At 41.2% G+C, this 144,179-nt stretch overlaps 4 protein-coding genes across 21 annotated transcripts; 2 read left to right on the top strand and 2 right to left on the bottom strand.

Moving 5' to 3' along the window:
- Window positions 1–6,881: 6,881 nt before the first annotated feature.
- LOC109874836 (microtubule-associated protein RP/EB family member 2) lies at window positions 6,882–21,015 on the bottom strand. Of its 6 annotated transcripts, XM_020466855.2 has the most exons (9): window positions 20,855–20,930; window positions 17,709–17,868; window positions 15,656–15,714; window positions 12,259–12,386; window positions 11,546–11,691; window positions 11,114–11,333; window positions 9,399–9,562; window positions 8,747–8,905; window positions 6,976–8,453 (listed from the first exon to the last, which is right to left on the bottom strand). In XM_020466855.2, the coding sequence occupies exons 3-9, from the start codon at window positions 15,709–15,711 to the stop codon at window positions 8,367–8,369; spliced, it is 960 nt and encodes a 319-aa protein (XP_020322444.1). In that variant the 5' UTR covers window positions 15,712–15,714; window positions 17,709–17,868; window positions 20,855–20,930; the 3' UTR covers window positions 6,976–8,366. The 6 variants fall into 6 exon arrangements, with proteins under 6 accessions (XP_020322441.1, XP_020322444.1, XP_020322443.1 ...); XM_020466854.2 differs by lacking the exon at window positions 17,709–17,868 and having other exon boundaries at window positions 15,656–15,711; window positions 20,855–20,917; XM_020466853.2 differs by lacking the exon at window positions 17,709–17,868 and having other exon boundaries at window positions 20,855–20,913.
- A 17,699-nt stretch (window positions 21,016–38,714) lies between these two features.
- Window positions 38,715–75,163, bottom strand: LOC109875263 (dystrobrevin alpha). 13 transcript variants are annotated; one of them, XM_031810049.1, is made up of 22 exons: window positions 74,948–75,059; window positions 69,158–69,225; window positions 68,751–68,831; window positions 66,900–67,113; window positions 64,944–65,029; window positions 64,202–64,356; window positions 63,877–63,982; window positions 63,285–63,451; window positions 62,787–62,911; window positions 62,120–62,128; window positions 61,377–61,460; window positions 52,594–52,681; window positions 52,016–52,110; window positions 51,551–51,664; window positions 50,123–50,219; window positions 49,394–49,414; window positions 41,502–41,661; window positions 41,314–41,403; window positions 41,119–41,218; window positions 40,875–41,004; window positions 40,721–40,759; window positions 38,715–40,544 (listed from the first exon to the last, which is right to left on the bottom strand). In XM_031810049.1, exons 2-21 carry the CDS (start codon window positions 69,222–69,224, stop codon window positions 40,742–40,744), a joined length of 2,007 nt encoding a protein of 668 aa, XP_031665909.1. In that variant the 5' UTR covers window position 69,225; window positions 74,948–75,059; the 3' UTR covers window positions 38,715–40,544; window positions 40,721–40,741. The 13 variants fall into 13 exon arrangements, with proteins under 13 accessions (XP_031665909.1, XP_031665908.1, XP_031665907.1 ...); XM_031810048.1 differs by lacking the exon at window positions 74,948–75,059 and adding an exon at window positions 74,808–74,941; XM_031810047.1 differs by lacking the exon at window positions 74,948–75,059 and adding an exon at window positions 72,948–73,170.
- A 4,342-nt stretch (window positions 75,164–79,505) lies between these two features.
- ccdc178 (coiled-coil domain containing 178) lies at window positions 79,506–103,129 on the top strand. The gene is made up of 20 exons (XM_020467667.2): window positions 79,506–79,729; window positions 79,902–79,985; window positions 80,813–80,949; window positions 81,064–81,122; window positions 81,815–81,900; window positions 82,161–82,364; window positions 82,564–82,784; window positions 82,875–83,017; window positions 85,620–85,773; window positions 85,992–86,087; window positions 86,202–86,338; window positions 86,450–86,633; window positions 87,330–87,392; window positions 87,567–87,728; window positions 87,829–87,942; window positions 88,204–88,349; window positions 88,631–88,790; window positions 94,678–94,827; window positions 98,165–98,299; window positions 101,310–103,129. The coding sequence occupies exons 2-20, from the start codon at window positions 79,928–79,930 to the stop codon at window positions 101,484–101,486; spliced, it is 2,586 nt and encodes an 861-aa protein (XP_020323256.1). The 5' UTR covers window positions 79,506–79,729; window positions 79,902–79,927; the 3' UTR covers window positions 101,487–103,129.
- Window positions 103,130–129,488: 26,359 nt separating this feature from the next.
- LOC109875300 (kelch-like protein 14) lies at window positions 129,489–143,379 on the top strand. The gene is made up of 9 exons (XM_020467611.2): window positions 129,489–130,027; window positions 130,924–131,812; window positions 133,914–134,035; window positions 139,171–139,260; window positions 139,420–139,498; window positions 140,080–140,270; window positions 140,790–140,948; window positions 141,217–141,374; window positions 141,695–143,379. The coding sequence occupies exons 2-9, from the start codon at window positions 130,932–130,934 to the stop codon at window positions 141,833–141,835; spliced, it is 1,821 nt and encodes a 606-aa protein (XP_020323200.2). The 5' UTR covers window positions 129,489–130,027; window positions 130,924–130,931; the 3' UTR covers window positions 141,836–143,379.
- The last annotated feature ends 800 nt before the right edge of the window (window positions 143,380–144,179 follow it).

The raw sequence follows: 144,179 nt of genomic DNA, 5'->3' as shown, positions 1-144,179 counted from the left end.
CATGTGGCCCTGCTGACATCTAACATGTGTTACGGGAAACCACCATGACACTAATTACATGTTGCTATACACGTGCACATGTTTACCATTATGCTCATACTGAGTGAAGGAAGGATATTTACAAATAGATTCAACTGGGATAGATAATGATAAATCCAGCACTGTCACATTGTTATATAAACACAGAAGGAATAAAACAATGCACTGGAAGGTGCATAGCACCACCTAGTGTCATTGAACATGACTGAAACTTAGAATGCCATGCCTCTTCATTCACCTCTGTATATTTTTGCAGTCTGTACTGTAAAGTTTGTGTACTGTATTGTTTGTGTATCATTATGGATTTAAAAAAATAGTATATTTGTCTTAAACCACTATGTGAAATGTCTGCGTTTTTATTTATTTAAATAAACATGATTTATTAGTCTTCTAACAAAAAACATCTAACAAAATCTAGATGTGTTGATATATATTTTGTCTTACTGTTTTATGTAGCATTGGTAAGTTTTTTTTGAGTAAAGCTCTAGTTTACTCACCGTCGTACATTTAGGTGATGATTATTTTGGTTCCTCAGCGTAGGACTCCGACTCACAGTCAGAGATTTTCCCCACACCGTCCTTCTCATCTTTATCTTCAGCCTCATCACTATCTATCTCTATAGTCGGAAGCTCATCTAAAAATACAATTTAAAACATTATCATGTGCGGCTGATGAAATGATGAACATACGCAGTATATTCTATTCTTAATTACAAACTTTATTCACTGCAGTACTTGCACTGATGAAGGAGCAGTGATGAATGTTCTCTGAATATCATTCAAAGACAAATAGATATTGAAAACAAAATACCAACCACAGATTGTGTCATATGATGACTTGCCTTGCAAGTGATGCAAGCTGAATGCAAAACAGAGCACTATAAACATGTCTTAAGTGCCTGTTCCAGTGCTGAGCATGCATAGGGCTCTGCTGTAGAACTGAATGGGGGCTGCATGTCTCAGGGTCCAGATGTGTCCTGAGCCACATTGCTGCTGGGGACGGTGAAGGCTGTTGGGCCTGGGCTTCACTGTCAGACAGTTCACTCACTGGAGCTCCAGGCGATGTGCAATGGGTCCTCATCACACAGCACTACATTGGACACACACAGGGGTGGACAAGGTGAAAGACGGTCAGTCTCAAGCGATACAGAGCGATGATGGATTTTCATGAATAATGGATAATAATGATGCATTTTCAAAACAAATGGATAGTAAAGCAAGTATAAACACCATGGGACAACACAGCCGTCATACCACTCAGGAAGGAGACGCGTTCTGTCTCCTAGTGTTGAACGTACTTTGGTGCGAAAATCAATCCCAGAACAACAGCAAAGGACCTTGTGAAGATGCTGGATGGAAACAGGTACAAAAGTATCTATATCCACAGTAACAAGAGTCCTATATCGACATAACCTGAAAGGCTGCTCAGCAAAGAAGAAGCCACTGGTCCAAAAACGCCATAAAAAGGCCAGACTACGGTTTGCAACTGCACATGGGGACAAAGATCGTACTTTTTGGAGAAATGTCCTCTGGTCTGATGAAACAAAAATAGAACTGTTTGGCCATAATGACAATTGTTATGTTTGGAGGAAAAAGAAGGAGGCTTGCAAGCCGACAAACACCATCCCAACCGTGAAGCACGGGGGTGGCAGCATGCCTGGTGCACTTCACAAAATAGATGGCATCATAAGGAGGAACATTATGTGGATGTATTGAAGCAACACCTCAAGACATCAGTCAGGAAGTTAAAGCTTGGTTGCAAATGGGTCTTCCAAATGGACAATGACACTAAGCATACTTCCAAAGTTGTGGCAAAATGGCTTAAGGACAACAAAGTCAAGGTATTGGAATGTCCATCACAAAGCCCTGACCTCAATCCTATAGAACATTTGTGGGCAGAACTGAAAAAGCGTGTGCGAGCAAGGCCTACAAACCTGACTCAGTTACACAAGTTCTGTCAGGAAGAATGGGCCAAAATTCACCCAGCTTATTGTGGGAAGCTTGTAGAAGGCTACCTGAAACATTTGACCCAAGTTTTAAAAAATTTAGGCAATGCTACCAAATACTAATTGAGTGCATGTAAACTTCTGACCCACTTGGAATGTGATAAAATAAATAAAAGCTGAAATAAATAATTCTCTCTACTATTATTCAGACATTTCACATTCTTAAAATAAAGTGGTGAACCATACTGACCTAAATCAAGTCATTGTTACTGGGATTAAATGTCAGGAATTGTGAATAACTGAGTTTAAATGTGTTTGGCTAACGTGTATGTAAACTTCCGACTTCAACCGTATATCACAGGAGTGTCCAAAAAGCTGGCTATAAATCTTTCCCAGGACTTGGTAGCAGAAGTGGCAGTGATTGAAGGATCTCTCCTCACTTTTCTGACACTAAGCACAGAACATACAATTGATGTCCTTGTAATATATTTTTCACCTCCATTTTGCTCTGAAAAATAAATGACTGCAAAGTATATAACTAAACCAACCAACTACACTGAAAACATATAAATGCAACATATAAAGTGTTGGCCCCATGTTTCATGAGCTAAAATAAAAGATATAAGAAATTGTCCATGCAGACAAAAAGCGTATTTCTCTCAAATTTGTTCACATCTCTGTTAGTGAGCATTTCTCCTTTGCCAAGATAATCCATCCTCCTGACAGGCAAGCATCCCAGAGTCGCCTCTTTACTGTTGATGATAAGACTGGTGTTTTGCGGCTACTATTTAATGAAGTTGCCAGTTGAGGACTTGTGAGGCATCTGTTTCTTAAACTAGACACTCTAATGTACTTGTCCTCTTGTTCAGTTGTTCACCGGGGCCTCCCACTCATCTTTCTATTCTGATTAGAGCCAGTTTGCGCCTTTTCTGTGAAGGGAGTAGTACACAGCGTTGTACCAGATCTTCAGTTTCTTAGCAATTTCTCGCATGGAATTGCCTTCATTTCTCAGAACAAGATTAAACTGACAAGTTTCAGAAGGTTATTTGTTTCTGGCCATTTTGAGCCTGTAATTGAACGCACAAATGCTGATGCTCCAGATACTCAACTAGTCTAAAGAAGGCCAGTTTTATTGCTTCTTTAATCAGACCAACAGTTTTCAGCTGTGCTAACATAATTGCAAAAGGATTTTCTAATGATCAATTAGCCTTTTAAAATGATACACTTGGATTAGCTAACACAACTTGTCATTGGAACACAGGAATGATGGCTGCTGATAATGGGCTATGTACACCTATGTAGATATTCCATAAGAAAATCTGCTGTGTCCAGCTACAATAGTCATAAACAACATTAACAATGTCTACACTGTATTTCTGATCAATTTATGTTATTTTAATGGACAAAATTTGCTTTTCTTTCAATAACAAGGACATTTGTAAGTGACCCCAAACTTTTGAACGCTAGTGTATGTGAGAATGCTATTCATTGACTACAGCTCAACACCATAGTGCCCTCAAAGCTCATCAATAAGCTAAGGACCCTGGGACTAAACATCTCCCTCTGCAACTGGATCCTGGACTGCCTGACGGGCCGCCCCAGGTCGTAAGGTTGGGTAACAACAAATCCGCCACGCTGATCATCAACACAGGAGCCCCCCAGCGGTGCGTGCTCAGTCCCCTCCTGTTCTCCCTGTTCACTCATGACTGCACGGCAAGGCACGACTCCAACACCATCCTTTAAGTTTGCCGATGACACAACAGTTGTAGGCCTGATCACCGACAACGACGAGACAGCCTATAGGGAGGAGGTCAGAGACCTGGCCATGTGGTGCCAGGACAACAGCCTCTCCTTCAACGTGATAAAGACAAAAGAGATGATTGTAGACTACAGGAAAAAGAGGACAGAGCACGCCTCCATTCTCATCGACAGGGCTGTAGTGGAGCAGGTTGAGAGCTTCAAGTTCCTCCATGTCCACATCACCAACAACTAACATGGTCCAAGCACATCGAGACAGTCATGAAGCAGGCACGACAAAACCTTATCCCCCTCAGGTGACTGATAAGATTTGGCATGAGTTCTCAGATCCTCAAAAGGTTGCACAGCTGCACCATCGAGAGCTGGTTGCATCACTGCCTGGTATGGCAACTGCTCGGCCTTCGACCACAAGGCACTACAGAGTGTAGTGCGTACGGCTTCCTGCCATCCAGGACCTCTATACCAGGTGGTGTTTTCAAAGACTCCAGCCACCCTAGTCATAAACTGTTCTCTCTGCTACCGCATGGCAAGCGGTACCGGAGCACCAAGTCTAGTTCCAAAAGGCTTCTTAACAGCTTCTACCCCCAAGCCATAAGACTCCTGAACAGCTAATTAAATGTCTACCCAGACTATTTGCATTGCCCTCTCCCTCCACTTCAACACTGGTGCTACTCTCTGTATATTATCTATGCATAGTCACTTGAACTCTACCTACATGTACACATTACCTCAATTACCTTGACTAACACTTTAGACACTTCTTCACTTTGGTGATATAATGTCACTAAACAAAATTGATTATCTATGAAAGAATCAATGGAGCATTGTTGTTGCTGCGCAATGGAACCAGAGCAAGATAGTTAGCTAACAGTTAGCTAGAAAGAAAGCAGACTAGTCAAGAGAAAATGACCTTTCCTTGAAAAGTAATGTTGGCAAATAGCTATATGACGTTTTATGTGAGTGGTATAGGACATGATAGGTCTAATCATACCTCAATTTTGTGAGATATGATAGTTTAGCCAGTAGAACTATATGAAATAGTGCTGAGCGATTAATGCTTTTTGAGGCCGGTTCGGTTTCGGTTAGTTTATTTAAAAAAATAAAGATTTCCGTATCAATTATTTGAGTTGAATGCTTGTAACACAGAATAAAACAATTAGTAAAAAGTCCATGATGGTTGTGACTGCCCATTATGGCTTATTACTTATTAACCATTATTTATTCACATTACTTTAATAAAACATTTCTGTCGTTGTGTATATTGCATTTGTTTAATTGATGACTTCATTATTTCATTCCAAGTCATATCATATCTACTGAGCTACTGCTTATGATTTCTGACTAAATCACAATTTTGTCGTTTTTCTAAGTAAATAAGGCATATTTTTATGATTGCTGAATACCAACTATCAATCACTTAGATCATGTATTTTCAGGTAGGGATACAAAGAAAAAACGATGAGATTTGTGGGGATACCTCGCAAAGCAACAGCTGTTCCATCATGATAGCGCATTCTTCTGGCTCTTCCTTAGCTGGCATAAAATAAAAACAGAACAAGTAGATGCGCAATGGATTAAGGTCATTGTAGTTAATAACTACGTTTACTGCTCTAAACTATGTACAATATTGGTCTGTTGGAAACTACAACTCCCCACTAAATCGCAGAGTTCATGATGGATTAGATTTTTCTCTCGAGAAACCAAACTGTGCAATATGCGCATTAAATTTACATTAAACAAACGAACGAAACTGAATTCAAATAATTGAACCGACATCGGTCAATTAGTTGTTTCAAAACCAAAAAATAACCGACAATACAGTTAATCGCCCAGCACTAATATGAAATTACCAGCTGGCTGTCCACAATTTTTCTTATTGGCGCACATTTTCAGGAAGTGGTTACATTTTCTAATGTCCCATCAAAGATATTTATAACTAACCCAAGACAGTTCATCTGTGTCGTTTACAGTGGGAGCAAATGAAGCATGGTGGGCAAAACAAGCATAGCAAGCTTGCGAGAACCTATTGGCACGTTGTAGCATGTCTTTGCATTTTTCCGTTAGGGAACGCCTCCTCGGTGAAGTGCTCGTGTGCACAAACTTAATTCGACCTTGCTCTCTTTCAAAAACCGCGCAATTTTTAAAAAACGTTGGGCAAGCGTTAAGTCTATCAAACATTGTGCACTGTGCTGTAAATATAAACATGTATTAAGATCAGATGTTTCATCGATGAGAAAATTCAGACTTCCTCTCACTACCACATTTGGTGGTGAGAAAACGTTCTGAACAGATGCGTCAGTTTTATAGCCCCTGTGACATGTCTGGGTTACCCCTTCTGTTTGTTGTCCCACAACCACGAAGTCATAAACCCTGGCAATTAGTTTCTCTTCTTAAAATCAGATCTTAAACCCAACCTTAACCTTATGCCTTATGCCTATGAAGACCAATAAGCACAAATTTGTTTTCCTGAATTTTTACGATATTGACTTATTGTTGACTTCTGGGAAATGTAGTACTAAATGTTGGTGACGCACCTTGTACTACAGTCATTTGCTTGTTGAACAGTGCTTACGTTCATTAAATAGAAAATGCTGGAAGCAGTTCGACACTGAAAAACTCCATTATTTGTTGATGTATTTAGGTTTAATTACTTAGTAGGTAAATAGCAAGAGGCTATATATCTACCACTTGTCAGGCTGAGTTTGCAGCAGAGAACTTGGTTCTAAGCTGACAAATGTTAGAGGATTCATTGAGGAAATGTAATTTTAATGACTTCAATCAACTCTACAGTGCCTTACGGTTACTGCAATACATCATTGTAAATTAGAATGTGTTCTTAACTGACTTGCCTAGTTAAATAAAGGTTAAATAAATAAAAATAAATAGACTGGAACAGAAACACTAGACAAAGTGTACCATTTTGGTGAAAAGCAAACCCAAATGGAGTCGGTTCCTTCAGTAAACACATCAAATAGACAGAGCCTGTTTTGGGCATCAATACCTCATTGACCACTGCACTGCCAAATCCAAATGAACAGTTTTCGTTCCTTACTTTTTTTTTAAATATCAACTGTCGCAGTGAATAATATTGAAGGTTGGATATTTGATGGATGATACGACAACATAATGAAAAACTCAATTTGACTGAAAAGGTGAAAGGTTTTATTACAGTAAATCCATTCAAATCTCAACAGCTTTCAAAACGCAGGTTAAACATACAAAAACACATCTCACTTAACATAGTTATTTTTTATTATTAAATATTTAAAAAGCAGGTCAAGTTATTCACAAATAAAATGCAAACATGCAACACGTTTTGGGGAATGCATAATGAGTGGGACATCAGAAAAAATATATATAATTATTGACAGCACATGTTTACATTCCTTTTCATTTACACAATATATGACTAAAGCATTATGGTGCACTGCCAAGTTCAATAAGAATAAATGCAACATTAAAAAAAGGTATACAATGTACGTACTTGGAATATAGTATGTCAAATTACTCAGTGAACTGACTCACAACTTTCCCTAAGACATGTGGTTCAAAAGTCATATGAAAACATCTGAAATATACCTGACTTCCACTGAATACGAAGGTGGTTAGTTGCTGTTAAAACTAAAGTTGAAAATAATGTTCATTGTGGTCATACTAGTCTACACTAAAATGAGCTCCCTTCCCTTATGATACCGAAACAAACTTGTTTCTGTCACTGACGCACCAAATCTGGTGCAAATTAGGCATTTTCGAGTACACTGATTAATTTATCAGAATTCTTAGAATTCATGAAGATAGACAAATTATGACTAGTATGTGACTAACTCACTACTGCTTTTCATTCATGATTCTCATGGACCATACTGCCTCACTTCATGTAGAAAGGCAATTTCGAGTCTTCTAAGCTTTAATTATTGTTTTTGTAATTAATTTGTAATTGTGTGAATTGTGAGTCTATGGACATATAGTATTATCCATTCCAGAGTCAAATGTCAGTGCAACATATGGAGGAAGGTTATTTAGGAGATACTACGAGCCCTTCAGGGCATTTTCTTATTGCATTCTCATGATTAATATGGTTGATATGTAATAAAAAAAATCTAATAAACAATAACTTTGAAACAACGTACATAATGGAAGGATCATGGGACCGACCGAAGCTGGCAACATACAGAACACTTGCTGACAGATAAAAACACTATCTGTCCACTCCATACTACAACATTTTGTCACATCTAGAATTTTGGATGACTTATTTTTTTCACCCTTTGTCACTGTCCTTGAAAACTTCTGTGATGTTGTCTGCATGTGGCAGTATGTAATAACAGCCACCTGCCCACAGCATTTCACAACAGTCACAATAACACACAGAATGTAGAACAGCAGAGGAATATATATATATATATATATATATATATATAATAAACTAGGGTCATGTTTCTTTGCATGAGGTTGTTTCATGTGCTCAGTCTTCAGGAGAACAAAAAAATAAACAAACCACGAGGGGAAGAAAATACAAATGAGAAAAAAATAAAAATAAATAAAACCTGTAACAAAATTCTCACAAAACAAAAGGGCATGTTGTTGTGGTGGGGCCAGGGGCAAGGACAGGGAGTGATGGCAGTCAGTACTCATCCTGCTGATCATCAGGAACATCCTCTTCATGGACCCCTGGATCCACATCTTCTCCATCCACCTCTCCTGCACCTTCCTGAAGGGACACAAGCAGTCATAACATAATGTCAGGGCCAGAGCCACCATAGGTCTTTTCAAGTAATTAACAGCACCAGCAACCTAAATCAATTGATCAATCAAACAAAGGCCTGTGATTACAAAGAAAACGAAGTCCTTGAACGATTAGCAAAACCTTTGCTATCCAATCCAGTACCAACCTTCTAGAACCTAAAACAAACGTTGCACAACAACAACCCACACCCAATCGCCTCTGGGAAATTCCTATGAATGATCAATCAATGAAGAGCCAATCAAATACAGCCGACTGACCTGTTCGTCTGCAGAGTACAGAATCTCCATTAGCCGCTCCACGAACTGGGCGCTCTCCTGACCTTGTTCCTGTGCCAGCACTTCCACATCCCGCAGCTTTCCAAAGTAAAAGTCCCTCTCCTTCTCCACACCCTCAAGTGCAAGTTTTAATGTGTTCACCTGTACACAAAATGAGGAAAAGTAGTATTAGTATCATACAGACAAGTTGATATTCCTATCATCTATTTGTTTTACTTCACACACACCACAATTTTCTTTGTGTGGAAACTGTTTTGTATAATGATGTGCAGTATTAATGATTTTTCCATTGTCAATAAAATACAAAATGGTCACAAAGTTAGACAGCGCACCATCTTAAAAATATAGCTGTAATACACCACTGTTCCTCTGATCCCCAACTGCTTATTACTTGGATCGTTTTCATGTTTAGGGTTTAACAGTAATCTAATCCTTGGAAAATCAGGATTATGGAATGATCATTCAATGCCATTTGTAATTACTTGTCATATTGGTTTTGCCAAAAACAACACATACATATCCTTCTTACAAATCTAAACAGTGAGTCCAACTTAGATATATTAAATTGTAATGTCGCTGTTGTAGTAACTTATATATATTAAGTTGTAATTATTCTGTAGTAGTGACTTTATACCTGGTCGTTGAGCCCTGTGACCTGTGCTTCCAGTTCCCGCTCTCCTTTGGCCGGAGTTGTCGTTGGAGTTGCAACTGGGATTCTTTTTGCTGAAGAGGGTCTGGAGGATGGATGGGGGCTGCAGGGGTTTTGTTTCGGAGTTGTTGCACTTGCCCTGGTGGCTCCTGATCACAAAGATAAGTTAGAAAATGTAAATAATCTGGTCATGTCAGGGTGTTCCCACGTGGTCCCTTTTGTGAACTCACCTCGGTTTGTTAATTTTTCGTTCAGTGTGAACACTGACTTGACTAGTTGAATAAAAGTACATTTAAAATAGGAACTCAGACCCTTAAAAGAGCCCCTGAAGTGAACCAAACTGAGACCATCAAGGGGTGGTCTGAGTTCGGTTCGCTTGAATTCCGTGGTCCGGTTCCCGTTTTTAGGGCAATGCGAACCCAAAGCTTCCCAGGTTCCATTGTCATTATTACTGCACTACAGTAATGCAACACCATTTCCCCTGCCATAATCCCTCACATTGGTGCTACAAAAGAGAAAAGATAAGGTTAGTGGAAAAAAATGTGCGCCGTTTTTGGATATTGATTAGCGATTGTCAAGAACGCAGAGAAATTCCAAATTGTGTGGAGTTTTGTACTGACACGACGTTCAGATTATTTGTTTGCACTATGTGATCTATATGCTAAGAAAGCTTCATACGCTGTTTATTTCATTTGTGGGGTTTGAATAATGTGAGAAGACAAAATACTTGGCAATAATCACAAAATAGGATACAAAATCAAGAGACGTGCTATCCGGGACGTGCTACTCTAACGTTACCCCATGGAAGTCAACATTTAAAATAGTTAAGGAAAGGTAAGGGTTAAGGTTAGGATTTAGGGTAGGAACGTCCCAAAGAGCCTCGATAGCACTAAGCATAAAATCAACGCTAGCTCTTTTTAATTTATTTAACCTTTATTTAACTAGGCAAGTCATTCGTAAAGGGCCAGTGGCCTATATTGGGTGTAAAATGTTCAATTACAGCATTATTTAATCTGCAGTATTCTTCTGCTATTTATTCTGTTACCAATCATTTTTACATGTTAATATTATCTTCAAATTATAAATCTCATCTTTTAACTAAATGCAATCTATTAGCTTCCAAAAAGTATATCTAGATGTCCAATAACATGATCTGATAGAATGGCTTTGTAAAAACCCAGAGTGCATTGAGTGAATGTTGGAAAAAGATCTTGGTTCCTTTATAAACATAGCAATGTGAATGCGAAGAGGACTCAGACCAGGTCAAGTGAACTGGCAAAAGAGTTGAGTCCTTATTCAAAGGCATGGGTAGTGTGAATACAAAAAGAACAGTTATTTTTCTTTTTACCCCAGAGTAAAGAGGACTGATATAGGTTCATTAAAGAGGACTATGTGAAAACACCCTCAGCCAGTTTCTTAATCTACATAAACAATGTCTGTTGTCCAGAGGGGTGTCCTACAAAACAGGATCAATGAGTTAGCAGGCTAACTTTGATAAACAACCAGAATTAAACAAATGTTCTGGTTCATTAAGAAAGCTAAACTTATGTGTTTTTGGTTGTTGAGTCAGTTAGACCATGCTCATTTCAAGCACATCTTTAAAAAACAACAACATTATTTCCTAATATTTAGGCAAGTTATCTGGCTAACACATTGATCCTGCTTTCTATTAGATAGACCCCTCAGGAAGCTGGTCTTACCTGCAGTGGGGGAGCTGGCTGCGTGGTGTTGGGACTTTTTTGGCAGGTTGAAGATCTGCTCACCGGGGTCAGGTGGGGGGATGGCATCCTGACCCTGTCTGGCCTGAAGTGGGTCGTAATCCTTACCGTCATAGTTGGCATCAAAGAACCTCTTAAACCACTGGATGAAGTCAAGGTTGTCCTGAAATCTGGCTTTCACAAGCTTCTCCACAGGAATAATCTTTAAAGAGGAGAAGTGGAAATAAATGATCAAGATAAACAATTACCCCAATTATTTTAATAATCTGGACTTCATGTGACTTGACAAATTAGAAGGAAAAAATGAAGGAACTTTGTGTGTGTTCTATCTAATATAGCCTTGCCAATGCAACTAACTGTCATTAGCAGCTACGGTAGGTCACGTCAGCACACTACTTGGCCTCATCCTCTCACCTTGTCCACATTCATTCTCTTGAAAGAGGCCTGCAGCAGCTTGAAGTTATGAATGTACTCATGCTCAAATTTAGCCTGGAACTTAACCTTCTTAAGATGGACACAGCCAGGGAATAGCAAATCCATGAACTGGCAGTAGGCTGCTCCTAGAAGGGAATTGAGGTGTGACAAAAATTACTGCTTGTTTCTCTTCTGATACAAGTGCAAACTAATTATATTTTTCAGGCACATGCTTGATGGAAATGTTTCTCCGTACTGCCATTAGCAAACCTGTGCACAACACATCCTTTCAATTAAAAGACGCAGACTAGAGACCATGGAATTAGTACCATTAGCACACCTTGCGACAGGACTGTGTGTGGTTCAGGAGAGATTGGATTACTTGGGGTAGCCATGGCATGGTAGGCACAGCAAGTGCGCAAACTAGTTTTATTAATAGCACAGTCCGTCTTCTCTGTCAGAGCAAGGTTAGGTTAGGAGCAAGGTTGGGGTTACACCAGGTTTCTTTGATTATACATATTACTATGCTTATTAGAGGGTTATCAGCAAAAGTTGGGCATATAAGAGAGGACAAGAATGGCCATCTGTTTCTCATCCAATACCTATAGTATCATCCTGCATCTCCCTTCTTATGCTAGGCCTATATCTTGAGGTCCTTGGTTCTGGAAGGAAGCACAGTTTGCAGCAGAGTTAAAGAGGGTAATTATTCTTACCTGAGGAGAGCTGCTCCACTTTAGTGTAGTTCAGACCGAGAAGATCGTTAACCCAGGCAGTGATATCATGCCTGCTCATAGTCTCCTGGGTTATTGAGGTAGAATATACGTTGACCGCCATCCCCCAACTGCAAAAGACAGGAAGGCATCTCTGTCAGTTATAATTCACTTTCTAAAAAACATTACCATCTTGTATTCCTTTTACATAATGGTTAGCCAACATTCTGTACACACAATTGTTGACCAACAGATAAAAACCTGCACATAATTTTCAACTACTGCCATTAAACAGAGAGATGCAGTAGCAAAGATTAAGCAAGGCAGACAACAACAATACAAACCATCAAGGGGAAACTCACGGATTTGACAGCAAGCAAGTAAACATAGGCATATAACCACAGCTACTAGATACTGTACGAAATTAAGCGAAGGTCTAGTAATGTGATAACATGTTAGTAACACATATATAAAGATAAAGGATGTCCAATTAAACAGCAATGGATACACACTATCAACACTAAACATGCAAATACACTCATAACAGGAGAGGGCTCAAACAAATATGGAAAAAGCATTCAGGAGAGTATTGAATTTGAGTGAAGTTTGAGTATAGTTGTACTACAAATCTACATGTGATGAGGAGACATTGCATGAGGATATAAAAAAACGTATCTTCATATTGAAGCTGGCTATTGTGAGTTTTAAGAAACATCAATGGAGCAAAGTGAAATGAACATGGTGTAAGCTCTCACAGTGCAAACAAATAGCATGAATAGTATAATGTGTGAAACTGTTGATAACCAGTGATCACAGTAACTTCAAACATGGTCTTTGTCGAGTGTAGCCTACATTATGCAAGAACATTGTAAAAGTGCAACAAAATAGCGTTTTTCACCGCTTTGGTATTATTTCATTCTAAATGATGAGGCTGAAAGACAATGTCAAAATGTAAGACCCGAGTTGTTATCGCACAATTTCATATTCTCAGATGGGTATCAGAAATAAAAAACGGGCCTACTAATGTCTAGTGTTCTATCGATCCACCATACCAAACACTTAGCTAATAATCTTACATCCCACTGTCACAGATAACAAGAAGGGCTGGCCACTTAGCGGCAGACGGACAATGCATTTCCATTACGGTAACAGCTAACGTTAGGCTACAATTACATCAAGCGCATAATTTATTCCAATGACCCAAACTGACCAAATTTGGACTGAAGTTTCGGTTTCGAACTATCCTCTTTCATTGATTTCGCACTGATAAAAAGGACAGCCGTTCTCGTGTCAACAAAGCGGATGTACTGCTAGCTTTGTTAGCTCATTGGCTATACTTGACCCAGACAGAAGAGCTTATCATTTGAACAGACTGGTTTTATAACCATGTCATATAATACAAGGAATAGCTAAGACAATAAAGGTGCCCCTTTTCCCAGAACACACGATTAGGCAGGGTTTGGACCAACAAAAATAGTATAGCAGCTACTTGCAATCTTTAACGTTATAGTCAAGACAGTGACTGTGTATGTGATAATGGAGCAGGCTAACGGGGTAGTCTTTTTGACAACGGTCTTATTTCCAACTCGCCACATAATTTGTGCCGTTTTATCACTGTAAATGTCACGTATTTCGCTTTGGCAGAATTGTTAACTTGCAGAGGCCTCCTCAAAACGATTTAACCAATGATTAAGAAACAGCACGTACATGTTGGATTTGATAATGACAAGTCACCAAGAAGGCAATACATGCACGAGCCGATTCATTGTAACGGAATCGAAATAGCACTAGACCGTGGCATGGAAAACATGCAATGCTCGTGAAACAAATGTTCTGGGTTTTGCAGCAACCTTGTGCTCAAAGCCTTGCTATGAAACCACGCCAACTGCGGCATTTGCACTGATTTACCTGTAGGCGCGCTCTCCTCGCACTGTATTTTTTCTGTAAGGAATGCAGTTGGATCCGTCCGTTGGGATGATGTCGTTGTTATTCTCTCCATTTGGGGACAGTGCTTGGGTGGGACCAGGCATTGGGTCTCTAAAATATTGAACAGATTATCTGCTCTCTCTCGCTCTATGAAAGGACGATGCAATATAAAGTGACGCACCTCGGGCTCGTTCTCTAGTCTGCTTATTCTTCACAAATCTGTCTCTGGTGACGTCACTGCACCCTAACCAACCACGTGACTGATGGGGTGGCGGTGCGCTTCTTGGAAGGTGGACGGCGAATTCCACTAATATAAACGAAGGAACATAGGGACCCTTTCTCACTCAAACGCAAAATGTTTGGTTTATTTCGTGCCTCGGAGTCAATAGCAATAGTTGGCCTACTTGAAGACATTTAAATGCCAGGCCTTTATTATAAAATTATGCATCTATTGTGCTTGTTGGTTTTCTATATTCTCATTATTTGGGCGAGTGAGAATTCAATTGCTTGTTGGATTGAATTTACATAACAATATTAATGGTTATTATATTGCTGAAATGCAGAAGAATAATAGTGGATCTGTGACTGGGACATATAGGACCAATTCTAGTTTTTATTTTATTTTGCATACTGGTAAGCAGTTTCATTAATGTTGCACTGAAAACCAACCCACTGATGGCTAGTGCTGAGTATTAACCAATTTATTTATTTTTGGTTTCCAAAAACAACTAATTTATTGATGTTGGTTCAATTACTTAAATTCCATTTAGTTCTATTTTTCTGTGAGCTCAATACTTTAAATAACAGGCCAACAGTCTACATAGTTTAGCTGTGGTAATTAACTACAATAGCCATCATCTATTGCATACCTACTTGTCCAGTCTGTTTATTTTATGCCTGCTACATTAAGTGGGACAGACACTGAGAAGAGAGAAAAATGTGCAATGGAGAGGTATAGTGAGCAGTTGCTTCACGAGGTATCTCTCCCTAAAAATACATTATCCAAGTATTTGATAGTTGGTATTCAGCAGTTATAAAAGTATGCCTTATTTACTTTGAACGACTAAAATAGTGTTGTCAGACAGCATAGGCAGTAGTTCTATAGAGATGAGATGACTTACAATAAAATAAAGTCATTGACAAAAACAAATGCAATATGCAGAACTGAAATATTTTATAAAAGTCATGTGAATAAATTATGGTGAATAAGTGATAAGCAGTAATGGGACTTTTAATTTTTTATTCTGTGTTGTTACAGCATTCAACCACATAATGCATAGGGCATTTCACGCAAAAAAAATAGAAACCAAAAACCTGATTAAAAAAAAATATTGATAATCGAACTGACCTCAAAAAAGGACTAATCGCTCCTCACTATGGCTTAAAAGGATTGCCTTCTAAAGTGCTGTACTACAATCACAAGTAGCAGAAAAAAAACTTTGTTGTTAGCCATACTATAAGGTACAGGACCAACCTTGGTCCTGGAGAGCTACTGAGCGTATGCTGGCTTCCGTTCCAACTCTGATTCATCTACTGGTAATAAATAGATTAGTTGAAACATAATACCTGTATATAGGCCAGTTTATCAATTAGCTCAACTGAAACTTGTCATTTTGTTGAGACAGTACCTGCCACAACTAATATATATATATATATATATACTGCTCAAAAAAATAAAGGGAACACTAAAATAACACATCCTAGATCTGAATGAATGAAATATTCTTATTAAATACTCATTTCTTTAAATAGTTGAATGTGCTGACAACAAAATCACACAAAAATGATCAATGGAAATCAAATGTACCAACCCATGGAGGTCTGGATTTGGAGTCACACTCAAAATTAAAGTGGAAAACCACACTACAGGCTGATCCAACTTTGATGTAATGTCCTTAAAACAAGTCAAAATTAGGCTCAGTAGTGTGTGTGGCCTCCACGTGCCTGTATGACCTCACTACAATGCCTGGGCATGCTCCTGATGAGGTGGCAGATGGTCTCCTGAGGGATCTCCTCCCAGACCTGGACTAAAGCATTGAGACATGATGTCCCAGATGTGCTCAATTGGATTCAGGTTTGGGGAATGTATATACACTGCTCAAAATAATTAAGGGAACAGTGTATATACACTGCTCAAAAATATAAAGGGAACACTTAAACAACACAATGTAACTCCAAGTCAATTACACTTCTGTGAAATCAAACTGTCCACTTAGGAAGCAACACTGATTGACAAATGTCACATGCTGTTTTGCAAATGGAATAGACAACAGGTGGAAATTATAGGCAATTAGCAAGATACCCCCAATAAAGGAGTGGTTCTGCAGGTGATAACCACAGACCACTTCTCAGTTCCTATGCTTCCTGGCTGATGTTTTGGTCACTTTTGAATGCTGACGGTGCTTTCACTCTAGTGGTAGCATGAGACGGAGTCTACAACCCACACAAGTGGCTCAGGTAGTGCAGCTCATCCAGGATGGCACATCAATATGAGCTGTGGCAAGGTTTGCTGTGTCTGTCAGCATAGTGTCCAGAGCATGGAGGCGCTACCAGGAGACAGGCTGCATCAGGAGACGTGGAGGAGGAAGTAGGAGGACAACAACCCAGCAGCAGGACCACTACCTCTGCCTTTGTGCAAGGAGGAGCAGGAGGAGCACTGCCAGAGCCCTTCAAAATGACCTCCAGCAGGCCACAAATGTGCATGTGTCTGCTCAAATGGTCAGAAACAGACTCCATGAGGGTGGTATGAGGGCCCGACGTCCACAGGTGGGGGTTGTGGCATTTCTTTGGGGGGGCCGCACAGCCCTCCATGTGCTCGCCAGAGGTAGCCTGACTGCCATTAGGTACCGAGATGAGATCCTCAGACCCCTTGTGAGACCATATGCTGGTGCGGTTGGCCCTGGGTTCCTCCTAATGCAAGACAATGCTAAACCTCATGTGGCTGGAGTGTCAGCAGTTCCTGCAAGAGGAAGGCATTGATGCTATGGACTGGCCCGCCCGTTCCCCAGACCTGAATCCAATTGAGCACATCATGTCTCGCTCCATCCACCAACGCCACCACAGACTGTCCAGCACAACTGTCCAGGAGTTGGCGGATGCTTTAGTCCAATTTTGAGTGGGACTCCAAATCCAGACCTCCATGGGTTGATAAATGTGATTTCCATTGATAATTTGTGTGATTTTGTTGTCAGCACATTCAACTATGCAAAGAAAAAAGTATTTAATAATTCATATTCATTTAATATTTCATTCATTCAGATCTAGGATGTGTTATTTTAGTGTTCCCTTTATTTTTTTGAGCAGTAATTATATATATACACACACACACACACACACACACACACACACACACACACACACACACATACATACATATATATATATATATATATATATATATATATATATACACACATACATATACATATATATATATGTATGTATGTATGAGGGCTGCACTGTCCCACAAACACACCACATGGCAGGCTGTACCCCTACTTCCGCCAGATGCCTCTATTAATTCTTACGTCATTTGTCAAGTTGGTGTCCTACTGTAATCTGCCGAGACACTCGTGTCCCCCGGCGACCAGTTCGTTCATAAAACCTCCTCCACTCAGGTTGCAAATGCGTCGGTTACTTGGTTTCCTCCTTGACTTGATTTAATGGTGCGCCTGTCTAAAAACAAAACTGGGAAAATATACATACACTCTTAATAAAACCCCTTTTTCCACCACCATACTAGTGGCTAATGCCACTTCCTGATGTTGCGTACACTGTTCAGCCATGGGTAAACAGACTGCTGAATGCGGTACACAACATCCGGAAGCAGCATTAACCACTAACATGGTGGTGGAAAGTGTTTTAAGACAGAACGCATATTTTCCTGTTTTTTAAAGCTGGTGGCCCATTAAATCGACTTGAAGTGGAAACCGGCACCTTTTCAGCCTGGTTTAAGATATACCTTGCTCTAGGGCACAACGGTTGTAGGTTGTATCAGAGATAGTGATGCCAGAAACCTCTGGTTGCCAGTTGACCGATTACTGTGAATCCCGCAAGATTCTTCCAGTGTCAGACGTAAGCCATGATTGCAACCCTCAGATTACCAGCCATTCTCTAACAAACCGCCCTGCCAAACCCTCAGGTGTTAGTGCTGGGCAAGAACAAAAGCCTGCTGCCTTGAGTCTCCATGACAGAAACACACTGTTACAGTCATGCATAATTTATATACCTCAGGGAACAATAAACCTTTTTATTTTATTTTTGTATACAGTACCAGTCAAAAGTTTGGACACGTACTCATTCAAGGGTTTCTTTATTTGTACTATTTTCTACATTGTAGAATAAAAGTGAAGACATCAAAACAACTAAATAACACATTTGGAATCATGTAGTAACCAAAAAAAAGTGTTAGAGATTCTTCAAAGTAGCCACCCTTTGCCTCGATGACAGCTTTGCACACTCTTGGCATTCTCTCAACCAGCTTCATGAGGTAGTCACCTGGAATGCATTTCAATTAACAGGTGTGCCTTGTTAAAAGTTAAATTTGTGGAATTTCATTCCTTCTTAATGCATTGGAGCCAATCAGTTGTGTTGTGACAAGGTAGGGGTGGTATACAGAATATAGCCCTAGTTGGTAAAAGACCAAGTCCATATTATGGCAAGAACAGCTCAAATATGCAAAGACAAACAACAGTCAATTTCTTTAAGACATGAAGGTCAGTCAACGTGGAACATTAAGAACTTTTAAAGTTCATTCAAGTGCAGTCGCAAAAACCATCAAGTGCTGTGATGAGAGGAAGGAAAGGAAGAACCAGAGTTACCTCTGCTGCAGATAAGTTCATTAGAGTTACTAGCTTCAGAAATTGAAGCCCAAATAAATGCTTCACACAGAGTTCAAGTAACAGACACATCTCAACATCAACTGTTCAGAGGAGACTGCGTGAATCAGGCCTTCATGGTCAAATTGCTGCAAATAAACCACCACTAAAGGACGCCAATAAGAAGAAGAGACTTGCTTGTGCCAAGAAACACAAGCAATGGACATCAGACCAGTGGAAATCTGTCCTTTGGTCTGATGAATCCATATTCTTAATTTTTGGTTCCATCCACCTTGTGTTTGTGAGACGCAGAGTAGGTGAACGGATGATCTATACATGTGTGGTTCCCACCGTGAAGCATAGAGGAGGAGATGTGATGGTGTGGGGGTGCTTTGCTGGTGACACCATGTAATTTATTTAGAATTCAAGGGACACTTAACCAGCATGGCTACCATAACACCTCCAGGCTCTGTAAGGGCTATTTGACCAAGGAGAGTGATGAAGTGCTGCATCAGATGACCTGGCCTCAACCCAATTGAGATGTTTGGGATGAGTTGGACTGCAGAGTGAAGGAAAGTCAGCCAACAAATTCTCAGCATATGTGGTAACTCCTTCAAGACTGATGGAAAAGCATTCCATGTGAAGCTGGTTGGGAGAATGCCAAGCATGTGCAAAGCTGTCAAAGGCAAAGGGGTGCTACTTTGAAGAATCTAAAATATATTTTGATTCGTTTAACACTTTATTGGTTACTACATGATTCCGTGTGTGTTATTTCATAGTGTTGATGTCTTCACTATTATTCTACAATGTAGAAAATAGTAAAAATAAAGAAAACCCTTGAACAAGTGTGTCCAAACTTTTGACTGGTATTGTATATGAATGAAATATAAGCCAGCCTGAGTAGTAATCCTCTGACAGTGCACACACTGTTTATTATTGGTACAACTAGAACACAGTGTACTCTGCGCACTGACTGAAGAAATATTCAGTCAGTGTACATATGCCCTCAAGAAAAGCAGGAATGAAAACATTGCCAAAGACACAACATGAAAACGTTCTGATGATTAAACACATAGCTGTTCTCTATCTCAAATCAACACCGGGAAAATATGGATAATGATGACTGCAGAAATCATAACATAAGGAAAACATGCCAAGTTGAATTGGCCATTTCAGATCTCTTTTGCAGCTGCTTAGGGGCATCAGCTGTCTTGGACACCTAGCTGGCTGGTACTGAATTACTGTATTGATTTGCACTGTACCATTGTGGTGCCATGCTGTTCAATGTTGTGTTAAACCAGAGCAGCAGTCAGCACAGTGTACAAATGAAGAAGTTTCTCTCTGGTGGCTGAGACTTGTCAAAGGACTTCATAGCTGAATATCTTTTTTTTTACAAGCATCATCTTGTTTTTTGATATCCACGTTGTTCTAGAGAGTTTTGGTTACAATTTGCAGTCCCCTTTCTCGCGGGAAGTGGTTCAACTGTGCAAAGTGTCACGTACTAAAAAGACACACACACAAACCGAAGTGAAAGTGGAGTAGTGAGTGAAACTTCCAAACTAGTAGGTGGCTAGCTGTCAAACCAAACATAGTTAGCATGCTAGCTAGCTGGCTAATCAATGTATACCGGTAGCTAGCACTACCACGGTAACGTACACTGCTGGACTAGCAAGCTAGCAATAATTACAAGCCCACTTTGACAGAAACCGGTAGCCAACATATACAGTATTAACCACATTACATCGAGTACAATTCAACAATATACTGAGGTGTACAGCCCGCCATGCATGTCCTAAAACATGTTCAACAAGTTTGACAAAAAAATTCACATTGCAACCGTAGATTTTTTGACTCACCAGTGAACTCAGATTTCAGGTTATTCGGTGTTCAAAAGCTGCTATTTTCCTGAGTCACCCCACCCTCTTTCCACTCATTGTAGGAGCTGATGACGCCGATAACGTACACATGTTTCATTCGACAAAGAACCAGCGTTGCTGAAGCCGATTGGCTTGATTGTAACATCTGGTGTGATTTCGACCAGTCATAAGTTGATGCGTTGCTCATTGTGTACAACTGACAGCTACTGTACGTGGGCATTGGAGTTGCCTCTGCACTCTCCTTTTTTAGTAACATGATAATGCATTCCTGCATTCCTTTTAGTATTACACAATAAGACAATATGCAATGTATACAGAGAAAATGCAGTATGTCATTGAATTTCTAATTCTTATTTTTTATATATTTCATTTTTCTTTTAAATTATCCAACTTGTACTTTTGTACTTCAAATGAAGGGTTTCACCTTCAAGATTCCTATACCACATTGGCTGCATCCGTAATGGGTCAGCGGTCAAACGACCTCCACTCATCACTGTAAAACGCTCCCTGAAACACTTCAGCGAGCAGGCCTTTCTAATCGACCTGGCTGGGGTATCCTAGAAGGATATTGATCTCATCCCGTCAGTAGAGGATGCCTGGATATTTTTTTTAAATGCCTTCCTAACCATCTTAAATAAACATGTCCCATTCAAGAAATGTAGAACCAGGAACAGATATAGCCCTTGGTTCTCCCCAGACATGACTGCCCTTAACCAACACAAAAACATCCTATGGCGTTCTGCATTAGCATCGAACAGCCCCCGTGATATGCAGCTGTTCAGGGAAGATAGAAACCATTATACACAGGCAGTTAGAAAAGCCAAGGATAGCTTTTTCAAGCAGAAATTTGCTTCCTGCAACACTAACTCAAAAAAGTTCTGGGACACTGTAAAGTCCATGGAGAATAAGAACACCTCCTCCCAGCTGCCCACTGCACTGAAGATAGGAAACACTGTCACCACTGATAAATCCACCATAATTGAGAATTTCAATAAGCATTTTTCTACGGCTGGCCATGCTCTCCACCTGGCTACCCCTACCCCGGTCAACAGCACTGCACCCCCCACAGCAACTCGCCCAAGTCTTCCCCATGTCTCCTTCTCCCAAATCCAGTCAGCTGATGTTCTGAAAGAGCTGCAAAATCTGGACCCCTACAAATCAGCCGGGCTAGACAATCTGGACCCTTTCTTTCTAAAATTATCTGCCGAAATTGTTGCCACCCCTATTACTAGCCTGTTCAACCTCTCTTTCGTGTCGTCTGAGATTCCCAAAGATTGGAAAGCAGCTGCGGTCATCCCCCTCTTCAAAGGGGGGGACACTCTTGACCCAAACTGCTACAGACCTATATCTATCCTACCATGCCTTTCTAAGAATTGCCACAGGGTTCAATTCTTGGACCGACTGTCTTCTCTGTATACATCAATGAGGTCGCTCTTGCTGCTGGTGAGTCTCTGATCCACCTCTACGCAGACGACACCATTCTGTATACTTCTGGCCCTTCTTAACAACCCTCCAGGCAATCTTCAATGCCATACAACTCTCCTTCCGTGGCCTCCAATTCCTCTTAAATACAAGTAAAACTAAATGCATGCTCTTCAACCGATCGCTACCTGCACCTACCCGCCTGTCCAACATCACTACTCTGGACGGCTCTGACTTAGAATACGTGGACAACTACAAATACTTAGGTGTCTGGTTAGTCTGTAAACTCTCCTTCCAGACCCATATCAAACATCTCCAATCCAAAGTTAAATCTAGAATTGGCTTCCTATTTCGCAACAAAGCATCCTTCACTCATGCTGCCAAACATACCCTTGTAAAACTGACCATCCTACCAATCCTCGACTTTGGCGATGTCATTTACAAAATAGCCTCCAATACCCTACTCAACAAATTGGATGCAGTCTATCACAGTGCAATCCGTTTTTGTCACCAAAGCCCCATATACTACCCACCATTGCGACCTGTACGCTCTTGTTGGCTGGCCCTCGCTTCATACTCGTCGCCAAACCCACTGGCTCCATGTCATCTACAAGACCCTGCTAGGTAAAGTCCCCCCTTATCTCAGCTCGCTGGTCACCATAGCATCTCCCACCTGTAGCACACGCTCCAGCAGGTATATCTCTCTAGTCACCCCCAAAACCAATTCTTTCTTTGGCCGCCTCTCCTTCCAGTTCTCTGCTGCCAATGACTGGAATGAACTACAAAAATCTCTGAAACTGGAAACACTTATCTCCCTCACTAGCTTTAAGCACCAACTGTCAGAGCAGCTCACAGATTACTGCACCTGTACATAGCCCACCTATAATTTAGCCCAAACAACTACCTCTTTCCCTACTGTATTTTATTAATTTATTTATTTTGCTCCTTTGCACCCCATTATTTTTATTTCTACTTTGCACATTCTTCCATTGCAAATCTACCATTCCAGTGTTTTACTTGCTATATTGTATTTACTTTGCCACCATGGCCTTTTTTTGCCTTTACCTCAGTTATCTCAACCTCATTTGCTCACATCGTATATAGACTTGTTTATACTGTATTATTGACTGTATGTTTGTTTTACTCCATGTGTAACTCTGTGTCGTTGTATGTGTCGAACTGCTTTGCTTTATCTTGGCCAGGTCGCAATTGTAAATGAGAACTTGTTCTCAACTTGCCTACCTGGTTAAATAAAGGTGAAATAAAAAATATATACAAATAATTGGATATGATAAGACTTATCTTGTTTCCTAATGTGCAAAATGAAGCTCTAAGACAAGCAACTTTCATGTGCTTGTTTAAAATGTATAGAATGAGGCTAGGAATACCATATATAGATGTTCCTCATCATAAATCAATCTCTTTGGAGAGAGAAGCTGTGGTCCAGAGCAAAAGGGCTTTCAGACACATTTAGTAGGAATCTATGATTTGAGGCTTGTAAGGAATTTGGTTACAGGCCAAAAAGAAAACATTCACCAGAGCTGACTTGGTCAACTAATTTAATATATCAAAATATGTCAAACAAAACAAATGAGATATTCCCACAAGTGTGTGTAAGACATACGGTCCACAGTTCCTTGGTTGAGATCTTATCTACAAACCATTTCCATTATATGTGTAGGTTAATAAGCAGACTTGCTAGAGATTTGAGTCAAAGAGCATATTTCATCATTCAGCATTGACTGTGCTTGACTGCAATAAGTGGTCTGCATACTGAGCTCCTTGATTTGTTTGTAAGAAGCTAACAGTTTAGCAGTTCAGATTTCCCCTTAGCATTTCCCTTAGCACACAGCAATTATATAAGGGGCACTAAAAATATATCTCAGATATTTGACAAGTCATGATGTATCATTATCAAAATGATGTAGTCTTGGTGCCAGTTCCTAGGTACAAATTAAGCTCAATGAATCATCTCCATTAAGAATGCTTTTTAGTCATTTTTAGAATTTGTATTGTACCCAACTGGTTGGACCACTGCTTGTAGGAACAGCCTGGTTTCAAGACTAGATGTAACATAGTACATGTAAATCCGGGACACTCAAATTAGTAAGATTTGTTATGTTTGGTATGGTTACATAAGACAGAAGGATAAGGCAAAAACAAAAATGTTTGGTAATTAGCAACTTTGGAACTTCTTGCTACTTTGCAACTAAACTCAGGACCCTGTATTTCAAAGATAATTAGTAAAAATCCAAATAACTTCACAGATCTTCATTGTAAAGGGTTTAAACACTGTTTCCCATGCTTGTTCAATGAACCATGAAAACCTAGGATACTAAAGAGCCCTTTCTACTAACTCTGAAAAACACCAAAAGAAAGATGCCCAGGGTCCCTGCTCATCTGCGTGAACGTGCCTTAGGTGTGCTGGAAGGAGGCATGAGGACTGAAGATGTGGCCAGGGCAATAAATTGCAATGTCCGTACTGTGAGATGCCTAAGACAGCGCTACAGGGAGACAGGACAGACAGCTGATCATCCTCGCAGTGGCAGACCTCGTGTAACAACACCTGCACAGGATCAGTACATCCGAACATCACACCTGCGGAACAGGTACAGGATGGCAACAACAACTGCCCGAGTTACACCAGGAACGCACTATCCCTCCTCAGTGCTTAAACTGTCCGCAATAGTCTGAGAAAGCCTGGACTGAGTGCTTGTAGGCCTGTTGTAAGGCAGGTCCTCACCAGTCATCACCGGCAACAATGTCGCCTATGGGCACAAACCCACCGTTGCTGGACCAGACAGGACTGGCAAAAAGTGCTCTTCAGGCACCAGTCGTGGTTTTGTCTCACCAGGGGTGATGGTCGGATATGCGTTTATTGTCCAAGGAATGAGCGTTGACACAGAGGCCTGTATTCTGGAGTGGAATCGATTTGGAGGTGAAGGGTCCGTCATGGTCTGGGGCGGTGTGTCACAGCATCATCGGACTGAGCTTGTTGTCATTGTAGGCAATCTCAACGCTGTGCATTACAGGAACGACATCCTCCTCCCTCACGTGGTCCCTTTCCTGCAGGCTCATCCTGACATGATCCTCCAGCATGACAATGCCACCAGCCATACTGCTCATTCTGTGCATGATTTCCTGCAAGACAGGAATGTCAGTGTTCTGCCATGGCCAGCGAAGAGCCCAGATCTCAATCCCATTGAGCACATCTGGGACCTGTTGGATCGGAGGGTGAGGGCTATGACCATTCCCCCCAGAAATGTCCGGGAATTTGCAGGTGCCTGGTGGAAGAGTGAGGTAACATCTCACACCAAGAACTGGCAAATCTGGTGCAGTCCATGAGGAGGAGATGCACTGCAGTACTTAATGCATCTGGTGGCCACACCAGATACAGATTGTTACTTTTGAATTTGACCCCCCCCCCCTCCTTTGTTCAGGGACACATTATTTAATTTATGTTAGTCACATGTCTGTGGAACTTGTTCAGTTTATGTCTCAGTTGTTTAATCTTGTAATGTTCATACAAATATTTACACATGTTAAGTTTGCTGAAAAGAAACGCAGTTGACAGTGGGAGGAAGTTTCTTTTTTTGCTGAGTTTACTTAGCATGTTAGCTAACCCTTTAACCTAACTCCTAACCCTATAACCTTAAGCAGAGCCTAGGCACCTAGCTAATGTTAGCAACACCATATTGGAAATTGTAACATATCATACATTTAGCAAATTCATAACATATTGTACAAACTGCAATTTGAAATATGTTGCATGAATTGCAATTCGTAACATATGTGAATTGTAATTTTCGTAAACATATACAAATTGTAATTCATAACATATCATATGAAATGAATGATGGACACCCACAAATTAATACCATATACCATATGGTGTATCCTGCCTGTTTGGCCCTGTCCGGGGGTATCATCGGATGGGGCCACAGTGTCTCCTGACCCCTCCTGTCTCAGCCTCCGGTATTTATGCTGCAGTAGTTTATGTGTCAGGGGGCTAGGGTCAGTCTGTTATATCTGGAGTATTTCTCCTGTCTTATCCTCTGTCCTGTGTTGCTCCAGTTTCCACTGTTTCTGCCTGCGGCTATGGAACCCTGACCTGTTCACTGTGATTACTATTATATGACCATGCTGGTCATTTATGAACATTTGAACATCTTGGCCATGTTCTGTTATAATCTCCACCCGGCACAGCCAGAAGAGGACTGGCCACCCCTCATAGCCTGGTTCCTCTCTAGGTTTCTTCCTAGGTTTTTCCTAGCCACCATGCTTCTACACCTGCATTGCTTGCTGTTTGGGGTTTTAGGCTGGGTTTCTGTACAGCACTTTGATAAATCAGCTGACGTAAGAAGGGCAATATAAATAAATTTGATTTGATATGTAACGTAACACATCATACCAATTGAAGTCCATTTCCCCCTCGTCACTTAGCCTACTGTTCTGACTTGGTGGTGCACCTGTAGTCTATAGCCTGTTCTAGACAAATGTCATCATCGAATATTATAAGACCTTGCATTGTTTTCTTATATTCCCCCTTTATTTATCCTACAGGACTGACTTGGTGTTCAGGCAGAATACTGTAAGAATGGCCCATGTTCCCATGTTCTGAAATCAGATTTACCAAATTTCTATCAGCATGTTAAATGTGCAACCAGAGGGAAAAAACTCTAGACCACCTTTACACCTTTACCTTTACTCTACACCCCGCCCTCCATTTGGCAAATCAGACAATAATTCTATCCTCCAAATTCCTGTTTACAAGCAAAAATTAAAGCAGGAGGCACCAGTGACTCGGTCAATAAAAAAGTGATCAGATGAAGCAGATGCTAAGCTACAGGACTGATTTGCTAACACAGAGTGGAATATGTTCTGGGATTCTTCCAATGGCATTGAGGAGTACACCATATATGTAATTGGCTTCAGAAGTAAGTGCATCGATGACGTCTCCCCCAAAGTGAACATACGTACATACCCCAACAAGAAGCCATGGATTACAGGCAACATCTACACTGAGCTAAAGGCTATAGCTGCCGCTTTCAAGGAGAGGGACTCTAACCCGGAATCTTATAAATAATCCCGCAATGCCCTCCGACAAATCATCAAACAGGCAAAGCGTCAATACAGGACTAAGATCGAATCATACTACAACGGCTTCGATGCTCGCTGGATGTGGCAGGGCTTGCAAACCATTACAGACTACAAAGGGAAGCACAGCAGAGAGCTGCCCAGTGACACGAGCATACCAGACGAGCTAAACTACTTCTATGCTCGCATCGAGGCAAATGACACTGAAACATGTATGAGAGCACCAGCTGTTCTGGAGAGCTGTGTGATCACGCTCTCCACAGTCGATGTGAGTAAGACCCTAAACAGGTCAACATTCACAAGGCCGCAGGGCCAGACAGATTACCAGGACGTGTACTGCGAGCATGCGCTGACCAACTGGCAAATGTCTTTGCTGACATTTTCAACCTCTCCCTGTCCGAGTCTGTAATATCAACATGTTTTAAGCAGACCAACATAGTCCATGTGCCCAGGAACACTAAGGTAACCTGCCTAAATGACTACCGACCCGTAGCACTCACGTCTGTAGCCATGAAGTGCTTTGAAAGGCTGGTATGGCTCACATCAACACCATTATACCAGAAACATTAGACCCACTCCAATTTGCAGATCCACAGATGATGCAATCTCTATTGCACTCCACACTGCCATTTCCCACCTGGACAAAAGGAACACATATGTGAGGATGCTATTCATTCATTACAGCTCAGCGTTCAACACCATAGTGCCCTCAAAGCTCATCAATAAGCTAAGGACCCTGTGACTAAACACCTCCCTCTGCAACTGGATCCTGGACTGCCTGATGGGCTGCCCCCAGTAGCTAAGGGCAGGTAACAACAAATCCGCCACGCTGATCCTCAACACAGAGGCCCCTCAGGGGTGTGTGCTCAGTCCCCTCCTGTACTCCCTGTTCACTCATGACTGCATGGCCAGGCACGACTCCAACACCATCATTAAGTTTTCCAATGATGCAACAGTGGTAGGCCTGATCAACTACTGCGACGAAACAGCCTATTGGGAGGAGGTCAGAGACCTGGCTGTGTGGTGCCAGGACAACAGCCTCTCCCTCAACCCGATCAAGACAAAGGAGATTATTGTGGACTACAAGAAAAGGAGGACCGAGCACGACCCCATTCTCATCGACAGGGCTGTAGTGGAGCAGGTTGAGAGCTTCAAGTTCCTTGGCGTCCACATCACCAACAAACTAACATGGTCCCAGCACACAAAGACAGTCGTGAAGAGGGCATGACACAACCTATTCCCCCTCAGGAGACTGAAAAGATTTGGCATGGGTCCTCAGATCCTCAAAAGGTTCTATAGCTGCACCATCGAGAATATCCTGACTGGTTTCATCACTGCCTGGTATGACAACTGCTCAGCCTCCGACCGCAAGGCACTACAGAGGGTAGTGCGTACGGCCCAGTTCATCACTGGGGTCTAGCTTCCTGCTATCCAGGACCTCTATACCAGACGGTGTCAGAGTAAGGCCCTAAAAATTGTCAAAGACCCCAGTCACCGTAGTCATAGACTGCTCTCTCTGCTACTGCACGGCAAGCAGTGCCGGAGCGCCAGGTCTAGGTCCAAGAGGCTTCTAAACAGCTTCTATCCCTGAGCCATAAGACTCATGAACATCTAATCAAATTGCTACCCAGACTACTTGCATTACCCCACCCCCCCTCTTTTACGCCGCTGCTACTCTCTGTTATTATCTATGCATAGTCACTTTAATAACTCTACCTACATGTACATATTACCTCAACTACCTGGACTAACCAGACTAACCACATTGAGTCTGTACCGGTACCCCCTGTATATAGTCTCTCTATTGTTATTTCACTGCTGCTCTTTAATTACTTGTTCCTTTTATTTCTTATTCATATTCATATTTTTAACTGCATTGTTGGTTAATGGCTTGTAAGTAAGCATTTTACTGTAAGGTCTACACCTGTTATATTCGGCGCATGTGACTAATAAAATTGGATTTGATTTGAATTCTGTCGCTGTACATTTCAAAGGTGCTGAACGTATAGTTATTGACTATGTCCATCCTAGCTCGCTCATTAATGTCTTAATGGAAATGACAGATTACCTCTTATTCGCTCGTCCTCCCCTTATGCTATAGTTTTTACATCTCAATTGTCAGTAGAAACCACATTTGTTTAAGCAAGTCAGCCATATCAGCTATGTTTTTTTCAAAAGGCAGTAAATTAGGCTGAATTAACTGTTTCGCTGCCAGACATGGCTCTGCTGATAGTCAGGTGAAGAAGTGGTAAGGATTAGTTCAAAGGTGCTGAAAAGAAAGCTCTGCTGTTGGGGCAGCTTTATGTAGGCCGTAACAGTTTGTGGGCATATTTGTCACCATTATAGTGCAATTAATGTATTGTTCAGTGTTGTGTAATGGCTTTGCTGGCATGCATCTAAAAAAAAATTGGGGAGTTTGCCCCACCAAGATTTACATGCTAAAATCGCTACTGGTTAGGATAAGGGTTAAGGTTAGGGTTAGGATTTAGGGTAGGTACGTCCCAAGGATTGTAGATAACACTAACATGACCTCCGATATAAACAGAGAGGAAGAGGAAGAGAAGCCCAACTCTGGGTAAAATCTGTCTCCCTCCAGCAGGTGACTCGTTGTTTCGGCCAAGCAAGGAGTATGTATGGCTTATTTGCTACATGATATATATTTGATTGAATGAACGTTTCGTAATGCTTAAATTGTTGCTAGTGTAATATAAGTAGGACACGTGATGTCCCGGAAAGTTTGATAAACATCCCTTTATGTGGGAGTTGTCTAGAGATGGCTATGCATATCCATGGTGGCTAGTAGCATAGCATCTCTCTCCATTGAATACAGGCGGTTGATGTCAACAACCCTCATTGAAAATTCAAAAAAGGGAGGAGAGACGTGCATCTTCTCAGTATGTCCATATTCTTCGATATAAAGTGTTTTTTTCTCAAAGTCTCCGGGATGTCATGTGTCTTACTTATATCAGTACACGCATAACAACCTAAGCATTAGGAAAAAGTTTATTCGAGCAAATAAGCCATTACATTTTTTGTTGACCAAATTTGACACCCTCATTGACCTCCATACATAATCTCCTCACTTGGTGAGCTAACGCTAACCCTTTTTCTAATCTTAACCTAATTCTCCTAACTTGCTAGTTAAGTAAGTACTCCTAACCTGTATCCCATCTGGTTAAAACCCTGTTGGTCTCTTGTGACAGACAATATTTGGTTCTGGGGGCTGAGATACTTGTTTGTCCCTCTTTGGGTCTTGTCATTAAACCCACGTAACGGAGAGTCGTGGTTGACAAGATGGCAGGTATGTCCCCGAATGGTTGTCGGACTTGGGGATGGAGTCAGGGGAACCCATAGAGGTCGGTAAGAAGGCAGGCAGGAAAAAAAAAAGACTATGGTCCATATTAAGAATAAATATGGAGTCCTGCAGGAAAAAAATTAACATGACGAGAGTGAGGATGAATTAACTATGGTGGCGGGTGCAGTGAAGACCGCCAAGTTCGAGCCTCGTCCTGATGGTGATAAAGATGTTTTTGCCCAGTGCGAGTGAGATGTTTGGAGAATATGGATCCTTGCCTTTGGCTGATCCATATGTGGTGTTAGGTTGGGTGGAGAAGAGGTTGGGCAATGTTGGGTCAGTGAAAGTGACTCAAAGTTGAATCGTGTAGAATTTTTGCATTTCTGCCATCCAGAGGGAGCAAAAAATTGGGGATTTTCTACACAATGCTTCTTATAAAAACAAGAAGTGATGCAGTCAGTCTCTCCTCAACTCTTAGCCAAGAGAGACTGGCACGAATTGTATTTATATCAGCTCTCTGATTACAATGAAGAGCAAGACATGCTGCTCTGTTCGGGCCAGCTGCAGCTTAACTAGGACAGACCTCTCCCCATCTTTACAACCATTGAATCTATATGTTTTGACCATGACCGTTTACAATCTAAGGTAACACCAAGTACTTAAGTCTCTTCAACTTGGTCAACAGCCACACCATTCATTACCAGATTCAGCTGAGGTCTAGAACTTAGGGAATGATTTGTACCAAATATAATTATCTTAGTTTTAGAGATGTTCAGGACCAGTTTATTACTGGCCACCCTTTCCAAAACAGACTGCAACTCTTTGTTAAGGGTTTCAGCAACTTTATTCGTTGTGGTTGCTGATGCGTATTTGGTTAAATCACCAGCATACATGGACACACATGCTTTGTTCAATGCCAGTGGCAGGTCATTGATAAAAATAGAAAAGAGTAGAGGGCCTAGAGAGTTGCCCTGCATGTGCCCTGCACTTTACATGTTTGACATTAGAGAAGCTTCCATTAAATAAAACCCTTTGAATTCTATTAGATAGATAGCTCTGAATCCACAATATGGCGGAAGTTGAAAAGCCATAACTGTCATGCTCTGACCTTGGTCTATTTTTTATGTCTTTGTTTTAGGTTGGTCAGGGTGTGAGTTGGGGTGGGTTGTCTATGTTCTTTTTTCTATGTTATATTTTCTACGTGTTTGGCCTAGTATGGTTCTCAATCAGAGGCAGGTGTCGTTTGTTGTCTCTGATTGAGAATCATACTTAGGTAGCCTGTTTTCCCCATTTTAATTGTTTTCTGTTTTGTGTCTTCACCAGACAGGACTGTTTCGTTGTCGTTTCGGTCTTTCACTTTGTTGTTTTTTATTCAGTGTTCAGTTGATTTATTCAATATTAACATGGACACATACCACGCTGCGCATTGGTCCGATCTTGACTACTCCTCGTCAGAGGAGGACGACTTATGTTTCAATAACATATACATCTTTACCACTCTTGGGCAGGAATTACGTTGGCTCTGTAACGTTCGTCGTCTTCCTCCTGATGAGGAATAAGAGAGGTCGGATCAATTTGCAGGGTGGTATATGTCCATTTTAATAAGACAAACTGAACACTACACAAATACAAAATAACAAAGTGAAATGTGCTCCCTCCAGGCCTGAGGACAAAAACTCAGAGGCTCAGATTAAAGATATGACAGATAAGAGTGGCTATAGAGTCAGCTACCATCCTCAGTAGCTTTCCATCTTTTATTTATTTATTTATTTATTTCACCTTTATTTAACCAGGTAGGAAAGTTGAGAACAAGTTCTCATTTACAATTGCGACCTGGCCAAGATAAAGCAAAGCAGTTCGACACATACAACGACACAGAGTTACACATGAAGTAAAACAAACATACAGTCAATAATACAGTATAAACAAGTCTATATACGATGTGAGCAAATGAGGTGAGATAAGGGAGGTAAAGGCAAAAAAAGGCCATGGTGGCAAAGTAAATACAATATAGCAAGTAAAACACTGGAATGGTAGATTTGCAGTAGAAGAATGTGCAAAGTAGAAATAAAAATAATGGGGTGCAAAGGAGCAAAATAAATAAATAAATAAATACAGTAGGGAAAGAGGTAGTTGTTTGGGCTAAATTATAGGTGGGCTATGTAAGGTGCAGTAATCTGTGAGCTGCTCTGACAGTTGGTGCTTAAAGCTAGTGAGGGAGATAAGTGTTTCCAGTTTCAGAGATTTTTGTAGTTCATTCCAGTCATTGGCAGCAGAGAACTGGAAGGAGAGGCGGCCAAAGAAAGAATCGGTTTTGGGGGTGACCAGAGAGCTATACCTGCTGGAGCACGTGCTACAGGTGGGTGATGCTATGGTGACCAGCGAGCTGAGATAAGGGGGGACTTTACCTAGCAGGGTCTTGTAGATGACATGGAGCCAGTGGGTTTGGCGACGAGTATGAAGCGAGGGCCAGCCAATGAGAGCGTACAGGCCGCAATGGTGGGTAGTATATGGGGCTTTGGTGACAAAACGGATTGCACTGTGATAGACTGCATCCAATTGGTTGAGTAGGGTATTGGAGGCTATTTTGTAAATGACATCGCCGAAGTCGAGGATTGGTAGGATGGTCAGTTTTACATGGGTATGTTTGGCAGCATGAGTGAAGGATGCTTTGTTGCGAAGTAGGAAGCCAATTCTAGATTTATCTTTGGATTCGAGATGTTTGATGTGGGTCTGGAAGGAGAGTTTACAGTCTAACCAGACACCTAGGTATTTGTAGTTGTCCACGTATTCTAAGTCAGAGCCGTCCAGAGTAGTGATGTTGGACAGGCGGGCAGGTGCAGGCAGCGATCAGTTGAAGAGCATGCATTTAGTTTTACTTGTATTTAAGAGCAATTGGAGGCCATGGAAGGAGAGTTGTATGGCATTGAAGCTTGCCTGGAGGGTTGTTAACACAGTGTCCAAAGAAGGGCCAGAAGTATACAGAATGGTGTCATCTGCGTAGAGGTGGATCAGAGACTCACCAGCAGCAAGAGCGACATCATTGATGTATACAGAGAAGAGAGTCGGTCCAAGAATTGAACCCTGTGGCACCCCCATAGAGACTGCCAGAGGTCCGGACAGCAGGAGTTAGTGTTGCAGGAAGCAAATTTCTGCTTGAAAAAGCTAGCCTTGGCTTTTCTAACTGCCTCTGTATAATGGTTTCTTGCTTCCCTGAACAGCTGCATATCACGGGGGCTGTTCGATGCTAATGCAGAACGCCATAGGATGTTTTTGTGTTGGTTAAGGACAGTCAGGTCTGGGGAGAACCAATGGCTATATATTTGTTCCTGGTTCTAAATTTCTTGAATGGGGCATGCTTATTTAAGATGGTTTGGAAGGCATTTTTTTTAAATAACCAGGCATCCTCTACTGACAGGATGAGATCAATATCCTTCCAGGATACCCCGGCCAGGTCGATTAGAAATGGCTGCTCGCTGAAGTGTTTCAGGGAGCGTTTGACAGTGATGAGTGGAGGTCGTTTGACTGCTGACCCATTACGGATGCAGGCAATGAGGCAGTGATCGCTGAGATCTTGGTTGAAGACAGTAGAGGTGTATTTAGAGGGCAAGTTGGTTAGGATGATATCTATGAGGGTGCCCGTGTTTAAGGCTTTGGGGAGGTACCTGGTAGGTTCATTGATCATTTGTGTGAGATTGAGGGCATCAAGCTTAGATTGTAGGATGGCTGGGGTGTTAAGCATGTTCCAGTTTAGGTCGCCTAGCAGCACGAGCTCTGAAGATAGATGGGGGGAAATCAGTTCACATATGGTGTCCAGAGCACAGCTGGGGGCAAAGGGTGGTCTATAGCAGGCGGCAACGGTGAGAGACTTCTTTTTAGAGAGGTGGATTTTTAAAAGTAGAAGTTCAAATTGTTTGGGTACAGACCGGGATAGTAGGACAGAACTCTGCAGGCTATCTTTGCAGTAGATTCCAACACCGCCCCCTTTGGTAGTTCTATCTTGTCTGAAAATGTTGTAGTTTGGGATGAAAATTTCAGAATTTTTGGTGGTCTTCCTAAGCCAGGATTCAGACACAGCTAGAACATCCGGGTTGGCAGAGTGTGCTAAAGCAGTGAATAAAACAAACTTAGGGAGGAGGCTTCTAATGTTAAAATGCATGAAACCAAGGCTATTACGGTTACAGAAGTCATCAAAAGAGAGCGCCTGGGGAATAGGAGTGGAGCTAGGCACTGCAGGGCCTGGATTCACCTCTACATCGCCAGAGGAACAGAGGAGGAGTAGGATAAGGGTACGGCTAAAATCAATAAGAATTGGTCGTCTAGAACGTCTGGAACAGAGAGTAAAAGGAGGTTTCTGGGGGCGATAAAATAGCTTCAATGTATAATGTACAGACAGAGGTATGGTAGGATGTGAATACAGTGGAGGTAAACCTAGGTATTGAGTAATGATGAGAGAGATATTGTCTCTAGAAACATCATTGAAACCAGGAGATGTCATCGCATGTGTGGGTGGTGGAACTAATAGGTTGGATAAGGTATAGTGAGCAGGACTAGAGGCTCTACAGTGAAATAAGCCAATAAACACTAACCAGTGGACAAGGTATATTGACATTAAGGAGAGGCATGCTTAGTCGAGTGATCAAAAGGGTCCAGTGAGTAGTGATGTTGGTTGAGGTCACGGCGATTTAGACAGCTAGCCGGGCCATCGGTAGCAAGCTAGCATAGGATGGAGGTCTGTTATTAGCCACCTCGTGCGTTTCCGTCGGTAGGATTAGTGGGGTTCCGTGTGGTAGAGAGGATGAATCCAATTCGCAAAAAAAAACCAATAGATATAGTTATAGAGGCCCAAGAAAAAGAAAAAAAATGGTCCGATAGGTCTATTCAGATAGCAGCCGATAAGACAGCTAATGGTTAGCGGACCGCACATGGGCGTTCAGGTAACGTCGCGACGGAGGAGCCAGCCGGATAACTCCCTCGGGTAGATAACGTCGGTAGTCCAGTTGTGAAGGCCCGGTGGGGCTCCGTGTTGGCAGTAAAATGGGTCCGGATAGGTGATTGTAGCCCAGGATTGACTGATGGAACTCTTCAGCTGGCTAGCTCCAGAATAATTTATGTTTGCTCCGGAATTGACGAAAGCCGATAGTCACACGGATAGCAGCTAGCTAGCTGCGAGATCCAGGTATAAATGTCCAGAGTTAGCGGTTGAAATCCGGGGACATGGAGAGAAAAATTCCGGTTCCGGTCCGAGCCGCGCCGTACAAAACTGACGATAGATTTTCGAGCTAAAGGATAGCTGATGACCACAAACCGTGGTTAGCTGAATACTACCGATTAGCCAGTAAAGAAGCTAACTAGCTTCTGATTAGCTTCAGGCTAGCTTCTGGCTAGCTTCTGGCTAGCTTCTGGATTAGCTTCTGGATTAGCTTCTGGCTAGCTTCTGGTTAGCTTCTGGTTAGCTTCTATGGAGGATTACAGATTTGAGGTAAATAATACTTTCTTTTAAAAATATATATAAATTGGTGAGGTGGGTTGCAGGAGAGTGTTTTGAAGATGAGTTTATGGAAAAAAATATATATATAAAAAGGTATGCGAAGAAAGTTGTAAATATATATATATACTGTATATACGGGACACGACAAGACGAGGACAAAAGACGACTGAACTGCTATGCCATCTTGGAGCGAATAATAATAAACATCTACATTTTTCAATGCCAGGAGGATTGTCATTATTGTTTTATAACGATAATTTTTCTACCTCTCCCACACTAACTTTACAAAAGTCAAACTTGAACTGCTTTTCTTTCTTATTTGTTTTTCTATGCATGAATACGAAGGCTCATTGTTCATTGTTGGAATTTCTTGCCTAAGTTTGCCCACTTGAAGTAATCATTCAAATAATTGGCAACATCAAATGGTTTTGTGAATAAGCCATCTGATTCGATGAAAGATGGAGTTGAATTTGTCTTTCTGATCATGATTTAATTGAAATACTCCAAAGTTTTTTCATATCATTGATCTTGGCTTCATAATAGAGTTTCTTGTTCTTTTTGTTGAGTTTAGTCACATAATTTCTCAATTTGCAGTAAGTCAGCTAGTCAGATGTGCAGCCAGACTTATTAGCCACTCTTCTTACCACCTCTCTTTCCACCATACAGTTTTTCAATTCCTCATCAATCCACCGTGCCTTAATAGTTCTAGCAGTCAATTTCTTAATAGGTGCATGTTTATCAATAATTGGAAGAAGCAATTTCATAAATTCATCAAGTGCAGCGTCTGGATGCTCCTTATTAATCACATTAGACCAACAAATATTTTTAGCATCTCTTTCCACCATACAGACCAACAAATATTTTTAACATCATCCATGTAAGAGTCACAGCAAAATTGACTGGGGAAAAGAACTGTGACATGTTTTTCTCTCCTGAGGCTCTGTTGAAAGGAGTGATAACTGGACTGGCATTAAGTGTTGAGGAGGGTTTGGTGAAGTTGATGATGAAGTTGAAGATTCCCAGTGTCTGTGACAACCACCGTTTGGTGCGACACAGACCCGGTGGAGACCCAGACCCAGACCCGGTACACTGCCTGTACTACTGAATATTGATGCAGAGTTTTTTACCAGATAAAGTCAAGTTAGGATGTGCGAGTTATCCCGTGAGAGATTTTGTCCCAAACCCATTACAGTGTTTTAGATGTCAAGCTTATGGTGTTGGCAGCAGTCTGTAGGAGGGAGATTTCTAGATGTGAGAAGTGTGTAGGAGGACACGAGGCAAAGGAATCTGTAGTAACGGTAGAAAAAGTTGTGTGTTTAAACTGTAGGGTTACGCATGGTGTTGGAGATCAGAGGTGTCCGATGAGACAAAGACATGTTGAGGTGACCAGGATCAAAGTAGTGCAGAAGGTGTGGTATGCTGAGGCAGTGATGAGAGTAGTCGAGGAAGATTGGTCCAGGGTGAGAGATCCTAAGAGGATCCCCTGTGAGTAGGCCGATGTCAATAGAGAGTGATAGGAATAAAACATGGCCAATCAGAGGATAGATGTTGTGATGGCAGCTGCGGAGAAGTACTTGGGTGTATGAGAATTTACTGCAGAAGAGTTACAAGGTGTTTTGAGCGATAGTGTCCCGTCCTCCCAGGCTGTTGGTCTGATGTAGGATCAGATAGAGCCAAAGTAGTGGAATAGTGATGAGGTTTTAATGGGTGTAGGGTTAGTTGGTAGGGCATCTTTTTCACAAAGTGTAATGAATTCATTCTCCAGAATAGTAGGCTGATATACAGCCAAGAAAGCAGGAGGAGTGATGCACCTGTAACATTTGTTTGCGGACCGCCATAATACCAAAGAAGAAGAATATACTTGTTGAACAGCAGGGGGCACTCAAGTGCTACCTAGAGGGAGGAAGACAGAACAATGGAGTGGCATGTCAAGCAAGAGCAGGAGAGCAGAAACAGAGGACAGAGCAGGCAAAGCAATGAAACGATGGTGTCAAGTTTCATAAATAAGTTAGGAGCAAGAAAGCATGAAATGTCATTAGCATTTAAGATTACCTTGGCTGAAATGCTTCGGCAAAGGCCTTTTCTTTGGCCCAAGGGGTTATTTGACATACTTTCAGACGTTCAGTACCCAGCTGCTGCGTGCAATTTTTCTACTGATATAAATTCTTAGGGAATCATGTCAACTTGAAGGCTACTTCTGAATTCGACAGAGACCCTATCTTATTGACAGTAGCCAAGGGTGAGGTTTGTGTGAGGTTATACACAAGTAGTGATCTTATCTAGCAATGGTTGTCTGCTCTTTTGTTCTAACTGGGAGGGTGTGTGATGAATTAAATGCAGTGAGCTGGGAGCATTGAACTAGTGACAGATAATAAATTGTGGGGCAGTAAAGCAAACCTATGGGAATTCATAGTGCTATCCTGGAATCCAAACTGATATTCTCAGTTTCATCGTTGTTCCAAACAGATATCAGTTTGGATTCCAGGCTACGTAGGTGACTTTTATAAGCAATGGATAAAAAGAAGAGAAAGAGCTCATAGGCAACAACATTATCATGTTGTGTCAATTCTTTATTATGCATCATCACCACCATGCAAAATCACTTATACGAACTAGCTTGAAAATCATACTAGATATATTTCACACATTTATTGGCTTGCACCACATATTTTAAAGTGCCTGGGTAACATTTACACACAATGAGCTTGGTTACCAAGTGTGTGACTGTGAGTGTATGTTTGTGAGAGATTTGTGTGTGAGTGAGTATAAGAACGCTAATAATTTGGTCAGAACATTTAAATGACAATGCAACTTCAAAATCTATGGTAAAACAGAAGATATTGATTCTTAAACATGGTAAACAAACAATGTCCTCTGTTCTTGCAAGTGTAAACCTTAGAATCTGGAGTGTTATAAACAATGTTGTCCGTTATATGTACTGTACTGTCCATTCTATCTACTATGTACTGTCTCCGTACTGTATTCCCTACTCCAATTTCATTTATGTCGTCACATCTTCAAACCTCAAGCAGCTATTAATCAAATAAAATCAACTATAACTCTTAATCAAAGTATAGCTATTAGTTAACAAAATCCTTCAGTAGACAATATCACTTTCCAGCATTAGATGTATCATAGGTTCAGCTTCTTTGTCTTATACTGTCTGATTCTCTTAGTATCACCTAACGGCTTAATACTCCAGGTGGAATTAAATCAAATTTGCAATGTGGCAAACACAACATGCAGAATAGGGCAAATAACATTGTTCCTCTTCTGCAGTTGTATTACGTAATACAGTACTATTAACTACTAGGCAATACTTGTGGGTGAAATAAACAAAGTGATTTTGACAGTGAATATAAATGTATCAGTGGCTGGAACAATGTTAGCTACAGTACATGCTGCATTGAAGGTCTGACTGTACCCCATCCAAATGTGAGCTAAGCTAACCAGCTAAGGCAAATAAAATGATCTATCTGACAAGCCACTCAATCAAAAAGCTAAACAGTCAAACAACAAATACACCAGTATCATTTGACTGATGGGCCAACCAGGTCATAGCGTCAGACATACAGTAGCTACCCTCTGGGTTATAGACAGTTGTGCCTCAGTTTACACATATACCAAGTTTACTATTTGGTTTAAAAAGCAATCTCACCAGCAATACACCTACAGCAGGGGTGTCAAACATACGGCTCGGCCCGCAGGTCGGAGGGTGTCCAATCTGGTCCGTGGGTGGTTGGAGTAAAAATATACTTTAAAATTAAGAAAAAAAGGACTACAATCTAATCACAACTGTGTAGAAATGATATTGGACCTATACTCATAGTTTCTTGACAGTCCAGCTCGCTAATAAACTCTAAACAGTCAGAGAGCATAGAAAATTCCCAAAATGATGGATAGAGGACAATTCTTTGCAAATTTTGACAGCAAGGAAATATTTTAAACAATTCAGTGCGACCCTCCGGATGTGGCCCCAGGGAAAAATGAACTACAGCATATACTTGCACAATTCTTCAACAACTCATACCCAAAAATAATATGATTTAAAAATCAAATAATTCTCAACAAGTTATTCGATTTTATGGCACCGGTGGTATAATAGACAGCTGTTTTGTTTAATAATCCCTCCATATCGGTTCACAGTATTCACTTAAAAATGCTGTTGGTTTAAAAAATAGATCTTTACATAATATGTTGGATTTAGCAGTGTCATAACTTTGATCCTTCCTCCTTGTCACTTCTTTTTTAGTTTGACTTGCATGCATGTGGACCATCATCTCTCCACAGCCTTCTCTATATTCCTTCGCTTCTCATCCATCTTCCAGTGTTTTTCTACTTTTGTGGCTTTTCATATTGCTTACCTGTTGAGAGGACAGGGAGTTAAATACTCTGCCCATTTGTACTGGAATATAGCGTAGTGAGAAAAAATATATTCCAGGCAGTGAATGAAATAAACACAGAAGATGAATAGTTATTATTTTTGTGCAGTGAACATCAAATGGTAAGAACATGTCAAAAAATGAATTAGTCGTCTTACCAGGAGACTTGTTAAACAAGGTCATTGCTGCAAAGTCACCTGTACCGCACCAAGAAAACAAACAAAATGAAGAGAGAAGAATTCAAGGAATTTATAAGGAATGTGTTTTGAAATGCACTTATTTTCCATAATAATAACTCAAACCATAGGTCACCATATGGGGTTTCTCTTGCTCCCGTCTGTGTTTTAGTAGTTCCCCCATCTTCAGCTCACCCTCCAGCACCTGAACCAAGTCGTTCTCATAGCACTCCTCCTCAACTCCACCAGGGTTCCTGCCACCAAGACTATGGAGGTAAATCCAACATTACCATACTGCAATCTTCTGTATATAATTTTGAGCTTTTATAGAGATTCATACAGCATATCTACACACTGTGCATACTTCATACTGTAGTTACCGTGGTTTAGTGGTCATCTGTGCTAGAAGATCGGAAGTGGGAGAGGAGAACAGTTCATCTGTCTGAGAGTCTATGTTGCTCTCTGATTGACTTCCAGCCTCTGGAGAAGACAAAACACACGCAGCTTTAAAATGCTTGGAGGATATGAAAGGTATATTTTCAAAAGTCAGAGACACAGTGAGACCATAGTATCACCTGAATTGAGCTCTTTAACCAATGAAGACATGGTGTTGGTGATGGAGTCAGCTGCAACAAGGAGGTCATTTCTCAAGTTCCTCCTGGGGCCTGGAGATAGAACCGAGGCTGGTACACACACTGGCATTCCAGAACCTGAGGAGGCTACTGCACTCCTAACTGTAAAGGTGTGTGAGTGTGTGTATTACCCTGAGCGAAGGCCTCCTGCACGTCCCCTCCCACACCCATGAGTGAGTCCTGAGGGGTGTGAGTGGGTGTGGTGCCGGCAGACTCTGACTGGGTTGGCATGGGGATGGACCGACTGACTGTGTGGCTGGGAGACGAGCGGGGGGAGCCAGGTCCCTGAGTCTGAAACAGGAAACAGGAAGCATGGGTTAGCGTGACTCTAGGTGTCACATCCTGTCACTGTTTCAGTAGTAGCAGTAGTACACCAGTGCAGTAACAACCAGTGATCATCCACATTGATCTATCTAATGTTTGTGGAGCTATTTCTATACTGAATGACTCAGTTATTAGGATTCTCATTAGCTACAGCAGCTACTCTTCCTGGGGTACACATACATGACGAAGTACAGAACAGTAATAGATAAGAAGAACACAAGATATTACATTAAATATAAAATAGGGGCATCCCGAGTGGTGCAGCGGTCTAAGGCACTACATCTCAGTGTTGTGAGTCCTATAGGGCGGCACACAATTGGCCCAGTGTCGTCCGGGTTAGAAGAGGGTTTGGCCGGGGGAGCTTTACTTGGCTCATCGTACTCTAGCGACTCCTTGTGGCAGGCCGGGCTACTGCGAGCTGACCTCGGTCATCGGTTGAACGGTGTTTCCTCCGACACATTGGTGCAGCGGGTGTTAAGAAGGCGGGTCATGTTTTGGAGGACACATGACTCAACCTTTGCCTCTCCCAAGCCAGTTGGGGACTTGCAGCGATGAGACAAGATCGTAATTTGACCCCCCCCAACAAAAAAAAACACGAGTTATATATAGGAAAGACAACTAGAGACAACAAACATGCTATTTACACACTATTCATATATATTAATATTATTATATACAGTACAGTTAAATTAGATCTTTAGAAAGAGGAGAGGCGCTGTGGTACAATATGTTTTGTGTCTGTTTTTTAAAGATAAACATCTGGTGGCAGAGTATTACATGATGACATGGCTCCATACAAAACAAAATCTGTTTTTGGTTTGGGTACCGTGAAGAAACCCATAGTGGCATGTCTGGTGGGGTATGTATGTCTGTTCAAAGTGTATGCAAAAAGATGATTTAAGTGGTTAGCCATTTTCAACACACAAATGATTCTTAAAAAGACTAGAAGAGAAGTCGTACATTTCTCCTCAACCATGAAAGACTATCATGCATGTTGTTGATGTTAGCTAAGTTAAGGGCAAGGCGTGTTGCTTTGTTTTGAACCAGCTGCAGCTTTGCGAGGTCTTTCTTTGCTGCACCTGACCATATGGACAGTAATCAAGATTGGACAAGATCAAAGCCTGAACAACTAGTACAGTACATCTTTGTGTCATAAACTCAAAACATCTTTTAATAACAGACATACCTCTACCTCTTCACAATAACTTAGTCAATATGACTTGACCCTGATAACTGACCCTCCAATTTTACTCCTAGGAGTTCAGCTGCTTTGAACCAAATACAATGCTTTTGGTTTTAGATGTATGTAAGACCAGTTTATTGTTAATTACCCATTCTGACACTGACTATAACTCCTAAGAGTCTCATTGAGCTCACTGGCTGTAGGTGCTGATGTGTGGAGTGTGCAATCATCAGCATATATAGTAATTTTGGCTTCTTGTAAGACAAGTGGCAAATCATTTGTAAAAAATAGAGTAGAGTAACGGCCCAAGGGAACTGCCCTGAGGGATACCACACTGTACATATCTGACGTTCAAGAAGCTTCCATTGAAGAATACTCACGGAGTTCTGTTGGATAAGTAACTCTCCAACCATGTGATGGCAGATGAACTAAAGCCATAACAAGTTAACTTTTTCAATAACAAATTATGATCAATAACATCAAAGGCTGCACTGAAATTTTACACTACAGCTCCAATTATAATCTTATTATCAGAGTCAGTGCAGTACAAGTTGAGTGCATTTCCTTATATGCATGTTGAAAGTCAGTAGTTAACTTAACAAAAAATAGCACTGTATTTGTTCAAACACAATTCTTTCCATCTGTTTACTAAGAACAGGCAGCAAACTGATTGGGCGGCTGTAAGAGACAGCAAAGGGTGCTTTATTATTTTTAGGCAGTGAAATTACTCTAGCTTCCTTCCATGACTGTGGGCACACACTCCTTTAGGCTTTGGCAAAAGGGGTGGTAATACAGTCTGCTACCATTCTTAATATTTCACCATTTAGGTTATTTATACCTGGTGGCTTATCATTATTGATGGATAACAAATGTTTTTCCACCTCTTTTGCACAAAATTGACCAAATTCAAAACAGCAATCATTCTCTTTCATTATTAGATCATCAATACACAAATATGATGGTTCACTGTTCAATATTGTCATTTCACTTCTCAGTTTGTCCACTTTACCGGTGAAATAGTAATTGAAATGATTGTCTATATAAAAAGGTTTTGTGATAAATGACCCATCAGCTTCAATGAACGATTATTTGGGATTTCTGCCCATAATGTCATTATTTTTATAATTTATTTTGTTTTGGTAAATTACACATATCGACTCATGTAGTAACCAAAAAAAGTAAAACAAATTTGATTTTAGATTCTTCAAAGTAGCCACCCTTTGCCTTGATGACAGCTTTGCACACTCTTGACATTCTCTCAACCAGCTTCACCTGGAATGCTGGGATGGGATGGCATATTGCTTCAGAATGCTGTGGTAGCCATGCTGGTTAAATGTGTCTTGAATTCTAAATAAATTACATACAATCTCACCAGAAAAGCACCCCCACACCATCACACCTCCTGCTCCATGCTTCACGGTGGGAACCACACATGCGGAGATCATCCATTCACCTACTCTGCGTCTCACAAAGACACGGCGGTTGGAACCAAAAATCGAACATTTGGACTCATCAGACCAAAGGACAGATTTCCACCGGTCTAATGTCCATTGCTCGTGTTTCTTGGACCAAGCAAGTCTCTTCTTCTTATTGGTGTTCTTTAGTAGTGGTTTCTTTGCAGCAATTCAACCATGAAGGTCTAATTCACACAGTCTCCTCTGAACAGTTGATGTTGAGTTGTGTCTGTTACTTGAACTCTGTGAAGCATTTATTTGGCCTACAATTTCTAAGGCTGGTAACTCTAATGAACTTATCCTCTGCAGCAGAGGTAACTCTGGGTCTTCCTTTCCTGTCGCGGTCCTCATGAGGGCCAGTTTCATCATAGCGCTGCATTGGTTTTTGCGACTGCACTTTCAAAGTTCTTGAAATGTTCCGCAATGACTGACCTTCATGTCTCAAAGTAATGACTGGCTGTTGTTTCCTTTTGCTTATTTGAGCTGTTCTTGTGGCCTTGGTCCTTTACAAAATAGGGCTATCTTCTGTATACCACCCCTACCTTGTCACAACACAACTGATTGGCTCAAACACATTAAGTGTTAACAAATAAACTTTTAACAAGGCACACTTGCTAATTAAAATGCATTCCTGGTGACTACCTCATGAAGCTGGTTGAGAGAATGCCAAGATTGTGCAAAGCTGCCATTAAGGCAGCTAAATATATAGAATCTAAAATATATTTAGATTTGTTTAACACTTTTTTGGTGTTTAACCCTAACCCTAATTTCATAGTTTTCATGTCTTCACTATTACTCTACAACGTAGAATAACTTGAATGAGTAGGTGTGTCCATTTTTTTTTTACCCCTTTCCTCCCCAATTTCGTGGTAGTTACAATCTTGTCCCTTGGCTGCAACTCCCTCACAGACTTGCGTCCTCTGAACCTTCTGTTAGGCTAATTGACATCATTTGAGTCAATTGGAGGTGAACCTGTGCAGGTATTTCAAGGCCTACCTTCAAACTCAGTGCATCTTTGCTTGACATCATGGGAAAATCAAAAGACCTCAGGAAAAAATGGTAGACCTCCACAAGTCTGATTCATCCTTGGGAGCAATTACAAAACGGCAGAAATGACCACGTTCATCTGTACAAACAATAGTATGCAAGTATAAACACCATGGGACAAAGCAGCCATCATACCGCTCAGGAAGGAGACGTGTTCTGTCGCCTAGAAATGAACGTACTTTGGTGCAAAAAGTGCAAATCAATCCCAGAACAACAGCAAAGGACCTTGTGAAGATGATGGAAGAAACAGGTACAGAAGTATCTATATCTACAGTAAAACGAGTCATATATCGTCATAACCTGAAAGGCAGCTCAGCAAGGAAGAAGCCACTGCTCCAAAACCGCCATAAAAAAGCCACACTATGGTTTGCAACTGCACATGGGGACAAAGATTGTACTTTTTGGAGAAATATCCTCTGGTCTGATGAAACAAAAATAGAACTATTTGGCCATAATGACCATCAATATGTTTGGAGGAAAAAGGGGGAGGCTTGCAAGCCGAAGAACACCATCCCAACCGTGAAGCACCGGGGTGGCAGCATCATGTTGTGGGGGTGCTTTGCTGTAAGAGGGACTGGTGCACTTCACAAAATAGATGGCATCATGAGGTAGGAAAATTATGTGGATATATTGAAGCAACATCTCAAGACATCAGTCAGGAAGTTAAAGCTTGGTCGCAAATGGGTCTTCCAAATGGAAAATGACCCCAAGCATACTTCCAAAGTTGTGGGAAAATGGCTTAAGGACAACAAAGTCAAGTTATTGGAGTGGCCATCACAAAGCCCTGACCTCAATCGTATAGAACATTTGTGGGAAGAACTGAAAGAGCATGTGCGAGCAGGGGTCCTACAAACCTGACTCAGTTACACCAGCCCTGTCAGGAGGAATGGGCCAAAATGCACCCAACTTATTGTGGGAAGCTTGTGGAAGGCTACCCGAAACGTTTGACCCAAGTTAAACAATTTACAGGCAATGCTACCAAATTCGAATTGAGTGTATGTAAACTTCTGACCCACTAAAATAAATCATTCTCTCTACTATTATTCTGATATTTCACATTCTTAAAATAAAGTGGTGATCCTGACTGACCTAGACAGGAATTTTTTCCTAGGATTAAATGTCAGGAATTGTGAAAAACTCAGTTGAAATGTATTTGGCTAAGGTGTATGTAAACTTCCGACTTCAACTGTACATATTTAGTCACAACATTTCTCAATTGACAGTATATGAACCAATCAGCTGAGCAGCCAGACTTGTTTGCCACCTTTTATGCATACTTTCTTTGAACCATAACATTTTCAAATCTTTCCAGAGGGCTCTAACAGTTCTCAGTTAGTTTCTTAACAGTTGCATGTTTGTCAACAATTGGCAAGAATAATATCACAAATACTCCAAGTGTTTTATCTGGATTCTCTTCCTTATACACATCAGACCAACATACCAACATACACTACCGTTAAAAAATTTGGGGTCACATAGAAATGTCTTTGTTTTTGAAAGAAAAGCAATTTTTTTGCCAAGTAAAATAACATCAAATTGATCAGAAATACAGTGTAGACATTGTTAATGTTGTAAATGACTATTGTAGCTGGAAACTGCTGATTTTTTATGGAATATCTACATAGGTGTACAGAGGCCCATTATCAGCAACCATCACTCCCGTGTTCCAATGGCACGTTATGTTAGCTAATCCAAGTTTATCATTTTAAAATGCTAATTGATCATTAGATAACCCTTTTGCAATTATGTTAGCACCGCTGAAAAACTGGCCATCTTTAGACTAGTTGAGAATCTGGAGCATCAGCATTTGTAGGTTCGATTACAGGCTCAAAATGGCCTTTCTTCTGAACCTAGTCAGTCTATTCTTGTTCTGAGAAATTAAGGCTAGAAATTAAGGCTTCCATGCGAGAAATTGACAAGAAACTGAAGATCTCGTACAATGCTGTGTACCTTCACAGAACAGCGCAAACTGGCTCTAACCAGAATAGAAAGAGGAGTGGGAGGCCCCGGTGCACAATTGAGCAAGAGGACAAGTATATTAGAGTGCCTAAATTGAGAAACAAGTCTTCAACTGGCAGCTTCATTAAAAAATACCCGCAAGGCCTCCCGGGTGGCGCAGTGGTTAGCTGTGCCACCAGAGACTCTGGGTTCACACCCAGGCTCTGTCGCAACCAGCCGCGACCGGGAGGTCTGTGGGGCGACACACAATTGGCCTAGCGTCGTCTGGGTTAGGGAGGGTTTGGCCGGTAGGGATATCATTGTCTCATTGCGCACCAGCGACTCCTGTGGCGGGCCGGGTGCACAGTGTTTCCTCCAACACATTGGTGCGGCTGGCTTCTGGGTTGGATGTGTGCTGTGTTAAGAAGCAATGCGGCTTGGTTGGGTTGTGTTTCGGAGGACGCATGACTTAAAACCTTCGTCTCTCCCGAGCCGGTACGGGAGTTGTAGCAACGAGACAAGATAGTAGCTACTAACAATTGGATACCACGAAATTGAGGAGGAAAAGGGGGTACAAAAAAAGTACCCGCAAAACCCCAGTCTCAATGTCAATAGTGAAGAGGTGACTCTGGGATGCTGGCCTTCTAGGCAGGTCCTCCTGAGAAAACATTTTGTATGATCTCTTATAAATAACTTTAGGCCCTTCCTTGTTATTGCCACAATATTATGGTCACTACAGCCAATGGGAACTGATATTGCTTTGGAGCAAATCTCTGCAGCATTGGTGAAGATATAATCAATGCAAGTGGATGTCACAGATCCACCACTATTGGACAACACTCTAGTTGGTTGAGTGATAACCTGAGTCATGTTACAGTCATTACTCACAGTAAGAAGCTTCCTCTTGAGAGGACAACTAGATGATTACCATTCAATGTTCAGGTCACCAATAAAATACATTTCTCTGATAGCATCAGGGTTCTTATCTAACATCACACACATTCTTCAGATACTGACAGTTTCCACTTGGTGACCTATAGCAGCACCCTAAAAGAAGAGGCTTCAGATGAGGCAGGTGAACCTTCAACCACAGCACTTCTACTTCACTTGTCATGAGATCCTCTCTGAGCTCCCCCTATAGAGATTCCTGTCTTTTCTATAGATGTTATATCCTTGTACTCCTACTGCTGTATCAAAGGTGTGTTATAAGAGGGTCTCAGAAATTGCTAATATATTCATATTATCTAAGATTAGCAAATTACTAATGTCATGAACTTTGTTTATGAGGTTACATATATTTATAAGAGGTAACTTTAACCCTTTCCTGGGTATCTTATGCAAAACTCATAATGATAATAGGTTGTATTTTTTATTATTCTATTTCTGATAATAAGAAAGAAGGAATTCATGGATTTGTTTGCAGATTCTGTTCAGCAGATGCCTCGTCTGGATTAGCTCGGCTGCAGCAGGGTGCTCTATTCTTTGTGTTGCTACTGCATAGCTTTCTTGCTGGACTGTTGGTCTCTTGTGATTGGGGTGTTGTCCTGTTAGCATGGGGGGTAGCTGGGTGGGTGGAATTCATGAAGTTATGAATCTCCATAGGTCTGTATGGGGAACATAAAGTAGGGATTGTAGTTTTGGTCAGGAAAACCTCAGGGCCCTACTCCTCATCACTGCGTGAAACCTCTAAGAGTTGTGTCAGTAATAGCATAATTCCAAATTTGTTAATTATAATATTATAAGACCCAGTAATGGAGCAAAAATTGCTAAAGTTCAGGCCAATAGAATTTTCTGCTGAAAAAGCTGTTATGTTAAGCATGTTTATCCAAAACCACATCCATGGTTGGTGAGCAACAAACATTGAGCATGTGCCATAATGCATTTTAGGTCCATTTAACAGCACTTTATATTAAGTCAAAATTATTGAAATATCTAACATGCTGTTAGTTCATCTGACTGCCGCATTTTCAGTTCCCATGAGAACTGATCAAATATTGTCAGCAAAACCACAAACATCACATTCAGAAGTTTCTTTGTAAGAAGCATTAGTTATTTTAGATTTCACTGACAAACTTACAGCTTGCTTCCTTTCCTCCTCCTGTTGAGAGAAACGTTATTCATGTACTGTCCCAAAAGCACACAATAGTAAAATCAATCAATGAAGACAATTTCTTTCATATGTAAAAACGTATTGGGATTTTCTCCCATATAGTAGGCTTTAGCAAGTCTGATGCTAGCATGGTTATGCTAGATGGGGCTAACTGGTTTAGCATTGATCCCTTCATTGGAGTGATTAGATTGATAGCCTTACCATTTAAGTCAGTACAGTAAGCAGTTTATGTAAGGCTTCTTAAACCCTTTCTCCAATGACTGTTGTTGTGTCTGACTGACTAAATTGTATCCAAATCCAGTTTTATTTTGTGAGTTATATTGTTTGTATGTTGTCAGTACATATGATCAAAACACTGTCCTTAGCAGAATGACCAGTAGAAGGTCTGGAAAAGGTTATATCTCAAACATTTTAACATGAAGAAACTGGGGAACACAAACACATTTTTTGTAAAGAGACGTATGGATTATGGTAAGAAGATGAGAAAGGAATACTTGTCAAACCAGAGCAACTCAGGATTTACTTAAGATATGGAAACTTCCTTATGATGAAGCCCCAGTGACATTTGAAGAAGTGCTCTCTCTAGTGGTGGGATAATGAAAAGTGTGTTGGATTTTCTACCCTTCTCATTAGCAGGCCAACATTACAGTAGAAATGAAACGGTATGGCTTGAAACTGTGTGGCTTTCTCACACACCTTCAGCAGCAGCATCAGCTGCTCCAGCTGTACCATGAGTTCCCTGCGACTCTCCTGCAGAGCAGACATCCTCTGCTCCAGCTCATCTTTGCGTTGCCTGGTAGAGGGAAAAAAAACATAATAAACTCAGCAAAAAAGAAACATCCCTTTTTCAGGACCCTGTCTTTCAAAGATAATTTGTAAAAATCCAAATAACTTCACAGATCTTCATTGTAAAGGGGTTAAACACCGTTTCCCATGCTTGTTCAATGAACCATAAACAATTAATGAACATGCACCCGTGGAACGGTCATTAAGACACTAACAGCTTACAGACGGTAGGCAATTAAGGTCACCTGCACAGCATCGGTACATCCGAACATCACACCTGTGAGACAGGTACAAGATGGCAACAACAACTGCCCGAGTTACACCAGGAACGCACAACCCCCCCATCAGTGTTCAGACTGTCTACAAGACTGTCAGACTGTCTACAGGCTGAGAGAGGCTGGACTGAGGGCTTGTAGGCCTGTTGTGACCGGCAACAACGTCGCCTATGGGCACAAACCCACCGTCGCTGGACCAGACAGGACTGGCAAAAAGTGCTCTTCACTGACAACCCACGGTTTTGTCTCACCAGGGGTGATGGTCGGATTCGCGTTTATTGTCGAAGGAATGAGCGTTACACCAAGGCCTGTAGTCTGGAGCGGGATCGATTTGGAGGTGGAGGGTCTGTCATGGTCTGGGGCGGTGTGTCACAGCATCATCGGACTGAGCTTGTTGTCATTGTATGCAATCTCAACGCTGTGCGTTACAGGGAAGACATCCTCCTCTCTCATGTGGTACCCTTCTTGCAGGCTCATCCTGACATGAACCCCCAGCATGACAATGCCTCCAGTCATACTGCTTGTTCTGTGCATGATTTCCTGCAAGACAGGAATGTCAGTGTTCTGCTATGGCTAATGAAGAGCGGAGATCTCAATCCCATTGAGCACATCTGGGACCTGTGGGATCAGAGGGTGAGGGCTAGGGCCATTCCGTCCAGAAATGTCCGGGAACTTGCAGATGCCTCGGGGAAAGAGTGGGGTAACATCTCACAGCAAAAACTGGCAAATCTGGTGCAGTCCATGAGGAGATGCACTGCAGTACTTAATGTAGCTGGTGGCCACACCAGATACTGACTGTTGCTTTTGATTTTGACCCTCCCTTTGTTCAGGGACTCATTATTCAATTTTTGTTAATCACATGTCTGTGGAACTTTGTGTCAGTTTGTGTCTCAGTTGTTGAATCTTGTTATGTTCATACAAATAATAACACGTTAAGTTTGCTGAAAATAAACACAGTTGACAGTGAGAGGACGTTTCTTTTTTTGCTGAGTCTATATACAAATTTAATTGTCCATTTAAATGGTCACAGATTGTTTTGTAGAAGAATTTGAGATGGGTCTACCTGAGAAGCCGTAGCTCGGCCAGCAGAGTGGGGTTCTGTTGGGACGTGCATGTGGGAGGCTGTGAGGCCTGCTCGTGCTGCACTCTCAGACGCTGGATCTCCTGCAAGATCTCTCTGTGACACACACAAACACAGGCCAGTTGAAGCTAGTATGTCACATATATAGGCTTTCTGAAGTAGTTTTGTTTGTGTGATTTAGATGGTGTGATGGATTACAGGGGGGTCTACCAGCTAGCTTGACGACATTAAGACTTGAGTTGCTTTTGTATTTTTCTGGTACTACCATGCAAACAGGGCTACAGCCCATTTGAATAACTATCAACCACAGTTTGTGTGGGAAGCACATCGAGTACCACATTAAATAATCTATCACATTCCTTTCATGTAATTTGGAACGATGGCAGGGCTGGAAAGAATAGGTGAACAGAGAGAGAAAAGCAAATCCAGATGGAAACCATCCCTGACCTGTTTTTGCTCTCTAGCTCAGCAATAAGCTGCCTCTGCTGCTTGTTGGCATCCAGAGAGAAAGAGATGTCGTTGGGGACCCTCTGCTGCTGTTGCTGTAAGACACATGACATAATCATTAAACACGGGGACACATGATATTATCATTACACACAGGGACACATACCATTATCATTACAAATGGGGACATTATGACATCATCATTACACACAGGGACATATGACACCATCATTACCCACAGAGACATGACATTATCATTACACACAGAGATGTATGACACTATCAGTACGCACAGAGACATGACATTATCATTACACACAGAGACACATTACATTATCTACAGTATTGAGGTCATCTGGCTGATGTTATTTCCTTATACACTACTACATAGCAGTGATATAAGCAGCCACAGCGAACACTGATGGGTCAAGATTACAGGCACAAGCGCTTCCTGAATGGGTAACCTGACTACGGAAAACAGGCATTTGGAACAAATGTGTATTCGTGCTGGGCACATGTCAGGATGCTATTCATGGTATTTTCTCCCACTATGACCTCAGATGGCATGTGTGTCTCACCGCGGCGGCTGCGTCAGAGGCCAGTCTAGAAGCGTAGCGGGCGATGAGACTGTGCTCTTCCTCCTGGTGGGAACTGCTCTCCAGCAAACTAATCAACAGGTGGAGAGAGGAGGGGAGACAGTCATCTGTTATCTACATATTTACTGCAGTGAGGTAACTAGACACACAGACACAAAATATGGCTGCCAAATATAAAAAGTAGTTCTGCACTTACTTACATTACTGTACATGAATTTCAAATGATAATTGGAACAGTATCTGTATGATTGGTTAGTTAATTATAATGTATTTACATGCAAACTGGAGAGTAGTTTGTATTGACTCCCATGTCAATTGTTGATGCTATTTACAGATAAAACTATAAAAAGGTTCTCGGCTGCACATTTTTGGGCCAAAATCACACGCACACGCACACACACTATAAGCACTAAGGAACAACATTCAGCTTATACAAATGCTAAGGAAAGTTACATGCAGTTGAATCTGTAAGTATTTTCCATCTGCAGAAAGATCTCTAAGATGATGCTACTACAGAGTCCACAGAGGCGGAGCAAAGCAGGAGAGAAGAGCAGCACGGACACAAGCAGATGATTCCTACTAATCTTAGCACCCTCACAAAATAGTCCTTTCAGATGGATACTTCAGTAAACGGTCAGTAGCTTCCATTGGATAATTTTGTAAAGGTCTGAGTTTCCTTTCAGAGAAATGAATAACATTTTGGGTAGAAATAGTTGAGATTTATCATACAGCATTAAAAAACTCATAAAGACGCATCCAAGAAACAAAATCCAATCAATGTATTTACTGTAACAGTCCAAGATGTTATAATAAAGGACAAACATAAACACAGATATTCTCTACAAATAACTGATTACTGCCACAGCAAAGAAGGAAACGCAGCAAAGTCTGTCATCATAAGCACAATAAAATGACAATTCTAGGGCAAGAAACTAGGTTTTCACTACATGAAGAGCAAAACAAATGCAACTTTGTACAGCCCTGTAACAACTTCATGAGCAAAATAGCGTTGATTTAGCCTTCCAACACCTATTGCTTTAGTAACAGCTGTCACTCCAGACCTGTCTGCACTTGACCAGCACAAAAACATCCTGTGACGTTCTGCATTAGCATCGAATAGCCCCTGTGATATGCAACTTTTCAGGGAAGTTAGGAACAAATATACACAGGCAGTTAGGAAAGCTAAGGCTAGCTTTTTCAAACAGAAATTTGCATCCTGTAGTACTAACTCAAAAAGTTCTGGGACACTGTAAAGTCCATGGGGAATAAGAGCACCTCCTCCCAGCTGCCCACTGCTCTGAGGCTAGGAAACACTGTCACTACCGATAAATCCACTATAATTGAGAATTTCAATAAGCATTTCTCTACGGCTGGCCATGCTTTCCACCTGGCTACCCCTACCCCGGTCAACTGCCCGACACCCTCCACAGCAACCCGCCAAAGCCCCCACCATTTCTCCATGCAAAATCTGGACCCCTACAAATCAGCCATGCTAGACAATCTGGACCCTCTCTTTCTAAAATTATCTGCCAAAATGGTTGCAACCCCTATTACTAGTCTTTTCAACCTCTCTTTCGTATCGTCTGAGATTCCCAAAGATTGGAAAGCTGCCGCGGTCATCCCCCTCTTCAAAGGGGGGGACACTCTTGACCCAACCTGCTACAGACCTATATCTATCCTACCCTGTCTTTCTAAGGTCTTCGAAAGCCAAGATAACAAACAGATTACCGACCATTTTGAATCCCACCGTACCTTCTCCACTATGCAATCTGGTTTCAGAGCTGGTCAAGGGTGCACCTCAGCCACGCTCAAGGTCCTAAACGACATCATAATTGCCATTGATAAGAGACATTACTGTGCAGCCGTATTCATCGACTTGGCCAAGGCTTTCGACTCTGTCAATCACCACATTCTTATTTGCAGACTCGACAGCCTTGGTTTCTCTAATGATTGCCTCGCCTGGTTCACCAACTACTTCTCTGATAGAGTTCAGTGTGTCAAATAGGAGGGCCTGTTGTCTGGACCTCTGGCAGTCTCTATGGGGGTGCCAAAGGGTTCAATCCTCAGGCCGACTCTTCTCTGTATACATCAATGATGTTGCTCTTCTGCTGGTGATTCTCTGGTACACCTCTACGCAGACGACACCATTCTGTATTCTTCTGGCCCCTCTTTGGACACTGTGTTAACTAACCTCCAGACAAGCTTCAATGCCATACAACTCTCCTTCCGTGGCCTCCAACTGCTCTTAAACGCAAGTAAAACTAAATGCATGCTATTCAACCGATCACTGCCCGCACCTGCTCGCCCGTCCAGCATCACTACTCTGAGCAGCTCTGACTTAGAATACGTGGACAACTACAAATACCTAGGTGTCTGGTTGGACTGTAAACTCTCCTTCCAGACTCAGATTAAGCATCTCCAATCCAAAATTAAATCTAGAATTGGCTTCCTATATCGGAACAAAGCATCCTTCACTCATGCTGCCAAAGATACCCTCGTAAAACTGACCATCCTACCGATCCTCGACTTCGGTGATGTCATCTATAAAATAGCCTCCAACACTCTACTCAACAAACTGGATGCAGTCTTTCACAGTGCCTTCCGTTTTGTCACCAAAGCCCCATACACTACCCACCATTGCGACCTGTACGCACTAGTTGGTTAGCACTCGCTTCATTCTCGTCGCCAAACCCACTGGCTACAGGTTATCTACAAGCCCCGCCTTATCTCAGCTCACTGGTCACCATAGCAGCACCCACTCGTAGCACGCGCTCCAGCAGGTATATCTCACTGGTCACCCCAAAGCCAATTCCTCCTTTGGTCGTCTTTCCTTCCAGTTCTCTGCTGCCAATGACTGGAACGAACTGCAAAAATCTCCCTCACTAGCTTTAAGCACCAGCTGTCAGAGCAGCTCACAGATCACTGCACCTGTACATAGCCCATCTGTAAACAGCCCATCTATCTACTTACCTCACCCCATACAGTATTTATTTATCTTGCTCCCCAGTATCTCTACTTGCACATTCATCTTCTGCACATCTACCATTCCAGTGTTTAATTGCTATATTGTAATTACTTCGCCACCATGGCCTATTTATTGCCTTAACTCCCTTATCTTACCTCTGCACTCAGTGTATATAGACTTTTTGTTTTCTTTTGTTCTACTGTATTATTGACTATGTTTTGTTTATTCCATGTGTAACTCTGTGTTGTTGTATGTGTAGAATTGCTATGCTTTATCTTGGCCAGGTCGCAGTTGCTAATGAGAACTTGTTCTCTATAAGCTTGGCATATCTAGCCACTGGGATTTTTGCCCATTCTTCAAGGCAAAACTGCTCCAGCTCCTTCAAGTTGGATGGGTTCGGCTGGTGTACAGCAATCTTCAAGTCATACCACAGATTCTCAATTGGATTGAGGTCTGGGCTTTGACTAGGCCATTCCAAGACATTTAAATGTTTCCCCTTAAATCACTCAAGTGTTGCTTTCGCAGTATGTTTAGGGCCATTGTCCTGCTGGAAGGTGAACCTCTGTCCCAGTCTCATATCTCTGGAAAACTGAAACAGGTTTCCCTCAAGATTTTCCCTGTATTTAGCTCCATCCATCATTCCTTCATTTCTGACCAGTTTCCCAGTCCCTGTCGATGAAAAACATCCCCACAGTGAAGCATGGTGGTGCCAGCGTCCTGCGGTTAGTCAAGGTCATTTGTACATGTAGGTATAGGTAAAGTGACTATGCATAGATAATAGACAGCGCATAGCAGCAGTGTAAAAACGAATGGTGGGGGGGGGTCAATGTAAATAGTCCGGGTGGCCATTTGATTAATTGTTCAGCAGTCTTATGGCTTGGGGGTAGAAGCTCTTAGGGAGCCTTTTAGTCCTAGACTTGGCACTCCGGTACCTCCCGCCATGCGGAAGCAGAGAGAACAGTCTATGACTTGGGTGACAATTTTTTTGTGTCTTCCTCTGACACAGACTAGTTAAAAGGTCCTGGATGGCAGGAAGCTTGCCACCAGTGATATACTGGGCCTTACGCACTACCCTCTGTAGCGCCTTACGGTCAGATGCCGAGCCATTAGGGTTGCACATTTTGGGGGAAATTCATAGGTGGAAACTTTCCGTGGGAATTAACAGGAATTAAGGGGAATATATGCAAATTATATTCATATAATTTAAATGTAAATGGTTTTTTGCATTGGATATATTTACCATATCATATGGAGACAGAAACATAAACACTTTACCTTATCATAAGTAGATATATTGCAAATGATTTAATCCTTCCCATATAATTTTTTCAAAACTATTTAGTTACGAATTAAACTTTAATTAAATGAGTTGACTCTTCACATGGGATGATCCCCAATGATGCATCGCATCTCCCAAAAACGTTACCAACATACATCTGTAAAATGATAGTCTAGAAACTAAAGCTTTGGTTGTCTTCCTCTCAGGCTTCCATGTCTTCTCCCTGGACCTCCTCAATATCCACCTCTTGAACATCAGACTCTGAGGCCTCATCTTCACTATCACTTTCCGACCTTGTTGAGGATGGTTTGTTGTCAGGCTCAAAAAGCCTCAAATTTGCCCTGATGGCCACCAATTTTTCAACCCTTGTATTGGTCAGCATGCTTGTGTGTGTGTTCCCAAACAAGAACAAGTTGCGCTCTGAGGCAGCTGATGTTGGTGGGATTTGGAGGATGACAGAGTCAACAGGAGAAAGAGCCTCAGATCCACGAAGTCCCTTCCACCGGGTGGCTGATGAGAGAGAGTGGCTTGCGAAAGTATTCACCCCCCTTGGCATTTTTCCTATTTTGTTGCCTTACAACCTGGATTAAAATAGAGTATTTGGGGGTTTGTATCATTTGATTTACACAACATGCCTACCACTTTGAAGATACAAAATCATTTTTATTGTGAAAAAATAAGAAATAAGACAAAAAAACAGAACTTGAGTGTGCATAACTATTCACCCTCCCAAAGTCAATGGAAGGGTTCCGCTGGTGTACAGCAATCTTTAAGTCATACCACAGATTCTCAATTGGATTGAGGTCTGGGCTTTGACTAAGCCATTCCAAGACATTTTAATGTTTCCCCTTAAACCACCCGAGTGTTGCTTTAGCAGTATGCTTAGGGTCATTGTCCTGCTGGAAGGTGAACCTCTGTCCCAGTCTCAAATCTCTGGAAGACTGAAACAGGTTTCCCTCAAGAATTTCCCTGTATTTAGAAACATCCATAATTTCTTCAATTCTGACCAGTTTCCCAGTCCCTGCTGAAAGAAAAACATCCCAACAGCATGATGCTGCCACCACCATGCTTCACTGTGGGGATGGTATCTCGGGGTGATGAGAGGTATTGGGTTTGAACCAGACATAGCGTTTTCCTTGATGGCCAAAAAGCTACATTCTTGTATTATCGACCAGAGTACCTTCTTCTATATGTTTGGGGAGTCTGCCACATGCCTTTTGGTGAACACCAAACGTGTTTGCTTATTTTTTTCTCAAAAAAGCAATGGCTTTTTTTCTGCCCACTTTTCTGTAAAGTCCAGCTCTGTGGAGGGTACAGCTTAAAGTGGTCCTATGGACATTAATGCCCTCCATGTCTGGTCTGTGAGTTTTGTTGGGCGGCCCTGTCTTGGAAGGTTTGTTGTGGTGCCATATTCTTTCCATATACTTTCCATTCTTTCCACTAATTATGTGACTTCTGAAAGTAATTGGTTGCACCAGATCTTATTTAAGGGCTTCATAGCAGAGGGGGTGAATACATATGCACGCACAACTTCACGTTTTTACATTTTTTTAAAACAAATTATTTTTTAAATTTCACCTCACCAATTTGGACTATTTTGTGTGTGTTCATTACATGAAATCCAAATAAAACCTATTTAAATTGCAGGTTGTAATGCAACAAAATAGGAAAAACGCCAAGGGGAATGAATACTTTTGCAAGGCACTGTACTTCCTTTATTCAGTTTGATGTGAGTAGTGTATGCAGTATTAAGGCTTGTAGCTAAATAAAAAAAGGGAGAACAGTGCCAGGGGTGGTGTAAATACTGTGTGAATACTGTAGCTAGTAGTTCCCCACTGTGTTTACTTTACAGACAGAGGAATCCACACTAATCATGACGTGGGGTTGTTTTGCATGAGATTCACATACAGCCCAATGAGAACATATTCATCAGCCAGTCTATTAGGCACATCAAGGCTGTAGTTTAACCTGGAACAGTGTAGGGTTTCAGAACACAAATGACACACATGATGAGAACAGGGAGGGGAAGAGAGTACTGGGCAAGGACAGGTCTGGAGAGAGCAATATGTCTTGTCTCCGTCATTGAATGAGTCAAAAGATGAAAACAAAGCTGTGTTATGCTATCCCTTTGGGATACATCTGTTGAATTCTCCTGTGAAACAATTACTATAGATATGAATGTGATACTGAACCTGTACTGCCTTTTCAAATAATCTACAGTACACAGACAGAAAAAAATAGGCATTTATATCTTGTATCATAATCTCCTTATGGGAATTTGATCTAAATAGTCAGTGTTTGGGTTTTCAACAGTGAAAGTATTGTAAGTAAATGAATGTCAAAACTTTAATATGTCATTGTTTTGACATTTACAAAAATTCACAAGTAACCTATAGCTCCAAGATGCAAAGCCTAGTCATGCACGAACTACCACTCTGTCTAATAACGCTAATGATTTCAATACGCATTTCAAGATTGAATGAGTGATTTTTGCTAAGTACTGTTTGCTTACTACACTCCCAAGACCAAAACCCAACGTTAACCACGTTGTCAACAGCCCTGAAATGTCAGAAGAAGAGAACATGCCCCCATTCAACCTCTACTAATCATCACATCCACGCAAGGTACTATGGATCAGCATGATTAGGGCTGTGGCGGTCATGACATTTTGTCAGCCGGTGATTGTCAAGCAAATAACTGTCAGTCTCAAGGTAATTGACCGTTAATTAACATAAACACATTTAGCATCTTCTGTCTTCCACGCATAGCCTACAAGCTACTGATGCTGACCTTTGGAACATCTACATTTTTAAAAGTAAAAGAAAATCCATGTAATATAGCCTACACCATCACAATAAATCTATTATTTATTTTAGAGAGGTCTAAAGAAACATCATATGAAGAAAATGTAGTTTGCCTGTGATAATAAATGATCACTCTTTGAGAATAACTTATCCAGACGGGAGATGCGCATCACTTCGTAGTGGCATCTTTTTTTCCTTTTGAAAAATATTCTGTTCTATTACATCAAGTTTTTTTTTACTATAAAATAGGTGTCTTGACTGTGATAAGAGCTCGGGAAATAAGAGTGTCTGCTAAATTAAAAAAGCAAGGCTATGCCATTGCACGGTCACAGGTTTCTACAAGCAAGAGCAACTGCTGAGGTTGGAGCCAATGGAGCCTTTGTCTCATCAAGGGCAGGTGCAGTTCCTATATGTAGAGATGGAGGACTCACCGACGCCAGAAAACTATGTGTGTAACTTCTCCTGTAACTTTCCTTGGTTCTACCTGGCTCGCTCAGTCAAATCAAATGTTATTGGTCACATACACATATTTAGCAGATGTTGTTGCGGGTATAGCAAAATGCTTGTGTGTGCACGTGTATCTACCGTGTACTTATATTATTCCTGAGTCCAAAGGGAAAAGGGACTGTAGTTGTATGTCAATCATTGTAAAAAATGACAGAGAGTGATTAAGTTAAGTACATGTTCAGTACACTGAAAACAGAAAAAAGGAACTTGAGAGAGAGACTCAAAGCTAATATTAATGACTTGCAGCAGTTACTCTCCCAGGTAATGTGGGACGCCTATGAAAAGCATTGTAATAGATACTCTACCATAATGAACGGTTAATGGTCTTTACTATGCATACACCATCTAGCATATTTCAGATATATCCTTGAGTATCACTTTGTAAACACATAGGAAATCAGAAGAGTGACTGATTCCACTGCAGTGTATGCTCTATAATGACTATGTCTGCATCTGAAGAAGCACCATATTCCCTACAATAGAGCACTTCTTTAGACCAGTCCTGGCCGTGGTCAAAAGTAGTGCACTATATACTGTAGGGAATAGCATGCCATTTCGGACCCAGCCTCAATCCATTTGAATTAGTTCACGTACGCATTTGAGCCACCTGTCATGCCCTGATCTGTTTCACCTGTCCTAGTGCTTGTCTCCAACCCCTCCAGGTGTCACCCATCTCTCCCACTTATTTCTGGGTACTTACACCTGTGTTTTCTGTCTCTCTGTGCCAGTTCATCTTGTTTGTCAAGCATACCGGCGTTTGTCCTGTCAGCTCCTGTCTTTCCCAGCCTATTTTTTTCTCGTCCTCCTGGTTGTTGACCCTTGCCTGTCCTGACCCTGTACCCACCCGCCTGAACACTCTGCCTGTCTCTGAGCCTGCCTGCCGTCCTGTACCTTTGCTCCTACTCTGGATTATCGACCATTGCCTGCCTTGACCTGTCGTTTGCCTGCCCCTGTTGTTACAATAAACATTATTACTTCACACAGTCTGCACTTGGTCTTACCTTGATCCCTGTTACCACCAAACCATTCTCCAAGGCAGTACGCCCGCTTGGGTCACTTACCCCCTTCCTTTCAACAGATCTGAAGCAGCCCTAGCCAACATTTTTTTCTGCTCAACTTCATTATTCTTGGTACTATAAGGCAGCTATTTACACCAGACAAAATAGTGAGACAACACAAAGACTTTCTGACTGATATATCAGATACTCACTTCTTAGTGGAGTAAGGGTTCCCTGATGTGGGCATGGAGTGGGAGAGCATGAAGTCATTGGTGCTATTCATTGGTCTGGGAGGCCTGTAGTGCAGGAGACAAACATGATCATGTTCAAACAGTCATCATCAAATGGAAGAGAAGCAACTATCGCATAAATGTTTGTGTTTGTGTGTGTGTGTGTGTGTGTGTGTGTGTGTGTGTGTGTGTGTGTGTGTGTGTGTGTGTGTGTGTGTGTGCGTTCCTGCGTGCGTGCGTGTGTGTGTGTGTGTGTGTGCGCATCGAGATCTCAGAGGGCCGAAAGAGCATTGAATGGGGCTGGGGAGTCGGAACACAATAGCTGCAGTTTTTGATTGTGACACATCACATAAAGAATGTGTGCGTGTGGATTTCCTCCTCACTCATCCAAAGGTCATTAACTCCTCATAATCTTATTGTTTACATGACCTAAAAAGGTATTCACATGTGGCGCAAAGGAGGGACAGAATAATTGATGCAGAAACCAGTAGTGAACTGCACACAAGTCTGTTGTGCTAAAATTAAGGTGCCACTTTGAGGAATTACAGGGCATAGTATATACGGATTGACCCTGGAGGATCAACATGATCCGATTAAACAACAGACAAAAGAATATGGCACTAGCTACTAGTAATATAATACACTACCTTCTATAGTACTTGATCTAATTAAAAGGAATAGCAGCATATTCTACATATTCTAGCAAGTATTCAAAGCAAACTTACCAAGTGTCTCTATTTTGCAGCAAGAAAAGAACAAAGAGATAAGTTACAATTACCCATGCATGCACTACAACGGCCACAGTGAGTGGTACAACTGAATTCACTTTCACATGAAAATAATCTACGTAGGTGCCAAAATCAACATTTGTCTCAGATTCTCAGCCCTTAGAATGCATTGCCACTCTTTTCCACACTACAGCTTAGACATCTGAATAGGGTTGCTAAATTTTGGGAACTTTCAATAAATTCCCTGGTTTTCCAGAAATCCTGGTTGGAGGCTTACATTTCCTGCTTATTCTCTCCTGATTCCGGGTATCTTCCAACAGGTATTTCGGGAAAACCAGGACATTTATTGAAAGTTCCCGGAATATAGCAACCCTACATATGACTTGGCTTAGCTGTTCAGGGTTGGAAAAGTAATGCATCAAATATATACTGTAGCACTAAAGGACCGTGGCTTCATATTGACATTGTTCATTTCCAGAACACACACAAAGAAAAATGGAGCAAAGATGAAACATCTGTTTTTACCAATTGTGGTAATTACTTTGGGTATACAGGGCTGTAGTATGGGATTATGGGATGGATCTGAAATTGACAGGAATTTAATAGGATGACTGTGGTCTTGAATACAAGTGATACTGTATGAATAGAATAGCTCCATACTTACACAATGTGGGCTAGGTTCAGAGGTTTTTCTGGCATGTCAGGAAACATGGGGTGTAAAGGTTCTCTGCTAGATGCACAGCTCAGTGATTTGCTGAGAGCATTAGATAACTTCTTAGCAGGCGATTTCTGGGAGAAACACAAACATACGCTAGGTATGATTTCAGAGGGCAAGAAGAGGTACTTAAAACAGAGTAATTACTTTTAAAATATCATATAGGATTAGATGCCACTGACCAAAATGTCACAGCACATACAGTACAATCCATATATAAAATGCATTTCTCCACTGCCTATCCATATCATTTAAATGTATCTGGCCACATGTAGAACATCAGAGATCAAGGGAAATACACTGCATGTAATATTCCTTGCCACAGGTGAAGGAATCAAATCACACGTTCATCATCCATCCCTATAGCACTGTAATGTGTTGGGTGAAGCTGAGCAGAAATCGCTGGCTGGCGTCCCCCTCCTTTCCCCACCCCATCACCCCCCTTACCCATGACGTGTACTCCTTCATTTGGTGCTGGTTGCTATGGGAACCGCTGGCATGCCCCCTCCAGAAGCAGTCCTGACAGAGCTGGTAATTATGACATTGTTGGCAGCGGTAGCGGAAGCCCATTATACTCTCACTGTGGCAGTAGGAGCACTCGACCGGGTGAAACACTGCAGGGGCGGAGGGGGCAAGGTGGGGGGGCACACACACCAACATGTGCATTCAAGTCCACATACACACACGGGCGTACATATACACATACACCCCAAACGTTGTTAATACAAACACAAATTGGTTTGCAACTGATATCTTTATATAAGACAACAGCACTGGGTCTCTCAGACAGCGTTCTTCAAATAAAGGAGTGTGTTCTGTGAACATCAGTGTGTGTGTGAGACTAATGACTAATTTTGTACCTTGTCAATCACGAGGGATTGGGCAGGGTGATGTGATGGTGGAAGGGTGTGTATGTGTGTGTGTGTTTGCGCAAGTGTGTCTACTATGTGGTGACTCAATGTGATGGTGTGAGACAAAATTCATACCCAGTGCTACCCAGGAACGTGTTAAATATGCCGTGGTGGCGGTGATGGCTCACCATTCTCCACATTAGCCAAGCGATGCATGAGTGGTAACCACACCAGACACTGAGGAGGAGGATCTGACATCATCGTGTCCAGGAATGTGTTGAGGGAGACCTTTTTCTGTCGACATGCAGTAGAGAGGACAGAGTTACACATCACATACAGGTTATGCATATGGGGTAGCTAGTACTACAAGGAAAATATAGTTTTATAAAGGATGTTTTATACACAATTACAACATCCATCCAGTCTCTATACCTATAGTGTGTTATTCATTCATTCATTCATTGATTTACTTGAAAATGTATGTTAATTTTCAGTGTAGATGGGGACTCTTACCTGCTGTGCAAAGCAGGTTCTTGTGGATTGCTCAGTATAGCCAAAGGAAGGCCCCTCAAAAACAGTCATTGGCAATTTGAGAACCTCCCTCAGAAACTGGTCGAATTGGGAGTACACCATTATGCCACCAGGGTCTGATATCTGTGAAAAAATATCTGTGAAGAAAATGGGAGGGGAGGCATTACTGCAAAATATATATAAATAATTTATCAAATTAATTGTCAGCTGTCACCATTGTTAGCTAATTGCAGCATTAGACAGTGCAATCATGCTGTGTATTGCATTTACAAAGAACAAAAACAAATTAAAGCTGTGTAGCAATACATAGTAATTACCACAAAACATAAGCTAAAATACCCTAACCTTCCATTTACTTTCCCCATGAGTTGCTGCAGCTGTCTGATGCACTAGATTTGGTGGATTATGTAATAAACCCTATCCTTCAAATTATAAATAATGACTTCTCCCAGCCGTGGAGAGTTAAGGGCCACTGTTCTCTTTTTCATCTAGGAACAATAGTGCAGGCATACAGACTTCAAGGGAAAAACCCACTGGAAACACATTTTGTTGTATTACTAAATTCCTCAATAGAGAGAGACTTCACTGACTAAACACATTTTAAATTGTTCAGGATAAGTATTAATAAGTTAACAAAAAGCTAACATTGACAATTCATTCTCTGCAAATGGTTAATTCTCTCTCTAATGTATTATTCTTAACAAAGATGAACAGGTGAGCTTACATCTTAATTTATCCAAAATCTTTCCTCCGCAGATGGTTGCTAGGGCCATCTTCACAACAAAAACAGACATTTTTCCGAGGCCTTCCCTAAAAGAGGAAATGTGTTTAGTATTTGTGTACTTGTATAATTTGAACAGGTCAAGAATATACAGTTTAAGAATAACACTTGCAATGATTTAAACACTTTAACATTAAAATGATACTCCAGAGTCAGATGAACTCGTCAATACCATTTTTATGTCCCTGCGCGCAGTTTGGAGGAAGTTGCTAACTAGTGTTAGCATAACTGCTAACTAGCGTTAGCATAACTGCTAACTACAATATATATACAAAAGTACATGGACAACCCTTCAAATCAGTGGATTCAACTATATCAGCCACACCTGTTGCTGACAGGTGTATAAAATTGAGCACACAGCCATGCAATATCTATAGACAAACATACTGAAGAGCGCAGTGACTTTCAACCTGGCACAGTATTAGGATTTTTTTATTTTTTTATTTTTTATAAATCGTCTGACCTCGGTTCCAAACTTCCTCTGGAAGCAACATCAGCACAAGAACTGTTTGTCGAGAGCTTCATGAAATGGGTTTCCATGGCAGAGCACCCCACACAAGCCTAAGATCACCATGCGCAATGCCAAGCGAAGGGCTGGAGTGGTGTAAAGTTCGCCGCCATTGGACTCTGGAGCAGTGGAAACGCGCTCTATGAAGTGATGAATTACGCTTCACAATCTGACAGTCCGATGACAAATCTGGGTTAGGCGGATGCCAGGAGAACGCTACCTGCCCCAATGCATAGTGCCAACTGTAACGTTTGGTGGGAGGAGGAATGGCCCCTTAGTTCCAGTGAAGGGAAATCTTAACGCTACACCATAAAATTATATTCTAGATGATTCTGTGCTTCCAACTTTGTGGCAACAGTTTGGGAAAGGCCCTTTCCTGTTTCAGCATGACAATTCCCCCGTGCACAAAGCGAGGTCCATACAGAAATGGTTTGTCGAGATCGGTGTGGAAGAACTTGACTGGCCTGCACAGAGCCCTGACCTCAACCCCATCGAATACCTTTGGGATGAATTGGAATGCCGATTGCGAGCCAGGCCTAATCACCCAACATCAGTGCCTGACCTCACTAATGCTCTTGTGGCTAAATGGAAGCAAGTCTCTACAGCAATGTTCCAACATCTAGTGGAAAGCCTTCCCAGAAGAGTGGAGGCTGTTATAGCATCAAAGCAAACTCCATATTAATTCCCATAATTTTGGAATGAGATATTCAACGAGCTTGTTTCCACAAACCTTTGGTCATGTAGTGTAGCATTAGAGAAATGACCCTATGTCTATGGTAACTGCTAGCATGCTAGTAAATACCATAGAATTCCAGTCATTGCACTAACCGTAGTTAGCATTTGTTCACAAAACTATGTTTAACTTCCTTCATACTGGATTCAGAAACCTAAAAATGGTATCCATGAGTTCATCTGACTCTGGGGAAGTAAATAAAGTAAATAAATTGCCAAAATCCTTAGTATCCCTTTAAGTTGCTCTTATACCTGTGCAACCTGCCTGGAACGGCTTAAAACAAGCAAAAAGTGCCCAATTGCATTTATCTTCACTATGTAATTTTTACTGTTTCCTTTCTCTTGTCTTTCATCAGAAGTAAAGATTAATCAATGGCACAAGAACATTGTGAGACCATTGCATCGTTATAACAACATTCAGTCTGGACTTCCATACTCCCATGAAAGACCTTGTGTACTGTGGACAGATTTATCACCTATCAACACTTCCCTTCAATTAAATGACACACACACACACACACACACACACACACACACACACACACACACACACACACACACACACACACACACACACACACACACACACACACAAACAGAAAAAAAAACGTCCCATCATGATGCTCAGTGAACGTCATGAGGTGATGGTGGATACTCACGGGTCATAGGCAGCCAGGAGAAAGTTGAGTAGCAGACTGATGGACTGTTCCACATTGATCTGGTGTGTGGTGGGCATGCGCTTGTTGAGCTGGTAGAAGATGGTTGATAGTATTGCCTCCAGGCGAGCCACAGTGAACTCTGTGTTGAGGTCCATGGTGTTCAGGCCGTTCTCTCTGAACGCCTCGATCACGTTCCAGATGTCCACCAAATGGACTGTAAAAGAACAGAATGGAATAGAATCCAACAGAAATGCATGTACACTGTTCTCTTTTAGCGGTCCTTTTTTAGAGACAACTTTACAACTATTACTATCAAACACAGGATATCACACCATACTCACGACTATTACTATCAAACACAGGATATCACACCATACTCACGACTATTACTATCAAATCACACCATACTCACAACTATTACTATCAAACACAGGATATCACACCATACTCACAACTATTACTATCAAACACAGGATATCACACCATACTCACAACTATTACTATCAAACACAGGATATCACACCATACTCACGACTATTACTATCAAACACAGGATATCACACCATACTCACGACTATTACTATCAAACGCAGGATATCACACCATACTCACAACTATTACTATCAAACACAGGATATCACACCATACTCAGGACTATTACTATCAAACACAGGATATCACACCATACTCACAACTATTACTATCAAACACAGGATATCACACCATACTCACTCTATTACTATCAAACACAGGATATCACACCATACTCACGGCTATTACTATCAAACATAGGATATCACACCATACTCACAACTATTACTATCAAACACAGGATATCACACCATACTCACGACTATTACTATTAATCATAGGATATCACACCATACTCACAACTATTACTATCAATCATAGGATATCACACCATACTCACAACTATTACTATCAAACACAGGATATCACACCATACTCACGACTATTACTATCAAACACAGGATATCACACCATACTCACAACTATTACTATCAAACACAGGATATCACACCATACTCACAACTATTACTATCAAACACAGGATATCACACCATACTCACGACTATTACTATCAAACACAGTATATCACACCATACTCACAACTATTACTATCAAACATAGGATATCACACCATACTCACGACTATTACTATCAAACACAGGATATCACACCATACTCACGACTATTACTATCAAACACAGGATATCACACCATACTCACGACTATTACTATTAATCATAGGATATCACACCATACTCACAACTATTACTATCAATCATAGGATATCACACCATACTCACAACTATTACTATCAAACACAGGATATCACACCATACTCACGACTATTACTATCAAACACAGGATATCACACCATACTCACAACTATTACTATCAAACACAGGATATCACACCATACTCACAACTATTACTATCAAACACAGGATATCACACCATACTCACGACTATTACTATCAAACACAGTATATCACACCATACTCACAACTATTACTATCAAACATAGGATATCACACCATACTCACGACTATTACTATCAAACACAGGATATCACACCATACTCACGACTATTACTATCAAACACAGGATATCACACCATACTCACGACTATTACTATCAAACATAGGATATCACACCATACTCACAACTATTACTATCAAACATAGGATATCACACCATACTCACGACTATTACTATCAAACACAGGATATCACACCATACTCACGACTATTACTATCAAACACAGGATATCACACCATACTCACGACTATTACTATCAAACATAGGATATCACACCATACTCACGATTGCATTTCTTCTGAACGAATCTGAGTTTGCAAGCAGTTCTATATGTGGACAATCTTATGGAATCCAACTCTTGTGCCCCTGTAGGAAAAATACATGAATTGTGAAAGGCAATATGAAAGACAGTAACACAGGAATGCTGCTGAGGATAGACTGTGCGGAGCTCTTGGGAGAAAAGTGTTGCTCATAGGCTATTCATGTGGACATTAACACTAGATGTCTGTCTAGTTTTCCAAATGAACGCTGTTCTTCTGTGTAGGCCTATACTGGATGCTAATGATATTAATATTTTATAGAAGTAACCTAGTAAATGACTTGGTAAATGTCATTAATAACATTATTATGTATACTATAGTTATAATACTTGGAATGTGTGTCTCTCTTTAGAGATGGCCCTGGACACTTACGCATCTCTGCGAACAGTTGTCGTCTCTCCGCCATGATGTCGCCACTCCTCCCACGATCTTCAATCATTCTGATCAGAAGGAGAGGAAAACTGAGTGACTATTCATTAGTAATGACTTAGCAGGATTACACCTACTGGGCCATGGCAGTTTACTTTCTAATAGTGATACATTTGTAATGGATGAATGTGTGCAGCAAAATATAGTGCTTCCATTTTGCCATTAGAATACATGAATGTAACACTACTAACTCAACAGCTTGTTAGTAGTTGTAGTATTATTCACATAGTAGTGCTACTGCTCAGCTGTAATTTCTATCATGTACTGTATGTCCTACGGTCCTACTGACTCGATGCATTTAGCAAGCCCTCAGTACAGAGTTAAACACACTATTCAACAAGCGCAACACTATCCCCTTGGCTATCACCACCATTACACTCTACATACTGTATCATCATCCACTTGATGTCACTATCCACACACTATTTTCTAAATTCACTTCATTGCCTGAATCCGAACAAGATACTGTATCAGTAGTTCCAAGAGGCCATCACTAAACATCATCTGTAAAATTATTGGCACTTAGGGTCATTTTTTTCATCAATGCTGAGCATTTTTTACCTCCTCACACTGCCCATCTTCACTTGAATAAATGGTGGCATGCATGACCAGTGTTTCCTCTATATTTATTTCAAATGTGGCAGCCACTCCAAAAAATATGATGTCAAATGTTTTCATTGTAAACTTAAATGACAAAAACTAAATATACTTTACAGTATGTAGAAAAGATAATGGAGCTATGCATTTTAAATAAGGTAATCTTTGAGAACTAACAAAACTGTCCAGTGTTTCCAGGTTCCTATGAAATATGACCTATAATTACCTACAATATGAGTGAAATAGTTTTCCTTCCAAAAACTGGTAGCTAAGTATGTTAAAAAGCAGATGTTCTATGTCGGAGTGGTATGGGTGTACCCCAACAACAGAATGGTATGGGTGTACCCCAACAACAGAATGGTATGGGTGTACCCCAACAACAGAATGGTGTGGGTGTACCCCAACAACAGAATGGTATGGGTGTACCCCAACAAAAGAATGGTATGGGTATACCCCAACAAGTATGGGTGTACCCCAACAACAGAATGGTGTGGGTGTACCCCAACAACAGAATGGTATGGGTGTACCCCAACAACAGAATGGTATGGGTGTACCCCAACAACAGAATGGTATGGGTGTACCCCAACAACAGAATGGTATGGGTGTACCCCAACAACAGAATGGTATGGGTGTACCCCAACAACAGAATGGTATGAGTGTACCCCAACAAAAGAATGGTATGGGTGTACCCCAACAACAGAATGGTATGGGTGTACCCCAACAACAGAATGATATGGTTGTACCCCAACAACAGAATGGTATGGGTGTACCCTAACAACAGAATGGTGTGGGCATATACCAGTCATTAAAAATATGAATACAGTAGACCACTGATTGGCCAGCTCATCTTTCTCAGTCGTATGACATCATATTCTATAGCCTTGGTCACACTGCAGGACTTAATGCTCAAATCCGTTTTGTTTTTCAAATCCGTTTTGGAATATCGACTGTCCAAATGGCAAATTTACAAGTGGCAAATGGGATTTGTGTGTGTTCAGATAGCAGTTATTTTCTAACATGGCTACGCTAGTGGTGTAGGCTGATTGGTGTTGGTGCTCGTGCTTCCTATCACTCAGAAGTTCTGTAGCAAGCTCAGGTAACAACAATGCCTGCCATGGACGTTTCCCATTTGCTTTGAATGTTCAAAATCAAAGTATAAGAACACTTTTAAAGCCTTAAAGGATAAGATGATCCAACTTTCAAAATGAGTTATTTTTGTCTAGCTACAGCAGTCAACTATCTAGCTAGGTAACGGTTTAGCTTTCTAGCACATTATCTAATTTGTTTCTAAACAATGAACAAGCTAGTTAGCTACCACATATTCTTGTCAAACTGTTAACAGAGTAATTAGCAAGCAACAAGATATACCAAATAACAGTGTAAAACCCACTTTAGGGCAAATAAATCAGATTTGACCGTTCAGACACAAGCCGTATGGCCAGGAATCAAATTTGTATCTGATTTTAAAAGAACCTATGAAAGTGGTTTGAAATGTGGCTTGAAATATACAATTCCATGTGCTTTTGGCTGTTCGGGAATGCAGGAAAAAGAACAGATTCAAGTGGGACATGCCAAAAAAATTGGATTTGAGTCAATTCAAACTGCCATGTGAACAAGGCTTAAGAGAAAACAGCAAGCATTTTTTAAACGGTCTGTTTAAGATGCAAGTTTGAGATGGGGTTTGTCTCCAATTTATGCTTTGGCCACAAATGCGAGTATAGGTTGAGTCAACAATATTATTTGGGTATGAGTTAACAGAATATGAACTTTTAAAAGTGAGATTTTCACTGGACAGTTTCTTCAAAAGTCCAAATGTGTAGAATTGCAGGAAATTAGCTTTAACTGAAAATGTTCTCTCAGCACCATTATTTTTTTGTTGTTGTAGAATAACAGGAACTAGCTTTAAAATGGTAAAATATTATCTCTGCCCCATGGTAAAATGTGTAGAATTGCAGGAAATTAGCTTTAAAACAGCAAAAACCAGTGCAGCCAAGAGGGACTCTAAAATTCTAGGGGAAACACTGATGACAGATAGGTCAACCAGTAAGAACCTTCAGGACACACTAAAACATGTAAGTATGCAAACAAAAGTCAGGGCATTGAAAAACTTGAGTGAGACAAGGAAGAGTGTTTCACAGGGGGCAGAGTGGCAGAGCGAGCGAACGCTCACACCATGCCTCGCTGCACTGTCCAAGGCTGTCTAATACACATAGTCATGTGCTAAGTTGCCATAGAAACAAAGAATCTCGTCACTCCATTGTCCATTTAAAAAAAAATAGGGTGCAATGTCTTCGTATCCCCTTAGAGTGGTCCAAGTTTGTGGAGCAATGTTTTTCACCACCCTCTCGTCATACATCTTCTCTTGAAGATCTAACAGGCACCATTCATGTTTGAATCAGGATTTGAAAACATTGTAATTACAAATAGAATAAAACTAGGATAGAACTTGTCAATTATACAATGAGAACAGAAATTATAAACAACTTTGACTCATTACACTCGTTCTACTAAGACTGGCCAATTTTCAACAAATAAGACTTTAGAATTTATATAATTGAAAGTGATAAATATGCTAATCTTATGCAGGAACTTCCAAATGTTTCATTACAAAGTCTAATTCAAGGTACTGTACACATAAACAAAGATGACAACTATTTTTCTGCACACAGATCCTTTTCTGCAGAGTTACGCCCTCTATGGTAACACTGGGTAAAATTGGTTAAAAAAATACTGAATTCATTAGACACGGTATTTATACAATAAAGATGACTGTAAACAAAAATGATCTGTCTGTAATGTAAAGTTTGAGTTGAAGTAAGTAACAACAATGTAAAACACTTTTCAGTTAATAATTCATGAATCATCCAAGAGCAATCTACGGTAGATGTCTCATATACAGTAGTACAGAAACACATAACTAACTAATAATAACATGTTAACATACTCAAACTCCCTTTTCATATCACAAAAGTAACAGAGACAAGTTATTGTGCTAAATATTTGACCTTACAAAGGCTATTTTTAAACTGTGAAATAAATAGCTAAGATTGACACAAACTACCATTCCCCTGGTGAAGATTGAAAACTACAAGCAACACAAATCAGGAGATTACAAACTTGTCAATGTTGAACGTACCCTTCAGAATGTACCATGTTCCTCTGTTTCCTTCTCCTTCTCCTTGTCTGTCTGTGTGCTACTCCAAAGGTTTGTCTTTCTTAACAACTGTACAGAGTATAAAGCCCTCTCTACCAGGCAAGCATGACAACAAAAGCAGCCAGCCTCAGTTGGATGGTGGTTAGCTTAGCTACAGTCAGATATCTGAAATTAGAAACGGTCAGGACACAGCTTGTGCTGCTGCCTCTATCTTTAACTTCAAATGAGCAGGCTCCACATTCTTGTACAGATTTGCTGGCTCTCCAGTTGCAGTCCCTTCCAACCTCTCGCTTGGCGCCTGCCCAGCAATCATTACTCTTGCTCTGTGCCAGTGTCAAATACACTTGCAGTATTAGAAAATAACTGCCCTGAAACGAGCAAATCATCGTACACCATAAACTAAACATTGCAGATGACTTGTAAACTCTCCACCTCTGCCAGAATCAAACTGAGGCTATAAAGTCAGTTTCTCTCAGCGTTATTAAAATGATCACATTTGTTGCTGCAGGGGATATATACTCTCTTGCCCAGTTATTAACTGAGTTCCAGGCCCGCTGAACCATTCCCTTATAAGTCCCTTGTTTATATTATGGCTCTATTTTTACCACAGGCGAAGAAAGAAAAGCACAGGAGACTGTGGTGTTTTTCATGTATATTCTTAAACTACTTGGATCAGGTTGTCATACAGTATTTCTGGGACACGAGCAGTTGCTTGAGTTGTGACCCTGCGTATGCCCATAGCAGACTGAGTCATAAGCTACATATTGCAGCTGTTCATGTATTTACTTTCATCCACTGATTGCCCAGTGTTATTTTTACATCATTAGAATATAATTGATGTTGACACCTGATTTCCAACCACAGTGTAGAGCTGGGTGTAGAGCTGTCTACTTTGTTCAGTTATGAAGTTAACTGTACAGAAATCACCAACAAAAAATGCCCATCACATATTGAAATGGTGTATTTATAGCAGCCTATATAGTCAGTTAATAAGAAGTCTAAACAGTCTTATGTTGTCTGTCTGGGAGTCTATTACACTGGACACTGCATGTCTCTGAGTTGCCCCAGTCAGTTATCTGCTCGTGGGGCCTCTGGCCTGGGCAGACAGCACTGAACTGGTACAACTCAGAGACATTGCAAAGAGGCCAAGGGTCATGGCTCCACAAGACAAAAACTCACGAGTGTTCTTGACGTGTTTATGGTTGTTGTTCCTGAATAGAACTGTGTGGTTCCTGAACTGACACTGTGTTCCAACGTGAACTCCTTGATGGAGGAAAAAAAACTGATACTGGCAACTTTATACTGGTGATTAGTGAAGCTGCTTCAGGTCATCTCTGCAACAGAAACAACTGGATGGGTAGGAAAGGTATACGCTCTTTACCAAACTGTTGGTTAATGATGCCATTACAGTTTTACAACCAGCCATGATGGCCATGTCAATGACTAGATTATTTAATCTAGAATGGATCATGCTCAGCTCTAGTGTATTTCAGAAAGAATTGAGAAACAGTATGATATTTCAATGTTTTTGTCAAACACACATGATGAGTGAAGAAAGGCAACAGGCAGCAGATGACAGATTTATATGCACATCGATTGCAAAATAACCTGTATCCCTGTAACGACAGAAGCATCCCTACAAATGAGCGACATAACGGTGTCATTTTTACAACATCCAAATAGTCAATAGTTTAACCCTATTAATTGGCATGCATTTTGCCTCGTGATACATTTTTTTTCTCGATCTCACTAGTTCCCACTACACAGTAACTTGGATTTTAAACGAGTGATAATGTCGTTTCACTACCGATGTTGCAGTGCATTTGTGCTGTCTATACTTACCAGGACATCGAGGCATGGTCATAAAACTGCATTGTTTACCTCCAGGAATTGAAGTCAGCCGTATCCATATATATGATTACGATTCATTTAGATCAATTCACCATTACACCTAGAACGCTGCTAATTCTGTTATTACTTACGCTTTTTGCAGTGGTGCTGTATTCGAAATGTTCGCGTAACGTTAGCACTACCCAACATTTGCTTCGAGTATGTGGCCTCTGCCGATGACGTAATGCGGAATCTCTTAACTTGCGCCAGTGTACTCTTAACAAATATTGAAGTTGACAAAAGAAACATATAAACACATAATGATTCAACCCACCATGACTACAATGCACAGGAAGTATACGTGCCGTGTCTGGAAACAATCCCCATCAGATTGTTTTATTATTATTATCATTATTCAAAAGTTTGGGGACACAGAAATGTCCTTGTTTTTTAAATGGAAGCGCATTTTTTGTCCATTAAAATAACATCAAATTGATCAGAAATACAGACATTGTTAATGTTGTAAATGACTATTGTAGCCGGAAACGGCAGATTTTTTTATGGAATATATATATATATATATATATATTCCATAATATATTCCATAACAAAATCTTCTAGGCAGAGTTGCAAAGATGAAATCCATATCTCAGACTGACCAATAAAAGTAAAAGATTAAGATGGGAAAAATAACACAGACACTGGACAGGGGAACTCTGCCTAGAAGGCCAGCATCCCGGAGTCGCCTCTTCACTGTTGACGTTGAGACTTGTGTTTTGCGGATACTATTTAATGAAGTTGCCAGTTGAGGACTTGTGAGGTGTCTGTTTCTCAAACTAGACACTCTAATGTACTTGTCCTCTTGTTCAGTTGTGCACTGGGGCCTCCCACTTATTGCTTCTTTAATCAGAACAACAGTTTTCAGCTGTGCTAACATAATTGCAAAAGGGTTTTCTAATGATCAATTAACCTTTTAAAATGATAAACCTGGATTAGTTAACACAATGTGCCATTGGAACACAGTTGCTGATAATGGGCCTCTGTACACCTATGTAGATATTCCATAAAAAATCAGCAGTTTCCAGCTACAATAGTAATTTACAACATTAATGATGTCTACACTGTATTTCTGATCAATTTGATGTTATTTTAATGGACAACAAATGTGCTTTTCTTTCAAAAACAAGGACATTTCTAGGTGACTCCAAACTTTTGAACGGTAGTGTGTATATATATAAATATACATACAGTACCAGTCAAAGGTTTGGACACACCTACTCATTATTATTTTTATTTTTTTTACTATTTTCTACATTGTAGAATAATAGTGAAGACATCAACACTATGAAATAACACATATGGAATCAGGGAGTAACCAAAAAAAGTGATAGCCAGATAGCCTTAATATCCAGACAGCCTTAATCCTTTAAGCTAATCCTTCCCCTAACCCTAACCTTAAACTTTTAGCTAACCCTAACCCTTTAACCTAACTCCTAAACTTAGCCAAATGTCTCAGATTTACGTACAGAATAACACAAAATGCTCTGAGATCAGGTTTCCAATTTAGGCAGATGTTAGAGGGCCTCTGCTTTGATGTCAGAGGGCCTCTGCTTCAGCACAGCAACCGGTGCATCAAATCACCAACAGGCTCCTGAAGAGCTTCTATCCCCAAGCCATAAGACTGCTAAATAGCTAACAAAATGGCTACACAAACTGAGTTTTTTATTTGATTTATTTCACCTTTATTTAACCAGGTAGGCCAGTTGAGAACAAGTTCTCATTTACAACTGCAACCTGGCCAAGATAAAGCAAAGCAGTGCGACACACAACAGAGTTACACATGGGATTGTTGACCCTTGTATTTTATATTTTAGTCTCTATGCACACTAACAGGACTCTACACACTCATGAACACTGACACTCCAACACACACACACACACACACACACACACACACACACACACACACACACACACACACACACACACACACACACACGCACACGCACACGCACACGCACACACACACACACACACACACACACACACACACACACACACACACACACACACACACACACACACACACACACACACACGCTCACACACACACACTCACATACAATAATCATAAACGCTGCTGCTACTTTGTTTATCATATATCCTGATGTCTATTACTGCAATATCCCTGCACATTGTAAATATGGAATTGGAACTGACCCTGTATATAGCTTACTTACTTATTGTGTTCTTCTTAATTCTTTGTATGTGTGTGTTTTTGTTCTGCCTTATGTTATTTTTAGTACTACATTGATATTGATTACTACATTGTTGGGTTAAGAAATACATTTCACTGTACTTGTGCACGTGAAATTACAACTTGAAACTTTACTTAAGAATGTGTTTGTTTCATATGGTTGTTTTGCTTTTCATATTTTGTCCTACTGGGCACACACTGGTTGAATCAACGTTGTTTCCACAAACGTGGAATAGACGTTGAATTGACGTCTGTGCCAGTGGGGTGTAATTGATGTGTTTATAGATATGTATAGATATGTATAGTGTAGCATACGTATAGTGTAGCATACACATCACAGACAAACTGAATTGGTCCACTCACACAGACAGCATCGTGAAGAAGGCGCAGCAGCGCCTCTTCAACCTCAGGAGGCTGAAGAAATTCGTCTTGTCACCAAAAGCACTCACAAACTTCTACAGATGCACAATCGAGAGCATCCTGGCGGGCTGTATCGCCGCCTGGTACGGCAACTGCTCCGCCCACAACCGTAAGGCTCTCCAGAGGGTAGTGAGGTCTGCACAACGCATCACCAGGGGCAAACTACCTGCCCTCCAGGACACCTACACCACCCAATGTTACAGGAAGGCCATAAAGATCATCAAGGACATCAACCACCCGAGCCACTGCCTGTTCATCCCGCTATCATCCAGAAGGCGAGGTCAGTACAGGTGCATCAAAGCTGGGACCGAGAGACTGAAAAACAGCTTCTATCTCAAGGCCATCAGACTGTTAAACAGCCACCACTAACATTGAGTGGCTGCTGCCAACACACTGACACTGACACTGACTCAACTCCAGCCACTTTAATAATGGGAATTGATGAGAAATTATGTAAATATATCACTAGCCACTTTAAACAATGCTACCTTATATAATGTTACTTACTCTACATTATTCATCTCATATGCATACGTATATACTGTACTCTATATCATCGACTGCATCCTTATGTAATACATGTATCACTAGCCACTTTAACTACGCCACTTTGTTTACATACTCATCTCATATGTATATACTGTACTCGATACCATCTACTGTATCTTGCCTATGCTGCTCTGTACCATCACTCATTCATATATCCTTATGTACATATTCTTTATCCCTTTACACTGTGTATAAGACAGTAGTTTTGGAATTGTTAGTTAGATTACTTGTTAGATATTACTGCACTGTCAGAACTAGAAGCACAAGCATTTCGCTACACTCGCATTAACATCTGCTAACCATGTATATGTGACAAATAACATTTGATTTGATTTGATTTAATTGTTGTTTATTGGTGTGTTCATGCAGAGCTCATGTGCGAAAGAGACCGCGGTCTCAGCATGACTCCCTGCTTAAATTAAGGTTAAAAAACAACCTAAAAAATAAATGGTGGCTGTGTCGAGTGGAGTGAACTTGAGACAGCTGAGGCAGCAGAGGTATGTATTGTGTTTAATAGCTTACTGGGTTTTTTTTTGGGGGGGGGGGGTGATTGAGAGAGCGTGCAGTTTTATTCACGTAACACTTTAGTCTGTTAGACCTTTGATATTGAATCCCTGTTGAATATTGTGTTTGCTGTGTTGCACTGAATATCAGTTTGCTGTGCTTCCAAATAAAATGTGCTGTGTTTTGTTTCAGGCCTTTGTAAAACTGTAAATTACCTTTGGTGACATCAAATTACGCCTGCCCAGTAAACTGGCGTACTTTACTATATTTGTAATACAATCTATATATTTTGTGATAGTCCTGTCTTGCATGCTTCCATACCAGTATCCAGTTAAGGTCTTATTGACCCTGCCCTATCTTAGAACCTGTCTCACAGATCTAAGAATGGTAGGCATATAATGTCTGCTCCTTATTTTGTTTAACTTCTAGAGCATTCAATTGTGCTTTAAGTGGAAATGGCATTGATTGCCAGTAGGAAGTGACATGTATTGTGTTGGTATCTCATCAATTAATGATCAACAAACAGATCATTTTTATGTTGTACTTGTAATGAATGCATGTGCAATTGCTGCTTAAGCACAAATGTGATGCCCCATTGTTCTTTCATTCATAGGCTAACTTGCTTCATGACTCATTTCTACAACAAGCCTTAATTACCCTAGTATAATTACATTTGTTATTCCTCTAGTCAGCCAAACAGTTTCACTGGGAAACTTCATACAACTTATCATCCTAAAATGCTGTTATAGTGTCTCAAAATGTCTAGACTTTAGCCTAACCTTGGTGAAAACGTTCCTCTGAATTAATACAACGCATAATATGTCCCACTAACTTAGATGGCAGACGAGCAATGCCTGTGCCATGCAAAGGGCCTCAAGAAGCCGTGAGGGGTTATTATTTGTCATATTATAAAGTACAGTGAACAAACCTCTACTACTGCTCTTGAATGCAGCCCTGTGCTTGTTGCTTAGCAACCACGTGACACGGGAAGTTTACGCAGCCATTCAACGCGGAATAGAATCACACGGGACATTACAACTCCTTTCTTGTAACTCTCTGTTCATAAAATAAAGTTAGTTGAAAATTTCATCGGATTCAATCGGATATATTGTTTCCAGATAACGTATCGGTGGTAGTTACAGTAGCGCCTGAATCAGGATGTTACCATTTTAAAAGAACGAAGGCCTATCCATTCTGGGAACAAGTAAGTTGATAGCCAACTCGCTCACGCTTCGACTTTCTTCCATGCCATAACATAAGACATGACACACAGCTTTGCCATTAGTTTGCACAGTGGCAAGATGTAAAGGTAGCAAATAAGTGATTTAATTTCACCAACATTGATCTAACTAACAATAATTTGTTTTTTTGCATAGTATTGTGGAGATTGCATATTGCGACAATGCCTGAAGTTGAACCACTCAGATTTCCATCAAGGGAGGACGGGCCAAGTTTACAAGGTTTGAATGAAATTTTGCACAAACAATAACCCCTTCACACACCTAAACACTTGAAAGGCAATTGAAACAGAACAGAAATACAGGTGGTAGCATTGTTATACAATGGGGATACTGTCTGTCATCGCACATTGTCTTGCTTCTAAAGAGACACTTGAGACAGATTGCCACAACAGCAGGTAATGTTCTCTCACATTACAGTCCATGACAAAAGGTGAAAGTCGCCCACCTGCTTAATCATATTTCATATGAGCGCTCCAGCTGCAGCATCATCTTACATAGAGTAGGCTATGTTGTGCCTTGGAAGCACTGGCCTAAAGTGTATGTTAGACTGAGTAGGATATCTGTTTCAATATTGTGCATTTAGGCCAGGAGCCATACTGCAGCCAGATGGCACCCTTCCACCGCTAAGCCTATATTGTCCTTGAGTCTGCCACAGGAGGCTCAAATTAGGCTTCCCTGGCCCTTGGCCTGTTCCCTGATGCTTACAATACAGTGATTGGTTATATGGACATTTATGGGTGATAGTGGAAATTACATAAGATCATTGTCTTATTGTCATAACACTGTGTACAGTAAGTCTCTTTCACACAAAGTGGAATATGTGTCCGATATACTATATTTTTGTGTCGGATTTTAAGGGATACAAATGTCATATTAATGATTCCTTATGTTATGCTGTCATACTGTTGTTTGTATGTATCATATTTATGGAAAGCAGTTATGTGTTTTTGGCTTTTCATCAAGCCAACCCCAAATTATTATGAATCGGGGCATAGGTCTAACTCTTCAATTTGATTTATGGCTGGTCATTTCTGATATCTTTTAAGATCAGGTAGATCTTCAAGCTGTGTGCCCCAGCAGACGTCGCAGTTGTGCCCTGGTTAACACACCCTCGCCGTGCGTCAACAAAGCTGTTTGCCATATTCAGGAGCTGAAGAGGAAAGTGGAGAACTGGTGTCAACAGGTAAGATTCAAAGTGTGATCATGCAAAAAAGCTTTTTGAGTTAATTATTATGAGTTAAAAATATGAAGAAAATAAATACATTTCTGTCATTTGTCTGCCTGTCTCCTCTACCAGTCGGGAAATGTTCAGCATCAGATGTCTCATGAAAAACAGCAAAAAAGCAACACTTTTAGGTAAGATGTATCTTTTTGGTCCTATGTTATATCCTATGTGTCACCTCCAACTCCAACCCATTCAAAGTCCGAACCCCTAAATCTAATCTTAACCCTAACTCCTAACCCTAACATTTAACCCCTAACCCTAATTCTAACCCCAGCACTAATTCTAACCTAAACACGCTAGAAATAGCCTTTTTCCTTGTGGGGACCAAAAAAATGTCCCCTGTTGGTCAAATTTTAGTTCGTTTACTACTCTTGTGGGGTATAGTTTAACACGTCCACAACAACCCATAAACAAACACACACATGCACATTGACTCACACACAAATATACACACACACCCACACAAACACAGTCAACGTTGGTGTTCTATTATATACTATTGTCAACTGTGTGACCAAGACACAATATTTGTAAATACAGTCATACTGGACATAGCACATTCATGATCTATACTGATCTATTACTTGTTATTTTTAACTTGACTCTTATTATTGATATTTATTATTGGTTATTGTACTGTAATGTTGAGGGAGTTAGCACACAAGCATTTTGCTGCACCTTTCAAACCTTCTTTAAACTGTGTACCTGATGAATACAGTTTGATTCATTTTTTTTATTAGTCATCATTTAAAGCTTTACATTTACAGCAATGAATGTTCCTATTTCTTCAGGTCTGTGAAGAAATGTGTTCCATGTTTTCCAGATTGAATTCCAGTGAATCTGTGTCTTCAATGATACCTACAGAGTTATACATCGAAGGCATTGGACTAAGTGCAAGAGGTGAAAGAGGTGAATATTTTTTATTTTTTTATTTATTTTCTCAAATGAGAGGGATACAGTGGCATCTATCTATAATGGCACCTATAACATGCGCACTATTTTGAATCATCCATATACAGTACAGCCCCTATTGTTTGCAGATGCTTTCTGTACTATAAGTCCACTTGTAGTTTATTTTATTTTAGCTTAGGTCATCTGACAATTACCAATATTTTTCAATAGATAAGGCTACTGGTATACTATACAAGCATCTCTCTTCCTTCATACAGAGGGTGACCTGTTGTCTCCGCTCCGTAAGGAAACCACGGACGTCCTGGTAGAAGTAGTGTATCTGATTGAACGTCTGGAAGCTGATCGCCAGGATGCAGAGGAGGCTCTACAGTCGGAGAAGAAGAGAAGGAGAACTTTAGGGAGGAAAATTTATAGTATTTCACTGTGGAAGCAGCAGGAGTTCCCTGTAGCTGTCCAGAAAGGTCAGTCAGTGGCAAAAGACAAAGATCCCTTAAAGAAAGGTCATTCATGTTGTTATCACTCTTTTATTAGGAGTATTATTTTGCAACACTTGTTGTTGAAGACAAAATAAACTATAATCTAGTAGGTTTGGTAAGTTCTTTATATATTGCTTATAGTGCAACTTTACTTAAAACCTGGATATGTGCTGTTTCTCTCCAGAGCATGAGGCCTGTACCAGAGACATCAGTGAATTGAAATGGCATCTGAAATTGAGAAGAGATAAACTTCACCAAGTGACAGATAGATTGATCAAGACAGAAGTTCTGAATCTGCGGTTAAATGAGGACATTGATTTCATCAAGAAAAATGGGCCTCTGGTGAAGGAAAAACTGCAGCTGGAGAGCGATTTCATGATCCAAATTAATACGGCTCAACATAAGGTACTGTTTACAATTAATTTTGTTCAAGTTTTTTCTACACTGTTATTATCACATATATATTGCATATATTTATATATATATTTATTTTAGGCCCTTGAGACATTTTCAAAGACCTTCAGTGAACTGAAGAGTTTTCAAGAAGAGATGAGAAAGGAAGAACTGAAAGCAGATGAGGATAGAGGATTGATGTTCAATGAACTTAAGGGCATCAGGAATCTGCTAAATGACAGACTGTGAGTACAGTATACAGCATATTAAATAGTATTACAGTGTCACGCCTGCTCCCACTCCCTCTCTCTGGCACTCAAGGGCGCCAGGCTGCCCATCATTATGCACACCTATCACCATCATTATGCACATCAGCGCTTCATTGGACTCACCTGGACTCCTTACTTTGTTGATCGCTTCCTCTATATCTACAGGCGAAGTCGGAAGTTTACATACACCTTAGCCAAATACATTTAAACTCAGTTTTTCACAATTCCTGACATTTAATCCTAGTAAAAATTCCCTGTCTTAGGTCAGTTATGATCACCACTTTATTTTAAGAATGTGAAATGTCAGAATAATAGTAGAGAGAATGATTTATTTCAGCAATTATTTTTCCATCAGATCCCCAAGTTTACATACACTCAATTAGTATTTGGTAGCATTGCCTTTAAATTGTTTAACTTGGGTCAAACGTTTTGGGAAGCCTTCCACAAGTTTCCCACAATAAGTTGGGTGAATTTTGGCCCATTCCTCCTGACAGAGCTGGTGTAACTGAGTCAGGTTTATAGGCCTCCTTGCTCGCACACGCTTTTTTAGTTCTGTCCACAGATTTTCTATAGGATTGAGGTCAGGGCTTTGTGATAACCACTCTAAATACCTTGACTTTGTTGTCCTTAAGCCATTTTGCCACAACTTTGGAAGTATCCTTGGGGTCATTGTCCATTTGGAAGATCCGTTTGCGACCAAGCTTTAACTTCCTGACTGATGTCTTGAGATGTTGCTTCAATATATCCACATCATTTTCCTACCTCATGATGCCATCTATTTTGTGAAGTGCACCAGTCCCTCCTACAGCAAAGCACCCCACAACATGATGCTGCCACCCCGGTACTAGTCCTAGCTATAACATGTAGTGTCGTTTAGATGAAATCCTTCTTTATTGTAACGGCTATCTTCTATCTCCTCCTCTGACGAAGAGGTAGAAAGGATCGGACCAAAATGCAGCGTGATGATGATTCATGATTTATTTAAATGAAGGAAAACCCTATACAAGCAGAAACTACAAAAATAACAAAATGAAATAACGAAAACCGAAACAGCCCTATCTGGTGCAAACACAAAGACAGGAACAATCACCCACAAACACACAGTGAAACCCAGGCTACCTAAATATGGTTCCCAATCAGAGACAACGAGAATCACCTGACTCTGATTGAGAACCGCCTCAGGCTGCCAAGCCTATGCTAGACACACCCCTAATCAGCCACAATCCCAATGCCTACAAAAAAACCAATACGACAACACAATAAACCCATGTCACACCCTGGCCTGAACAAATAATTAAAGAAAACACAAAATACTAAAACCAAGGCGTGACATTTATATCACAAAAAGGCAGTTTAGTTGGCGCCATCGATTTGAGTAGTCCACTCGTTCAACATGCAGAGAAAGGAATCCGAAAATCTACCCCTAAACTTTGTTTCAACAAGTCAAAATACGTTTCTATTTACTCCTCATGTACCCTAAAAAGTAATCAAACTATAATATTTATACGGAAAGAAGTATGTTCAATAGGAAACCAATTTTAGCAGGTCTTCATGGTGAGCCCAAACACACATTTCCAAGACTATGTCCTTGTTTTTGAAGTTACAAGCGTGAAACCTTGAACATAGACTGCTGACACCCTGTGCAAGCCATAGGAATTGCATCCAGGTGGTTAATTGTCAGTATGACCTTATTCTTGTTATTGTAAGAGGATGGTCTCTCAAAAACATTATTGTTCGTTTTTCTTTGGATTTTCTCCTACCATATCTATTGTGTTATTCTCCTACATTATTTTAACATTTCTACAAACTTCAAAGTGTTTTCTTTCCAATGGTACCAATTATATGCATATCCTTGCTTCAGCGCCTGAGCAACAGGCAGTTTACTTTGGGCACGTCATTCAGACAGAAATTGAGAAAAAAGGGGCCTAGCCCTAATTAAAGGCACAGTCAACTTAGTGTATGTAATCTTCTGACCCACTGGAATTGTGATAAGTGAAATAATCTGTCTGTAAACAATTGTTCGAAAAATTACTTGTGTCATGCACAAAGTAGATGTCCTGACCGACTTGCCAAAGCTATAGTTTGTTAACAATTAATTTGTGGAGTGGTTGAAAAACAAGTTTTAATGACTCCAACATAATTGTATGTAAACTTCCAACTTTAACTGTATCTGTTCCTCAGTTTGATCCCTGTGTCAGCATTAACGTCGTTATGTTTCACCTATCCAGACGCTGTCCGTGTTTTGTTTCATGTTTGTTATTTATTAAATGTTCACTCCCTGTACCTTCTTCTCATCTCCCAGCGTCTGTCCTCACATACAGTATCTGATAGTTACCCAACGTTTTTTTTAGGTTAAAAGGAACCAGAAGGAACCAAAGGAATAATTGTCCAAGTAATCTGTCCTGTTAAATCTCAAATATCTCTGTAATCACGCGTAACTTAACCTAACTTAACCTGACAGTGTTGTTATAAAGTACTTACAACTGTTGCGCCATGCTTGCAGTTTGCGCAATTAGACATACATGCAAAGTTTATGAATAATTTCACTTCAAAAGATGATTGTAATTATTTTGTCCAGAACTGAGTTCCAGCAGCTGATAGATTATTGGGATGGCTACTGCATTACATTGAAGGAGACAGAGGAGAGGGTAGCTTTGAAGGAGGAGGAGTGGGGAGACATGTCACAACATATCCCTGTGCTAGAGGTGCAGGAGACTGCAGTCAATGATCTGGTGAGTACTGTACTGTGCTAACTGTGTACTGTATGTTACGTCAGCACATGTGAGCCAGTCTTTAACTTAAATGATTTTCACCACTGTGAACAACTGCATTTATCATAATTAATGAATGAACAAATTAATGAGGAATTTTACTTAAGGAATATGCTGAAACATGCACCAATGTTCCTTACACATTGAGAATACAATGTATAGTTATTTTTTGGTCACAGGTTGTGGAGTTGAACATATTTATTGAGGTTGAAGGTAGAAAAATTGCACAATTAAAGGAAGAGATTTCAGAGCTTCAGAAAGAAGTCCATGCAACTGTAAGTGATGATAGTTATTGTTGACGTTGAATATTTCTCACAATACTTTATTTATTGCATACGACTTATTGCATATGTATTGCTTCCTAACGTTGCATCCGGGGGATATTCCAGAGACTTGCAGGTGAAGCGGCGGTCTCTCACTCCGAGGAGGTGTTCTGTAAGAAGCATCAGGACATCTTGGCTCTCCATGAGGAAAACAAAGAGTATGAACTAGAGACTGAGGACTACAGTAACACGATCTATGAGAGGTACTGTATGTCATTTGTGTGTGTGTGCATACTTACGTTTGTGTGTGTGTATGCATACTTACATAGCTGTGTGTGTGTGCATACTTACGTGTGTGTGTGTCCATCCATCAGTGAGCAGGCAGTGAAGCAGCTTCAGAAGGAGAGGAAGCGCATGCTACAGAAGATCAGTGTGAATGAGGAACAGAGAGAAGAGGCCAAGGAGGAGTTGTCCCAGGTGGCAGCAATGCACGCTAACACCAAGGTCAACCTGGAGGAGCTGGAGCAGCAGACCTTCATGGAGGAGCAGAGGATGAGGGTCCGTGTGGAAAGAGACATGCACTTAACTCGACATCCATACACTTTTACCTATGATCAAGGCTACAGATGTAAGATCTTAATTTGTAATGCAGGACATTTAAAACTTGTGGTGTATTTGAGGTTTAAAAAGGCTTGTGAGGTTTGTAATTTCCACTTTGAGATTTCAGACTTGATTTTCCCTTATGAAAAATGTATCAACCACTACAAAAATGTCCATGAATTATAATCCACAGAATCATTTACATTTCTTGTCGCTGCAGGATTAATTTCCTGCTATAGCAAACTGGCTCAAATGAAGATCTTACATCTGTAGAGATCCATGCACTCTTACCTGTAGTACCATGCTCATAACACATAGAGATCCATTTTATCAGAATTTATGAGGGTAAGTTAGAGAGACACTGATTTATAAATGAATCCTACATGAGGTTGCATATCCTCATTGACACAAGTGTTTGATGTTTAGATTCAAATTCCGTTAGATATTGTCAATCACATAATCTGCATTAGTTGTCGGTGAGAGAAGCACATGCTTTTAGAGATTCATCCATGCTTGGAGTCTCTATCAAGGTGGGTTTGTGAAAAGAGCCCTCGCAGATAGACATTCAGATATGCACTAGTAGATTCATGTACCATGATGAAGTGGGCTTCTTTACTAGTGTTACTGATGCAACACATATACATATCTCCTCAGAAAGTGATTGAGAACCTGAAGAAAGACATGATGAGCGAGATGAAAGCCATGGCCATTCTGAAGGTAAATCTCTTCTGTCTGTCTTCTGTAGAGTTTTGACTTTCACGGTTGGTTCTGCCAAGCATCTTTTTACAATCAGCTGTGTTCTAAAACCAGTAATCTCATAAGACTGATCTTGGAAGTTGATATGATTCCTTGTGTACAACAGTTTTGTTACATTTTTTAACTGTATTTTAGGATACATTAACAACATTTAAAGCAGAATTACACCAGGAGCAAAAAAACACAGAAATCGCCAGATGGGAACTTCATAAGGAATTTGAAGAGGTGTCATCGGCTACAAAACAACTGGAAATTGAAATGGAAAAACGGAGAAAGATTTACAATGATAAATCTGAGGTAATCTAACATTTTATGTTCAGTTTACTGTTTTTCAAACATTTTAGTGAGATATGTTGAGTGTTTTAAATTCAATTGATTATTAATTTCTCTGTTTCAGAAAATTGAACGTTTAAGGGAGAAACTCTGTGATATTCTAACAGAACACAAAAACACTACAAATTGTCTGGAAAAGGAAAGGAACCTGAAACTTGACCATCTAAATACAGTCAAGGTAAGATAAAGCAAGGATTTACACACAGTCACCATATTTAAAAAAAATTGTGAGAAATGTAATTGATATTAGCACAACACATTTCATGATATAATGTATTACACCTAATACACACACATGATTTACAAGTGATAGTGTAATATATTTGAAATCACAAGGTGGGTGGTGGGACTTAATAAAAGTTATTGATGTTGAAATCATGCTGCCAAGTTTCATTGTGGAGCATGGTTCATTCATTTCAATCTTGTTTATTCTTGACAGGAATTACACCAAGATGTTACCAAGAGGTTTGACCACGCCTTGAGCAGAATCACAGTCCTCACTGCTAAGTCCAAAGAGTACAGAACAGGGTCTGACAGGATGGAGGACACAGCAGCCACAATGCCAGATGTCATTGAAGAACTACAGTAAGAATCTCTTCTCTCCTCACAACCACCCTCTGTTCTGCCAATATAATATAATAGGCCTTCTACCCTATCTAGAGTATTTAGAATGTATTATCATTGTAAGCCTGCTGCACCAGAGACCCTGGAAAGCTGGAATGTATTAGTTTGATTCATGCTGTTCTCAGAGCGTGAAGCGTCACCATTAACTTTGAAGCCTTGGCTTTTCCATCATTGATATTAGCACAGGAATCAGCTTGGTATTATTCCAAATCAATTGATTGCCGTTCACCTGTATTTATCAGGTCTGTCTTTGATGCCGTAGAGTTCAAAAACCAAACAGCTACGTTGATCATGAACACCTTAGAACGTGATATCACCAACTGTCAACAACGGATTGAGCAAGCAGTGCAAACTCACACTACTCTATTCACAACCAGACAGCAAAAAATGGAGGAAACCAAGGTAAAACACTGGGTAATTTGGTTAATACAAGGTGGTTTGGTTTATGTTGTACTCATTTTATTGGATGTTAGTGTTACTGGTATTCCTCATACAGCTAATCTTACTGGAATTGAGACCATGTACAGTAACATTTAGGTAGCCTAAAAGCAGGTAGGCTAAAAATATTTGTTAGTTTTCAAACATGCCCATTGGCAATTGTCTTCAAAGTGGTATATTGGTAACAAACACAAGAGAAAGTCTGAAAGGGTCCTCAGCTTATTGTGTAGTTATTTGTGGATTAGTGTCACTAGAATTACTCGCTACAATCCGTTGTGAGAAGACCATAACAGCATCCTAAGCAATTAGAATTACAAGCCAGGGTCAATCGTGTTGTGTTTTTTAAAGAAGTGACAACTAATTGTTGGAAAGTATTTTACCAAACTGATAACCAACTGAACACAGACTTCAATTCATGTATCCCACGTTGGTTCAATGGAATTTCATTGAAATGACTTGAAAACAACGTTGATTCACCCAGTTTGTGCCCAGTGGGAAGGCCTCTCCTGTATTGGTGAATCTTTCTTGGTTGGACATTTGCTGTATTCAGTTACCTGTATGTTTAATCATCATATTCATTTAAACACAAGCCTATTCTTCCCAACCTCACACCATTGACAAAACACATTTTTACCAGTGTACTGTTTTTTGTATTCACCTCAAAATGAGTGTAAAAAATCTCTGTGGTGTACATTATTTTATATTTAAGCCTTGTTTTAAAATGGCAATCAGCAGTTGAAAGAATAACCAAGGGTGTCCCCGCTCCTGTTTCGGTAAAAAGGTGAGGAATGGGACTGGAGAAATGTTACCACTCTCAAATTCATAGACAGAGCTATGGATGCAAGGAGTGATCATCAATGAGATCAACATTATAGTTTTAACCATGCTTAGAGGCTATAGAGTTTGTTTACATTTACTTTGTTTACAAACATTGCAGTTAAACAAGCTTATATTTCGGGTTCTGATGGGGTAAGACAGTTGAATTAAGCTCATGAGGCATTTATCAGTTATATTCTTCAAGAAACTTCTAGGTATATATCATTCATTTATAGGTCCAAAAATGGATGTAGCAACTGCAGATTGCCCCTTTAATGGGAGAGCCCAATTTATTGTAAGGTTTTCATCTGCAGCATGCAGGATTATCAGCCCAGCCACCGCCTCGTGGCTGATGGGAGTCTCACATGGCTTATCTAATGTGAAATCGCCATGTGGTATAGAGTTTCATTAAACGGTGATCAAGAATGCATTAGTTCAAAACAAGAAAAGGCAATGGAGCTAGGCCGCCATGCATCCGCGAGTGCAGCAACTTTAAAGAAGTTGTTGGCGTGAGACAATTTAAGAATTAGGAAGTCTTCCTCATAGACACAAGTCCCATTAGCCTGATAAAAAGCAATCATGCAAAAATAGCTTTAGCCTTTTTCACTTGAAAAAATGTAATGGAAACAACAATAGGCCTATCGCCCCTCTCACCAAATAAAAAGATCAAGAGTTAGAGCGACTGTTAAGTTAGAAGGAAATTGGTTAATTTGATCATTATGTTCATTAGGTCCTATATAACTACTGCTGTACACAGTTTCTATTCATATACTGTCCATACTTTCTATACGCGTTCTGAAATGTATTAACTTCTTTCTTTTTACTTTTTGGATTATGTGCGTAATCGTTTTGTATTCCTAGGTATTATTACTGCACTGTTGGAGCTAGAAACACAAGCTGCAAATCGCACCTGCAATAACATCTGCAAATGTGTATACGCGACCAATACACTTCGATTTGATTTGAATATACAGCACACACATAATGTCCACATTAGCATAACGTAATATGCACACTAAGCATTTGGAAACTGCCGTGCGTGACTCAGAGAACGAATAAACACAGTAATGACTGGACACATTGAGATATCAAATTACACAGGAGAAAGATGCTGACCTCATATTATCATTGGAAGGCCCCAGAGGTCACCATGGATGTTGACCGTTGGGATGTTAACTGTCAGGTAGAGCACATTAGTATTGCTAACAGCTCAGAGGAGGCTTGTGTTTGTGTGTGGGGAGACACTAAGGGGACTTTTTGACCTGCATCCGATTGACAGCCCAACTAGCCAAAATCTATAACTAACCCTTACCTTAACACTAACCTTAACAAAACCCTTAATCTTAACCTAATTTTCACCAAAACACTGTTGTGTATCCACAAACAGTTCCATTCAACTCATGAAGTCGCCCCATACACTGAGTCAATTGAAATGAAATTAATCAAAATCAGCTGAAGTCCAGTTATTCAGCAGGTACAGTGCCTTCAGAAAGTATTCATTTTCCCCACATTTTGTTGTGTGACAGCCTGAATTGAAAATAGATTTAATTTAGATTTTGTGTCACTGGCCTACACACAATACCGCATAATGTCAATGTGGAATTATGGTTTTCAAAATTGTTACAAATTAATTAAAGATGTCTTGAGTCAATAAGTATTCAACACCTTTCTTATGGCAAGCCTAAATAAGTTCAGGAGTAAAAATGTGCTTAACAAGTCACATAATAAGTTGCATGGACTCACTCTGTTTACAATAATAGTGTTTTACATTATCTCATCTCTGTACCCCACACATACAATTACCTGTAAATGTAAGGAAAGATGCTGGGAGACTAGAAGCAAGTACAGGGAGTGAACATTTAATAAATAACGGACATGAAACAGAACACGGACAGTGTCTGGACAGGGGAAACAAAACAACATTAATGCTGACGGGATCAAACTGAGGAACAGACAGATATAGAGGAGGCAATCGACAAAGTGAAGGAGTCCAGGTGAGTCCAATGAAACCCTGATGTGCGTAATGATGGTGACAGGTGTGCATAATGATGGGCAGCCTGGCGCCTTCGAGCGCCAGAGAGGGGGAGCGGGGGCAGACGTGACAGTAAGGTCCCTCAGTCGAGCAGTGAATTTCGAACACCGATTCCAGGAAGGTTTTCCAATGCCTCACAAAGAAAGGCACCTATTGGTAGATGTGTAAAAAATTTAAAAAGCAGACATTGAATATTGCTTTGAGGATGATGAAGTTATTAATTACACTTTAGATGGTGTATCAATACACCCAGTCACTACAAAGATACAGGCGTCCTTCCTAACTTAGTTGCCGGAGAGGAAGGAAACCTCTTAGGGATTTCACCAGGAGGCCAATGGTGACTATAAACCAGAGTTTAAGGGCTGTGATAGGAGAAAACTGAGAACAGATCAACAACATTGTATTTACTCCACAGTACTAACCTAATTAACAGAGTGAAAAGAAAGAAGCCTGTGCAGAATACAAATATTCCAGAACATGCACTCTGTTTACAACAAGACACTAAAGTAATACTGCAAAAATGTGGCAAAGCAATTCACTTTTTGTCGTAACTACAAAGTGTAGTGTTTGGAGCAAATTCAATACAACACATTACTGAGTACCACTCCATGTTTTCAAGCATAGTGGTGGCTGCATCATGTCAAGGACTGGGGAGTTTTTCAGGATAAAAACAAATACAGAATGGAGCTAAGCACAGGCAAAATCCAATAGGAAACCCTGGTTTGTCTGCTTTCCAACAGACACAGCAGGACATTAACTTACAACACAAGGCCAAATCTACACTGGAGTTGCTTGCCAAGAAGACAGTAAATAAAAAAATATATACAGTATATTTGGGGGATTGGAAATTATGCAGACAATTACATTGATAGAATCCACAATCTATCTGTAATTTTGCAATTTTATAGCTGAGTTACAGTTTTGACATACATCTGCTTTGACATCTATTGTCACAACCTGGTCTGTTTCACCTGACCTTTTTTTATACCTGACACAACCTGGTCTGTTTCACCTGAGCTTGTGCTTGTCTCCACCCCCCCACCCCCCTCCAGGTGTCGCCCATCTTCCACATTATCCCCTGTGTATTTATACCTGACACAACCTGGTCTGTTTCACCTGACCTTTTTTTATACCTGACACAACCTGGTCTGTTTCACCTGAGCTTGTGCTTGTCTCCACCCCCCCCCCCCCTCCAGGTGTCGCCCATCTTCCACATTATCCCCTGTGTATTTATACCTGTGTTTTCTGTCTGTCTGTGCCAGTTCGTCTTGTTTGCCAAGTCAACCAGCGTTTTTCTACTAGCTCTTGTTTTTTTTTACCAGTCTCTGTTTTTCTCATCCTCCTGGTTCTGACCTTTGCCTGTTCTGACTCTGAGTCTGCCTGCCCCTGACCTCGAGCCTGCCTGCCGCCCTGTACCGTTATGAACTCTTGCCTGTCCCCGACCTCCCTTTTGCCTACCCATTGGACTATAATAAATATCAGAACTCAAACCATCTGCCTCTTGTGTCTGCATCTGGGTCTTGCCTTGTGTCGTTATATTATGCCAAGACTCTAGCAATGATCAACAACCAATTTGACAGAACTTTTACAATTTTGAAAATAATAATGAGCAAATATTGTACAATCCCGGTGTGCAAAGCTCTTAGAGACTTATCCAGAAAGACTCACAGCTATAATCAGTGCCAAAAGTATTTCTAACATATATGGACTCTGGTGTGAATACTCTAAATTAGATATTTCTGTATTTATTTTTCAATAAATTAGCTAAAATTCTAAAAACACGTTTTCACTTTGTCATTATGGGGTATTGTGTGCAGATGGATGAGAATGCTTTTATTTATTTAATCCATTTTGAATTCAGGCTGCAACACGACAAAATGTGGAATAAGTCAATGGGTATGAATACTTTCGGAAGGCACTGTGAATGTCTGTCATGATCTCCAAACCCAAACATTTCTAAAGCTTTTCCACCACCAACATAGTGTCTTCCTTCATTAATGTAATCAAGCAGCTAGCTGGTGTTCTGTGTAGTTGTCACCGTGGATAAAGTAAACAACACAACCAAACTACAGACTTCTTATGGGCAATGAAGTGTAATTCGTTCCATTTACACTTCAGATAACAGCAGCCATCAGATGGGCTTAGTCAGAAGTGCTGCATGCCTTGCCTGCTGTAATTAAAACTGAAATCAATAGAAAGCATTTGTCATGTTTACAGCCCCCCCTCCCCTCTTTCTGCTGGGTTAAACTCATCACCTTAGTGCTGCTGCTGTTGTGTTTTACTGCAGAGACACACTTCATTATGTTCCTTCGTTCTGCAGGTACAGCACAGTACAGTCGAGACCACCAGGATACAGCAGCACAATGATCAAATACTCTGGGAATGAATGGGGTTGAGACTTGAGAAGAGGGCAGGCAGAGAGAGAGACAGTTACTCAGTCATTGTTATTTATTTGATTTCCAGAATAGTGTCCAGTCAGTGTTTGTCTGTACTTGTCCCTGTGTGCCCTAGATTGTAAGACTCACACATCCAGTAGTATGCACACACATATAGTCTCACACACGTGTACTTGTTCACCCTACTAATGCCCTAAATACATACTGTACATCTATGGATTCACTCCCAGGCCTATTGGTTCATGAGAATGTTTATCTCTCCTTTCTATAGCCTTGCCTGGGACAGTGATCCATGTCTTTGATTGCTCATACAGTAGCTGACATTCAACATGTACCTTATACAGTGCAGTATAACTGCTGCTTCAGCATGTATTGTTCCTTGGTAGGACTGTAGCAGCTCTCCTCCACTAGGGGTTGATGGAACCAACCACCATGATGGACCTCCTCAGTCATACTGTGCTGCGACCTGCCATGTCTCCTCAATATTTTCTGACTGTGGACCACACTCATAAGTCCTGTCAAGTGCTTAAAATTGTCAGGACACCTTGTTATCAATATATGTGAAACCTTGTAACTGAACGTGCGTTTGTATGTGTATGTGTTGTAGTCCGACCTAAAGGTAGCCCTAAGAGAGAACGTTGAGTTGGCCCACGAGTACAGAGCCCTTCAGAATGTCCTGATGATCGTCAAGCAGGGGGCTGTTGGGGTGTTTGACAAGAGGAATCGAGCAGAGGCATCTTTTTATGATCACAAACAGGTAGGCTCTCTACTGAACGTGTCTACTTCCTAATGTTATAAAATTATAGAGCTTTACATATTGAATCATAATCACTATCATTGAATCATACATTTAAATCATTATATGATATTATGTTAAATTATGTTATATCCAGTTTGCCGTTTGATTGGAATGTTTCTTAGCATGGTCAGTAATTTTCAGATTGTTTTAGTTGGGTAACCAATGAGATGACTGCAGTAATCTGATCTTGATGAGATAACCTTAGTGTAGGAGGATGATGGATGTGATATAGTAGTATTTCTGCCTAGGGGGAGATTAGAGAGAGGATAGGTGGATGTAATTCATGCAAACGCATAAAGACTAAGCTCACTATACAGGTGTTCCAAGGTGACATGTTTCATTATGTTTGCTTCTGTTCACTAGGTTGTCCAATGGGCTAGGTGTCCAATGGGCTAGGTGTCCAATGGGCTAGGTGTCCAATGGGCTAGGTGTCCAATGGGCTAGGTTGGCCAATGGGCTAGGTGTCCAATGGGCTAGGTTGGCCAATGGGCTAGGTTGGCCAATGGGCTAGGTTGTCCAATGGGCTTGGTTGTCCAATGGGCTAGGTTGTCCAATGGGCTAGGTTGGCCAATGGGCTAGGTTGGCCAATGGGCTAGGTTGGCCAATGGGAGGGAGACACATAGCAGGCACATTGTCAATAATAGAAAAAGAGAATACACTCTCAATGCTAATACTCCTAAAGGTGTTGAATGAAAACTACAGAACAACGTATACTCCTAAAGGTGTTGAATGAAAACTACAGAACAACGTATACTCCTAAAGGTGTTGAATGAAAACTACAGAACAACGTATACTCCTAAAGGTGTTGAATGAAAACTACAGAACAACGTATACTCCTAAAGGTGTTGAATGAAAACTACAGAACAACGTATACTCCTAAAGGTGTTGAATGAAAACTACAGAACAACGTATACTCCTAAAGGTGTTGAATGAAAACTACAGAACAACGTATACTCCTAAAGGTGTTGAATGAAAACTACAGAACAACGTATACTCCTAAAGGTGTTGAATGAAAACTACAGAACAACGTATACTCGCAAAGGTGTTGAATGAAAACTACAGAACAACGTATACTCCTAAAGGTGTTGAATGAAAACTACAGAACAACGTATTCTCCTAAAGGTGTTGAATGAAAACTACAGAACAACGTATTCTCCTAAAGGTGTTGAATGAAAACTACAGAACAACGTATACTCCTAAAGGTGTTGAATGAAAACTACAGAACAACGTATTCTCCTAAAGGTGTTGAATGAAAACTACAGAACAACGTATTCTCCTAAAGGTGTTGAATGAAAACTACAGAACAACGTATACTCCTAAAGGTGTTGAATGAAAACTACAGAACAACGTATACTCCTAAAGGTGTTGAATGAAAACTACAGAACAACGTATTCTCCTAAAGGTGTTGAATAGTTGTGAGAGAAGCTACAGAAAACAACATTTCAACCGTTTCGGTTTTTATGGTCCGGGACGCAATTTAACTTTGATCTTAAAAGAAATTGCAGATGAAGACCATATTCTATAGCCTAAACAGGAAATTAAACATGCACTGCTTCAGGCAATAAGCAATAGACATTATTTGTTTCTCCAAAATGACTAATACCTTTACTTGAGCAATTCCTCATCTGACTGAATGAATGTTATCAAGTAAAAAATGCAGAAATAAAATCCTGTGGGCAGGATTCTCCACGCTCGTGATCAAAGCCTGATTTTCTTTTACTCTGTATTTAGCCTTCCTTAACCATTTCTGTTTGTTTCAGCTCTAGACATAGACATTTAGTACAGAACCACCTACCAACATCTCTCATTTTCTCATTCTAAATAGAAACAGATTTAATATAATGTAATTCCTTTTAGGTTTTTGGTTTCTGATTTGCATATCCCTCTGACAATCTACTTTCTATCAGTTGTTATTCTCAATACCCAATGTTACAGGGTTTTATTCATAGTGGCTAACTAACCTGCTTCTGTCCCAGAGAAGAAAGACTAGCTTCAAAGGACCCAGCACACTGGTGGGATCATATCATAGCACACATGTTTTGACAGCCCATAGCAATACTGTGTACTGGAATGACTTGGTTCACTCCAAACATGGAAGAAGCTCTCAGTTGTTTGAAGAGCCTGTAAAATGTTTGATATTCAGCAGAGGGAGCCAATGGAAGCTGCTGCTAAGGCGCTCTACTGGCCTGACTCATCAAGCCAAGGTTTATAGGCTTTGGCCTGTTATAATACAAACGTAGTTAGCACCATAGTAATAAGACATTGTACACAAAGATACATTCTGAATTTATTGCATTTGTTATTAGTTGACATTATACAGTAAGTTACAATGTTACAATTGGTACATTTTTTTATCACCTGCACATAGCTGAATGCTTCAATGCTCCAACCCAACACTTTCCTCAAATGTTAGGCAATATCAAAATACCTTTTTTTGTATAATGGTTACCTACCATACCTACCCCCATCTACTAGGATAGCACTAACCTAAAAGTGGTTTTCAATTGCGATGTGTTATTTCTCCTCCAGTAGCATCAGTTACCTTATGGTTCATTTAAGTGGCCTCATCACTGCATGTAAGCATTGTTTTGTTTATGTGGATGGAGCTCTCAGCACAGGTTTTTAACAGGGCACGCTATGAAGAGAATTCCTGTTATTGTCTGTCCTTCAGCAGTAGATGGCTGAGCTAATTCGCTTTAGTTTCTCTATGCGCTGGGGAACACATTGCCAAGCAATGATAAGCTTTGCAGGAAGAAAGCAGAGATGGAGGGAGAAAAAGCAATGGCATCTATCAGAATTGAAAGAAACCCCTTTGCTTGAAACTGTGTTCAAATAATAAAGCAAGCGAGCATCATGTCTTTCCAATAGACTAGGAATAATTTCTAGTTTCGGCGGGGGGTTCATGACTCTGTGTGTATGTGTAAAATATGTCTTGAGGGGATTGATATAAAGTTAAACTGGGTGAAGTAGAAATATTTTACTCATCAGCTTTGCAGTCACAGAGTTTGCCTCAGCTAGAACAAAACTGCTGAAGCATTTAGAGAAAATTAACCCCCCATCCTGGCAGCCAGATGTGACTGGATTCTGATGACTGCACACGAGTGGGCAGAGAAACCAAGAGACTGTGAAATTCCTGTCAGGCCTGTGTACTGCAGAATGGGCTATTGACTGCTTTCTCTATTCCCCTCCATCATTCTTCTTGAACACTGCCATTAATTTCCTCTCCTGCCTTACCAATTCCTTTTTCTCTCTTCTCTCTTCCCTTCCTTCTTTCTCCCTGTCTGCCCCCTCCTAGATTTCTTTGTTGCAGAAGAGGATGCACAAAGCTGTGGTGAAATACTTCAGACAACGCAGCCTCTATAGCCAGGCTGAACTGGCCCGCTTCCAGACCCTCTCTAACGAGAACAACCAGAAAATAAAAACTGTCCAGGTATGTATGTTTCACAGGATGAATCCACACACATACAACATTACAACCATTCCAGTTCAATGGGGTTTTCTTCAATTCTCCAATCCGCCTGCCTAGTCCTGCAGTATATCACAATCATTTTTTTAAGTGTTGGGAAGATTCATGGGATGAGTAGATTTGATTAATTTAATGGGAGTATAATAATTTATGACAGCATAATGCCGTCATGTAATGCTGAGCATGTGTGGCATCCCAAAGTTAAAACATGTTGAGCTGAGCGTCATGCCTCCATTGGCAGGGAACTAACCAGTCCACTAACCCACAGTAAAACATTCACCAGTCACCACAGCCGTCTGTAGCGTCATCACACTACAGTTATTAAACACGCCACCATCACCCTTCCTCCATGTATCCAGTCGTCACAACGCCGGCACAGTGACGTGATTGACGATGTTTCGGTGCGAGTGCCTATGACATGCTGCGACCCGGCATCTGAAGCTAGCCCTTTCTCCTCTCCAGAGAACTATACATTCACTCTGTTAGGGTGCATATTTATTCACTACATTACGTTTGGCTGTGTGGCTGCCTTATGTTTATTGTGTTGTTACTACTGGATAACTATCTATGGTACAACTACAAACCCTCCTGTGTTCCTAGGTTGAATAACCCCGAGCTACCTTTCTCATGTTTTGCTGAAAAAGTAGTAGGCACGTAATTCTGAATCTGCAGGGGTGCATGGAGAAGTGGAGATCTTCAATTACTGGATAATGGGTGGCTAATATGTGGTGAGATGTGAGAGGAGGTCAAAGCGGACAGAAGGAGAGTGATGAATCTTTATCAAATGTCCTGTCCTGTAGCACCCTCACCAAACATCATAGTGTAGCAGGCAGGTGCCATCCAACCATGAACCATTCACATTCTCTCACCCATTATATTTTTTATACAGAGGTGTTTACATTCAGCATTGTTTCCTTGCCCCTGCTTTCTATCCAGGTGTGACAGCCAGCCACGTCTATCGGCTTTTCCCAAGCTAGCACTACCATTACCTATGTCACAGTCCCACACACTTAGACAATACAAGTTTTGTCTAGGTCTTCATTGCAATTCAAAGTATAATTCAACTGATTTGATTCGATCAGACTTCTTCCCAGATATAATTGTTTTGACATAATTTCAGACCCTCTGTGTCTAGTCTTCTCTACACAGTCAGCAATAACACATTCAGTCATTATTTCCCTATCCATCCATTCCTTCCCCCTTTGTATTGCCGACATGCTTTTTGATTGGTCTTATCCAGCCAGACATTACAGCCAGTCAGTCAGGGAGGGAGGGAGCAGTCATGTCTCCCAGGTCTAGCCCCGAAGAGAGGAGGGGAGGCCCTAGGCAGCTGAACACAGAGCAGAGGGTAGAGCAGAGCAGGGAGGAGTGGAGCATGGAGGAGGAGGAGGGAGGAGCTATCAGGGAGCTGCAGAGTGTGAAGGACAAAAGAGCTGGTGTATTGAAGCGCAGCGCACCGTCACCCGTCACAGCCCAGCACAGGGTCCCTCAGAGCAGAGCAGCTACTCACATTAAACCCCCAACCCGGCTCCTGCAGACTAAAGCAGGCTTTACTACGCACTACGCACAGCTTCCTTTACTAAGCTTCCTTACTCAGGGTCCTTAGAATAGTGCACACCCCTTAGAAAGACCCCTTAGAGTAGTGCACACTTTAAGCACAACGACCCTCAGAGTAGTACACACTTAAAAATCAAAGACCCTCTAAGTAGTGCACACTTACAAATAAAGCAGTGCATACTTTTAACAGAAAGCCCCTCCGAGTAATGTTCATGTTAAAACCAAAGCCCCTCCGAGTAATGTTCATGTTAAAACCAAAGCCCCTCCGAGTAATGTTCATGTTAAAACCAAAGCCCCTCCGAGTAATGTTCATGTTAAAACCAAAGCCCCTCCGAGTAATGTTCATGTTAAAACCAAAGCCCCTCAGAGTAATGTTCATGTTAAAACCAAAGCCCCTCCGAGTAATGTTCATGTTAAAACCAAAGCCCCTCAGTGATGCACTGCATATTTTACATACTGATGGTGATGGCCTCATAGCAGTTCCCACTTCGCACCAACAGAACAAAACATAATGAAACAAATGTACCAAAATGGAGTCTTCATGGACTGAATCCTGCTGGGTACTAAACTAATCCATCCACCTATTTGGCAGAAGATCAGAAAAGTCAGGTCTGCACTTCCACCACCAAGGCGTCAGGTCTGCACTTCCACCACACTAGCATTATGAAGCCAAATGTAACTTATTTTCTTGCTTTGCAGTATCTTCAGAGGAGGAGGCAATGGGCGGTGTGGGATGGTGGGTGTGTGTGGTGGTGGGGGTGCTGTCATCCTGTAACACCGCTGCCAGAACTGGCAGTTGAGTTTTTGTGTTCTGCCAGTTTACACCAGGGATGGCATAATTGACAATGGCTAACAGCGGCGAGGCTCACAGTGCAGAGTGCTTGTTGAATGGCCAGTAATGATAGTAGCAGACGCCCACTAGCCCCAGTCTCCAGGGACAGTAATCCAAGATCCTGTTTCTGATATAATTGTTAGTCAGAGAATTTCTGCATGGCTAGGCCGGTTCAGATTCCCAAGTTGGTTGACAGTGCAAGGCAGTTTAATAGAAAAACTGGATGCTGAGATTTTTAAAACACAGGCGCACTGAACCTGGACCATGGTTCAACCAGGAGTCTCTCTCTCTTGTACTTGTTCTCGCTCTCTCCTTCCACAAAATAAAGAACAAGACCCTGGGCGTAACTTACTCTCACTATCTCTAGACAATACGTCGAGCAAGCAGCAAGTAGTGAAACAGACAGAGAATGGAGAAAGCATCACATCAACACTAGAGTTGTCTTTGTCTACTGTATGTCTGTCGTCCAAGCTGCTGCTCTCCCTCTCTAATCTCCCCGACTCAACGTCGTCTGACTACTGTCGTCACTCTGTTTTCTTAATTAGAATGTATTCATTGATTCTATTTGCTCTCTTATTCAAACAGGAGGAGTTGTCAGAAGCAATCCGGCGCATTTCTGCCTTTCTGCACTCTCTGGCAGATGACTCAACAACCAGTGAGGATGCTCCGACGATGGAGACAGCAGCAGGGAACAAACAAGCGGGTCTGGATGCCATTGGGTTGAACAAGAAGAAGATGCCTACAGTTCAGATAACAGTGTAATTGGACATTCACCTGGTGCCAGACAACTTACTTACCCCAGCACGCTTCACTCACTCACTATCCCCCCCCCCCCCCCCTCTCTCTCACCAGCAGCAGATCCATAACAATGAAACAGGTGACTTTCATGCTGCTGCCAGGACTGATCTAATTTTAGCAGGGTGAATGATTGCAATTGGCTTTGCCTCATCAGATAATTAATCTATGTCACCATTAATTGGAAAAGAGAATAATTACAGGCAGTGTTGACAGAAATTCTAAGCTTCTCCAGATTTGGAGATCTAATCAGGACTACTAAAACCCACCGTGACCTTAACTACCACTTAGTACACTACCTCGACCACCCGGACCAATGTCCGAGCAAAACACATCCTCTCAGGAGACAAGCACACTTGTTGTTGTTGTTTCATTTCTTTTTATCCCTCTCTCATTTTCTCTCTCCCTCTTCTAGAAAGCTGTCTCCCTCAATCACTTTTCAATATTCAATCTTAATTTTGTGGAAGTTTAGCATTTTCAATGAGCTGGAGATGAATGATTAATGAATAAATTGAAATGCTTCATTTTGTCCATGGATCATTAGTTAAGTCCTTTGTGGGAAGGACCTGAGAAAGGAGTGAACATTATTGAGACATTAGCCTGGAGCATTCCAGGGGTAAATAGTGTGCACATTACAAAAGGATGTTGTGTAGCGGGGTGCAGTAGCCAACTGGCTTTCTAACGGAAGAACCCCCAGGTAACGCTGCTTTCAATTTGCCACATCTCACCTGAATCACACGTAGTATTTATTTGGAATAGAAAACAAATGTTTATTATTTCATCAAGCATTCATCAAACATTAAGCATTGTTTCATAGGCCCAATAATGATGTGGCACATTAATATTTATTAAACACACTTCAAAAGTTTTTATTTTCCTCTTTCATAAATATTAGTGATACAAGTATTATTACCACAGCATTGTTTATATTTTGATCATTGTGATGGGACAATTTCAGACTATGGCTGAAATGGACTATTAAGCTATGGAGATGGCCATTGGATTCATGTAAGATCTGTTCTCGCCAAGATGTTCTTGAACTAACCTCAAGTAGTGACAGTGATTTCCTATCAGGTCACTCAGCCAGGTGATAGATATTGTTGGTCCGGGTCTGCAGTCTTCTGGTTGATAGAGACGTTTGTATGTTGATGACACCGAGGCCTATTCCCTCCCTTCCAGGGCAGAGGGGGGCAGTATGAAACAACAAGCTGAGAGAGGGAGACAGTATCTCGGTTTCCATCCAATTGGCGAAAGATTTTCATGCAAATTTTCAAAAATCTGCATAAAGAAAATATGTTCAAAAGTTCAATCAGGTTCCTTCACATTTTCAACTCTGTTGCATTAAAATAGAACATTTGCTTGCTCTGGTCTAAGCACTTGCTCTCTAGTCAACAACTCGCAGAAACAGGTGGTCTAGGCCTACATGACGAGATTATTATGGATAAGAGCCAGAATATTTTTATTTGTCAAACGGCGTCATCATGTCACCAGAATCAGACCATCGATATTTATTGAAAATGAGCATCAAGATTACTGTGCACTTTCTCCACCCTGTGAAGTTCATCATAAATGATTGAATCTGTAGCCTAATAAACTGCTTGGTTTCCTGAGTCCTAGTGTTTGAACCACACAACATATTGCATGACTCCCAAGTTTACTTCGATATGATGATTATTATATCAATATTTGTGCGTAAAGGCATTTCCACGTCCATTTCTCGCATAATTAATTTTACAGATAAAAAGATGTAAAACAAAGGAATTATCTGTTGCCATTTATAAAATTGTACGGAAACTTCCTGTTTCTATCAAAGCTGTGTTTAAAAAAAAAATACAGTATGACTTTACTCACATAAAAACTATGGATGGAAATGTTGTTATTGAAATCACCATTGACTTTAGCAACACATGCTCCATTTCCACTGCCATGCCATAGAATAGCATCTTATTGAATCACCTCGTAGTCAAGTTGGCCTTATGAAAGTGTGTGTTTACTATGATCATTTTGACCTTTTGACTGTAAAGACCAGTAGTTTAAAGATGTTCCTGTTTGGGGAATAAGGCACTCTAGGTGCACTTTATTTTTTTTCAATTTATATTTCACCTTTATTTAACCAGGTAGGCTAGTTGAGAACAAGTTCTCATTTACAACTGCGACCTGGCCAAGATAAAGCATAGCAGTGTGAACAGACAACACAGAGTTACACATGGAGTAAACAATAAACAAGTCAATAACACAGTAGAAAAAAAAGAGTCTATATACATATATATACATATACATATGCACACATATATACATTGTGTGCAAAAGGCATGAGGAGGTAGGCGAATAATTACAATTTTGCAGATTAACACTGGAGTGATAAATGATCAGATGGTGTGCATGTGCAGGTAGAGATACTGGTGTGCAAAAGAGCAGAAAAGTAAATCAATAAAAAGAGTTGGGGATTGGGTGGGCTATTTACCGATGGACTATGTACAGCTGCAGCGATTGGTTAGCTGCTCAGATAGCAGCTGTTTAAAGTTGGTGAGGAAGATAAAAAGTCTCCAACTTCAGCGATTTTTGCAATTCGTTCCAGTCACAGGCAGCAGGGAACTGTAAGGAAAGGCGGCCAAATGAGGTGTTGGCTTTAGGGATGATCAGTGAGATACACCTGCTGGAGCACGTGCTGCGGGTGGATGTTGCCATCGTGACCAGTGAACTGAGATAAGGCGGAGCTTTATCTAGCATGGACTTGTAGATGACCTGGAGCCAGTGGGTCTGGCGACGAATATGTAGCGAGGGCCAGCCGACTAGAGCTTACAGGTCGCAGTGGTGGGTGGTATAGGTGCTTTAGTAACAAAACGGATGGCACTGTGATAAACTGCATCCAGTTTGCTGAGTAGAGTATTGGAAGCTATTTTGTAGATGACATCGCCGAAGTCGAGGATCGATAGGATAGTCAGTTTTACTAGGGTAAGTTTGGCGGCGTGAGTGAAGGAGGCTTTGTTGCGGAATAGAAAGCCGACTCTAGATTTGATTTTAGATTGGAGATGTTTGATATGAGTCTGGAAGGAGAGTTTATAGTCTAGCCAGACACCTAGGTACTTATAGATGTCCATGTATTCTAGGTCGGAACCATCCAGGGTGGTGATGCTAGTCGGGCGTGCGGGTGCAGGCAGCGAACGGTTGAAAAGCATGCATTTGGTTTTACTAGCGTTTAAGAGCAGTTGGAGGCCACGGAAGGAGTGTTGTATGGCATTGAAGCTCGTTTGGAGGTTAGATAGCACAGTGTCCAAGGAAGGGCCAGAAGTATACAGAATGGTGTCGTCTGCGTAGAGGTGGATCAGGGAATCAGCCGCAGCAAGAGCAACATCATTCATATATACAGAGAAAAGAGTCGGCCCGAGAATTGAACCCTGTGGCACCCCCATAGAGACTGCCAGAGGACCGGACAACATGCCCTCCGATTTGACACACTGAACTCTGTCTGCAAAGTAGTTGGTGAACCAGGCAAGGCAGTCATTAGAAAAACCGAGGCTACTGAGTCTGCCGATAAGAATATGGTGATTGACAGAGTCGAAAGCCTTGGCCAGGTCGATGAAGACGACTGCACAGTACTCTCTTTTATCGATGGCGGTTATGATATCGTTTAGTACCTTGAGCGTGGCTGAGGTGCACCCGTGACCGGCTCGGAAACCAGATTGCACAGCGGAGAAGGTACGATGGGATTCAAGATGGTCAGTGATCTGTTTGTTGACTTGGCTTTCGAAGACCTTAGATAGGCAGGGCAGGATGGATATTGGTCTGTAACAGTTTGGGTCCAGGGTGTCTCCCCCTTTGAAGATGGGGATGACTGCGGCAGCTTTCCAATCCTTGGGGATCTCAGACGATATGAAAGAGAGGTTGAACAGGCTGGTAATAGGGGTTGCGACAATGGCGGCGGATAGTTTCAGAAATAGAGGGTCCAGATTGTCAAGCCCAGCTGATTTGTACGGGTCCAGGTTTTGCGGCTCTTTCAGAACATCTGCTATCTGGATTTGGGTAAAGGAGAAGCTGGGGGGGGGGGGGGGGGGGCTGTTGGCCGAGGTTGGAGTGGCAAGGAGGAACGCATGGCCAGCCGTTGAGAAATGCCTGTTGAAGTTTTTGATTATCATGGATTTATCGGTGGTGACCGTGTTACCTAGCCTCAGTGCAGTGGGCAGCTGGGAGGAGGTGCTCTTGTTCTCCATGGACTTTACAGTGTCCTGGAACTTTTTGGAGATAGAGCTACAGGATGCAAATTTCTGCTTGAAAAAGCTGGCCTTTGTTTTCCTGACTGACTGCGTGTATTGGTTCCTGACTTCCCTGAACAGTTGCATATCGCGGGGACTATTTGATGCTATTCCAGTCCGCCACAGGATGTTTTTGTGCTGGTCGAGGGCAGTCAGGTCTGGAGTGAACAAAGGGCTATATCTGTTCTTAGTTCTGCATTTTTTGAACAGAGCATGCTTATCTAAGATGGTGAGGAAGTTACTTTTAAAGAATGGCCAGGCATCCTCAACTGACGGGATGAGGTCAATATCCTTCCAGGATACCCGGGCCAGGTCGATTAGAAAGGCCTGCTCGCAGAAGTGTTTTAGGGAGCGTTTGACAGTGATGAGGGGTGGTCGTTTGACTGCGGACCCGTAGCAGATACAGGCAATGAGGCAGTGATCGCTGAGATCCTGGTTGAAGACAGTGGAGGTATATTTGGAGGGCCAGTTGGTCAGGATAACGTCTATGAGGGTGCCCTTGTTTACAGATGTAGGGTTGTACCTGGTGGGTTCCTTGATGATTTGTGTGAGATTGAGGGCATCTTGCTTAGATTGTAGGACTGCCAGGGTGTTAAGCATATCCCAGTTAACAGAACAAACTCTGAAGCTAGATGGGGGGGCGATCAATTCACAAATGGTGTCCAGGGCACAGCTGGGAGCTGAGGGGGGTCGGTAGCAGGCGGCAACAGTGAGAGACTTATTTAGTAGTTCGAACTGTTTGGGTATGGACCTGGAAAGTATGACATTACTTTGCAGGCTATCTCTGCAGTAGACTGCAACTCCTCCCCCTTTGGCAGTTCTATCTTGACGGAAAATGTTGTAGTTGGGTATGGAAATCTCAGAAATTTTGGTGGCCTTCCTAAGCCAGGATTCAGACACGGCAAGGACATCAGGGTTGGCTGAGTGTGCTAAAGCAGTGAGTAAAACAAACTTAGGGAGGAGGCTTCTGATGTTGACATGCATGAAGCCAAGGCTTTTTCGATCACAGAAGTCAACAAATGAGGGTGCCTGGGGACATGCAGGGCCTGGGTTTACCTCCACATCACCCGCAGAACAGAGGAGGAGTAGTATGAGGGTGCGGCTAAAGGCTATCAAAACTGGTTGCCTAGAGCGTTGGGGACAAAGAATAAAAGGAGCAGATTTCTGGGCATTGTAGAATATATTCAGGGCATAATGCGCAGACAGGGGTATGGTGGGGTGCTGGTACAACAGAGGTAAGCCCAGGCACTGGGTGATGATAAGAGAGGTTGTATCTCTCGACATGCTGGTTGTAATGGGTGAGGTCACCGCATGTGTGGGAGGTGGGACAAAGGAGGTATCAGAGGTATGAAGAGTGGAACTAGGGGCTCCATTGTAAACTAAAACAATGATAACTAACCTGAACAACAGTATACAAGGCATATTGACATTTGAGAGAGACATACAGCGAGGCATAAAGTAATCACAGGTGTTGATTGGAAGAGCTAGCTAAAACAACAGGTGAGACAACAACAGCTAATCAGCTAACACAACAACAGCAGGTAAAATGGCGATGACTAGGCAGAGAGGGTCGGATTAACTACACACAGAGCCTGAGTTCGCGGCTGGGGCCGACAGATAAAAAATAAATAAACAGAATGGAGTACCGTGATTAATGGACAGTCCAGCAGGCATCAGCTATGTAGCCAAGTGATCATAGTGTCCAGGGGGCAGCAGTAGATGGAACAGGGAACCCGCCACTACGTTAGCAGGCGACAAGGCGTTTAAAGTTAGTAGCCCTCCGACAGAGGCCGGTTGAAGGCACAGCGGATGGAGTATTCGTCGGCAGACCAGTCGTGGTGGTGCGGCGGGGCGCCGTGTCGACAGAGTTTAGTTTGCTGGCCGGGAGATGCGCCTGGCTCACGGCTAACTGGTGCTAGCTTCGTGGCAGTGGCGTTAGCCATCTTGGACACACTACTACTGAGTTGTGTTCTTTTCATCACATGCCAAGGGTAGCAATTTAGTTTACTTGTTGTATTGTGTGATTCCTCAACAGGGCTGTTGTCTAAGATGGCCATGCAGGTTAATGGGTCTTACTAAGCTGGGATCCAGCTCTTTCTCCCAAAACACCTTGAGGAAATAGGAGTATTTAGAAAAATGCACTGACTCTGCTACAAATGTATGATCCTAATTTGAGCCTGTTTCCTTCAAAAGCCTTTTTAAATGTCAAATACACTACACTTTTTAAAGTTCTTCTGCAACAGGGTGATCAAATCAAGATCCTACATCTGTATCTCTTAAACATTATAGCAATATCTCAAATTTAGTCTACTTCCCAAAACATTAATCTCATTTCCTTGCATCAAATCAATCCCCCATAATAAATGACACAGAACCAGAGCTGGCTGTCATCACATTTGTCTGGAGACAAGACTAGGTACACACACCTGAATGTTGCTACTTGTTAGTGGGTGTACTGATGTACGTGTATGTGTGTGTGGGTGTACTGATGTGTACATGTACGTGGATGTGTGTGTGTGTGTGTGTGTACTACTGTAGTGTGTGGAGATATTGATGTAAAAAATTGCTAGGCCTACTGTACAGTATTTTATGTTTTATGTTTATGTTTAACACACTGGTGTTATTATGTAAAGTCTATGATGAGTAAACAAAATTCAGAACATGTGTCACAAACAACACAGCGGGCATACACTGAACAGTACCTCTAGTATTTAATTGTAATCATTTGTGACATGCCAGTCAGTGAAGGGGCTTTCACTATAGCACACAGACAGGTTGTACAGATATTGTGGTAGGACCTGATTTACAGGTTATCTATTACTGGGTGTTTGTTTGAATCATGGATAATGGGGGTCAGTTTGCTACCTGTACCCTAGAGCCATCATCTCTAGTTGTTTGTGAAAGAGAAGAAGTTGAAGATGAAAAACTATTCAGCATATTTGACATTACGCTTAAAAAAAATTTACCAGGTAAATTGACTTAGAATACATTCTCATTTACAGCAACCACCTGGGAAATAGTTACAGGGGAGTGGAGATAAATGAGACAATTGGAAGCTGGGGATGATTAGGTGGCCATGATGATAAGTGCCATGGACTCTTTAGTGACCACAGAGAGTCAGGACACCCGTTTAATGTCCCATTTGAAAGACAGTACGCTACACAGGGCAATGTCCCCAATCACTGCCCCTGGGGCATTGGGTTATTATAATTTTTAGACAAGAGGAAAGAGTGCCTCCTACTGGCCCTCCAACACCACTTCCATACAAAGTACAGTAAAGATATACAATGTACATTTGAATGTTGCTTAAAAAAGTATGTATTTATTGTTAAAGCCAACGTGTTTCAGTGTAAGCCTTCATCAGGGTATTTACAGAAAGAGCACAATATGGATTTATGTACTTTTCAAAATGGCCAGAGTTGGGAGCCAAAAGGGTTCTACAGTATGTGGAACCAAAATGGGTTATCCTATGGGGACAGCTGAAGAACACTTTTGGAACCCTTTTTCTAAGAGTAGAGAATTGAGCCATGGGGGCAAAGGAATAATAGAGAGAGGTACTACTGTGTCTAACATATCAATGAGGGAGACACTGCTTTCTTTTAGTGGACACAACAAGGATAGGGCCTGGACTTGACAAAGAGACGACCAAATAGTACTGTGAAGGTTCCTAGATTAACTGTTTCAAACTTTTAGTCGTGCAGACAGTGGAGCTAAGCAGGGTTGTCAGTTTCTGTCTTCCCATCGTCTCAGTGGGAAACCATTTACAAATTGTCATTTGTCGTTTCTTAGACCAGTGTTTCCCAACTCCGGTCCTCGAGTTCCCCCAATAGCACATATTTTTGTTGTATCCCCAGACAAAAATACCTGAATCAACTTGTCAAGGGCTTGATGATTAGTTGACAAGTAGAATCTGGTGTGCTTGCCTGGGGCCACAACAAAATTACGCACTGTTGAGGGTACTCTAGGACCGGAGTTGGGAAACACTGTACGACTTAGACAACTGAAGTTTGGATAGTACACAAGTTTCCATTCATTGATACTAATACCAATCTTGTATGACTACCAATATATTAATATTTTGAGAATAAATGTGAAATCTGCATACAGGCTTTGTAGGCTACTTTTTTCATTGTGTGGTAACCACATGGAAAACATGCCAAATAAAAATGATCATGGAAATAATACTACTGTTCCCTGTGTTTACACACTCCTTTGATTTCCAAGACATTTATCTTAACAGGATAGTAATTTGTGAATGTCTGTGACATTGTGGCTAGCTAGCATGATAATAAATCCATGGCTCGGAACATTTTTTTGTTAATTAGAGTCAATCAATCCAAACTTTGCTCACTTACCGATGTGAACCCAGAGTATAATGAGCAGAAATCAGCATGGTGATTGGAAAACACAAATTACAGTTGTTAAAGAGAAACCCATCCAGTCTTTCTGTTGATGCCAAGTCCTGCTGTGAGGATTTAAACATGGTGTGACATTCTTTTAATGGATGTTGGAAGGAAAAAAAGTGATCCACAACCATTTTTTTAATAAACCTTTAAAAATGTCCCCTGTTAAAACTGCATGCCGATATTGGTTGGCTGATGAACACATTAGAAGTAATCCTTTGATTTTATATAGGAAAGGCTTTATCTGCATGAAGTGTAATGGCAACTCTTACCACAACCCCTCAAACTTTATGTCTTGTGTGTTGATATTGTGATTGTGTGCTTGTACTTTGAGCGTGTGTTATATTTCTGTCCTATATTTCTGTGTTGTGTCTGTCTATGCTGTGCTCTTATGTGTGATTGTGCTACCTATGCGCCTGTATGTACAGCACCATGCCTCTGTGATGGTCAGTGGTGACCCTGCTTGAGTTGCTGGAAATTGTATGTACTGTACTGTATATTTATGGTCATGCTGTATTCATATGTTCCTGCCATCCACCAGAGCCACAGCATTAGCTATGTAATGGTGTGAGTAATAATCTGGTAATAACCTGATGTTATTAATGAGCTCTTATAATGGGATTTATATCCATTCTATGGACTGGAAACCAGACTGCACAGGCATGTCTGTCCATGGTGTGGACTGTGCATCATCAACTATGATGACCTCACAGACTGCTGACTACATCATCATCTATAATGACCTCACGGACTGTGTGGTGACTATATCATCAACTATGATTACCTCACAGACTGTGGTGACTACATTTAATATATATGTATGTATTTAACTAGGCAAGTCAGTTAAGAAAAATATATAATTTTACAATGGCGGCCTACCAGAAGGCAAAAGGCCTCCTGCGGGGTCGTGGGCTGGGATTAAAAATGATTTTTTTTATTTGTATAAAAAGGACAAAACACACATCACGACAAAAGAGACGCCACAATGCTACATAAAGAGAGAACTAAGACAACAACATCATCAGCTATAATGACCTCACCAACTGTGTGGTGACTACATCATCAGCTATGATGATCTCACAAACTGTGTGGGGACTACATCATCAGCTATGATGACTTCACAGACTGTTTGGTGACTACATCATCAGCTATGATGACTTCACAGACTGTGTGGTGACTACATCATTAGCTATGATGTCCTCACGGACTGTGTGGTGACAACATCATTAGCTATGATGACCTCACGGACTGTGTGGTGACTACATCATTAGCTATGATGACCTCACGGACTGTGTGGTGACTACATCATTAGCTATGATGACCTCATGGACTGTGTGGTGACTACATCATTAGCTATGATGACCTCACAGACTGTGTGGTGACTACATCATTAGCTATGACAACCTCATGGACTGTGTGGTGACTACATCATTAGCTATGATGACCTCACGGACTGTGTGGTGACTACATCATTAGCTATGATGACCTCACGGACTGTGTGGTGACTACATCATTAGCTATGATGACCTCATGGACTGTGTGGTATCTACATAATTAGCTATGATGACCTCACGGACTGTGTGGTGACTTCATCATTAGCTATGATGACCTCACGGACTGTGTGGTGACTACATCATTAGCTATGATGACCTCACGGACTGTGTGGTGACTTCATCATTAGCTATGATGACCTCATGGACTGTGTGGTGACTACATCATTAGCTATGATGACCTCACAGACTGTGTGGTGACTACATCATTAGTTATGATGACCTCACAGACTGTGTGGTGACTACATCATTAGCTATGATGACCTCACAGACTGTGTGGTGACTACATCATTAGCTATGATGACCTCATGGACTGTGTGGTGACTACATCATTGGCTATGATGACCTCATGGACTGTGTGGTGACTACATCATTAGCGATGATGACCTCACAGACTGTGTGGTGACTACATCATTAGTTATAACCTCACGTGTAGCTGGAGGTAGTAGTTTCCTTCCTCTCGATAATTGTTCTAAATTGGAGAGCTTATGTTCTTGAGCTCATGTCGCTGGGGTCGGTAACAGCGCCTTGCCATTGTATTAATTATTGTCATAGGACTCCAAGGGGAGTCGATAATACAGAATGCACTGGTTGGCCCCTGTTTGTTTCACTTGTCAGTGGAGTGAATAATTGGAAGTGCTGACCATATTAGACACAGAGAATTTTCTAGAAGATATGACTGCGAGAGTCAGAAACAAAAGTAGTGGCAAAAATTCAAAGGCTTGGTAGGTCCTTGTTGCCAAGGGAATTTACTATGGGAGTTATTTTATATGAATACACCAGTTCTATGCTGTATCTCAGCCTAACTCAGTCAGCTTTGAGATACCAAATTATGCGTTACATCCCCTTTCATACTACTATGGTATTCATTGACATTCATACTGTAAATTAAATTATTGATTATATAATATGGTTAAAAAGTATGCATAATTTTAAAAGATTATGGAATACACCATTTGCTTTGTTGATACCACAATTTCTTTGGACACCTAAAAAAATCACACTTTCAAGGCTCAACAGCATTGATACAATTTGGTTTGTGGTAGTGGGGGGGAGATGGTAATACAATGGGGCTCATCTCCCAATTCTCCCAAGGAATAACTATCAGTCATGCAACAGCAGCTCCAGCATCCTTAGGTGACCGCGCCAGTGAGCCTGTGCTCGCTCCACCGCACCCCACTCCACGCCTGCTGCCACCCTGAAGGTAGATGCATCACGCTGGAGAGACGCTGGGGAGACATCGGCACCCCCTTACTCCCCCCAGCCCCCACACAGTTCTCCACTCTAGACTACTACCACCATGGTTTAGCTTGCCCCCCTGTGCCCAGTCCTCCACACCTTGGTGTCCTCTCCAGTCTCCCCCACACCTCTTCCTGTCCCAGTAGTCCAGCTAGCCGCTCCCAAGGTGAGTCTTCCCTCCCTCCGTACAACTTTCCCTATTCCCTCCCTCTCTCCCTCCTCTATTGCTCATCCACTCTCCTTTGTCATTTGAGAATAGAATGCCTCAGTCACTTACACACACACACACACACACACACACACACACACACACACACACACACACACACACACACACACACACACACACACACACACACACACACACACACACACACACACACGTATGCTTCTGTGCTCAGTCTGGAGGGGACACCGCCTGTTCATCCCTCTGCTCACCTCCCGGCTGCTGGCTGACTCTGTGAGCCTTGTCTGTGTCTGTGGTGCCTACACTATGCCATGTCTCTGTGGTACCTACACTACGCCATGTGTCTGTGGTGCCTACACTACGCCATGTGTCTGTGGTGCCTACATTACGCTATGTGTCTATGGTGCCTACATTACACCCTGTGTCCATGTCTGTGGTGCCTACACTACGTCATGTGTCTGTGGTGCCTACATTACGCCATGGTTCTGTGGTGTCTACACTACGCCATGTGTCTGTGGTGCATACATTACGTCATGGTTCTGTGGTGCCTACACTACGCCATGTGTCTGTGGTGCCTACATTACGCCATGGTTATCTGGTGCCTACACTACGCCATGTGTCTGTGGTGCCTACTTTACGCCATGGTTCTGTGGTGCCTACAATACGCCATGTGTCTGTGGTGCCCACATTACGCCATGGTTATGTGTCTGTGGTGCCTACACTAGACCATGTGTCTGTGGTGCCTACATTAAGCCATGATTATGTGTATGTGGTGCCTACACTAGGCCATGTGTCTGTGGTGCCTACATTACGCCATGGTTATGTGTCTGTGGTGCCTACACTAGACCATGTGTCTGTGGTGCCTACATTAAGCCATGATTATGTGTATGTGGTGCCTACACTAGGCCATGTGTCTGTGGTGCCTACACTACACCATGTGTCTGTGGTGCCTACATTACGCCATGGTTCTGTGGTGCCTAGACTACGCCATGTGTCTGTGGTGCCTACACTACACCATGTGTCTGTGCTGCCTAGACTACGCCATGTGTCTGTGGTGCCTACACTACGTCATGTGTGAAGATCTGGTGGTTTCAAACAGCAACCATAAGAGCACAATAATTAATACAAAGTAGACTTTGGATGAGTACTAACACTAACTTTGAACTGAAGGGAAGCTGAAGGGAAGCTGAAGGGAAGCTGTACTGTAGACATGTTGATAATTCACAAGGGTTATGGTCTACATGGTAGAGGACTTTATCATGTCATTTAGTGCACCGCTTTAGTTCTCCTTACAGTGAATAATTAGCAACTGGTGCTATACAGACAACAGCACCTTTCACTCTATAAACAATGAATCTCCTTCCTATGGTTAACAGTTCAGGCAAATAACGGGCCTTATCGATAAACTGAATTTTATAAATTGACTGATTTTGTCTCCAGCAAACTCCACCTGCTTTATGACTAGACTGTGCAGAGGACATATGATTCAACTGGTAAACTAGTGTCTGAGACAGTTAACAATGAATAGGGTTCTGGAGCAGTGAACTGGATTTGTACCCCACTACATCTTCAAGTTTCTAAATTCACACTAACAATATAACTCCAGTTGTGAAGCTCTTATCAGATTTAATGAAAGCATACAGTGAGAGATTAAACGAAGAGGTAAAGAGCTTGAGTTAACAGTAGACATGTTCAGGGGTAATTTGAGTTAACAGTAGACAGGTGCAGGGGTAATTTGAGTTAACAGTAGACAGGTGCAGGGGTAATTTGAGTTAACAGTAGACAGGTGCAGGGGTAATTTGAGTTAACAGTAGACAGGTGCAGGGGTAATTTGAGTTAACAGTAGACAGGTGCAGGGGTAATTTGAGTTAACAGTAGACAGGTTCAGGGGTAATTTGAGTTAACAGTAGACAGGTGCAGGGGTAATTTGAGCTAACAGTAGACAGGTGCAGGGGTAATTTGAGTTAACAGTAGACAGGTTCAGGGGTAATTTGAGTTAACAGTAGAAAGGTTCAGGGGTAATTTGAGTTAACAGTAGACAGGTGCAGGGGTAATTTGAGTTAACAGTAGACAGGTGCAGGGGTAATTTGAGTTAACAGTAGACAGGTTCAGGGGTAATTTGAGTTAACAGTAGACAGGTGCAGGGGTAATTTGAGCTAACAGTAGACAGGTGCAGGGGTAATTTGAGTTAACAGTAGACAGGTTCAGGGGTAATTTGAGTTAACAGTAGAAAGGTTCAGGGGTAATTTGAGTTAACAGTAGACAGGTGCAGGGGTAATTTGAGTTAACAGTAGACAGGTGCAGGGGTAATTTGAGTTAACAGTAGACAGGTGCAGGGGTAATTTGAGTTAACAGTAGACAGGTGCAGGGGTAATTTGAGTTAACAGTAGACAGGTGCAGGGGTAATTTGAGTTAACAGTAGACAGGTGCAGGGGTAATTTGAGTTAACAGTAGACAGGTTCAGGGGTAATTTGAGTTAACAGTAGACAGGTGCAGGGGTAATTTGAGCTAACAGTAGACAGGTGCAGGGGTAATTTGAGTTAACAGTAGACAGGTTCAGGGGTAATTTGAGTTAACAGTAGAAAGGTTCAGGGGTAATTTGAGTTAACAGTAGACAAAGGTGCAGGGGAAATGTGAGGTTACAATAGACAGGTGCAGGGGTCATTTGAGGTTACAGTAGACAGGTGCAGGGGGAATGTTAGTTTACAGAAGGCAGGTGCAGGTGTCAAATGGAGAGTACAGTACACAGGTTCAGGTGTAATTTGAGTTTACAGTAGACAGGTGCACGGGTAAATTGAGTTTACAAAAGACAGCAGGTGCAGGTGTAATTTGAGGTTACAGTAGACAGGTGCAGGGGTCAATTTGAGATTAAGGTACACAGGTGCAAGGGTAATATGAGTTTACAGTAGACATCAGGTGCAGAGGAAATGCTAGTTTACAGTAGACAGGTGCAGCGGTAATTTGAGTTTACAGTAGATATGTGCAGGGGGTAATTTGAGGATCCAGAAGACATCAGGTGTAGGGGTAATTTGAGTTAACAGTAGAAAGGTGCAGGGGGTTTTTCAGGGTCCAGTAGACATCAGGTGCAGGGGTAATTGGAGGTTACAGTAGACATAAGTGCAGGGGTAATTTGAGTTTACAGTTGACATCAGGTGCAGGGGTAATTGGAGGTTACAGTAGACAGGTGGAGGGGACAATTTGAGATTACAATACACAGGTTCAGGGGAAATTTGAGGTTCCAGTAGACGTCAGGTGAAGAGGTAATGCGAGTTTACAGAAGACAGGTGCAGGGGAAATTTGAGGTTCCAGAAGACATCAGGTGCAGGAGTGTTTTGAGGTTCCAGAAGACATCAGGTGCAGGAGTGTACTGTTGTCTGTATAGCACCAGTTGCTAATTATTCACTGTAAGGAGAACTAAAGCGGTGCACTAAATGACATGATAAAGTCCTCTACCATGTAGACCATAACCCTTGTGAATTATCAACATGTCTACAGTACAGCTTCCCTTCAGCTTCCCTTCAGCTTCCCTTCAGTTCAAAGTTAGTGTTAGTACTCATCCAAAGTCTACTTTGTATTAATTATTGTGCTCTTATTGGTTGCTGTTTGGTGCGGGGGTAATTTGAGTTTACAGTACACAGGTGCAGGGGTAATTTGAGTTTACAGTACACAGGTGCAGGGGTAATTTGAGTTTACAGTAGACAGGTGCAGGGGTAAATTGAGTTTGCAGTAGACAGGTGAAGGGGTTATGTGAGTTTACAGTAGACAGGTGCAGTGGTGATTAGAGATTACAGTAGACATCAGGTGCAGGGGTAATTTGAGGATACAGTATATTTCAGGTGCAAGTGTAAATTGAGTTTACAGTTAACAGTGGCAGGGGAAATTTGAGTGTATGTTAGACAGGTGCAGGGGTAATTTGAGGTTACAGTGGACATCAGGTGCAGGGTTAATTTCAGGTTACAGTAGACAGTTGCAGGGCTAATTATAGTTTACAGTAGACAAAGGTGCAGGGGACATTTGAGGTTACAGAAATAGGTCCACAGACGATGCAATCTCAACCACACTGCACACTGCCCTAACCCATCTGGACAAGAGGAATACCTATGTGAGAATGCTGTTCATCGACTACAGCTCGGCATTTAACACCATAGTGCCCTCCAAGCTCGTCATCAAGCTCGAGAACCTGGGTCTCGACCCCGCCCTGTACAACTGGGTACTGGACTTCCTGACGGGCCGCCCCCAGGTGGTGAGGGTAGGCAACATCATCTCCACCCCGCTGATCCTCAACACTGGGGCCCCACAAGGGTGCGTTCTGAGCCCTCTCCTGTACTCCCTGTTCACCCACGACTGCGTGGCCACGCACGCCTCCAACTCAATCATCAAGTTTGCGGACGACACAACAGTGGTAGGCTTGATTACCAACAATGACGAGACGGCCTACAGGGAGGAGGTGAGGGCCCTCGGAGTGTGGTGTCAGGAAAATAACCTCACACTCAACGTCAAAAAAACTAAGGAGATGATTGTGGACTTCAGGAAACAGCAGAGGGAACACCCCCCTATCCACATCAATGGAACAGTAGTGGAGAGGGTAGTAAGTTTTAAGTTCCTCGGCGTACACATCACAGACAAACTGAATTGGTCCACCCACACAGACAGCATCGTGAAGAAGGCGCAGCAGCGCCTCTTCAACCTCAGGAGGCTGAAGAAATTTGGCTTGTCACCAAAAGCACTCACAAACTTCTACAGATGCACAATCGAGAGCATCCTGTCGGGCTGTATCACCGCCTGGTACGGCAACTGCTCCGCCCACAACCGTAAGGCTCTCCAGAGGGTAGTGAGGTCTGCACAACGCATCACCGGGGGCAAACTACCTGCCCTCCAGGACACCTACACCACCCGATGTTACAGGAAGGCCATAAAGATCATCAAGGACAGCAACCACCCGAGCCACTGCCTGTTCACCCCGCTATCATCCAGAAGGCGAGGTCAGTACAGGTGCATCAAAGCTGGGACCGAGAGACTGAAAAACAGCTTCTATCTCAAGGCCATCAGACTGTTAAACAGCCACCACTAACATTGAGTGGCTGCTGCCAACACACTGACTCAACTCCAGCCACTTTAATAATGGGAATTGATGGGAATTGATGTAAAATATATCACTAGCCACTTTAAACAATGCTACCTAATATAATGTTTACATACCCTACATTATTCATCTCATATGTATACGTATATACTGTACTCTATATCATCTACTGCATCCTTATGTAATACATGTATCACTAGCCACTTTAACTATGCCACTTTGTTTACATACTCATCTCATATGTATATACTACACTCAATACCATCTACTGTATCTTGCCTATGCCGCTCTGTACCATCACTCATTCATATATCTTTATGTACCTATTCTTTATCCCCTTACACTTGTGTCTATAAGGTAGTAGTTTTGGAATTGTTAGCTAGATTACTTGTTGGTTATTACTGCATTGTCGGAACTAGAAGCACAAGCATTTTGCTACACTCGCACTAACATCTGCTAACCATGTGTACGTGACAAATAAAATTTGATTTGATTTGAGGTGCAGGTGTAATTTGAGATTACAGTAGACAGGTGCAGGGGTCATTTCAGTTTACAGTAGACAGGTCTTGGGGTTACGTGAGTTTACAGTAGATATCAGGTGCAGGGGTAATTTCAATTTACAGTAGACAGGTTTATGGGTAATTTGGATTTACAGTAGGAATCAGGTGCAGAGGTAATTTGAGTTTACAGTAGACATGCGCAGGGGTAATTTTAGGTTACAGCAGCCTGGTGCAGGAGTAAATTGAGTTTACAGTAGACATGTGCAGGGGTAAATTTGAGATTACATTTGTCATCAGACATAGGCGTAATTTGAGTTTACAAAAGACATTAGGTGCAGGCGTAATTTGAGGTTACAGTTGACATCAGGTGCAGTGGAAATTTGAGTTTACAGTATACAGGTGCAGGGGTCATTTGAGTTTACAGTAGACAGGTGCAGGGGTCATTTGAGTTTGTAGTAGACATCAGGTACAGTGGTAATTTGAGGTTACAGTAGTCATCAGGTACAGGGGTCATTTGAGATTACAGTAGACAGGTGCAGGGGTAATTTGAGGTTCCAGTAGACATCAGGTTCAGGGGTCATTTCAGTTTACAGTAGACAGGTGCAGGGGACATGTGAGGTTCCAGTAGTGTTATGAGCCTCCTTAAAGGAGGGAGGTGTCGGAATCAGGAGCAGGAGAACAAGGAAGTCCCAGTGGCACTATCTTTTATTTAAGACATCCCAACACAGCAAGAACATGGGGGAGAATACGCCCAAACAAGGTCGCCACCCACAGGGAAATAAACGTTACACACGGAGGAGAAATCTCTACTCCTAAACACATACCAAACGGTACAATCTGCCGTGTAAAAGAAAACCCAGACAGACACAAACGAAAAGGAAAAATGGATTGGTGGCAGCTAGTAGGCCGGCGATGACGATCGCCGAGCACCGCCTGAACAGGTTGAGGACCCACCTTCGGTGGAAGTCGTGACAAGTAGACATCAGGTGCAGGGGTAATTTGAGTTTACAGAAGACAGGTGCAGGGGTCAATTTGAGTTTACAGCAGACAGGTGTAGGGGAAATTTGAGGTTTCAGTAGACAGGTTCAGTGGTAATTTGAGTTACAGCAGATTGGGTCAGGGGTAATTTGAGTTTGCAGTAGACATCAGGTGCATTGGTAATTTGAGTTTACAGCAGACAGGTGCTGGGGAATGTTGAGTTTACAGTAGACAGTTTCACGGGTAATTTGAGTTTACAGAATACATTAGGTGCAGGCGTAATTTGAGGTTACAGTAGACATCAGGTACAGGGGTAATTTGAGTTTTTCAGTAGACAGGTGCAGGAGTAATTTTTTAAAACGGTAGACATCATGTGCATTGGCCATTTGAGTTTACAGTAGACATCAGGTGCAGAGGTAATTTGCGTTTACAGTAGACAGGTGCAGGGGTAATGTAAGGATACAGTTGACATCAGGTGCAGTGTTAATTTAAGGTTACAGTAGACAGGTGCAGGGGTAATTTGAGTTTGCAGTAGACAGGTGCAGGGGTATTTTGAGTTTACAGTAGACAGTTTCACGGGTAATTTGAGTTTACAGTAGACAGGTTCATGGGTATTTTGAGTTTACAGTAGACAGGTGCAGGAGTCATTTGATTTTACGGTAGACATCATGTGCAGTGGTAACTTGAGTTTACAGTAGACAGGTGCAGGGGTAATTTGAGGTTACAGTTGACATCAGGTGTAGGGGAAATTTGAGGTTACAGTAGACAGGTGTAGGGGTCATTTGAGTTTACAGTAGACATCAGGTGCAGGGGTAATTTTTGTTACAGTTGACATCAGGTGCAGTGGATATTTGAGATTCCAGTAGACATAAGGTGCAGGGGTATTTTGAGTTTACAACAGACAGGTGTAGGGGAAATTTGAGGTTTCAGTAGACTGGTGCAGGAGTAAATTGAGTTTACAGCAGACAGGTGCAGGGGAAATTGGAGGTTACAGTAGACACCAGGTGCAGGAGAAATTTGAGGTTACAGTAGACATCAGGTGCAGGGGAAATTTGAGGTTACAGTGGACATCAGGTGCAAGGGTATTTTGAGGTTCCAGTAGACAGGTACAGTGGTAATTTGAGGTTACAGTAGACATCAGGTGCAGGGGTAATTCTAGTTTACTGTAGACATTAGTTTCATGGGTAATTTGAGGTTACAGTTGACATTTTCAGGGGTAATTTGAGTTTACAGTAGACATCAGGTGCAGGGTAATTTGATGTTACACTTGGGAAAGAATGCTGTTGCTATCGTAAAGTTAGTAAGTGATCATAACACATGATATTAACATGTTACAAACAGCAGATATTTTGTATGGATTTTCTATTATGTGTGTATATCTTGTGCATCTTATAAGGGATACCATTGGTAATGAAACACAAAAAATGTACAGTATGTACATCAATTTTGCCACATAATTTGCATGGGAATATCTTCATATTTTTTTTCATTTTTAGAAGATTTTAACCTGCCACATTTCCATCCACCTAGATATAAATTAAAACTTTCCCTCTGAAGGATGCCATTGCAGTACCACCCCACTTAGTTACCAATATATTTTTTACAAACAAGATGATATCACCCTCTCCATGATATTAATATGATATGTTCTGTGATCTGTAAACAGCTGGTTATCTTGTTTTTCCATGATAAGAGAAAGTGCTGAGGATTTCCGGTTTGTGAGCACATTTGGGCTGAATCTTTCACACATCACAAATTGCAGATGGGAAGCAGTGATCTTGAACAGCCGATCACATTTCCGTGACCATCTGACACCTTCCATTTAGGAAAATAATACTTTCTATCTTAGCATACCCTCTGCTGCTGTTGCAGCCAGCAAAAGGAATTATGCCTGGTAGACTTTGTTATGCTGTAACTTCCAGATAGATTCTCCTTGTTTTGTTTCATTGATTAGATTAAATGCTCTAATCTTTTATCTGTTTATTCTAGGCTGTAATCATCTGAGCTGTGCATATTATTGACTTTTTCCCTGTATTGTTGTTGATATGCCTGTCAATGCAATACTATTTCAATTATTGACACTGTAAGAGCATCAATATACAGTATGTAGTGATGATTGTGTATTTTAACAAAAATTAATAGACTATTTAACATTTTGTAGATCTGCACAAAGCATATAGTATTCACGTTTCTTAACTATTCCTACATTCCCACACTATTTCACATTATTTAGCATTTTCTTTCTCTGCATATCCTCTTTGTAGTAGGGCAGTGGGCACCAACCCTGGTCATTGATAGCTACAGGGTGTGTCAGCTTTTCTTTCAGTCTAGAACTAACAGAATTGATTCTGCAAATCAAGGTCCTGATAATTAGTTGATTATTTCAATCAGGTGAGCCTTGCTGGAATAAACACCTGTAAACCCTGTGGTTCTCAATGACCAGGACTGGAAAACCCTACTGTGGTTAGTCCTAACCTTAACCCTAGTCATAGATCGAATACTAAACTCAAAACAAATTCATAGTCCATGCCTAGTGCATTCATAAGCAGTTCATACTGTAAGCAAGTCAACTCAGGTCAAAATAAGCACACCTGGTTTTTGTTTGATAAAAGAGTGGATGTAATGTTCAATCATATTTTTCAGAACATTCAATTGCGTTCCATAAAAGAAAATACCTATTTACTTCCTCTTCAAGGAATACAGAATTCTTTATCCCCTTACACTCGTGTCTATAAGGTAGTAGTTTTGGAATTGTTAGCTAGATTACTTGTTGGTTATTACTGCATTGTCGGAACTAGAAGCACAAGCATTTCGCTACACTCGCACTAACATCTGCTAACCATGTGTATGTGACAAATAAAATTTGATTTGATTTGATTTGCATGTAATGTGAATGTGACAGATACATATGAGCTGGGTTAACTGGTATGGAGAGAGTTGTAAATCACTGTACTGTGATTCTCTGTCTCAAGGGGTTTAATTAGTCCAGAATCTCTTCTCTTATCTGATGACCAACCCCCCTCCCCCCCTCCCTGCAACAACCTACCACCATATAAATGCCCTGAAATTTGAAGACCAGTGGCCTCAGGAGACTGAGTTGCTACAAAGAGCTGAAAGAGTTGGAAATGGTCATTTCATAGCACTAGGGTGGCTCTCTGGAGACTTGGGTAATGTCATCCTAATTGACTGTGGTATTATCTTTGGCAAACATTACAGTCCCAGACAAACTCCAAAAGAGGTTATAGCTAGGTACTAGAATATGATTATACTGTATGTTGAGCCGTTTAAGGTTGGAGTACTGTATAATCAAAATTATTATGTTTAACTTGATAAACACAAATTCATTGAGCAATATCCATTTATGGACATTGCTTGAAACATGTATAGAGTACCACAATATGAGTCATAATACCCGTAAATCATAGCGGTCAATTGTTTTTCCATTTATTTTTACCATAGGGGATTTTAGAAACATTTAAAATAATGTCTGTGTTTCATGTAGGCTTACCCTGCAGAGATGTTTTGATAACCGTGTAAATCTCTCTAGGACAAGGTGACTTTTATCAATATATTCACCCGTATTTACCCCCATCAAATGAAATGCTAATTAGCTTCTAATGTGGCTATCATAAAGAACTACAAATGCCATGATGACCTGGACGAGACTGCCGAATCGAGGCTAAGGTGAGATTCTCTGGATTAACTTTCTAATGTTAGCTACATTTGGTCATGAATAAATTGCGTATATTTATTTAAATTAATAATTTTGTGAACTGTCTTGTGCATGTTTTAAATTGACACAATAACTGTAAGCAAAGAGATGATGTGCAAGAGCTTGCAGGGATCTGTAGTCTTGCATGATGTCTACTTTGATGCGAATTATCTTTTTTGAATCTGAGAGTAAATAGTGCCAAATATATTGATGAAAGTCAACTTGTCCGAGAGAGATTTATATGGCTATCAAAACGTCATGCCAGGGCAAGCCTTTCCCTATGGGAAAAATTGTATGGTGGAAAAGTGATTGGAACCATTTCCCTGTTTGACCGCTAGGTTTTATGGGAATTATGAAACCTCCACTGTGGGGCTCTATAGCCAAACCACTAAATGAGTACACAAGATGCTCAGATGGTCTGGTTACATTTTACAAGACTCCGGTAGTAGCTGTATGATCTATAAACCACACTGGGTTGAGAGGTGGTACTGTCCTGTTGTCAAACATTCAACCATCAAAAGGCATCAAGAAAGATTATATATTTTATTAATGTTAAAACCCACAGTTTGTGTGGCCTACTATTATCGGATGGTGTTGCTCTATTTCATAGTAAATGAACAAGCTCATTTATCCTTATCCGTCATTTTATAACTTGTGAGGAGGTATCTGTCAGTTCTGGTCCCGGGGGACCCTTGGATGTGCACGTTTTAACTCCAATTGCGCTCCTTATTTAATTGACAGTTCAGTCCAACCTAATAAGTGCTATAACAGATTTAAAATTGATTTGCTTGAATGTTTTGTTTACATGGTTGGCTTTGTGGGAAAGACATGTTTCATCAACTTGCTTTGTTATTTAGCCCCTCAATATGACAATTGTGATGATACATCAACCTAAATGCAGCATATAGTCAATTAAGAATGACAATTTAATTGTATGTGATGAAATAGTATAGGTAATTGTATGTGATAAGATATAGTGACACTAAAACCACATAGTTGTAGCACCAAACAGTTGGATCAAACAGTTCTGAACATAAGATGTTACCTCCCAAGATACTGTGTAAAGTGTTATAACAATGCTTTCATAACAGCCTTATGTATGGGGTGGCAGGTAGCCTAGTGGTTAGAGCATTGGACTAGTAACCGAAAGGTTGCAAGATTGAATCCCCGAGCTGACAAGGTAAAAATCTGGAACCCACTGTTCCTAGGCTGTCATTGAAAATAATAATTTGTTCTTAACTGACTTACATAGTTAAATAAAGGATTTTTTAAAATGGCTTTCTGACATATTTACAGGGTATTCTGAAAGTATTCAGACTCCTTGACTTTTTCCACATTTTGTTACGTTACGGCCTTATTCTAAAATTCATTGAATTGTTTTTTCTCCTCATCACACTACATACTATACACCATAATGACAAAGCAAAAACTGTTTTTTAGAAATGTTTGCAAACTTATAAAAGATCAAAACAAATTAAATATCACATTTACTTAAGTATTCAGTGTAACGGCGTTCTTCGTTTGTAGAAAGAGAGTCGGACCGAAATGCAGCATGGTGGTTACTCATGTCTTTAATGGAAAAAGTGACGATACATGAAATAACTAAATAAATACAAAAACAACAAACGGAACGTGAAACTTATTACAGCCTATCTGGTGAACACTACACAGAGACAGGAACAATCACCCACGAAAGACAAAGCGAAACTCAGGCTACCTAAATACGGTTCCCAATCAGAGGCAACGAGAATCACCTGACTGCTGATTGAGAACCGCCTCAGGCAGCCAAGCCTATACAACACCCCTAATCAGCCGCGATCCCAAATACTACAAACCCCAATATGAAATACAATAACATAAACCCCTGTCACACCCTGGCCTGACCAAATATATAACGAAAACACAAAATACAATGACCAAGGCGTGACATTCAGACCCTTTAATCAGTACTTTGTTGATGCACCTTTGGCAACAATTACAGTCTTGAGTCTTCTTGGGTATGACGCTATAAGCTTGGCACACCTGTATTTGCTGTGTTTCTCCCATTCTTCTCTGCAGATCCTCTCAAGCTCTGTCAGGTTGGATGGGGAGTGTCGCTACACAGCTATTTTCAGGTCTCTCCAGAGATGTTTGATTTTGTTCAAGTCCGGGCTCTGGCTGGGCCACTCAAGGACATTCAGAGACTTGTTCTGAAGCCACTCCTGCATTGTCTTGGCTGTGTACTTAGGGTCGTTGTCCTGTTGGAAGGTGAACCTTCGCCCCAGTCTGAGGTCCTAGGTGCTCTGGAACAGGTTTTCATCAAGAATCTCTCTGTACTTTCCTTTGTTCATCTTTCCCTCGATCCTGACTAGTCTCCAAGTCCCTACAGATGAAAAACATCCCCACAGCATGATGCTGCCACGACCATACTCCACCGTATGGAGACGTGCCTCCAGACGTGCCACTTGGCATTTAGGCCAACGAGTTCAACCTTGGTTTCAAGGTTGAACTCAGACCAGATAATCTTGTTTCTCATTGTTTGAGTCCTTTAGGTGCCTTTTGGCAAACTCCAAGTTGGCTGTCATGTGCCTTTAACTGAGGAGTGGCTTCCGTCTGGCCACTCTACCATAAAAGCATGATTGTTAGAGTGCTGCAGAGATGGTTGTCCTTCTGAAAGTTTCTCCCATCTCCACAGAGGAACTCTGGACTCTGTCAGAGTGACCATCGTGTTCCTTGTCACCTCCTTGACCAAGGGCCTACTCCCCGATTGCTCAGTTTGGCTGGGCAGCCAGCTCTTGGTGGTTCCAAACGTCTTCAATTTAAGAATGATGGAAGCCACTGTGTTCTTGGGGACATTCAATGCTGCAGAAATTTTTTGATAATCTTCCCCAGATCTGTGCCTAGACACAATTCTTTCTCGGAGCTCTACAGACAATTCCTCTGACCTCATGGCTCGGTTTTTGCTCTGACATGCATTGTAAACTGTGGGACCTTATATAGACAGGTGTGGGCCTTTCCAAACAATGTCCAATCAATTGAATTTACCACAGGTGGACTCCAATCAAGTTGTAGAAACACCTCAAGGATGATCAATGGAAACAGGATGCACCTGGGCTCAATTTTAAGTCTCATAGCAAACGGTCTGAATACTTATGAAAATAAGGTATTTTGGTTGTTTATTTTTAATACATTTGCAAAAGTGTCTAATTATGGGCTATTGTGTGTAGATTGATGAGGAAAACAATTAATGTAATCAATTTTAGAATAAGGCTGTAACATAACAAAATGTGGAAAAGAGTAGGTGTCTGAATGCACTGTATATACAGTGGGACAAAAAAGTATTTAGTCAGCCACCAATTGTGCAAGTTCTCCCACTTAAAAAGATGAGAGAGGCCTGTAATTTTCATCATAGGTACACTTCAACTATGACAGACAAAATGAGAAAAAACATCCAAAAAATCACATTGTAGGATTTTTAATGAATTAATTTGCAAATTATGGTGGAAAATAAGTATTTGGTCAATAATCTCAATACTTTGTTATATGCCCTTTGTTGGCAATGACAGAGGTCAAACGTTTTCTGTAAGTCTTCACAAGGTTGTCACACACTGTTGCTGGTATTTTGGCCCATTCCTCCATGCAGATCTCCTCTAGAGCAGTGATGTTTTGGGGCTGTTGCTGGGCAACACGGACTTTCAACTCCCACCAAAGATTTTCTATGGGGTTGAGATCTGGAGACTGGCTAGGCCACTCCAGGACCTTGAAATGCTTCTTACGAAGCCACTCCTTCGTTGCCCGGGCGGTGTGTTTGGGATCATTGTCATGCTGAAAGACCCAGCCACATTTCATCTTCAATGCCCTTGCTGATGGAAGGAGGTTATCACTCAAAGTCCCACACACATGGCCCCATTCATTCTTTCCTTGACATGGATCAGTCGTCCTGGTCCCTTTGCAGAAAAACAGCCCCAAAGCATGATGTTTCCACCCCCCATGCTTCACAGTAGGTATGGTGTTCTTTGGATGCAACTCAGCATTCTTTGTCCTCCAAACACGACGAGTTGAGTTTTTACCAAAAAGTTCTATTTTGGTTTCATCTGACCATATGACATTCTCCCAATCTTCTTCTGGATCATCCAAATGCTCTCTAGCAAACTTCAGATGGGCCTGGATATGTACTGGCTTAAGCAGGGGGACACGTCTGGCACTGCAGGATTTGAGTTCCTGGTGGCGTAGTGTGTTACTGATGGTAGGCTTTGTTACTTTGGTCCCAGCTCTCTGCAGGTCATTCACTAGGTCCCCCCGTGTGGTTCTGGGATTTTTGCTCACCGTTCTTGTGATCATTTTGACCCCACGGGGTGAGATCTTGCGTGGAGCCCCAGATCGAGGGAGATTATCAGTGGTATTGTATGTCTTCCATTTCCTAATAATTGCTCCCACAGTTGATTTCTTCAAACCAAGCTGCTTACCTATTGCAGATTCAGTCTTCCCAGCCTGGTGCAGGTCTACAATTTTGTTTCTGGTGTCCTTTGACAGCTCTTTGGTCTTGGCCATAGTGGAGTTTGGAGTGTGACTGTTTGATGTTGTGGACAGGTGTCTTTTATACTGATAACAAGTTCAAACAGGTGCCATTAATACAGGTAACGAGTGGAGGACAGAGGAGCCTCTTAAAGAAGAAGTTACAGGTCTGTGAGAGCCAGAAATCTTGCTTGTTTGTAGGTGACCAAATACTTATTTTCCACCATAATTTGCAAATAAATTAATAAAAAATCCTACAATGTGATATTCTGGATTTTTTTCCTCATTTTGTCTGTCATAGTTGAAGTGTACCTATGATGAATATTACAGGCCTCTCTCATCTTTTTAAGTAGGAGAACTTGCACAATTGGTGGCTGACTAAATACTGTATATGTAACATGTTGATAACATGGGTAGACATTGTTTGACTCATGGAACCATCATATGAGTTACAAGACAACAAATATCAGATATGAGGTGTGTCTTTATTGGAGTTGACAGTGCATCTGTACACCCACTATAAGGTGAAATTATTTAGAAATACTGTCAAAATGGGTTGTGAGGCCTATCCTGTATGGGCTCATTTGTAGGGACAGGCCACCAGAGGTCTCTTCACAGTCCCCAAGTCCAGAAAAGACTACTGGAGGCTTACAGTACTACATATATCCATGACTACATGGAACTCTATTCCACATCAAGTAACTCATGCAAGCAGTAACATCTGATTTTAAAAACAGATACAAATACACCTTATGGAACAGGACTGTGAAGGGACACATACAGGCACACACACATGCATACACACCCACGATAACATACACACTATACACACACACGTACACATCGATTTTGTGATGCAGATATGTGGTAGTAGAGTAGTGGCCTGAGGGCACACACTTAATGTGTTGTGAAATCTGTTGTGAAATGTAATGCAATGTTTTTAATTGTATATAACTGCCTTAATGTTGCTGGACCCCAGGAAGAGTAGCTGCTGCCTTGGGGATCCATATAAATATAAATGCATTCATTCCTTTCTATTGTGTAGGCCTACAGTAGACCTATGTCAATGTCACAATAACTATTCTATCAAGCTACAAATATCTGATGACTTCTGCTTTTAGATACTAAAATAGCTATATAATGGATGTTTATATGCATGGCAATTTAACTTGCTACAATGTGGCTGGTTATTGGAATGAGGATGAATTTATGCTCCCAGAAAACAATCTTGTCAAACATACACAAATATGTTTTATAATTAAAATTATAAAACTATTATTGGTAATATCATACTCTATGTCCAAATGTGAGGCATATAATCCACTAAAGTTGGACTAGCAGGAGCAGAATGAGATGAGAGGTTATTTTGGCGATGGAGATTAAGGCAGGGGCTTTTTGTCATTTGTGCGAGACAAGCCATTCATTCATCCATCCAGTTCACAGCCAAAAAAAGGCTGGTCCCAGAAATTAGCAGTTTCAGCTCAGCAGCAAAGTCGTCGGGCTGTGAAGGCAGAGAGAAATTGACTAATTAGCAATGCGCACTAAAACTTGACGGTTCTCTCTATAGCAGCGAGGGAAGACTCGGGTTTTCTCCCCCTTTCTCTTTTCTTTCTTCCATAGATGTTTGAAATCGCAGTCATTTACGCTCGACAGTTTTTACAATAGCCTTGAGCCATAATTTTGCGAGTCTCTCCAGCATCCATACCCCTGCATGGTCTCTCTCCACTGGCCATGCACGACCGTTTCTCTCCCCAACCGTGGATTTCCTATTACTCTCGTTACGACTCACTGAGCCCCAGGCCCAAGGATAATGATGTGTTGTTTCTTGGTAGCATAATTTGTCACACGTATATTTCTTCTTCTTCTTCTCTTGCAGAAAGCACAGCTCCCTCTCACACACTCACACACTTCTTGTTAATTCAGAAGAACAAATGATCAACGCCAACAAATAACCTGAAATAGTGACTTTATGAGTGAGAATCAATAATTATACTGTGGCTCCGACCATAGACTTTTAAAGGAAAGGAACACATCTAAAGAAAAAGGAGAACAAAGAAAAATCAAGTGAGATTATTGGGAACCTGAAGCTTTTTACAAGCTCGTAATCAGGTAAGTTTGGCTTGATCTGAAACAAGCTGCTCACATCATTTAGTTGTGACAGGCGCTTTAGAGAATGTGGCGACTACGAAACAAGGTAGTACAGGACGCTTATATCAAGTTTACAAACATTTTTCATGTAGTAAATGCATTTTTAGCGTTGTTTAACTACATACACATGTGCATGTTTCATTTATATTGTTGAATTACTGCACTGAATGAATCATTTCCGATACTCATGTCTGAATAGTCGTAACTCAGGTAAAAGGGGAAAAAGCTTCCGCACCGAGCACAGTGATGTCGGCTGTGTGAGGGGACAAACTAATTGCTTTTGTATCACTCCGTGCGTGCATTTGTGGATGTGTAAATTTGATCATTGTGAGAGTGCAGCAAGATAAGAGGAGAACGATAAGTGTTAGCTGAATGCTGCATATTCTCTTTGCATAGGGGTTGCCGTTCCCTTATTCAACAACTTAAATTGCGTTATCAAAGAGAAGGCGCTGCAGCATCTCCTCTCATAGTTTGTTTTGGCAATGCGCGTCAAACCGCAGCGTCAATTGAAATGATCTTGTCTTGAAATAATGCAAATAGCAATTGAATGGCATATTCTTGGGACAATAGGTTTTTATTTTCTCTTGTCTTCCGACATGAGCCAAAGCAAAGTTGAAATGATAGCCAACCGGACCGAACTATATTGTTCATTGCAGAATAGTATCGGCGGGAGCAGCATGATGGTTTACCGGTTCGATCGGATACATATTCATTTAACTAACCATTATGATCGGTATAACGTGAAGGTATTAGAGACAATTCCCTCCTGACAGTGATGATGATATCATGTTATTTTATTCATAGATAAATGGTCTAGATGTAGGCTAAATGGCTTGCATGGTGTATTTGTTGCCTAGGTGAAGTCATGTCCAGATCGGGTGATAGAACATCCACCTTTGACCCTACACACAGTGACACCCTGCTGCACGGGCTCAACCTGCTATGGAGGAAACAGCTTTTCTGTGATGTGACTCTCACTGCCCAAGGACAGCAGTTCCACTGCCACAAAGCAGTGCTGGCGTCCTGCTCTCAGTATTTCAGGTGTCTCTTTTCCAGCAGTCATATGCTCAACAACGAGGGGACCAACAACAACAAAGACCAGGGGAGCAGTGGTACCCCATCTTCCTCCCCCGATGACAAGCTGATGGCAAGCACCCGGTCCATCAACAACCTGGTCCTCCAAGGCTGCTCCTCCATCGGACTACGGCTAGTGCTGGAGTACCTGTACACTGCCAATGTCACGCTCTCCCTGGACACTGTGGAAGAGGTGCTCTCGGTCAGCAAGATCCTCAACGTCCCTCAGATCACCAAGCTCAGCGTGCAGTTCCTCAATGACCAGATCTCTGTACAAAACTACAAGCAGATCTGCAAGATCGCAGCACTGCACGGCTTGGACGAGACCAAGAAGCTGGCCAACAAGTACCTGGTGGAGGATGTGCTGCTGCTGAACTTTGAGGAGATGTGCGCCATGCTGGACGCTCTGCCGCCCCCGGTGGAGTCAGAGCTGGCCCTCTTCCAGATGTCTGTGCTGTGGCTGGAGCATGACCGGGAGACTCGCATGCACTACGCCCCGGACCTGATGAAGAGGCTGCGCTTCGCCCTCATTCCGGCCCCGGAGCTGGTGGAGAGGGTGCAGTCGGTTGACTTCATGAGGAGTGACCCAGTGTGCCAGAAGCTGCTGATGGATGCCATGAACTACCACCTGATGCCCTTCAGACAGCACTGCAGGCAGACCACAGCCAGCAAGTGAGGATGTACACACACACACACACACACACACACACACACACACACACACACACACACACACACACACACACACACACACACACACACACACACAAGGTTGGTAAATATACTACCTTGTACACTTGGATATGGTTAGGGTTAGTGAGGATGCTTTAGAATGGTCTAATCTACCTTATTTTCCATACCATCTCACACTATAAATGTGTTAACTCTCAGTACATTTTTTAAAGTGTTGAAAAGATGGAGAAACATAACTTCAGTCAATAGGAAGATAGTTGAACAGTACATTCAGGCATTTCTTACAAAATACGAGTTATCACATTATTCCCAAAAATATATAGGTCACTTATAATTAAACATAGACACACTTGTCAAACATATTACAGAAGAGCACATGAAAACTGCTATTGACATAACCTGGGTAGATATAACCTATAAATACATAACCTATACATTTTTGAATAGCTTGACAAGAGCAAGGAAACAATTAATGGATTATAGAGTTGTAGATCTGGGTGATCCATACCGAGAATGGCTGCTTTGTCTGCCTTACCTACAGTCCAACCATGGCTTGTCATGGTGTGTTCGTCATGATCAGCATTTTCGAGACAGTTAATGGACAGGAGTTGCCAGGAAGATGATTGGTGGTGCTTGAAGCTGCTGTTGTTGACAGCAAACACCTTAGTTAAAAACCTCTTGAAACACCGGAGTTTGTATTATAACTCTGAAATATTATGGAGCAATTTTGACTGTTACATTTGTTGAACATTATCTTCTTAATTCAGAAACAGTAGGCTTTATGATTGGAAAACTAATCTCACAGTATTGGAGAAAATAGAAATGAACAATTATCTTGCACTTGTGGTGTATAATGTATTTACCAGAGTAATTTATAATTTATAGCATGGTTCATTTCCTTATTTATTTCTCTCTATCTTTATGGAGCACACTACTGTTTCCCTATCTAATGGAAATCAAAGAAAAAGTTATGAGCAATGGAGAGGACCTGCATGTCCTGTAGCATGTTGCCATGCCTAGTAGTCTCCTTTAGTGAGATGTCCATACATGGGTCCAAATGCAGCACGGATCTAGGATCTAAACTTCTCATATTAATATCACATGCCACTGTTTCTCTCCCCTCAATTCATCAACATTATCTATGTCCAGTGGTCATTTGCATATGAGAATAACCCCAAAAAACACATGAGTGGGCCATTATCCAAATGGATGCACTGAGACGGTGGTCATTTAGTCATCAAAAATAGCAATACAAATGTCTGGAATTAATGGCCAATGTTGTTAAAACGACTGTTACTTTGTGGTTAGTTGTTTAATTGCATTGAACTTCATTCAAAACAAGATGACTGGACTCAATGCACAGTAAAGTGTGTGGCTCGGCTATTTCACAAACAAACCCCCAGACCCCCCGGAATATGTTGAACAATTGGTTCAGAACTGCCACATGGAGAGTCTTCACCAATGGAATAGCGATATTGATCTACTCTACTGTATATTGCCCAGTCATATCTGCGTCCCTGTATGACACCTTTTAGAAAAGTCTGATGACTTCACACCTAATTGAACAGATATCTTTAGGGGTTAAACCCCCTTTGGACAGAAAGCATATGAAAAGCAAGCAGGTTCATTTTTTCACATCAATTCAGAGACAAACAGTTGTGATGTTACAAAGTCTAGTTACTCTGTTATTACCATGTTATTAAATAGATACAGTGTTCAGGATAATACACAATGCTGTTAAGATGTTACTACTGTGATCTACATAGCTCATATAGTGTTGGCCAATAAGGAAGTGTCTACATGATGGGGAACATTATTTTGTTATCTAAATCTTTCATACAGGATATGCTACAGTTCAATGACTTCCAACACAATGACGTTGTAGTGATCAGTTGCAGTTGGCTTGGTGCTATAATGGAAAATCTTGTATTTTTGTTTGATGTTGGTGGTTGTTTTATTTAATCTATATCAGTTATGTAATCTTTGTGTTTCCTACCTCTTATCCCCACACTTCAAACCCCCTCCACCCCAACCCCAACCCCATCCAAACCCCAACCCCTCCACACCCACTTTACTCCAGGATTCGTTCCAATAAGAGGATGCTGTTGCTGGTGGGTGGCTTGCCTCCTGGACCTGATCGACTCCCCAGTAATCTGGTCCAGTACTATGATGACGAGAAGAAGACATGGAAGATCCTCACTAGTGAGTAGTAGCGCCGTCTTTTACCTGAAGCTTCTTCTGTTATAAGCGTCAAATTAATCAACATTCTATCAATGTCATATTTGATATTTTGTTGAACATCAATCGTTTTTTAAAAATGATTTCACAAAAGGTCATACACAGTTTATGTCTCATTTTAACCAGATTTCAACCCACAAATCAACAATAGGATTTCAAGGGTTGGTTTATTTCAAGTTTAATGTTACGAGGCTTTACCTTTAGCACAAGTACATTTTCTGGTCAAATGAGGGAAGAAGGAAGAAGTTCCTCAAATTCCTAGAGGTAATGGTGTATTACTAGCACTTTTAGTACGTTTTTAATCAGAGCGTGACTTTACAGGCACACCACCATGGCATGGAGTTTCCCTTGTTTTTGCTGAAATCTCCTGGCAAAGACGCATGGCCAGATTTATTGTCATCTAACGACATAGTGGCGTGTAGATTAACATTATAGAATGACATGTTACTGTCCAATATATTAAGATACAATATATTATTATTGAATATTGAGTATGCCAGATAGATAGTAGAGAGATAAAGAGAAAAGAAACATCCCTCCAAGCTAATAAAACCATTTTGGTTTTTGGACATGCATCGACAACTAGAAAAACGTTGCAAAGCTAAAAGCACATTTTGTGGATATTCTTTGCCCAATAACTTACAGATGTAGGATCTTAATTTGAGCCAGTTTGCTACAGCTTGAAAATGGAAACAGGAACAGGAAATGTGAATTATTATGTGGATTATAATTAATGGGCATTTTTGTAGGGGTTGACACGTTTCGTTAAGGAAGTGGAAATTAGGAACTTTAGAAGTCTTCTTAAACCTTGAATACACTGCAAGTTTGCATTTCCTGATGTGCAACAAAATAGTCAACAAAGTAACCCTTTACACTCATACCCGTATACAGATTGAAAATGGAAGATTTGGGCACTGATAAAACGGCTCAATTGGAACGCAGTGGCTGTACAGTAACATACTATACATGATGTCAGAGCTCTGTCCTTGTGCTTCACAGCACTGTTTTGACTGACAGCTATTCTGAACTTGAGCACCTAGCGCGACAAGAAGTTGCCCCCATTGGGCAACTTTTGCTCATTATTTGATGTCTGAGTGAGGGAAATGCTGTAAATTAACAGGACTCAATGTATTTTGAAAGATGACTCATTGAGGATTATAATAAATACTGCTTTGATGTCACACATGCAAGCCAAACACCTGTGAGTCCAAATGTGCACTTGTCATATACAGTGTCAACGTTTATGATCATTATGTTCGATGTACAGTTATAAGATGACATGATGTCATACCCTGGGTTGTTCTGAACAGAATTAGCCTATTTTTGTTTATTGTGAGCCACAAACACCTGAGTGTGGGCCACACACACCTGAATGTACACGACTCCTTTCTATGCGCACCAAAATTACAATATGTTTCTCTGAAATGCCTTGTGGAGGCCTAACACTGTAAGATCGTATTTTATAACTTATCTAGTCACATTGGCATTAGAAGAGGCTTTCAAATGATGTCCACCTGAACCAGCTAGAGATTTATAATGGACCGTTTTTGGATTGCGTGAACAACAACAGTAGTTGTGTGATGGTGGAGATGCAGGGTTGTGTTCCAAACAAAACAACTACAAGTGTGCTTGCTCTAGTTCCTCAACGGCACAGCTAGGGGAGCTCAAAAAGCACCTTATAGTTGAAGACTGTTCTTTGAGTCATAAAAATGCATTGAAATGTCTTAGGAACTGTGAACACTTTGGAGGGGTGTGTGTCCACTTGGAGACAACAACAAAAATAAGTGTAATTTTTGTGTCTTGTGTTGCACCTACCCCACATTTTCCAGGAATAGTCTTATCATGTAACTGAATGTATCCAGAGTATTTTCAGTTTTCGTTATGATCAAATGCGGCGAAAAGTACAGTAAATGTAAAAGGCACATAAAATCAACAGTCTGGATGTTGGATTCAGTCTTGTGCCAGGTTGTTTTCTAACCTTTGGTGTAATAATTTCCCCATAATCTGCAAACTGTTCCCTTTCAATTGCTACCATAGTTATACATTTTCATATTTCTTCTATAAGAAACATTTCAATGTAGCCCTGTCCATATAGGCCAATTCCCACGAGTGTAAAGGGTTACGATCCTACATCTGTAATGCTTCTGCAAATACAAAGAACAAGCTTTCTATTACACTACTTGCCTCAAGATATAGTGTCCTATGCTCTCTCTCCCACCTGTCTATGTTGACCTTTTGAGAGATACCACTATATTCTTGCCAATTTCCAAAGGTCAAACAAGTGCTAATGGAAAACCTTATCTGTCCTTTGCATCATCATCATCTGTGTCCATATTGAGTTGTTGTCCTCTGGCCTGGCAGGGAGCATCTCTCACTAATGTCGCTCCATTCATACATATTACCCACTGGTCTACCTCCCTACTGTCATCTCCTAGACCCTCTACACTCTATTCTCCCAATACAATACAACTGTATTGTCCATTTGTCAGAACTGCTTTCAATCACTCCTATTCAACACACTAACAACACTTGTCTCACACATGCCCATAGTTATTTCTGGTCCTGGTCTGATATTGCCAGTGTCATGTACCATGATACCATTTCAACACATACCATCTGTAGCTAGACAGAATTGTAGCAGTGGTTCCAAATACTATGCACCTGTCTGCTGTCTGTCAACACTCAACAAGCTACATTTCTGCTCTGTTATCATTAGTGTTACATTAATGGTATTTTAACATTTCCTCTTGATTTTGTCAGCCATGTTACCAGAACAGGCATGCATACACAACGACTTTCAGCCTCATTGATATTTCAGTATTGACATTTTTCTCATTAAAGCTCATTGGTATAAAGTGTAACAACCAAAAGGTCAATGGGGATTTCCATTATTCAAAACTAAAAGTTAACACTCAAATGGTCCGTGTCCGTGTGGAAGGACAAAACTGCAAAATCATCCCCTTAACGTAACACATCGATAACCACCTGATGTAGCTGCTACACAATGGATGTGGAATAGAGGATGATTAACATTCAATCATAACTTTTCAATGAGGCGAAGCCTGAGAGGGATAGCGTTTGATTAAGACATTTATCAACACAATTTAGGGAGAGTCTGATCCCTCTTGTCGCGTCAGATCACTGCAGCTCGTCTGTTCTAGAAACTAGAGGAACTCTTGCTTGCCATCTAGTGTACCTATCGCACCGTGAAGAAGCAGGGAAGAGAAGGAAGACAAAGACATTGGCTCAGTTAAAGTAGTGACTCTGTCCACCGCTGCCTGATTCTACAGTACCTGTGCCAACCTGGCATTAACACTTCATGGCTTCAAAAATCCATCTTGATCTAAGCACAGTACTGAGCAAAAGGATGCAATGTGGTGGGATGCAACACTAACGATGTTAGATGGCTGTAGTAACGCAACGGTTGATTGGTGCAGTTGCCGTGGAGTCATTCAGTCGACCCCAACCAAGTGTGTTTCTATGCTGAGGTGTCTGACTCCCTCTAGTGAACCTGAGAGCTTACTGTAAAGCCAAGACCAATTCTAAGGGATTGGGTTTCTGCCACATAGTGGCTTTACAGTTTTGGCTCCAGTGGTAAATATGGAACAGTTTAAATATATTTTGATATCAACATCTATGAACATCATGATCCCTGATTCAGAGATAGATCTTATCTCTTTTCAGGCTGTAATGTACAAGACTATCAGAATAGGAGTAAAACGAATAAATGAGCAAACTTGAACATAAGTTATGGACAGTAAATCCATCGAGTCTATTTATCCTCAATACCATCTCATTTACCCTCAGTGGAGTGCAATGTTTTTTTTTACAGTATCAGATGTTGTTTACTAAGAGCAGAAATCACAACACAACAAAAATAACCACTCTTTCAAATCTCTTAACATCTACTAAATGATAACATTAAGGCATGTGAACGAAATCTACCACCTACACCCTTTTGCCAGTGTGGTGCACTGAAGTCAGGGAGTAGAATCCACTTCCCTCAAGATAAAGCTGTTAGTCCTCCTATCTACCGTATCTGAGGCTCTCCACCTTCAATGGAAGACCTCTGCTTGTCACACACCCTTATTGAAGATTAAGCTGTGTAAGTCAGTATCTGTCTGAGATAGACTCCCCTCTATGAGAGGAAGACCCCTGCATGTCAGCCAGCCACAGCTTTTGAAATTGCAGAGCTGAGGAGAGGAGAGGCCAATCGGAAAGAAATGAGATTCAAGGCTGTCTAATTTTACAGCAACTGCAATCCATCAGACTAGCGTGGAGGTGACGGTGGAAATGACGGATGGAGACAGACAGGTGGGCTTTACCATGCCACTGATTTACGCTCATAAGCCCACGCACGGTGCGGGCCTCTAGATTTATTGAGTGAACATGATCATGTTCATTATGACTGTCACCTAAGACCGTTTCTCTCCGTCTCAACGGGGGTCACTTTAGCAGGGGAAGATGGAGTGGAGAGAGGGAGAGGGATAAGGAGGTTCACCTAGACACACAGTAAACAGGCAGGGAGACTTCACCACCACCGGGTGGTTGGGAGTGTTTGGCCTTCATGCAGTGTGTTGTCGAATGTGAAACAACACCAATTGTCTGAATACCGGATTAAAATAAATCGTTTTGATTCTTTTGGTTGATTTTGTGCTAGAGTTTGGAGTGCAAGTTACTGCTCTTTCACACACAGTATAGAGTTTTTACTGGAAGTCAAGTTGTGACATGGTGAGGTAGAATCTAGGAGCAGAGAAGAGAACCAGACAAGGAACCCTTGCTTTAGGAAAAAAATGTAAATACTTTACTGGAAAACGTTCAACAGAAGGTACAAAGTAAAACTGGGAAAACAACCAACACTAAGAGTGGAACTCACTCAGGAGACAACGCACACAGCAAACAAATCAAGCTTCTGCAAAGGGTGACAGATAACATACCTCTCTTAAAGTAAATAATAATTAGTAACAAAAACACCTGTGTCATTATAGTCTCTAGGGCGGCCTCTGCCGCCCTCTGGTGACAGGTGGAACCATGACACCACCATGTGTCCTGCCTCAGCCAGTTTCTGACATCCTCCACTGTTGTCTTGTGTCTCCCAGTAATGCCTTACAACAGTGCCCATCACTGTGTGGTGGAGGTGGAGAACTTCATACTACTGCTGGGTGGAGAGGACCAGTGGAACCCCAATGGTAACATCACTACTGATACTACTACTAATGCCAATACTTATACTAATACAAAAAAAAATATTAATGTATATATAGTATTTAAATTCATAATTCACATTTTAGAAAGGAAGTGGCCATGTGAACTGTTTATGGATCTTGATTCTGACATGTATTTTGCAGGAAAGCACAGCACTAATCATGTCAGCCGGTATGATCCACGATTTAACAGTTGGATACAACTTCCGCCTATGCAGGAAAGGTAAGTCAATGCAAACAAAATTGACAAAATAATGCAATACAAATAGATGTGGGAATTATTGTACTGATTATTAACACTGAATTATTGCAGGTTCTGAATGTTCTAACCATTCCATACAAATAGCTTAGTGGTTAGAGCAGTTAGGGTCAGTAACTAAAGGTTGCTGATTCTAATACCTGAGCCGACAAGGGGAAAAAATCAAGGCACTTAACCATCATTTGCTCCAGGGGCCCCTTACTACTATGGCTGATACTGTAAAACATCACATTTCACAGCACCTATCCTGTGTATGTGACAATAAAACATCTTTGTTTATTGTTTTTTTTACATACAGAGGTTATACCTGAGTTGTAACTTTGTCCAACAAGGCATCCACCACACACCCACACACACACACACACACACACACACACACACACACACACACACACACACACACACACACACACACACACACACACACACACACACACACACACACACACACACACACACACACACACACACACACACACACACACACACACACACACAGTCCTGGTTGTTTTAATGATGTTGTCTGTTTGACACATCCTCCTCAGGAGAGCCAGTTTCTTTGCCTGCTGCCTGGATAAGCACCTGTATGTGATTGGTGGGAGGAATGAGTCAGGCTACCTCTCCAGTGTGGAATCCTACAACCTGGAGACTAACGAGTGGAACTACGTGTCCTCCCTGCCCCAGCCCCTAGCCGCACACGCTGGAGCAGTGCACAATGGGAAAATATATATCTCAGGTCAGACCTCACTCATTTTATTTAACTTTAATTTTAATAGGTTGTCCTATTGAGGTCAAAATACCTATTTTACAAGGGAGACCTCACAGATCATCTCAATGGAAATAAGTTCATATTGAAAATGCAAAGCTGAAAAATGACTAACTCAGACACAGTAAAAATGAACTGAAAAAATCTATTGATCTGGAGTATCGTGATTAGTGCAGGACTGCCAGATATCACCTATCAATGCATACATAGACTTGTTGATTTCCCTGCACACTTAGTCAGGATGTGTAAGAACCGACGCTGGAGATGAGAAGCAGGTACGGAGAGAGAACATTTAATATAGCACAGACATGGAACAGGGCAGGAACAGAGTCAGAACTGGGGAACACAACGACATACGACAATCTATGCTGAAGCGGGGAACAGACAGATATAGGGGAGGTAAGCAGAGTGATGGGTCAATTGATCCTGATGTGTCCATTCATAGCTAATAATAAAATCTTTATGTGTGTGTCTGCTATACCACTATAGGTGGAGTCCATAATGGAGAATATGTTTCCTGGCTGTATTGCTACGACTCCATCATGGATGTGTGGGCCAGGAAACAGGATATGAACACAAAGAGAGCCATTCATGCCCTGGCTGGGATGAATGACCGCCTCTACACTATTGGGGGCAACCATCTGAAAGGTAAAGACTGGCATGTCTCAGCTACTCCATTTTTTGCACTTAGCCACATGAATGAATGTGGAGTAGAAGATGGAACCTCTGAATACTAGTATATTCTCTATATTCTCAGGGATGCTGTCCACTAATGCTCAATTGGATTCAATAGCTTGACCCATAAAGCCATATGACCCCTCTAGCTTGTCCTCAGTTGAGCATTATTCTAGGAATATTGCAGTGTGGGAAATCACAATGAGGGTTCCTCATCATGTTTCCTTTCTGCTGTGCTCAGGTTTCTCTCACCTGGACGTAATGCTGGTGGAGTGTTATGACCCCAAAGCGGACCAGTGGAACATCCTCCAGACACCAATCCTGGAGGGACGCAGTGGCCCCGGCTGTTGCATCCTGGACAACAGCATCTTCTTAGTGGGAGGATACAGCTGGAGCATGGTAAAGGCTCATTTCACTATCTTTATCCTATGTTAACGCTTATCCTAGGTTTAGTTGAATTGCTATACAGTATGTCTGATTGTGTGTGAGTATGAAGTTGTATTTTCTTGTTTTAAAAGCACAATAGCTTAGGGTATGTAGGCCTACTTTAGGAATACCAACAACCTGGTGGCTAGATTAGTTTCAGTCCTGATAGAGACTGCCATAGGTGGGACACTGTGAAATACCTTTAAATTACCTTGAAACACCTTTGAAAAACCTCAGACACATGCCCATGTATAAATTAATATAATAACGATGTCTCAACTGCTGTATTGCAGGGAGCCTACAAGTCTTCCACCATCTGCTTTAGCCCAGAGAAGGGGACCTGGACAGAGCTGGAGGGAGAGGTGGCAGAGCCCTTAGCAGGCCCATCCTGCTCCACTGTCACATTGCCTGCCTGTCTGCCCTTCAACAAATAACACATCACTAGGTACGACAGAGTAGCAGGAGAAGTAGGTGAGGAAGAGAATGGGGAGATGGAGTGCTGGTGGAAAGGACCATCGATAAACGAACAGTTGTTAACACATTTTGTCATGAAGTACTCCAATCAGCCGATGGGATGTGTAGAAATTATTTTTTTACTCGTTTGACAAAAGAGCACTTTCGTTATTATTGCCTACTGAAGGTTTGAAAAAGTAAGTTATCATGTATTTCCTGTATTTAAAACCCCATCTGTGTTGAACTTCTTCCAGACAATGGACACATTTCATATCAGATGTTTCTTTAATCGATAGTAAGTGTTTTTGGCTTATCTTGATATAGCACGCATAGTGTTGAACTGAAATGTTATAGCTTTCAAAAATCCATTTGTATCTTGTTATTAGTAGGAGACATCAATCAAAAACAGAATGCAGTGCTGTTAAAAATAATTGCCACTGGAAACTGTCTGTCAACCAAATCACACTGAAACGGAACTCTGGTTAATACCCACTGGGCACAGAGGTCAGTTCAGAGTCTAGTTTTGATTTACATTTGGTTGAGTTGTCAACTAACTTTAATTCAACGTGAAATCAACACAAAATTTCACAATGTCATTGGATTTAGGGTTAAAAAGTACGAAATAACCTTACGTTGATGACTTTTTGCTAATCTAATTAGTTTCCCACGTTAATTCAAAGTCATCACATTGCTTTTTGGGGTTGAAATGACATGGAAACAACTTTGATTCGACCAGTTTGCTTAGTGGGTATGCTCATCTTTTAACAACCAAAATCATGATTCTGTGTACAGTATATTGTAAAGCAGAGACATACTAACAGTTGATCTGCTTGTTAGATCGTTGCCATACTGTACATGTGGCAAAGGAATCCTTCTCCCTTCAAGCTGCAAGCAAGAACAATTTTTACATTCAAAATCTACTCTGATCTTTGTAAAAACGGCATTAATAACTGATATGATTATTTAAGGGTGGTACAATCAAATGATTATTATTTACTGCTAGCAATTGGTATACATAGGTAGCAATGTTAACTGAGTGATAAGGTGGGTTTTCTGTTGTTTTGCGTTCAATGTTACCTGTTAATGTTTAACAGAGCCTATTTCCAGAGATCACAATTCCCCTCAAAAAGAGTATATTCCATTTAAGATAAGGATAAAGAATACAGGGGTCCTTAATGCACTAATATTGAACTTTAAAAACACTGTGTATAAGAATGGTTCACAAAGCTAAAAGTTTGCTGAATTGTTGTTACCTTTAGTTATACTAAGTTCAGAAATATGATGAAAAGTGAATTCAACTGTCATGTATACATCCTACTCTTTTGTCTAAGTAAGTGTGCAAGGTCCACACTGAATATTGGGAACCTGTTGAAATACATATAGATAGGGTATGTTGATTTTCATTTTTGTAAATAATCGCTTGCAGTGGAAACATTTTTGTGCACTCAACCTGGGATTTATTCTCAAATCCTGTTATGTCCTTTGCATTTTAGAATATGAAAATAAAAAGGAAACTTGATGATTACAACAGTCTCTGAAGCTTGTTGCAGGTACTGCAAATACATCCAGTCAACAAACCCTCACTTTACATAGAACTTCCAGTATCCAGTGCCTTGCAAAAGTATTCATCCTTGTCATACGGTGGGTGTAGCTGGTGCATGGAAGTCAGGCGCAGGAGAGCAGAGATGAGTGAACAAAGAAGCACTTTACTGAGGCAATAGTAAGAACAGAACGCAACTGCGTCAAAAAAGAGATGCCCAAAGAACAAGTGAGGCAGCACAAAGTACAACAACCAAGTACAAAGTACCAGCTGCCACAAATCACGGGTACAAATAAAACCCGGCGCAACCCAGACGGAAGCGTGCCAACCTAGATAATAAACAATACCCCACACAGACATGGAGGGAACAGAGGACTAAATACACATAATAATCATGAGGAGATGTAAACCAGGTGTGTGGAAAACAAGACAAAACAAATGGAAAAATGAAAGGTGGAGTGGCGATGGCTAGAAGACAGGTGACGTCGACCGCCGAACGCCGCCTGAACAAGGAGAGCGACCAACTTCGGCGGAAGTCGTGAAATTCCCCCTGGGCATTTTTCCTATTTTGTTGCAGTACAACCTGTAATTTAAATAGATTTTTATTAGGATTTCATGTAACGGACATACACAAAATAGTCCAAATTGGTGGAGTGAAATGGAAAAAATGACTTGTTTAAAAAATAAATTAAAAATTAAAAATTAAAAACTGAAAAGTGGTGTGTCCATATGCATTCACCCCCCTTTGCTATGAAGCCCCTAAATAAGATCTGGTGCAACCAATT

The sequence above is a fragment of the Oncorhynchus kisutch genome, linkage group LG30, assembly GCF_002021735.2.
Source record: "Oncorhynchus kisutch isolate 150728-3 linkage group LG30, Okis_V2, whole genome shotgun sequence".
Lineage (NCBI taxonomy): Eukaryota > Metazoa > Chordata > Actinopteri > Salmoniformes > Salmonidae > Oncorhynchus > Oncorhynchus kisutch.
Note: the sequence above shows the minus strand (reverse complement) of the source record. Positions and strands in the feature narration are given on the sequence as shown.

Bases quoted from the DNA above. Each gene is read 5' to 3' on its own strand.
- LOC109875263 (XM_031810047.1), bottom strand. The intron at 67,114-68,750 runs GTGAGTATGGTG...GTTCTTTTACAG, and splicing joins CGTTCAGAAGAAATGCAATC to TCCATTTGGTGGACATCTGG. The intron at 64,357-64,943 runs GTAAGCTCACCT...TTTTCTTCACAG, and splicing joins GATTTTGGATAAATTAAGAT to ATATTTTTTCACAGATATCA.
- LOC109875300 (XM_020467611.2), top strand. From the start codon at position 130,932: ATGTCCAGATCGGGTGATAGAACATCCACCTTTGACCCTACACACAGT. The intron at 134,036-139,170 runs GTGAGTAGTAGC...TGTGTCTCCCAG, and splicing joins GACATGGAAGATCCTCACTA to TAATGCCTTACAACAGTGCC. The intron at 139,499-140,079 runs GTAAGTCAATGC...CATCCTCCTCAG, and splicing joins CTTCCGCCTATGCAGGAAAG to GAGAGCCAGTTTCTTTGCCT.
- LOC109874836 (XM_020466852.2), bottom strand. From the start codon at position 14,285: ATGCCTGGTCCCACCCAAGCACTGTCCCCAAATGGAGAGAATAACAAC. The intron at 11,692-12,258 runs GTAAGAATAATT...ATTCCCTTCTAG, and splicing joins AGTGGAGCAGCTCTCCTCAG to GAGCAGCCTACTGCCAGTTC. The intron at 11,334-11,545 runs GTGAGAGGATGA...TCCTCTTTAAAG, and splicing joins AGAGAATGAATGTGGACAAG to ATTATTCCTGTGGAGAAGCT.
- ccdc178 (XM_020467667.2), top strand. From the start codon at position 79,928: ATGCCTGAAGTTGAACCACTCAGATTTCCATCAAGGGAGGACGGGCCA. The intron at 81,123-81,814 runs GTAAGATGTATC...CATGTTTTCCAG, and splicing joins CAAAAAAGCAACACTTTTAG to ATTGAATTCCAGTGAATCTG. The intron at 87,729-87,828 runs GTAATCTAACAT...TCTCTGTTTCAG, and splicing joins TTTACAATGATAAATCTGAG to AAAATTGAACGTTTAAGGGA.